Genomic DNA, 132999 nt, shown 5'->3' with positions numbered 1-132999 from the left:
ACACCAGGGCCCCGTCCCTGTGCTGTCCAGGAGTCCAGCACACCCCTCTGTGCCCCCACCCCAGGGCCCTGTCAAGCTTAGGTCCCGCTGGCTGCCAGACAGCAAAGGGAAGAGGCAAGAGCTTAGGGACCATGCTGGGACCCAGACCAGCCTGGTTCTGAAGCTCGGGCAGCCGTGTGCTGGACAAGGCTGGGCCTGAGGGTTTGGCTTTTGAGCACCTAGTAGGTGGCCCATTCATCGCCCCCACCCCAGGTGGCTATCCCCCCTTCCCCTCCCACAAGGAAGTCATGAGGGACAGGCAGGAATCAGAAGCAGAGAGTACAGAGAGCACTGCAGGTGAACTCTTGGGGCCCAAATTCAGGGCAGGGCACGATGGGCAGCAGCAGCCCTGGGGCGTGCAGAGATCCCTGGGCTCCCCAGTGTGTGCCCTGGCCTGTGTGGAAGGGCCCTTCCTCATCCCCCAACCAGCCAGGTGAGACCCCAGTCGGGGCTCTGGGCTGGTCCCCTCCCCGCCCACGCACAGGCCCCGCCCCTCAAATAGATAAGGTCTGCCCACAGGGAACTGTCCTTCTTCCAGGGGGAAATGAGTACTTAACACGTGTTTGTAGAGAATCTCATCAGGGACTCTGGGGGACCCTGAGCGCCTAAGACTGACCTGGGGGGCAGTGAGAAGACCCCAGGCTGATGGAGACCGAGGCAGGTGAAACCAAGTTCTGTTGCAGAGTCTGATGAGTCCAGGTTCAGCAGGCAACACAGCATGGCGGGCCCCTGGTAGCTCGCGGAGTCGGCAGGCAACACACATGGTGGGCAGTGGAGGTAGATGTGATAGATGCAGGATCTAAACCACCAAGAAGAGACAATCCATTCCACCAAACCAAAGAACCCAAATCAGAACCATGGAATTGATACCCCCTCCTAGCGACCACACAGGGCAATCGTTCCACCAAGCCGGCTTCCATAGGACTCATGTGCACCCCTCACCCTGACCTAGGAAGCTCCCGTTCAGCTGCAGCAGGGCTCTGACTGGAGAAGGAGGCCACATTCCTGCCCTGTCCTCTGACAACTGCATCGATGCTCCCAGCAGATTGCATCTCGGAGCTGATGACGTGATGCTAGATCACATCAGGGAGGAGGCCTCATCTGCCAAACTGGTGAAATCCGGCCTCAGCCACATTGACACAAAACCTATGTCCGTGTGCAGCATCTTAACAAGAAGATGACAAATAAACCACCAAACAGGAACAGACAATTCACCAACGACGTCATCCAGGTGGTCAACAATCATACAAAGAGATATTCAGGCCATGAGCTGCAAGAGAAATACAAAGTAGAATGACAATGAGACAGCATCTCAAACTGACACTTTGAGAAAAATCAAGGAAACAGAAAATATTAACTGCTGTAGGGGGGGTGGAAAGAAAGGAACATTGTGTGCATTGCTGGAGGGCCTGTAGAAGTGTCCAGCCACTATGGAAATCAGCATGTCCTTTGCTTACACTGTTGCAAATACAAATACTGTAGGAACCAGCCCTCTGTCCAAAGGGTGTATATACACACCCTAAAGAAATCAAGAATCCAACAGGACAGACATATGGCACCTATGCATATTGTAGCCACTTCCACAGTAGCAAAACATGGAACACACCTCCCCCCGCCCCCCCCCCCGCCCCCGTCAATCATGGAGGAACAGATAAACAAACTCTGGTCCATCCATGCAATGGGGCGCTCTGCAGCAGTGAAAGGCAATCACAGCTCTCTAAAACACCGCAAGACATGCACACAGCTGGAGACCATGGTGCTGAGCAAACTCAGCCCACCTTACAAAGATAAACCTCTAATATCACCATGGTTATGAGGAAAAACAAGGAAGACACATGGTCTCTGTTTGGGCGGGTCCGGACCAAGGCAATCCCCTTGTAGCAGCTTCTCAAGGAGACAGATGACCTGGCTGAACTTCAAAGCACCTGCCTCCAGCCTTTCACAAAGCTCCCCTCCCGGGCAGAACACAGCCTCCTCCCCCTGGCGTCCCAGGAAGCAAGTCTGCTGAGGACAAGGTGACTTACTGACAGGTCATCTCCTGACGCCAAGCTTGCAACCGCAGCATAAAGAAGCTCCCTTCCCCTTACTGGGCCATATACCTTTAAGCTCACAACCTATATATGTCCTGCCGCCCCAGTACCAGGCCGACTTCTGGACCTAAGTCATTGGGTCACAGAACCAGCCCGGGGGCTCAAGAGGCCCCGTTCCTGTCTCTGCTCTCCCCTCCCTCCGGGAAGTTCTTCACTCTCAATACAAACCTTTCCTTTCGCTTCTCGTTTCTGTGTGAACCCTGTCTCATTCCTGCCCTCCGTCAACCTCTCAGTCTCTACACCAGCAGACAAGACCGGTGACCACTAGGATGCCAGGGGCCGGGACGGGGCAGAGAGATGAGAGGGACAGGTTTTGAGGAGGCGGGGTAAAAAGAACCGCTCTATGCAGGTTTACCAGGACACTGTTGTTGAGGTCAGTGCTTGAGATGGGCCATGTAAATATGTATTGTGTGTTTCTTTAAAAATAACCAAACACTCCGGATAGAGCAAGATATGACAAAATAATGAGGTATAACTTACCAAGGGCACATGAGGGAGGGGGGAAAGGAGAGGGAGGGAAAAAAAAAAAGAGGACCTGATGCAAGGGGCTTAAGTGGAGAGCAAATGCCTTGAGAATGATTGGGGCAGGGAATGTATGGATGTGCTTTATACAATTGATGTATGTATATGTATGAACTGTGATAAGAATTGTATGAGCCCCTAATAAATTGTTAAAATTAAAGAAAAATAACCAAACAACCCCTCTAGATTCCTTATTCCTCTGAGTGGCTTTTAAAAAGGGAGGAAAATTGGAAGTCTTTAGTGACTAGCAAGTTCATCCCACAAAAAACAAACAAACAAAACAAACTATCACAGGAGTTTTGAACTCTGGGGTCAGTGTCTAAAGCCATGGGCGTGGCTGTCCACTGGAGGGGGGCTGGAAGACCTTGTGTGAGGTTAAATTCAGACACATTTCTCTCTCAGACTCTCAAAGTCTCTCAGTGTACATCTTTGATAGCCAGCTAATGCCAATGACCCACTCCCCCTCCCCCTGCTCCTTTGGAGTCTGTGGAAGGTCCTGATTCCACTCAATAGGAAGTACCAGGCAGATGTTGGGCAGGTGCAGGGAGCTGCGGCTGATCCAGGGAGCCCAGCATTCGGCTGGAGCATCCCTGAGATCTCTGCTGGCCAGTGCCCAGGTTTTGCTTCAATAGGGCTGATCATTGGCCGGGTACCCAGCCCTGAGTAACGCAGGTCTCCTCTGCAGACTGCTGGACCAGGAACAGCAAGCTGTACCTCTGCCTCGTCCTGCTCTTGGCTGCCTGTCTGGGCTTCTACAGGTAAGAAGAAAGAGCCTGGGGTGGGGTGGGAGGGTGACAGAATCGGTCTCTGGAGGACTTATTCTGCACTCAAGTAAGAGGTGCTGTAGGTTTCTGGGGCACAATCCGGTGCCCAATGTTGTTATGCCCATGTCACAGAGGAGCAAATTGAGAATCTGTGGGGCCATGTGTGGACACAGGGCCCGGCACTCGACAGGGGCAGGGCTGCCCTCAGCTCTGACTGGGTTGTTCCCATTGTTTGCAAGGTTGTGAGAAGCAGTGGGGGCCCTGGGACCCAGGGTGGCCACACGGGGTACTCAGCTACCAGGGGAACGGTCTAGCACAGTGGTTCTCAACCTTCCTAATGCCATGGAACCCTTTAATGCAGTTTCTCATGTAGTGGTGTATGGGAAGCAGAAAGATTTTTCCCAAGTTGTCTCCCCAAAATAGATGCCAAACCTAGCTGCTTGCTACACATGGCAAATGACTACACTTGGAGGTCAAAAGCAGTAGATCAGAGGTTATTCTCCCTAAGGGTTATCAGCCATCTCCAGCAATCAGACTGTATAGTCTATCTAACCCTAAGTGGGACCCACACACTTCTGATAAGGATAGTAGTATGTTGTTTCCTTGTAGGAGAGCCCAGGTAGGTCAAGTCCACTCAAGGGTGACCAAGGTTAGGCCGCCATCATGAATCTATGGTCCAAACTTCTTGTCACATGTGTACCCCTAGTCCCTCCCCTTCCTACTATTTGTACACCCCTAACTCATCCTCATCCTGTTAGGCTTATGCCCATTTTGTATCCCTCTCCAATTGCTTGTATTGCCCTTTGTACAGACCCTTCCTGTGACTTACATCTTTACCTATAATTAGGCATGCACACCTCCAAAGATATATAAGCCTTGGTTAGCTATAAATTGCTCTCTTCTGCGCTTTCATGCCCACTTCCACGTGTACCACAAAGAGGAGCTGAGGTGAGTATTCTACCATGAGATGTGTCTGATTTATTTGTTTTCCTCTCTCCTATCATTCTCTATGAGTTTACTATAACCGTTATATAGTTCAACCTTAAACTGTGCTTACAGAACCTATGATTACTTGTAGGGGGCTAGCTGCCCACATACATGGCGCCCAACGTGGGGCAGTAGGAAAAGAACTCTTTTGAGTTGTACCCTGTGTGACAATTGTAAGGCCCAACCGGACGGTCGTGTGAATCGGGGAAATTGTGTGAAGTTAGGATCCAGTGTGGGGATTAGCAGATAAACATGAGTAAGAACAGGAGTATAATATTTTAAAGAGGACAAGGGGGCAAGACAGAAGTCAACCTGAGATGTATGTTATTACTCTCGCATATTTACTGAAAAAACGGAAGGTAGCAGTAACGAATGAGAAGATGTAAGGTTTTCTGCAAGTGGTGAAAAAGTACAATCTATGCTTCCCAGAGGAAGGAGCTTTAGACCTAGGAACTTGGAGGAAGTCAGTACAAACTTAAAGTTATCACACAGACAGGAGCAGAGTGTCCCCCTGGAGACTTGGGCTCTGTGGGCTCACGTGAAGATGGTTTCAGAAGCCCTGCAGACAGAGCAGGTGAAGAAAGGAGAACATGAATGTAAGGAAAGGCCCGCAGTACACGATCCCACATTGCAGAAGCAGGCAGACGTGATCCAGAATGCTGATGAGATAGTTGAGAAACTTTTAGAAACAGCTGAAAGAATTAAGTCTGATGTCAAGGATAGCCTAATGGCTCATGCCTCGGCCCCACCTGAGGAAGGCAATTTAGAAAGGCCAGCAAGCTTTCAGACAACGTGCAGGTGCGCAAGCAAGCCGAGTACAGAGGCGGATATGGCGGTCAGCCGTTCTTAGTCGAACATCAGTGCTCTCAGTCGAACAACAGCTGCGGAGTTCTTCCAGCCTCTGAACTACATTTCCTTCGGAGCTGTCCGTTGCGCTTGTCAGCACCGCCTGCCTCCCTGCTATGAGCCAGTCACTTACAGTTCATTTGAGTTCATGATGGCTTCTGTCAGCTCAAAATGGCTTCCCTCTCGTCAAGGCTGTTTAAGCTTTTCCTAGAGCTTCTACAGTGTGGGGTGCCAGCCCCCACAACCCAACGGCTCCAAGGGGCGATTGTGTCATTGAGGGGTAAGATTAAAGAGATATCAGTCTAGATAAAGCATCCAAGCACTCACCTCCGGGACAGCCATGATCTCAGCAGCCAGGTTCGTTCAGAGAGAGAGAGTACATTTCCAATCACGGCATATTTACACTTTTGGGTAGGTGCAAGCCCCCCTGATTGCATCATAATGGGTGGGGTGAACAATAGGCATACACCAATCAGAGAGGGACAAGCTAGGGGTGCACAGGCCATAAGGTGAGGGACTAGGGGGACGCATGTGACAGGATGGGCAGGCTCTAGATTCAAGATGGCAGCCTACCCTTGTCCTCCTGCTTGAGTTGGCTGACCTTGACTCTGGGCTCTCCTTCAGACATGCAATACCCTGTGTATATCAGCAGGGAGCCTGCTCTACGTAGGGTGGGACAGACAATAGGGTCCCTTTGCTCTGGATGCCTGATGCCCTCGTAGCAGCTGACCTTCAAGTGCACAGCCTCCCACCATGTGCTGCAAGCAGCGTCCTCGGCCCAGGAACAAGAAGGGGGACAACCTGGGAAAACCCTCCTGCATCCCAGGCACCGAGGGCAAGAACAGGCCTAACCCCACTCAACTAGGACGTTCCAGCGCAGGGGCCCAGCAGGCGCCCAGCGAGGCCAATGAGACCCAGCGTCCCACGGAGCAAAGAGGACACAGGGGTTCTGGCTGGAGCCAGTGCCTTTGTGGTCCAGCCCTGGTCTTGCTGCACACCAGCTTGTGCGATCACGAGGTGTGGAAGGGATCAGGTATCAAGTATGATCAGAACCCAAAATCATGTCATTGTGAATGAGGGGGAGTGCGAAGTGGGGACACAAAGCCCATCTGTAGGCAATTGGATATCCCCTTACGGAAGGGTGGAGGGGAGGAGACGAGCCCGTCAGGGTGCAGTGTAGCAACAATGAAACCTACATCTTTCCTAAATGCTTCCCCCACCCCCACTCCACTATCAGGATCCCAATTCTACCTTATAAATCTGGCTAGACCAGAGGATGTACATTGGTGCAGATGGGAACTGGAAACCCAGGAAATCCAGGACAGATGATCCCTTCAGGACCATTGGTGAGACGGGCGATTCCAGAAGGGTGGAGAGAGGGTGGGTTGGAAAGGGGGAACTGTTAGATCTCTCTGGCGCTAGATCTATACCTAGATCCTTGGCCCCACATGAGAAAGAATGCATGCCAAAGCCTGGTTTATGATCCAAGTGAGTTTTATGAGAGTTAGGAGAAGTTTCAGGTTTACAAGGTACCCACAGGACTCCTCCTGACCGTGCACCCGGCTGGATATTGCTGGGCGTCACACAAAGAAGTGTCACTCGACTCTGGGCTCCTGCCTTTTCAAGGATTTCACGGGGAGACAAGGTGGACCACTCCTGATCGACCCCATTGGCTGAATTGAATTCACCTGGCCTAGGTTGGCCAATCCAGGTGGCCTAAGTCGGCCAATCCAGTTTCAGTGCCCACCCATGCCTACGGGGGGGGGGGGGGGGGACGGTACCTGAACCTCAGCATGTGCAGTGCCACTTCTTTGTTTCCGTACCTTGGCTCTCTGGGCATGCGTTAATGGACATTCCCCAGCCCTAAGCTAGCCTACCTAACAAAACCAATTACAAAGATCTATATATAATCTCCTCCCTGGGGGATGGACAACAGAAAAGTGGGTGAAGAGAGATTTGGAGGACAGTCTAAGATATGACAAAATAATTTATACATTATCAAGAGTTCATGAGGGAGCAGATGGAGAGGGAGGGGGAAAAATGAGGAGCTGATACCAGGGGCTTAAATGGAGAGCAAGTGTTTTGAGAATGATGAGGGCAATGAATGTACAAATGTGCTTCACACAATTGATGTATGTCTGGATAGTGATAAAAGTTGTATGAGCCCCCAATAAAATGATTAAGAAGAAAGAAAAGCCCGTGCTTCCAATGAGCGTGTGCAGCTGGGTGCCGGGGCCGTGCCAGCGTCCACAGAGAGAGTCGGAGCTTGCGCGGCATTTGCTTGGATGCGTTGCATCCCGGAGCCCTGGAAAGCCCCGACCCGAGTCTTCTGTGTTGGCAAGAGGAGGCTTCTGCACAGATATGCTCCCTCGCGAATGGCCACTGGTGGTTTCCAGCTTCCAAAGCCTTGGGTCTCCAGGTGGCTCTGTGAGGTAGCTGGATAGGGAGTTGTCCCTCTTCTTGCCAAACCTCCCTCCCTCTTTAGAGGAATTTGGACGCTGATAAAGGATAGCAGGCATGGACCAATCAGGCCCTGAGGGGGGGGAGGGGTGCGGGAACGTGGGTGGGGCCCAATCTAGGCCAGGTGGGCTTCATTCAGCCAATGAGGTCCACCAGTACCTACCATCAACCACACCTCCCAGTTTGGGCGGGGCCTGAAAAGCCAGAAACTCGGAGACCCCCCCACCGCCCTCCTTTTCCAGCTGCTCCTGGCTGGGCTGTGGTTTTGTGAAACCTGGAACTTCTCTCCTTTATGGAAACCCATTTGGGTCACAAGCCAGGCTTCAGCTTGAAGTCTTGGTGAAGACAGGACTGAGGTATTTCTCTCCTTTGAAACAACAGTCCCGCCTCTCCTGTCCTGGTTCACCCACTTGGAAGCGTGGGGGTGGGGCTGTGAAAGGGTCTAGAAGCCCAGTCTCCAGCAGGCTAACAAAGCAGCCCGGGGGCATAGGGGTTAGTTGGTGGGCTGCTTGCGAACAGCAAGGTCAGCAGTTCAAAGCCACCAGTGGCTTTTCGGGAGAAAGATGAGGCTTTCTGCTCCCGCAAAACGTTTACAGCCTCAGAACCCCACAGGGCAGTTCCACTTTGTCCCAGAGGGTTTTGAGGGAATCCCCCACAGGCTGGGGGCACACTTGGTGGCAGTGCGTTTGCATTGGTTGAAGAGGGACAGCAGGCAGGAGGGTCCAGTCGTGGGTAGGCGCCTGTAGTGTGGACAGTGCCGGGCTGGGCTGTGAGAGCAGAGGTGGCAGCCTGCCCTTGGGAGGGGATGGGGGGGGGGCGGGACACTAGCAGCCTTGGGGCCAGGGCGTGTGCCTCCCTCTGACTGGCATCACTGATATTGGTCTGCATTCACTCATTCACTTGTCCACTCCACTGTGCTCCCTGTCTCTGCAGGAGGGGTGGCCTCCAAGAAGCCCCGGACATCACCGTCCAGCACATGAGCACAGGGATAGGCTGGGTGGAGGGGGGGGCGGGGGCTATACTCCATGGGCAGCTGGAGCTTGGACTGAGGTGGTGGGGTGTCTGTGGATTACAGAAAGGCTTTTCCCCAGTTTGTACCCCCAGGTATATGCCAAACGTAGGAAGCTGCTTGCTAGTGACCAGCTGAGCTGGTCAGCTGCTTGGAGGTTTCTTCCCTGAGGGCATCAGCCAACTAGACTCATCAGACCCGATTGCCCTTCCCACTGCAGGTGGGGCCCACTCCCTGCTGATAACATGGGGATGGTTTCCTTTAAGGGGAACCCAGAGACAAGGTCAAGGATGTTCAAGGTTAGGGTGCCATCTTAAATCTAGGACCCCCCCATCTTGTCACATGTGTGCCCCTAGTCCCTCCCCTTCCACTACACCTCCACCCTAGCTCATCCCCTTCCTGTCACACGTATGCTCACTGGGCGGCCCCTTCCTGTTACCTGTGTGGTTCCCTGTAAGCAGGGGGGCTTGCTCGCACCCTGAGAATATATAAGCTGTGATCAGAAATCTAGTCCCACTCTGCGCAGCTCGTGCCATGCAGGAGGTGAGCAGGCTGCCCAGAGAGGTGTCTGACTCCTGTGGGACATCCTTCCCCATCTCTCATGGCGCTATGATCTTTGCATGGGATCACCGTAAAGCGCACCTGCGGACCCTTGGTTGTTAGAGCCTGGCTTGCGCTAACAGGGAGATGAGAACGCACCTCCACGTGGTGTCTTGCTGGGCCTGGCCATGTCCCTGAAGTGGGCACCTAGACCAGGGTGGAATCACGGTTTCCTCCCCAATGGACATCGCCAGGCAGCCCCAGGTTCCCAGGAGCCTCCGGTGGCTCCACACCGTACTCCCTCTGCTCGTGGGGTGGAGACGGAAGGAAGACAGGGGTCCCTACCAGGTGAAAGGTGGAGTCTGCACATGCACCCTGCCTGGAGGCTGGGGCCTGGATTCGGGGTGGGGGCCCCCCTTGTCAGGCTCTCCTGGGAGAGTTCTGGTGAGCGTGGTCCCCATATCACCAGCCTGAAGGCCAGGAGAACTTACAAGTTTTGACTGCAGTTGTGGTGGACTTTGTCCGAACATTTGGCTCCCGGTTGGAGTGGTGTCCATTGCATTGGGGATCAGAGTCATGGCCCAGGGAGGCTGGTGGGGTGCCACCTGGCGTAATCTGTCGGCCGGTGCACCACCCTCTCTGGCTAAGCCACACGTGAGAAAGTCCTGCTGGGCCTGCTGAGCCCCAGTCTTCTTGTCCTGGAGCCAGAGGCCGCAGGCCCAGAGACGCTCTGTGCTGTGAGGGGTGGGCTGCGAGGCCACCGCCAGGCTGACCCTGTGCTTTCTCCCTGCAGCAAAGAGCTCAGCCTAATCCCCAGGTGGACACACAGAGGAGAGTCTCAAAGGTAATGGGGACACCTTTTAGAATCCAGGCAGGCCTTCTAGAAAGATCTCCCGTAACAGACATCAACATGCAGACAGGTATTCGTGTGCTACTGTGAGGCAGGTGAAGAGTTACAGAACAAACCCATCTTCTATCCAGCAATTCACCTGCATTGTGCTCCCTGTCACCGGACACGTCTCCAGTGTCAGGGCCTTGTGCTCCCTGACTGATCTGGGTCCGTCCCTCCTCCTGGATTCTGTCCTGGGAAAAACACTGCCCTCTGCCCGTCCCTCTCCTTGGCTGGTGGCCCCTCAGACCTGGCTCTTGTCTGGCTAGACATTGAGCTAACGGAGAGAGCAGCTCTGGCTGAAGGTGTCTCGGGCGAGGCTGGGCGAGCTCTGTGGGCTCTCTCTGGCCGGTAAGCCTGCTCCTTTCGACAGTGCTGAGATTTGTGCCACAGAGGCTTCATGATCGGACCTGGCGGTGTGTGTCTTGTCCATTTCACGCAGAGTCGGAGGCAAGCATAACCCCAAAGACTCCTGGCCCACGACACAGCATGCCACTCAGTCCCTCCCCCGTCCCTGAGAGCACACGGCCCAGTTACAGGGTTACCGGACTAGCCTTGTTGATTCCCAGGTAGCCGTCCCAGGGCAGCCAGTGGCGGTGTGCCGGTTTGTGTCTCTACTCTCAAGAGATCTCTTCAGGAGCTGACAGGCAAACAAACATACAGTCGCACACAATCATACACGTGCACATACATATACATATGACACGTGCACACACCCAAACATGTGTGCACACATGACATATGCATGACACAGCATGTGTGTGTTTGTGCACATACATAACACGTGAAAATCACAAAAGTCCGCACACGGACATTCACAGGCATGTGCAACTGCACCTGCACCGATACATATTACAAGCACACATGTACAGTGTGCAGACATGCTTGTTCATGCCTTCACACCACACGTATATATGTATGATGCACACATGTGCATGCACTGCACATAGATGTATGTGTGCATGAACACCGCGAGGGGACTCACAACTAGGGGTCAAGAACACACAGCCATCAAGAATCAAACCCTGACTTGGCTCCACTGCCCAGGGCTCAGTGGTGCTCGGCTGACTTTCCATAGCTTGACATGTTAGTGACATGGCTTCTCTCTCCCCAGCAATGGTAACGTCCACCTGCAGGACACACCAGGGAGCCGGCCACAGAGGTAAAGACTGCAGTCCTCTGTCCACTCAGCAACCTGACTTTGATCCTGCCAGTGTGCCCCACCACAAGCTTTCCTGAGCCACACTCAGGGGCTGGAGCTTCCAGCCTGGGCTTGAGGGTGGGCATAGGTGCCCCCTGGCCCTCATTGTGAGGCTCCCTCCTCCTCCCCACACCCCCAGTCTAATTGGCACCCTGGAGAGTCACAGCTCAGGTAGGGGAGTAGTGGGCAGGGGCCACCCCCCAGCATTCACAGGCCAAGTCCACACGTAGCTTTTCATGATGAATGACTGCGTTCTTCTACTTTGCTGTAGATGTTGTTTTTAGAGCTGTGTCAGGTTCACAGGGAGCCCTGGGGGCGTAGTGTTTCTGTTAGGCTGCTAACCTCAGGGTAAGCAGTTCACAACCCCAGCCGCCCCCAGGGAGAAGGATGTGGCTTTCTGCACCCACAGAAAATCGCTGTGTCAGAAACGCACAGGGCAGGTTCTACTCAGACCCATGGGGTCTCTACGAGTTGAATGACTTGATGGCAGTGACCTGAGTTGGAGCAGGGACTCAGGTGCCCCCCATCCCCAGGGACCCACCCATTGCCACGGGGTCACAGGGGCCCACGAACTGCCCCCTGGGGCTTCCCAGTCTGTAAGCTTCAGGGAAGCATACAGCCTCCGGACCAGCAGAGCAATGCGGGGTTCAAACTCCGAACGTGCACCCAGCTCCTCAGGAGCCCCAGCCCCAGGTCCACACAGATGTGCCCCATGCTGCGCCCCTGTGCAAGTTCTCTGGGAGTCACTCGGACCCTTTCTCTCTGCAGGGAGGGCGACCTGGGTGTCCTTCCCCATCAGACGTGGCTGGAGACCACAGGGCCCAGGTAGGTGAGGGCTGGATCTCCCAGGACCCTAGGGCCAGTGCTGGGCGGTCACATGTGTAGCCGTGTCTGCTTCCCAGCTGGCTTCATTTCCCCAAGCACTGGGCTGCTCACTGCAAGGTCAGCGGTTCAAACCCACCAGTGGGTGAAAGATGAGGCTGTCAAATTTAGTCTCTGAACTGAATGGAGCCCTCTACGGGGAATTCCCAACAAGAGTACTTTCAGGGGGCGCGAGAGCCCATTCCCACCCTGGTTTGGAGAGAGTGGCTGGTGGGGTTTTTGGGGCCTTGGTTTGCTTCTGGCCGCCAAGTGGAACCCCATGTCCCGTGTGACTGCGCACCCCTCTGCACGTCTTGCTTACAAAATGGCACCCTGCTCTGCGGTGTCCCCATCCACATGCTAAGAAACGACTCCTTTCCCCAAACAAGGCCGTCACGGCTGGGCAGGCCGAGGACTTCAGTGGAGCTTTGGGGACAGGATCCAGCTGGCTGCAGGTTCCCTCAGTCTGCTCACCTGGACCCCAGAGGGTGGCTGGTGGCTTCCCTCGCGCATGTGGACCCTGGGCTGTGGCCCCAGCACAGGCTCTGATGCTGCTTCCTCCTTCAGGGAAGGTGACTGCCCCCTGGATGTCTGCAGAGTCCGCGAGGTGCCCAGGTACTGGGGAACACTGCTTTTGGGGCCCCTGTGCAGGTTTCCCAGCAAGTCAAGACCGCCCCAGCCCTGGGCTGCAGGCACGAAGATGCAAGGGGGAGGGCGGGGGATCAGAGAACTCCTGGGGCACCTGCTGCCAGAGGGCAGATGTCTCTTCTGTGCTTCTGCCCCAGGTCACATGCAGGAGGGTGGCAGGACCAAGAAATGCTGGCTGGAGGGGGGCTGGCAGTGAGGAGGAACTGGGGACCTTGTCCAGTCTGTGGAGACCACCCTGGGGTTCCCACACCCCGAATGAAATCAGGGCCCAGGAGGGAGGGGGCTGGGTGGGTCGTTGCCCTTGGCAGTTAGCAGGGAGCTGGGAGGACCTGAGCTCTGGCTCAGCCCAACAAATTCTCCCCAGGGTGCTCTGCAGTGTAGGGGGTGTGACCCCTAAGATGGGAGCAGCTCCGGGCAGTGAAACCCAGGGTGGGTCACAGTCCAGCTCATGACCCACTTCTTGACAGGATGGTCTACCCCAAGGCCCACCCCCTGAAGCCTGTGTGAGTAGTGTGGTCTGCCCCTTGGTGGTGGGTCCTAGTGTCTGCCTCGCTGTCCACCTCCTGCGGGCTGGCCTGCCCCTGGGCCTTTCTCTCTGGGCGGCAGGCAGAGGCAGAAGGGTTAGACCTTGAGCTTGGCCAACCTCAAGCACATCTCACACGAGGCCAGCCTGACTGCCTGTACCATTATGCCGGCCCTAGACGGTGCTCCGCAGCAGGGTGCTAGGACACAGGGAGCGGGGCGGGTTGCTGCGTGGGGCCCTTCCCCTGTGCCAGTGTTCGAGCCCTGGGCCCAGTGGTTACGCACTGGGCTGATTCCACAAGCTGCGGTTCCAAAGCCCAGCGGCACCTGAAAGGAAGACCAGGTGTCGGGCCTCACGGGGCAGCCCTGCCCTGTCCTGGAGGGGCTGTGGGTCGGCGGCGTCCACTCTGGGCAGTGAGCTTGTCCGTTCAGTCTTGAGCTCTCCTCCACACAGATGGCTGTGCCCACAGGGGCCTGGCCACACCTCCTGCTGCCATGGTCTCATGGGGAAAGGGGGGGGGCATAGTCCCACAGGGGTCACAGTATCATGGGAACACAGTCTCACATGGCCACAGGGGCCCCTGGTGCCATGGTGCCTTGGTGCTCAGAGGAGGAGTCAGCTGAGCTCTGAGGAATCCCCTCCCCCCCCACCCCCAACTCCAGCCTCCATGTGGCAGGGTGCTGAGTGCCCAACAGGTGGGGAAACTGAGGCTGCCCGAGGTGGAGAGAGCAGTGCAGTGTGCGGCAGCAGCAGGCAAGGGGCAAGTTGGGGCCCAGTGTCCCTCGGGTGTGGTGGCCACCAACCCTGTGGGCCCTCAGGCTCTGAGCTCACCAAACAAAGAGCACTAACCAAGGCCGGAGTCCTGTGTCCATGCCCTGCTGACCCCTGACCTCAGTCCTTTGGCCCAGGCCTTCTCTGTGGCTGCTTCCTACTGTCCTCTGGTCGCCCGCAGGCGGACGGACGTGCTGGTCACCACCCCCTGGCTCGCCCCCATTGTCTGGGAGGGGACCTTTGACCCCGACATCCTGGACGCGCAGTTCAGAAACACCACCATCGGACTGACGGTGTTCGCCATCAAGAAGTAAGTCCGTGGACGGGCTCCTAGGTGACATGCCTTCCCCCCATCTGTGCGGCTCCCAACGAGGGCGGGGGGGGGGGGTTGTGGTCTCCAGGTCCCCGGCAACGCCCTCCCACCCACCCCTCCCAGTTTCAGCTCCTCCAGAGCTACTCAGCCGCTGGATTACCCTCCACCAAGAAGTGCACCCAACGTCTGTGTCTCGGTCCCCTGCCAGGGGCACCCTCTAAGCACAGCCCCCAAGAGGTGCTCCATGCCTGTTCCACCAGGGCGGCTGGCCCCCGGCACCCGCAGGGATGAGTTTGCCCCCAGCCACCAGCCAGCGCTGTCCTCCCCGTGCTGGTGGTGCCCACCCCCACCCTGGAAGGCCAGGCTGTCTGTGACTTGGCCTGGATTCAATCAAACCTGCACCCGCCAGTTAGCAGTTGAGGGCATTCACCCCTATGGCCAACCAGGGACTGCCTGTAGGTCGCCCTGCGAGGCGAGGCAGAATGGCCCCTGTGGGTCTGAGACGGGAACTCACTGAGAGCAGGCCAGGAGGGTCTGGGGAAGGGACAGGCCGGGAGGGTCTGGGGGCCTTTGTGGGGAGGAAGGTGTCGGCTCACTCATTCTCCCACTAATGCCATCAGGTGGATCCCGACTCACAGTGAGGCCCTAGCTCAGGGCAGATGGCCCCTGTGCGTTTCTGAGGCTGGAAAGCAGGTGTGCTCAAAGGCCCCTGTGTGTGTACTCTCAAATGAGCAGCAGCAAATGCCTGGCCCTTTCCCAAGTCGATGGCTCGCCCTGGTTTTTCCCACGGCCACTGGAGTTCGCCCGCTGTGCCCCTGAGACGGGCACCACTACCCCTGTGGGTTCTGCGTCTTTCAATCTGTGCCGGGAGACAGCCTCCTCCTCCTCCCCCCCAGCGACCTGGAATTGTTTCCAACAACTGACCTTGAGGTTACATTTGCATAGCCACTGTGCCCCCAGCGCTCCTTGACTCCCCTCCTAGGCCTTTCCATGAGAAACCACCACCAAGGCCCCGTGTCGCTTCCCATTCCGCCAGCAGCACTGGGAATTGTTGCTGGGGAGCCCCGTGCTCCCAGGGATGGATGACAGGAGGTGCATAGAAATGTGCACACTGGGTGTTGGGCCAGGAGTGTGAATAGACACACGCCCAGAAGGGGTGTGGGGGAAGGGAGCGCCCCAAAGGAAGGCCACAGTGATGTCACTCAAGCCTATTCACTGGGCACTTGGGGTGTGCCAAACGTGGAGGAGAGGGCCGCCACCTGAAGGCCCTGCTCTGGGCATGTGTACTCGGGTGCATGTGGACTCAGGAGCAAGGACGCACAGACAGACACTGCCTGCGGGGCTTTCGGGCAGAGGAGGGCTGAGTCACTGGGCAGCATGCTCCCTGTGTTCAGAGGGATTGCAGCCTGTGTCTGTTTGTTGCCCTTGGGGAAACACAGGTCACAGTGAGCTGAGTTGGCTAAGCACCTGCAGGGGGAGCACTAGAGTGCATGCACCCCATGTGGACCACTCTCTTCCAGGGGCCACTGTGAGCAGAGCCCTGGCTGCTGTAGGGCTGGGCACTGCAGGTAACAGCATGCAGGCAAAGGCAACAGAAGGCACAAAGACCCTGAAGCAGGCGTAGTGTGTGCCCAGACTGTCGGGGAGTTGGCCTCCCAGACCAGAGGGGTGGAGAGAACAGGTCAGAGGTCAGAGCAAACCTCGTAGGAGCTGGAAGACCACTGCAGGCTCCGGGATGGCTCCCCTGCACCCGCTCCCCACCATGTGGGCCAGGCAGCTGTGGGATAGCCCGGGTGTAATCTGGTGGACGTTTGCAAACTGTATGAATCAAGCAAATGCCTGCCAGCGTGTGTCCAGTGCTGAGTCCATCGGAACACGCCTGCCAACAAGGCCCAGGTCAGCCAGGCAGCGTCCTCGACGAGTCCAGTCGCTGCCACGTGATGAGCCCTGTCGTCTCAGTCACCTTCACTGGGCGCCGCTGACTGCCCCTGCTTTCTCCTCTGGTCCCAGGTATGTGGTCTTCCTGAAGCTGTTCCTGGAAACGGCCGAGCAATTCTTCATGGTGGGACACAAGGTCATCTACTACATCTTCACGGACCGGCCAGCCGACGTCCCCGACATCCCCCTCGGCCAGGGCCGCCGGCTCGTGGTCCTCCAGGTACGGAGCTACCGCCGCTGGCAGGACGTGTCCTCGCGCCGCATGAAGATGATCCGCAGCTTCGCGGATCGGCGCTTCCTGCAAGAGGTGGACTACCTGGTGTGTGCGGACGTGGACATGAAGTTTAGCGACCGGGTGGGCGCCGAGGTCCTGTCCCCGCTGTTTGGCACACTGCACCCGGGCTTCTACACGGCTGACCGCCAGGCCTTCACCTATGAGCGCCGCCCTGAGTCCCAGGCCTACATCCCCCCCGATGAGGGGGACTTCTACTACGCTGGGGGCTTTTTCGGGGGCTCGGTGTCGGAAGTGCACAGGCTCACCAAGGCCTGTCACCAGGCAATGATGGTGGACCTCGCCCACGGCATTGAGGCCGTGTGGCAGGACGAGAGCTACCTGAACAGGTACCTGCTCTACCGCAAGCCCACCAAGGTGTTGTCCCCCGAGTATACGTGGGATGAGCGCATGCTGAGCAGGCCCCCCATCCTCAGGAAGCTGCGATACGTGGCCGTGCCCAAGAACCACCAGGCCATCCGGAACCCATGAGACCGCCCTTCCCATCCGGATCACCAGGAGGTGCGAGAAAGGCCAGCCAAGTGGACTGGGACCCAGAGTGGTGCTCATCTCCGGACTTGTTCTCTGGGTCCACGGCCGCCACCCACCCAGCACCTTGGGGAGCCTGTGTCGTTCCCCAAGCCCAGCCCCCAGGCTGGCCGTTGCCACCGTGACTACTTGGCTGCCTTTGCTTGGTCCCACAGCCCCTCTGTCCCCCACCATTGCCCCCTCCACCTTTACCCACTCCTCAGTCACCAGGCAGTCTCTGTGCCACCGCAGGGTGCTGTCTCAGCCCACTTCACCGTGAAATCCCTTCGTGCAGAATTCTTAATCTGGAGCTCCCTCTCGGCCTGAGTCTTGGGTTGGGGGGTGTTGTCGAAACAAGCATGTGGGTCACAAATGAAAGGAAATCCGTTCCCATTGCATGGCTCCTCCTTTGGGAGAGCTGCGGCCAGTGGCAAGGTCTGCAGGGGCAGGACTCCACAGGGGGTTTCAGGCAGTGACAAACCTCCCTCCTCTCGCCTCACAAGCCCCTCTCTTTGAAGATGTTATCCGAGTTCTTCTCCCTTTCATTTGCGGGATCTGAGTTGTACAAAGGCCAACATTCCACCTGCAGCGTGTCAGTGCCGGCAGACGAGAGAAACAGATCCGGGGACACTCGTGGGTGGAAGAGAGCTTCCTATCAAAGAGTAATTGAATATTGAGAAAACAGCCCAGTCCCGATCAAGACCACACGTCGGATATTAGACCATATGTCTGACACCAGGCTATAAAGTCCTCTTCAGACTCACAAACCACCTGCAATGACGCCAAGTGCAGGAAGATCGCAGGCCAGCGGGTGGAAAGTCTTGTGGATCCAGTGGTGTTGTAAGATCTCAGCGCTGGCGTGGGTCTCCACATGGCTTCTCCAGCTTAGGGCACTTGCAGAGCTCCCTGTGTCTTGTCTTAGCTGCAGTGTCTTCCAGAGAGTGAGGAGAGAGAGAGAGAGACAGACAGACAGACAGACAGACAGAGGAGAGAGAGAGAGAGACAGTCTCTTGCCTCCAAGGACGAAATACTGTAGTTCCCAGAATCCTCAGGAAAAGGCCATGCCCACAGAGACTTCAGTGACTGTGTCTTGATTGATAGGCCAGCCTCCACCCCTACACTCTTAATCCTCACATTGACATCCATGATATAAGGACCACACTATCAGTGCTGTGTTCTGTTTCTTTAGCATCTGCTCGAAGTTGCCTGAAGTTCTTCTGCGGGCACTGCACTGGCCACCAGTTCTGTGGTGGTGACCCCCCACCTCGTGTTCCCATGTGGAAGGCAAGCCTCTGCTCCCATCTTCTGCAGAGCAACCTCCTCTGCAGCAGCGCTGGTCATAGGGTGGGTGACCCCATGCTCACCTGGTCAAAACCACCAGCCCGCGCTGAGGGGGAGAAGGAACTTTCAACCATCCCCAAGAGCGACAGTCTTGTAAACTCATGGGGCAGTTCCACACTGTCCTGCAGCCCCGGTGCACCGGGGCCTCTGCCTTCCCTGGTCGCCCCCTCTCCGGATGCTCCATGTTTGCCAGGTCTCCAGGGGTCTGACCACGCTGGCTCACACCCTAGAGATGTGCATTACTGGGGTGGGGCTGGGAAACAAAGATTTCTCCCAAGTTTTCTCCCCCAAATCTATGCCAAACCTAGCTGCTTGCTACAAGTGGTGAATGACCCTACACTTGGAGGTCAATAGAAGTAGGTCAGGGGTCATTCTAAGGGCTGTCAGCCATCCAGAGCCATCAGACTGTATAGTCTGTCCCACCCTAAGAAGGACCCACTCCCTTCTGATAAGGATAGTAGTTGACTGTTTCCTTGTAGGAGACCCCAGGGAGCTCAAGCCCAGTCAAGGGTGACCAAGCTTAGGCCGCCATCATGAACCTAGGGTCCCCCCCTTCCTATTAGGTGTACACCCCTAGCTCATCCCCTTCCTGTTACTCTTATGCCCATTGTATATCCCCCTCCCGTGACTTGCATTGCCTATTGTACAGCCCCTTCCTGTCAGGGGTGTGGCCACCTGTAACCACGCCCCTAAGTAGATATAAGCCGTGGTCAGCAATAAAAGTCTCATGGCCGCTCTCCTGCCCTCTCTGCCCCTGCTGTGCGTGGACCTGGCTGCTGAGATCACAGCCATCCCAGAGGTGAGCATGCTCCCAAGAAATGTGTCTGACTCTGTTAGATCTCTCGGGAGATAAGAGTTGTACCTCGGTCCTTGGCTCTGCGTGAGAAAGAATTCACGCCAAAGCCTGGTTCATGATCCAGGTGAGATTTATGAGAGAAGTTTCAGGTTTACGTGGCACCCACAGGACTCCTCCCGACCATGCAGCCTGGCTGAGACTGCTCAGCATCACACAGACCAAGTTCTCTCTCCCCTAACTTTAGGCTCCTGCCTTTTCAAGGATTCCACGGGGAGGGGTGGTGGACTACCCCTGATCCACCCCATTGGCTGAATTGAATTCACCTGGCCCAGGTGGGCCAATCCTGGTTTAGCTCCCACCCTGCTCAGAGCCTTGGTCTGGGCTACTCGATGCAGCCCAGGTGTGCCCACCTGCATGGAGGGGCTGAGGGGGCTCTGCGGGATCCCTGTGGCCTCCCTGTGTCCTTCCATCCTCACTCCCTGCCGCCGACGCCAGGAGAAGGGGGACATCCCAGATGCCGTGTACCCAAGACAAGAGGCATCTCCACCCAGTTTCTGAGATGACCAGAGGGCCCTGGGCCTAGGCAGCACACTAGAGAACCCCAACTTCCTCCCATGGTTTGGCCTCTTAAAGGCCTTCGTCTAACCCAAAGGAAGGGTCCTCCCTCCCCGGCCCCTTCCTGTCCTGGGCCACTTTGGCTGGAAGACCAGACTCCAGTGCTGCGTCCCAGGTCCCCTGCGGACCAGCACAGGCATCCTGGTGCTGTCGCTCCTCTCTCCATCTTTCACTCATACCCCGGGGGCCCAGGCGGCAGCCCTGCCCAGCCTCTACCTCCTCCCTGCCTCCCAGCCCTCGGCGATGCTCCAGCTGGATCTGCTCCCTCCACATCTTCAGCTCTCTCAGCCCTGGAGAGGATCTCCTGGCTGCTCTGCTCTGCTCGGGGCCCTGTTTCCAGCCATGGGGGTTGGAGGCAGCTTGCCCTACCTGGGTCTCTCCACAGGACCACACCTGCCCCAGGAAGCAGAGAGACCACACTGGGGCCAGGAGTCAGACGTATCTGGGCCCTGACCCTTGACTCACAGCAGACCCCTGTCATCACTCAGCCTGTGTGCTGTCTTGTGGACTGTGGGGCGGGGGTGAGGGACCCACAGGGACACGTCCCTCACTGCAGGGAGGTCCCATGTGATGTAAACAACTAAATAACTCAGGCTCCTAATGTCGAAGTCAGCCCGCATCAAATTCTCAGGAAGCTGAGTCCCACGTTCTGCTGCGGCAAGGACTGGCCTTTCTCCTCCTCATGGAGTTGTCTCCGAAAGCCACAGGGCAGCTCTTCTGTCCCACAGGTTCGCGTGAGTCAGACCCAGAGGGCAGTGCGCCGAGCGGAGAGAACCTTTGGGATGAGGAACGTCACTGGGTGTCAAAACGTATCCATGTTTCCCCAACCTTCCCGAGGGGATGTCCATCCTCTTCAAAGTGGCCATTCCCTGGGACACGGGAGCCATCACTCTCCCGGGATCACTGGGCACTGGCTCTGAAGTGACGCCTAGGGCAGCGGAGCACATCTCCCTGTGGCCACATCAGATTCGGAGCCAAGAGGCCAGGCCCACCTTGCGGTGGGTCCAGGGGGTCCCAGGGCTACAAGCTGTGACTTCACCAGTCCAAACCAAAAGGACCAACTCACTGTCCAGTGGGCTGGGGCTCCTTGCGACCCCACAGGACCGGGTGGATCTCACTGCCCCCTGGTTTTCCGAGGCTAGGGCTCTTCACGAGCGCAAGAAAGACCTCTTTCTCCCAGCATGGCCGAGTCCAAGCTGCTGGCCTTGCGGCTCACAGCAGGACAGGGAGCTCCCCGAACCACGAGGCTCCTTCCCCACCTCAGAAGGGAACAGGCACTGAGCCAGAGCCCCACAGCGGACCGTGATGCTGGGGGGATGCGTGGGGGGTGTTGGTCGGTATCAAGGTGAGTATCGGTTGGTATCACTGCGACGACGCCTACCTAGGAAAACAGTAGTCACACAGGAATCCCACGGTACTTTTGGGGCGGGGATGAACCACGACATTCCCATTTAACTCCCCTATTTACTGAGAACTAGTCCAAGCTCCTCCACCTCCGGAAGGAGCAGTGGTGCCGAGGGCAGAGGGACAAGTGGCACTGAATGCATGAGCCCAAACCACCGGCTCCAGGAATGGACGGGCTCCCCCTCGAACGCTCCTGGGCAGCACTCACTTGCCTGTCTGTGCCAGGCGCCTGGAGCACAGCTTCAAGTGACCGGAAGAGATCCTCATTTGTTCAGAAAGGTGACCCAGCAGAACGTTCCAGGTCTAGAGCTGATGTTGCCCACAGGCACAACTGGGAGCTGCAGAGGTGCAAGTTAGACCCAGAAGAGGTGGTAGAACCGGGACCGCACTGCTGATGCCGGATGACCTTGACTCAAAGCAGATGGTACCCAGACGCCTTTTGGTCCATGGACGGTGTAAAGGCATTCGACTGTGTGGACTGTGACAAACTGTGGGTCACCACTGCCTCGTGCTCACTCAGAACTGGCACACGGATCACGAGGCAGGTGTGTGAACACAACTGCGTGATTCAACAACAGGATGGGCGGGCGGCAGGGTTGTATCCTCTCACCGCACATGCTCAATCCATATGCTCAATCTACATGCTCAATCCATATGCTGGGCAAATCGTAAGGGAGGGTGGATTCTCTGAAGAGTGTGGGAGGGCTTGCTTTACCTGTCTTTAGCACATACTATTACAGCCACAGCTGTCAAAACCGCATGGTAATGGTACAATGACAGATACTCAGACCAATGGAAAAGAACTGAAACCCCAGAAATAAAATCATCAGCATACAGACAACTGATCTTTGATAAGGGCCCCAAAAATATCAAATGGGAAGCAGATTCCCTCTTTAACAAGTGGTGCTGGAAAAGGTGGATATTTATTTACCTGCAGAAAAATGAAGACAAGAATAAACTCAAGGTGGGTCACAGACCTTGAAGTTAAACCCCAAACTATTAGGGCCATCAATGAGGGAATTGAGACCAACTTGAGAACTTTGGCGCAGGGAATCCATAGGCTATCAGAAATAGGGAAGGACACACACACAGAGGAGGCAGAAATTGACAAATGGGATATACTGAAGATAAGACACCTGTGTACATTGAAAGAAGTCACTAAGAGAGTAATAACAGAGTCCACGGACTGGGAAAGCATCTTTAGCAATGAAGCATCAGACAAAGGCCTCATTACTAAAATCTACAATACTCTGCTAGCTTCTAAAAAAAAACAAACTAATTGCCCACTTGAGAGATGGGCAAAGGAGCTGAACAGAAGTTCCACAGGGGCAGAAATCCGAATGGCCAACAAACATGAGAAAATGTTCCTGATCTTTAGCCATAAGAGAAATGCAAATTAAAACAATGACACCCTCAAAGGCAGCCCAATTCAAAAAATCGGAAAGCAACAAGTGTTGGAGGGGCTGTGGGGAGGCAGGAACTCTCATCCACTGCTGGTGGGCCTGTAAGTATGTACGACCACTATTGAAATGGATCTGGTGATATCTAACAGATGGAAACCGAGTTACCATATGACCCAGCAATCCCCCTACTGGGCATATATTCAGAAGAGGTAAGAAACAAACCAAGGCCAGACATCTGTGCCTTGTGGCACATATTCATTGCGGCACAGTTCACAATTGCAAGGAGTTGGAATCAACCAAAATTTCCATCAACTGACAATTGGATTAAAAAGCTGTGGTATATACATACAATGGAGTACTATGCATCACTAAAAAGCAGTGATGAGTGTATGAAGCACATAGCAGCATGGGAAGAACTGGAGGAAATCATGCTAAGCAAAGTAAGTCAGGCACAAAAGGACAAGAACATGAGCCCGCTGAGGTAAGCATTAAAAAAAATGCAAAAGGGGCATAGGGAAAAAGCTACTGTATACAAACATTCTTGGGGCGAGGACCATGCAGTATGGCAGGGGCCAGATCAAATCCAGGGATGCACATGGTAGACAACTGGGAGGAGGTGGGGAAAGGAAAAAAAATGATGAAAATAAGGAAAAAAAGGGGAGAGGGGGAATGGGGCACTAACCCACCCAGGGGAGGGTATTGTTTATATCTCCACAGGGAAAGAGGGGCCAGACTTCAATCCAGTGCCCCAAGGTGTGAATGCAACATTCCGGCGTGGAGTAGGGAACCAGTGGGGAGGTCTGGGGGGCTGGCCCCAGTACCAAATACTAAGTGGATACCTGCCCCCTCCCCCCAGAATTTATTTCAAAGGACAGCATTGAATCTGCAGCTCCAGGAGAGGGACAGATCTGATCGGAGCACACAGGAGCAGATCAAGGGGGAGGAGAGAATGGAGCACATCCTGGCCCACCAGGCAGAGGACTATGACCCCCAATTAGAGCAGCCAGTGCACAGAGGACCACATGGCCAGCCCTATGATATGACGTCCCTCACTGACCCATGGCCCTGCAGGGGACAGCACCAGAGACACAGTGTGGGATTGCACCGAACCTGATCCCACCACACCGAGGCTAAGCACTGGGGGAGTGCAGCGGAACAGTAAGGGAATGGAGCAGCAGGGTGCTCAGGGAATGCTGAAGGGGGACCTTGGGGCCAGGGCGTGATGCCCCAACAGACTGGACTGGAAAACACTCCTAAAGGCCAACAAATGATCCTTGAACTAACTACAAGCTGTTCTTTCTTGTTGTGCTTTGTTCTTATTTTGTTGTATGTTGTTGCTTGTTTTTTTTGCATGTTATTACCTCCGCAGGTCTAAGATGGGCTAGATGAACAAGCTGGAGGAAAAACAACAGACCACAGTTCGGGGGAAATGGGATAAGGGGAGGTGGGGGCGGGGGGGTAAGGAAGTAGTGTTAACAAACATAGGGACAAGGGAACAAATGATCCAATTTGGTGGTGGGGTGTGGCAGGCCTGGTAGGGAATGATCAAGGGCAATGTAATGAAGAGGTATTGCTGAAACCCAGGTGGGGATGGAGCATGACAGTGGGACAGGAGGAAAAGTCAAGGAAAAGAGAGAAAAGAGCTGGGAGGCAACGGGCATTTATAGAGGTCTACATAAAGACATGTACATATGCAAATATATGATGGGGAAATAGATCTATGTGCCTATATTTATAGGTTTAGTATTAAAGTGGCAGAAGGACATTGGGCCTCCACTCAAGTACTCCCTCAATGTAAGAATACTGTCTTCTATTAAATTGGCATTCTATGATGCTCACCCTCCTGACACACAACTGCTGAAGACAAAGCAGGTGAATAAGCAAATGTGAAGAAAGCTGATGGTGCCGGGCTATCCAAAAAGATAGTGTCTGGGGTCTTAAAGGCTTGAAGGTAAACAAGCAGCCACCTAGCTGAGAAGCAACAAAGCCCACATGGAAGAAGCACACCAGCCTGTGCAATCACGAGGTGTCAAAGGAATCAGGTATAAGGCATCATCCGAACAAAAAAATCTTACCATAGTGAATGAGGGGGGTAGTGCAGAGTGGAGACCCAAAGCCCATTTGTCGGCCACTGGAGATCCCCTTGCAGAGGGGTCTAGGGGAGATGAGTCAGTCAGGGTGTGATGTAGCACCAATGAATAGAGCTTTCCTCTAGTTCTTAAATGCTTCCTCACCCACCCACCCCCACTATGATCCAAATTCGACCTTGCAAGTCTGGATAGAGCAGAGGTTGTACACTGGTGCATATAGGAGCTGGAGGCACAGGGAATCCAGGGCGGATGATACCTTCAGGACCAAGGATGTGAGGGGCGATACTGGAGGGTAGAGGGTGAGTGGGTTGCAAAGAGGGAACTGATTACAAGGATCTACATGTGACCTCCTCCCTGGGGGGGAAAGGGTAACGTCGGACAGGGAAAGATATGACAAAATAATTTATAAATTATCAAGGGCTCATGAGGGAGGGGGGATCAGGGAGGGAGGGGGAAAAGGAGGACTTGATGCAAAGGGTTTAAGTGGAGAGCAAATTGCTTTGAAAATGATGAGGGCAAAGAATGTACAGATGTGCTTTATTCAATTGATGTATGTATGGATTGCGATAAGAGTTGTATAAGTCCCTAATAAAATGTTTCAAAAAAAAGTGTGTGGCATCAGGATTGGAGGATTAACAACCTGCAATATGCACATGACATAACTTCGAAAGAGAGGACTTGAAAGCACTTGCTGATCAAGGTCAAAGATCGCAACCTCCAGTCTGGACGACAACTCAAGGTAAAGGCCAACGTCCTCACATCTGGACCAAGAGGTAGCATCGCGATGGATGGAGACAAGGCTGAAGTTGTGAGGTGTTTGTCCTGCTGGGACCCACAGGCAATGCTCCCGTAGCATTGGGTCTCTCTTCAGAGTGCTGGAAAGCCAGGGTCCCCTTTGAGGACTATGGTGTGCCTGACCCAGGCCGCGGTGCTGTCCACCGCCTCCTGTGCACGTGAAGGCTGGACAATGGAGACTACTGGGAGTACCACGGTCTGCTCCAAGGACAACGCCGTCTGTCTCGGAAGAAGTTAAGGCCAGAGTGCTCCTTGGAGGCCAGACTAGCAAGACTTCATCTTACACACTCAGGACAGGTTGTCAGGAGAGACCGGTCCCTGGAGAAGGACGTCATGCTTAGTAAAGGAGAGGGGCGGGCAGTGGTGGAGGGGAAGGCCCCCAGGAGACGGGTGGACACGGTGGCTGAAACAGCAGTGAGGATGGGCAGTGTTTCACTTTGTCGTGCAGACGATCATTATGGGTCAGAACCACCACATCAAGTGCCTTAAAAAGCTGTGAAGATTTGAGTGGGCCCAAAACAATAGAAGGCCCTGCCACTTGGGCCACATGGCTCCGCTGAGGCTTGAAGGCTCAGTGGCAGAGGGGGGATTATCTGCAGGCCCCTTGTGACGGTCAAGTGCAGACCACCTTCAGGGTTTGGGAGCAAAGCCCTGCTACGCTCTGCGGGCACGACTCTCCTTTTCTGGCTTACTTTGTGGAGAACGCCCACCTAACTCCGGGTCACGAAGTCACTGCCCAGCGGCAGCTGCTTGCCACGCGCTAGGTGACATCTGCCCACCAAGAAGCAGCACCGCGTGCTGTGGTGGTGGTGCTGGATCACGCCTGCATCACAAACTGCCACCCAACGACCACGCTCCCCCCTTCCCCCCCAGCCCTAGGGCAGCTGCTGCTGGTCATCTGGTGGAGAAACACTGTGCCTGGGACACAGGGGCCACTTGGAAGTGGATGGCGACAGCAGTGCAGGCCCCGCAAGGATGTCCCTGAGGGATAGTAGGGAAGGGGACCCCCCTAACGGGCTGCTCCCTAGGCTGAGAAGCCAAGTTGGCCCCCCGATCACATGCTGATTCATGAGCTGTGGCCAATGACTGCAACTGAATGGTCAGGGACTCAGAAGGGATAGCACAGGCTTGGGGGAAAGGTATGCATACACACCTCACCCTGAGTCTGAGTCTGGGAGGCTGTCGGCCCAGTTGCATATTAGAAGATACCATTTAATTCTGCAAAGCGTTTCCAGTCCAGACCATCAAGGAAGGGGAGTTCTGAGCACATGGAGGACACTCCTCTCCACAGGTGCCTAATTCCTGTCCTGGGGTCCCCCCTCTCCTGGCCCTGCCACCTCTGGGGGCCTTTCTGGCCTTCAAGGGCATCCTGGAGCTGGCCTGGCTCCCACCCACACCGCGAGCTCCAGGCTGGTGTTGCCTAGCACAGGACTTCCCTCGGGGGTTTCTCCGCACTCATTGCCCCTCGGGAGCAAGCACCACTGAGCCCATTCACAGTCAACCCTGTGGCCTATGGAGGGTGGGCACTGGCCGAGGGTTTCCTGGAGCATCAGAGGATGGAGGACCTGGGTGGACAGGGGGCTGGGCCTGGGGACACCTGCCCCCTCAGGCCAGGCCGGCCCGTTCCAGGTCCTGGGGCAGGACCCGGCCCTTCTTGCGGGCCTTTTCCATGCGCCGCTCGGCCTTGGCCGCCTTCTGCTTGCGCAGGTGCTGCCGCCGCTTGTCCTGCCTCTGCTGCATCTTCTCGATGACGTTTGCCGTGCGCTTCTCCCACTTGCGCGCCCGCTGCGCCCGCCGCTTCTCCTTGCGCTTGAGGGCCTCCTGCAGCCGCGGCTCACTGTCTCGGATCTTCACGCCCTCCGCCTTGTACAGCAGGTTGGTCCACTGCATCTTGGCCTCCAGCTCCCGCGCCCGCCCGGCGTCCTGCTCCCGCAGCTCCTCCACCTTCGCCTGCCGAGCCTGCAGACGCTCCAGCAGCTGCCGGTAGTTCCTGCCCGTCAGGGGCGTGAGGTGGCCCTTCACCTGCTGTCGCTTCTCCTTCCGACGCTTCGCCTTGCCAGAGGCCAGATCTTCCTCGCCCACCTCCACCTCAGGGAGAAGCCGCATGGTCAGACCTCAGGCTCCCAAGGTGGCAGCTGCTACTACTGATACCTGACACCCCAGGTGGCCCCAAGGGAGAAGCAGGTGTCTCGTCTCACCTTGTTGAATATCAGCTCTGTGGGCTCTGGGGGCTCCGGGTTGGGGGCTGGCTCTGGGGCTGTATCGTCCTTCCCAGCCCGGGCCGCCTTCTCCTGGGCTCGCAGCTCCTTGCGCTTCCTCTTCTTCCGTTCACGCTCCTGCTTCCTCCGGCGCCTCTTCTCCAGAGCAGCGGGGGACAGCTCCTTGGGGCCCTGGGGGGCCAGAGGGGTCCTCACTGGAGGCTCGCCTAAGCCCAGGTCCCCAATCCCCCAGAGCAGCCAGCTAGGTAAGGAAGTCCATGTGGGTCCACAATACCAGAGCCCGGTGCCCGAAATGCAAGCGACCCCAGACAGACAGGACACTGAACCGAACACATCACTGTCATGACGTGGGACCCAGAGAGGGGCGCTCCATCACCGTGGGGGTGAGAGGGGTGGCCGGGACTCCATCAGGGTGAACACCTGAGCCTGTCACCTTCTGGAGTCAGCGACCATGACCCAGGGATGGAACAGCCCACTTGGAGGATGAGGAGAGAACCTGGGGACTGTCCCCAGAGAGAGTGGTGGCCAAGTAAGTGAGGACATTCAGCAAGCACAGCCCTCTGGGTTCCCCAGGTAGACTGTCCCTACCCCTATTCACCCCCACTACCTGGCCTCGGGCCTCCTGTATCTTCTCCTGCAGCCGCTGCCGCAGAACATCCAGGGCAAAGAGGGACTCGGGCTCTGTGGCCGGGTGTCCTGTGGCAGGAACAGAAAGAGGTCTCAGAACTGACCACCACACTTTCCCAAGTCCAACCACACCACCCCTGTAGCCCTCACTGAGCTGCAAGGGCCGTTCCGGTCAGTTCTGTGACGCTGCCCCATTAGTCAGGGATGGGGAGTGTTACCCTCTCGACACCCCTGTTCACCCACAGAACAAGTCACCCTCACAGCAGACCCCCAGACTGGAGGGCACACAGGCACAGCCCCCACCCTGGGGCACCAAGCCTCTCACCTGCGGGGGTCCTGGTGGGTACGGTGGCGCCCTCCTGGTCAGCCCACTCTGGCTTCTTGGCCCCAGAAAGGGCTGGAGACGTCTTTCCCAAGGGCTGGGCCTTGTGCTCCGAAGCCTTCGCTGTCTGCTCACGGGGCTGCTTCTGCTTTTTCTTCCTCTTCTTTTTCGGGGACCCAGCTGCTTCGGAGTCCCGAGTTTTCCCAGCTGAAAGGCAAAAATGTCAGCCCAGCCTGTGACCCTCTTGGGAGGCGGGAAGGTCTCAGGAGAGCTTTGACCCCAGAACTAGGTGGTGCCAGGCTCCCCGCACCTGGCAGAGCTCAGAAGGGCGGATGGCCACCCCCAGCAGAACCTCCCACAAGCACCCGGCCTCATTATCCTGTGAGGGCTCCATCACGGGCCGGCTGGGGTCGGCTCGGACCGCATGGCTGTGACACTGGAAACTTCCGAATGCTCACTAACCCGGGAGCCTTCTGCTACTGCTGCTACCCCCCAACCATCAGACAGGGAGACGCTAGCTGCGAGTGCAGAGACAGGCGTCTAGAGTCTGCACAGCAAGACCCAACTGCTTCAAGTGAGCCTAGAAAAGCCGACTGAAACCACAGCTGGGAAACCAGAAGGCCCGCTAGACACTTCTGGCCTTTTACAATGGAATCTATCCCTCACACAGAGCTGCGCAGGGTTACTCTGAAAACACATCGGAAGGCTTGCCAGCGGCTCTACCTGGTGCCCCCCGGCTGGAACCTGCAGCTCCTTGCCTTCCACCCACGAAGCGACAGCCAAAGAAGGTGCACCCCCACTGCCTCCCCATCCACGTGGGGGGCGAGTCACGCGAGTGCATGCAGCCATTCCACAGCCCTGCCCCGACGGGCGTGCGGTGAAGGGCGCGGCACGAACCGATGCCCAGCGCGGAAAGGCAGCAGCTCTCAGCGCCCCTTCCGCGGTCTCCTAGAATCTGCAGCCCGTCCTGCGCTAGCTACCCGGCGGAGTCGGGTGCGGATGGCCTCCGCGCGAGCCCCGGCCCCGCAGTCTGGCTCACCCCGCGGGCGGAAGCGCGGCTCGGGGGCGGGCTGGGCGCAGATCTTCCGCGCCAGGCCCTGCAGGTAGGCGTCCTGGGCGAGCAGAGACTTCATGGCTGGCGGCTCCCGTGGGACCTCGTCCTCCCGGACAGCCGGACGCGAAAGGAGACGGGCGACGCGCCCCCACAGGCTCCGGAAACCACCTCCGCGGCCGGAACTCGCACGTGCGTAGGCACCGCCAGCCGCGCGCTGCGCTGCGGCGCTCGATTAACTAGGCCTGCCCCGCCGGAAGTGGCTGGGGAAGGGGCGGGGCAAGAGGCAGGGCAGTGTCCTGGGGGCCCGGCAGGTGTCCCGCTCCCGTACGGCCCACAGGACCGCGTGGGCCCTCTGCTCCTAAGCCGAAGCGGTTAGAAATAGGCCAGGTGTCGGTGTACCTGCGGGTGAGGGGCAAGAAGCCAGGTGTGCAGGAAGGTGACTTGTCCTGGGAAAGCACTGGTTCGCTAGGAACCCAGCGAGGCTCCCGGAGGGGAGGCCAGGCCAGGCCAGGCCAGGCAGGCGTCGGCCGCTTCAAGGGGCGACTCGAGAGAGCAATGGTCAGGGAATCCAGGGCGGCTGACGCCTTCAGGACTGGTGGTGAGTGGCCATCCCGGGAGGGTGGGGGGAGAGGGGGAACCGATGACAAGGATCTACAAATAGCCCCCTCCCTGGGGGACGGACAACCGAAAAGTGGGTGAAGGGAGACATCGGACAGTGCAAGACATGACAAAATAATTTATAAATTATCAAGGGTTCATGAGGGAGGGAGAGGGGAGATGAGCTGATACCAAGTGCTCAAGTAGAAAGCAAATGTTTTGAGAATGATGATGGCAACAGATGTACAAATGTGCTTGACACAATGGATGCATGTATGGATTGTGATTAAGAGTTGTTCGAGCCCCAATAAAATGATTAAAAGGAATGGCACTTACATAAGGTAGTATTAAGAGTTCGCCATGAGGTGCGGAGAGGCTAGTTGCCTCCGTCATCTACAGAAGCCACAGGCAAGTCCTTCCAGGCGCGGTCGTTTACACGTGAACTAGGCAAGGGACAGGGGAGGTCCCGGACGACGGGTTCCCCCTGCAGTGGTCCTCAGCTAACACCTGCTCCCAAACAGAGGAGTTTGGCAGCAGACTTGCCTAACGTGAAACATTTCTTGGGTGCTGCTCCCTTGGGCCTCACACGTAATGCCAAATAAAGTGCAATCCTTGACCATTTAAAGCCAGCTGATGTATCATGATGCAGGATTCGATTTTACTTCCACCCTATGACTCTAAACCTTTCCCTCATGTTCACTCAGTCAGGGCCACTGAGTCAATGCTGGCTCTTAGCGGACCTCTAGGATGGGCCAGAGTTGGCCCTGTGGCTGGTGTTTTCAAACCCGGATCCTGCAGTTAGCAGTCCAGTGCACCACCACCAAGGCTCCTGACATCGAAGGTACCGAATCCCAGTAGTTACTTGTTCCCTTTACTTAAAAATGCAAGGAAATAGTCCCACAAGGAGGCTAAATGACTGAGTGGGTGCCCAGCTGGAGCATTTAATGGGAAAATCCTGTTTTTTTCTGGGGTGGGGACAGCCTAGACAGGAAAGTCCCAGCCTAGACAGGAAGCCACATCCTGAGGAACCCTGGGAATGGTTGCTAGAGGGCTGGTACCTTCTACTGGGCTGGGGTGCCACTTCGCGGTGAGTCGGCTATGAGGCTGGGTCCTGGCTGTGACCTCATCTCTACATGGGGGTAAGGTAACAAGGGGTGTATCCTTCCCCAGGGCTCCAGCTCTGGGGGAAGCTGGCACAGGGGTTTGGGCTCTGGGACCTCAGGCTCCACTCTTCTAGGGCCCCTGGGAGCCCAACGCGTCTGGGGTGCAGGTGAGTCCAGAGCCACCAGTGAAGGTGCCAGTACTCCTGTTCACTCGCTCCTTTCGGAGCCTGTTCGGCCCAGGGCTGGGGTCCCCACACAGATTATCTGCTTGTGAAGCCCCAAGGCAGGAAACCGGCCCATGTCCCAGGCAGCAGGGCCGATTGATGGACTTTGGACCGCTCAGCCATCCCGCTGAGGTGGGAGTCCCATGGGGTGGAAAAGAAGATGGAGCCCACGCTAGAGGGCAGCGGCGTGTTTATTCTGTCTCCAGACCAGGGGTCACCAGGACAGGGTGGACCACACTGCTTCTTGCTCTGCAGCAGGGCCTTATGGCTCAAGTGGGTGAACGGTGGCGGGCCCACAGGCCTGGCCTGGGCACGGGGGCTGGCATGGTTGTCAGGGCCCATGCTAGGCACACCCCTACACCCAATTAGGCACATCTTGGAAGTGTCCCTCCAACCCTGGGGGCCAGGGCTGTACCCAGAGGACTCAGCAAAGGTGGGCAGTCCCAGCACTCGGGTGGGGGTGGACCCCAGGCCCAGACAGGTGAGGCTGCCAGGGAAGCTGCAGGGCGGGGGTCCAAGTCCCTGGGACCCAGAGGGGAATTGCGTTCCGAGAACCTCGGGGCCAGGCAGGGAGCCAGGGAGGCTCAGGTGTGCTCCGGGGGGCCAGAGCTGCTGGCGTGGGGGTGTCCAGGGGCCGCAGCTTGCAGAGGGCCAGTGCTAAGCTGCGGGGAGACCACCAGGGGAGCCGAAAGGGCATCAGCGGGGTCTGAGTCGCGGTCCAGCCTCCAATAAGCTTCACACAGAGGGAGATCGTTAGCTTCGCACAGAGTCCAGCTTTTGCAACGCCAGAGAGACCCCAAGGGGGGGGGGGAGGGTAAAGGGGGGCAGAGAGGGAGAAGCGAAAGAGCAGAGTTACGGAATCAGAGAGAGACCCACATCCAGCCAGCTTGGTCCTCTGCTGTGGGGAGATGCTCCCCACTGTCCCAGGGCCTATCCTCCTTGCTGGCCCCTCCCTCCATGCCCTGGCTGCAGCAGGAGCACCAGCATCCAGGCTGCCCAGTCTGTCAAGGCCCCTGTATTTTGTGAGTGCTCTCTGAGGGCAAGGACCCCATCTTGTTTGGGAGTGGACGCTGCTTGGGGCTTGGCCGGAGTTAGGGTACAGGACCCCTGGGGTCCCTCCACTATCATTGCTGTGAGACCCCTCTGCCTGCCGTCTCATCTCCCACACCTGAGACCTGGCTCCTGAGAGTGCCCGCATGGACACCACGCGCCCCACCTGGCTCACCACCAGCCCCTCCCTGAGGAAATTGGAAGGAGAGGCAGAGCTGGACAGAGCAAGCACATGGAGGGCGCTGAGGGCAGGCAGGCAGCTCATGCGGGGAGGGGCTGTGCAGCCTGGGCCCAGACCATGGAGGTCAGTGCAGACGGGAGTCTCTGCTGTTGCCCCAGGAACCACCTGGGCCTCCCCTCTGGCCCCTGGGGCATGAAGAGCGGGACACCTCAGGGTGAGCCTTGCTCAGGATGGGGCCTTGCCCACCCTGTGTGACCTGGGGCAGCTCCATCCCTGCACTGCACCCCCTGGAGGGCAGGAGTAGGATCACGGGGACTGACAACGATGAGGATGTGAGCAGACAGATAAGCCCCCCAGGAGGTCTGAGACATTCATGGAGAGGTGCTCACTGGGAAAGGAGGGGGTGAGGGCAAGAGCCCAGAGCTGGGACACCACCCTGTCCCTGGGTGTCTGCATCTGCTTAGTGTGGTCCCCAGGGTGCCAACCCCCCATCCTAAATCTACTGACAAGGAGGGGCGTCCAGGTAGAGGCCTGAGATGAGGGGCCCGCCACGTTAATGGATGGGGGTGGCCAGTGTAAATGAGGCTACAGATCAAATGGCTCAGGAGACCAGGTGAGGGTTCGGAGCCAGCACGGGCAGAGTTGGAACACGAGCCCCGCTCCTCCTCCCCCTGGCTTCAGGGCCCTTCGCTGAGCACCCCCTATTGCAGAGGTCCTGTGACATCCAATGGAGTCACGGCCCTGGGCCGGCCACAGCCTCGGGGGCAGGGAGCAGCTGGCAGCCAGGCGCTGATGGTCCAATGTCCGAGGCAGAGCTCAGAGGAGCCTGGAGGGCGGCCCTGCCTGCCCGTGCGGTGGCCCGGTACGCTGTGGCTGAGGCTGGCCTATCTGTACCTGGACGAGTAGTACTCCTCCTCCAGCTCGTAGAGGTCGATGGACACTTCGTCGCGCAGGGCTACCAGCTTCCGGTCACAGGCTTCCTGCAGCGCACGCAGCTGCTGGTTGCGCTGGTCGATGGCCTCGTTCACCGACGGGAAGTCATTGAGGGTCAGGAACTGCTTGAGGTCAGAGACCAGCTTCATCAGGGACTCACCAGCCCGCACCTGTGCTGGCAGACCCAAAAGTGGATGACAACGGAGACACCGACTGGAGTCATGTGGCCACAAGCCAAGGATGCCTGGGGACCCAGGCCCTTGGAGGCCAGGAAGGACCCTCCCTAGAGCGGCAGCCCTGCCCCCACCCTCACCCCCACTTGGATTTCAGTCCCTAGAGTCCCGAGGACACTGGGCTGGGACCGCAACCAAGTGTGGAAGCCTCCAGGTCGATCCACTTGCGGTGAGCCTCCAGGACAGGGTGGACCTCCCCCTGTGGGTGCCGAGACGGACTGTGGGGGGTGTGTGTGTGTAAAAAGCCTCTTCTCTCCCTAGGAGCAGCTGGTGGTTTTGAATGCCAATCTTGCCAATGGCAGCCCACCGAGTAACTGCCATGCCAGCCAGGCTCCAGAAGTCCATGAAGGCTCTGGAATGTGGGCTTGCCCCCTGGGATGGGGGTGGCTAACCTGCTCCCGGTCTGAGGCTGCAGAGCCCTGGGAGCTCCCTGTTGCAGTTGGCCAAACCTCGAGGCAGATAAACCCACCTTCCCTTCCCTCCCACCTGGTCGGCACTGGGTGAACTGTGTCCCTCCCAAAAGGTGTCCAGCTGGCTGGGCCGTGATTCTCAGTCATGTACTTTGTGGCCTGATGGCAATGACACTGTTGGGACGTGAGCGGGACAGGGGGTCACCAACAGGGCAAGGCTGGGTCTTGAGGCATCTGTTTCTAGCACGAATGGTGTGGAGCCTTCCTTTTCTGAAGTGACTCAGACATGACGGACTCACTTCACTCACCATGGTGTCCATGCGGGACAGAACAGGGTTAAAGAAGCAAGCAGGAGTCCTGGTGGCGAAGGAGTTACATGCTGAGTTGCTAACCGGGAAAAAGACAAGGCTTTCTACTCCCATCCGCTCCCGTCAAGAGTTAGCCTCAGAAACCTACAGGGGTAGCTCCACCCTGCTTTAGAGTCTCCATCAGTCAGCATGCACTAGATGGCCATGATTTTTTTTTTTTTAAACAAGGGAGCAGAGATGAGAGGGCCCTTGCTACCACCAAATCAGAAGGACCCAGTGCAGGCACATCCTTTAGAGCAGCGGTGCTCCACCTTCCTCATGCCGTGACCCTTTCATTACAGTTCATGTGGTGAACCATCAAGTTATTTTCACTGCTACTTCACAACTGCCATTTTGCTATTGTTATGAATCAGGCAACCCCCGTAAAAGGGGTCACAACCCACAGGTTGAGAACCGCTGCTTTAGACTCAGGGTCCCTGTGCTGAGAACCTCCTAGACTCGGGAGAAGACTTATGTCAACACGTGGGGAGATCTCCCAGGAAAGCTGGGCACACAGGAGACAAGGACCTTCTTCCTGCACCGTGGGCTGGCAGGGAGAAGACTCTGCCTGGGGCTGGACCCCTGAATTCATTCAGACTTCTGCCTCCTCAGTTGAGGATAAGTTTCTGTCCCCACATGCTGTCTATCAGAGCAGTGACAGAAGGGAGTCAGGCCAAGGGTGAGCCGCCCGCTGACCTGCTGGGCTCACACAGCCCAGTCCTGCCGGTCATTCTCGTCACGTGTCCCCCATGGAGACTGGAGAACCCCGCCCTCCCCAAGGACTCACGATGTTGGCAGCGCGCACGTGCATCTCATAGTTGTCCTGCTCGCCCTGTGTGGCCCGGGACACCTGAGTCTCGTCCTCAATCTGGGGGCAAACGAAAGCCAAGTTAGCCTGGCCCCAACGCTTGCTGACACCAAGACACACGCAGGCTGTCCCTGGTGGGCCTGGCGTGGCAGCTGCCGTGGGGGCCGTTCACCTTATCAACCTGGTTTCCGTTGACCTGCCCCGCCCCAGCACATGTGACTGGGACCACGTGCCCTGCGCAGTGGGTGCCTTCTGAGTTTCGATCTCATTACCCCATTTCCACCCGACTGATCGAGGCTTGTGTATACAAAAATGTGCTCCCCAATCCCCACAAGGCACCAGAGCCCAGTTTCCCTCAGGATACGAGCGAGTGGTGGCCTTGAACCCTGGCCATCTGGCTGCCACTACCTCAGGGAGACGGGTCAGTTAGGAGCCTGTCTGCCCCCACCTTGTCTGTCCCTGTGCGCTGTCACCTCACTGCCCCGCACAGCAGACACCCCACCTTGCTGCCTCACCGGCGCAGGCCCATCACTCAAGCAGCCAGGGGTGGCGCTGTGGGGAAGGCTCAGCTGCAGGACATACCCACCCAGTGATCCACGGAGGATGACCAGGCCGTGGCAGCCTAGAAAACCCTCGGGGAGGGTACCCGTTGTGCCCCACCCACCTTGGCTGTCTTGATGATCTCGGCGAAGTTGTCCATGATGGACTTGATGTCGTCCTTAAGCCGCTTATTGTAGGACTGCAGCAGCGTCTCCTTGCTCTGTGGCAGGGCTCGCTGCTGGGCCATGGCGGGGGCCTGCGGGGACAGGGGAAGCGCAGCTCAGGAGCTCTGAAGGGCAGTTGCCTCTGCCGAGTCAGCTCTGGTCATTCAGACACAGACTTGGACCTGATGGAGGCCTGGTTCGGGCGGGGGCCCAGACTTCTCAGGCCCTGTTGGGCACCAGCTGCAGCCCAGCCACCTCCTTGCCCCTCTGAGCACACCAGCCATCCCTGTCTGACGCCCCTCCCCTCCAATACAATGCAAGGCCATTCCACCTCCTCCAGCTGCCCTCCCCCTCCCCATCCCTGGCCACAAGGTTGGTCTGAACCCAGGAGCCTCACCAGGGGAACAAAAACCCACTGCCATCGAGTCGATGTGCATAAACCCCCCAGGGCCGGGAGACCTGCCGCTGTGGGTTTCGGAGTCTGTAAATCTTTATGAGAGCAGAAAGCCTCGTTCTGCCAAGGAGCAGTGGATGGATTTGAACTGCTGACCTTGCAGCTAGCAACCCGATGTATTAACCCACTAGATTCCCACTGCCCTTGAATCTGAACTCCTAATGATCTATTGGGCAGGATAGACCTGCTCCGTGGGCCTTCTGAGACCCAACCTTTACTGGAGTGGACAGCTTTCTTGCACTGCCAACGTTGGAGTTGACAGTCCAGTGCTTATCCACGGATCCACCAGGGCTCCTGGCCACCACCTCCACCCTCACTGTGGCTCACAGCAATGCTAGAGCTGCCTGCCCTATGGGTTCCGGGAGTAGAAAGCCTCCTCCTGAGGGGCGGCGGGTGGTCTCTAACTGCTGGCCTTCCGGTGGGCCGCCCTGCCATAAAGCACTCCAGCACCTGGATCGCGGCTCAAACCCCACAGCTTGGCTCAAGGACTCAAAGGGACGCCGGGAGGCGGGGTAGAACTGGCCAGGAGGGTTTCCGGAATGTCGCTCTTTACTGAAGCGCACAGCCTGGGGGCTTGCGGGTGAGACCTGCTGGCTTTGCAGTTAGGAACCCGCCACGCTGCGCAACCAAGGGACAAGGAAAGGACAGTATGCGTCCGGTTCGGCTCTGTCTCGGGGGGTCTTCTGGGCCCACAGCTCGCAACGCTAAGCCTTTGTACCTGCTTTGCTCCCGGTCCCCGCGGCCAGCAGCTGAGGGCAGGTGACCGGCCCAGCAGCTCGGAGCAGGGACACGGGCGGGAACGAGCGAGCGAGAGGACATGCTTAGGGGTGAGGATGGGGGGTGGGGATGGAGATAGGGGGGCGGGGGAGGACAGGTCCCACATAGTAACAAGCGGACCGCCAGTGCTCGCTGCTACGGGGCGAACAGGCACCCCTCCGGGAAGGCTGCCGTCCCCACCGCCCGTCGCCGGCCAGCACTTACCGGCGACTCTCCGCCACCGGAGGTGCTTCTTCGCTGGCGGGTCGACTCCGGCCGGCGGCTCCAGCACCTTCGGGGAACTGCGCAGGCGCAACACACTTTTCGTTCTCCTGCCTGTCGCTTTAACTCCAAAATCCCGCGCAGGCTCCAAATATCGCGATCTCTCCGGCCGCCTACATATTACCCACAATTCCTCTCCCTTTTTCTCTTTCGTCCAGCCAGCCAAGATGGTGAGTGAGCGTCTTGCCCGTGGTGCCGGCCTGTCGCCATCCGCTGTCATCCTTCCCAGGAGACGGGCCAGTGGGGTCCCCTCGTCTGTTTGCCGGCGGTGGAGACCCCAGGGGCCGGCGCCCAGGCGGGGATGGGCGGCCAGGGCGACGAGGCGGGGGCGGGGCGGGGGACTGCGGGCGCCGCAGTGCGGACTCCGGGCCGGGGTCGCGCCCGTGCCCGCGCGGCCTGCCACACGTGACACCGGCCCGACGGCGCCGTAACCAGCGGTCCTTGCCCCGCGCAGCCGAAAGGGAAGAAGGCCAAGGGCAAGAAGGTGGCCCCGGCGCCGGCCGTCGTGAAGAAGCAGGAGGCCAAGAAGGTGGTGAACCCCCTGTTCGAGAAGCGGCCCAAGAACTTCGGCATCGGTGAGCCGTGCGGGGCGCCCCGGGGGGGAGCGGGTCGCGGGGTGCGGGGCGCAGATGATGGAGAAGGATATTTGCTATCTGAGAGCCGCTGCTGACATTTCACCACCAAGATCGCTGATGCGCCCCCGCCCGCGGCGCCCCGGGCCGCACGGCACGGGGCTCCGCCCTCACCACGGCCGCCCGCTCCCCAGGCCAGGACATCCAGCCCAAGAGGGACCTCACCCGCTTCGTCCGGTGGCCGCACTACATCCGGCTGCAGCGCCAGCGCGCCATCCTGTACAAGCGGCTGAAGGTGCCGCCCGCCATCAACCAGTTCACCCAGGCCTTGGACCGGCAGACAGGTGAGCGGCGCTCGCAGCCGGCCGCGTGTGGCCCGGCCGCGAGGGCGCCCTGTGAACCGCTCTCCCCCCGCCCCAGCCACCCAGCTGCTGAAGCTGGCCCACAAGTACCGGCCGGAGACGAAGCAGGAGAAGAAGCAGCGGCTGCTGGCCCGGGCCGAGAAGAAGGCTGCCGGCAAAGGGGACGTGCCCACCAAGAGGCCGCCTGTCCTGCGAGCGGGTGAGCGTCCCCCACACGCCCCAGGCCTGGGTGGTGAGCACGCTGTGGCCGTGATGAGCCCGTTTGCTCCCGAAGTTGGCCGTGAGGGGCAGGCAGATCGAGCTTTTTAACCCTGAGTCACCGCGTGGGGCCGCGCAGGGCTGGGGGCTGGCCAGTGCTCACGGTCTGCTGCCCTGTTGCAGGGGTCAACACCGTCACCACGCTGGTGGAGAACAAGAAGGCTCAGCTGGTGGTGATCGCGCACGATGTGGACCCCATTGAGGTGCGGCAGCCACTTTGGGGGGGGGGTGAGACGCTTTTGCAGAACTTGTGGGGGCTGTTGCCATGATGACAAGTTATTCCCTGAATTAACCCTTGAAGTGCAAATACATGAGCTTTTTAACCCTGAGCAGCAGCCCACAGACCAGCCTTGGAAATAAATGACGGCTTTGGTCCAGATTCTCATCCTCACTCAAGCGAGCGCTGTCTTTCAGCTGGTGGTCTTCCTGCCGGCCCTGTGCCGTAAAATGGGGGTCCCCTACTGCATCATCAAGAGCAAGGCCAGGCTGGGGCGTCTGGTGCACAGGAAGACCTGCACCACCGTTGCCTTCACACAGGTGAACTCGTAAGTGCAGGGGGGCCGGAGGGCTTGTGACGGGGCCCCTTTCTCAGGTTCTCCCTCTTTTGCCGATGATGGTTAAGAATTTCTTCACCTGAATACACCATGTGGTCATGCTTTTTTCTGAGGCAAACGTGCTTGTTAATGCAGGAGAGGATCTAGCCTTCACTGCTGGGTGAGCTACAAACTCACCTGACATGTTTGCTCTGCTCTTTCAGGGAAGACAAAGGAGCCTTGGCTAAGCTGGTGGAGGCCATCAGGACCAACTATAATGACAGGTTTGATGAGGTAAGACCCATCACCTGGTTCCCACCTCAGCTTGCCTGCTGCCCGCTCATAGGGGCTCAATCAGCCCAGGCAATGGAAACAGCCAAACTAACTCAACAATCACTTTCCCTGTTTCAGATCCGACGCCACTGGGGTGGCAATGTGCTGGGCCCCAAATCAGTGGCCCGAATCGCCAAGCTAGAAAAGGCCAAGGCCAAAGAACTCGCCACCAAGCTGGGCTAGCTTGTGCACGGCTGGTTTTTGTACATAATAAAACTAGTCCTTCAGTCTTGGTCTTTTTGACTTCTTGGGTTGGGTTGTACAGAGCTGTGGGAAGCACAGGTGTGGTTAATGTTCTGATCTTGAACAGAGCAAGGGAAGAAATGAAGGCACATGTGTGTGAGTGGAAGGCTTTATTCATATCACCTGGCATTGCCCGCTCTTGGGGGAGGGGGGTGTTAGAGGGGTGTCATCTCAGGAACAGCAGCTTCCGTCGCCCAAATTTCTTAAACCACATGTATGCCGTGGCTGCACACAGGCCATACCTTGGGAGAAAGGGCAGGGTGAGCTTCCTCGTGGGTGGCAGGGGTGTGGAGGGGGGAGCGCTGGGCTTGGGCCTCACCAGGTGACGATGTACTGCAGGTGCTCATTCCGCAGTGTGACCCTCGTCTGGCCCCCAATGGGTCCTCCAGGGACAGTGCTCTCTGCAGGAAGGGTATCATGGCTCAGCCCCCACCCTCCCATCACCCTGAGCAGATGGCTTGTCAGCCACCCCAACACCAAGACAGGCAGGGCTGGGGGTTTGAGGTGCAGTACATACTGAAGTCCGCATCTATGAAGATGGGGTCAGCGCCTGTGACCCTGGCCATGGCCTCTAGGTCCCGGTAATGCCAATGATTCGTCTGAGGACTGTTCTCAGGGACAAAGGGCTTCCTCTTCTCACTCAGCCTCACCATGCCTACCAGCTCCATCTCTCCTTCAATCTGCAAAGTGAATGAACCCTGAGAAACGAGGGGGGGGGTGTTTCTCCAGGAGACCCCCTCACAGGAAAGGGGCCCTTACCTGGCCCTTCTGCCTGGTTTCTGGGTTTACCTTCCTCCTGGGGACAAAGCCTCTGTTGACCAGGATGGTAGTTCTAGAACAGTGGAGAGGTTGGTGAGCAGACACCTCACAGGAGCACCTGCGCCCTGTCCCGAACTTGGCCATCAACCACTTGCCCCTGCCCTGCAGCTTTCAGTGAGGGAGCTGCCCAACTCAACGTGGCCCTGGATGACAAAGTCGACCTGCCCACATGTCCCTTGGGAAGAGTGGCTACTGGGGAGGTCAAAACCATGGTACCCGTACTGTGACTTAAGATGCCCCTGTGTCTCCAGGGCTTTTCTGCTCTGCATCAGCTTGCTGGAAGCTTCTGCGTGCCCTAGGCTTCCTTCCCACAAGCTCTGTTCCTGCCACCCCTCGCCTCGGGAACTCTTCCATGCAGATTTGGGGGCTCCTTTCCCTGGACCCCTAAATATGTTCACAAGCTGTTCAGTTATAAGATGGTGATCAACGTTGCTTTAACGTTACATCGGAATTGGTGATCTAAGCTCACAGGAGGAAGCTTTCTGGGTGAGATTCCTGGGGTGAAGACCCACAGTGGGCCATCTAGGAAACCCAGTGAGCCTGGGCTCTGCCCACCCTTGACCCTTGTACTCACCCCAGGTCAGGGCAGTGGAAGGGGGTGATGACATAAGCACCGTTCTCAGCTGAGCTGCCGATCCGACCAGCCTCCCGAGCCTCCCGGGCTGGGTCTACCATGGTCCGGGGCAGCATGTACAGCTCCTTGGAGTGGTCAAATCGCCCCCTGACCTTCACAGGCCTGTACTCCAGGCTGTTCAGCTCCACAGGGCTAGGTGCAGGTGGAGCAGAGGCAACACGTGAGGCCTGGCAGAAAGACCGGGCCCCAGGGTACAGTGGCAGGTTTGCCCTCCATCGAGGAGCCGGCCCAACCTACCAAGGATGCAGATCTGGTCTGCCCAAGCATCTAAAATCAGTGAAACATGGGCAATCATGTGGCTGCTTTATGCAAAGTGAATAGGATAGGGGGAAACTCCCTTTGTGAGCCAACCTGACATGATGCTCTCCCTCCAGAGCCCAAAACCAAACCCACTGCCATCGAGGCGATTCCAACACACACAGACCCTACAGAGGGATTTTCTAAGGCTGTGAGCCTTTAGGATTCATAGGAGCAGACAGTCTGTACCACGCAGTGGCTAGTGGGTCTGAGCCCTGGCTTTGAGGTGAGCAACCATGCTTGTAAACGGACAGTGGGGGTGAGAGGGCAGGTCCCAATGACATGAGCAGCATCCATCTGGAGCCAGTCAGTGACTGACGGGACGAACGCCCACCCAAAGGGGCCAGCGCTGACCTGCCCCTGTCAGACAGCCATGCACTCACTCTGCCGGCAGGGGTACGGGCTCCGCCCGAACTCGGGACTCTAACTCAGCAATCAGCTGCAGCTTCCACTGCCGGCGCTGGACCTACAGACAAAGGCGGTGAACACGTGGAGGAGGACTGCAGGCTTGGGGACAGCAGGCTGGCCAGGCGCGGGCCTTTACCTGCCAGGTGCCCAGTCCAAAGGCCGTCACAGGGATGAGGAGCAGCAGCCACTGGAGGAAAGAGCCCTCCTCCACACTCCTGTCAGGGGCTTCTGCCGGTGATCCACTGCACCGGCTCAGCCTCCAGGCCACCCCTAGAGGAAGCAGAGGCCCCGAGGGGCTGGTTTCACCACAGTGGGCTAGCCAAGAAACCCAGAACCAACAAACCCAGGGGCAGTCGTTCTTCAAGACATTCTGCTGGCACCGCCTAAGAGATATGGCCAGAATGGCATTGCCCTCTCAGCACCCTGACATCTGGTCCCAAGGCCCGGCACGTGGCACATGCTCTTGGTGGGTTTGACGACTGAAACAGGCAGCACTGGACGCCACTAGCCAGGGGGCTAAGAGCGCCACCTAAAGGGGGACAAAGGTGCACAGAGCCCTCGCAGAGGCACCCTTCCTCGCGCCCCCGCCCCCACCCCTGACACTCGGAGATGAAACAAGTACTCGGAAGATAACCAGCAAGGAAGGGGAGCCACCCAGTATCCTGTGTGCTCAGGGGTTGCTGCAGAGGCGGCTCAAACAAGGTGGGAACCTGGGGTCTGCCACACCTCAACTGGCCGCGATGCCGGGCGAGTTCCCCTGACCTCTCGGGGCCTGAATGCAAGATCCCAGAGCAGTCGGCACAGGGCTGGCGAGGGGCCAGGTGGCACTGAGGTTAAGCACTAGGCTGGGCCTGTGGTTGGAAACCAAGCGGCCACACCAAGAGAAACACCCCGTGAGCCGTGGGGCAGGTGACTGCAAACTCTGGGCAGCACTCCTCAGCCACCTGCAGTCACTGAGCTGACACCAACCCAGCCCTCCCACCCGAACAGCAGCAAGCGGGCACACCACCAAGTCTGGACCACAGGCATTGCAAGAGCCCACTGCCCACGAGGCAATTCCGACTCACACGGGAGCAGACAGCCCAAGGCTTTCTTTAGCGGAGCGGCTAGTGGGCTTGAACCACTGACCACGTGGATGGCAGCCCAACGCTTACCCAAAGCGCCACTGCACAGACCACGCTATTAGAGAGCGAGCCTCCTCCTCCACAAGGACCCTCCCCTCAGTGCACAAGGCGTCCTTCAACAAGCAGGGCAGCCAGAGAGGTGGTTTTTCCCAGAACCCTAAATCACGCCTGACTCACCTAGGCGCAGGGGGGTCCCAAGAAGGCTTCCTCCTATAGCACTTCCTGGGGCCTGCAGAGACAAGAGGGGTCCTTGGCTGAGCGCTCCCAATCACCCGTGCACCTTCCTCCGGGACCCCCGCCCCCTTGCAGCCTCCACCCGGCTCCCCGGGCTCCCGAGCCCCGTGCACTCCTCCGGCCCCCGCACCCGGTGCATCCTCCCGGCCTCCTGCACCCCTCGTCTCCGGACCGCTGAACCCCTTCTTTGGCCCCACGCTCCGCTCACCCGCCCCGCGCCCGCCCCGCGGAGCAGCAGCCTCAGCCCAGCGAGCCCCAAACACCGTGTCGCCATCGCCCCCGGAGGCGCACCAGCACTTCCGGGGCGCGCGCATCTGCTTCCGGGTCTCCGCAGACCCCGCCCGGCCCACGTGTGCGCGACGCCGGCTGCCCAGCATGGACGAGCTCCCCGCCGACGTGCGCGACTTCCTGCGCCAGCACCCGGCTCTGCGCATCCAGCCCGGCGGCGCCAAGGTCCGCGGGGCCTTCGGACGAAGGGGGCCGGGTCAAGGGCACGGGGGCACCCCGGGGGACGGGCCTCTGACCCGCGGCGCTCCTCCCGCAGGTGACGTGCACCCTGACGGGCCACGAGCTGCCGTGCCGCCTGCCCGAGCTCCAGGTCTACACCCGCGGCAAGAAATACCAGCGACTGGTGCGCGCAGCGCCCGCATTCGACTACGCGGAGTTCGAGCCGCACATTGTGCCCAGCACCAAGAACCTGTACGTGGACGCCGCCCAGGGCCCCCATTGCTCCACTGTGGGCCGGGCCCGAGGGCTCCTGTGGCCCCTGACCAGGGAGGACAGGCCCCGCCCCTACAAGGGCCAGCGGGCTGCTTCCGAAGCCCGGGCCTCCCGCATCGCTTCGGGCCCGGCTCTCCCTGCTAGGAAACAGCCTTTGGCGCGCAATCAGGTGCCCTGGGTACCGGGTGGGGATGGGGGCCGAGTCCGGCCCTGGGAAAGGGAGGCTTGACTGTGCTCCCTAAGGCCCGGAGCCAGGTCAGCTTCGGTGCACCTTAATTTGGAAGGGACTCTGATTTCGCTGGCTGTTAAGGGTGGGGGCACGCGCCCCATGTCCGAGGCCCTGCGCCAATCTTGACGCTGTGTTCAGCATGCACCAGAAACCCCGCTGTGCAGATCATTCCCCCCACCACCCTCAATGATTCGCAGGAGGCCGAGCACAGAGCTCCAGCCGCAAACCAGGGTCTTTCCCCCAGGCACCAGCTGTTCTGCAAACTGACCCTGCGCCACATCAACAAGTGCCCGGATCACGTGCTGAGACACACGCGGGGCCGCCGCTACCAGAGAGCGCTACACAAGTGTCGGTGCAGGGCCAGGCTGGAGTGGGGAGTGGGAGGCCAGCTGTGTGGGAAGGGTCGTAGTTATGTGCTGGATGAGGGGGCAGCGCAGGGTGCTTGTGGGTTGAATTTACCAAGGAGAGGGGGCTGAAGATGGAGGGATTTCACTCTGGCACCGGTCATGTGGGCTTCGGGGGGGGGGGGGGGAGAGGTGTGTAAGGTGGGGTCCTTATGGAAGTCCTGTCCTAGCTCCTCTGCTCAAGTCCAATCTGGGCCTGAGAAAGGACTCCAAGCTGGGAGGGACAGCCCCGGGCCACACCTCCCCCTCACCTGGTGGGAACTGGTAGGGTGGCAGGTCCTGCTGCAGGAGGGCCAGGCCTGGGTCAGCCCGTTTGTAGAGGGCCATGTGTGCTGACAGGGCCCCTGAACACACCCACCCACCCCCCAGATACAGAATGCCAGCAGCAGGGGCTGGAGTATGTCCCGGCCTGCCTGCTGAACAGAAGACCACGGCGAGGAGAGGGTGAGGGCACCAGCACCAGGCCGTCTGGCAGAAGGGGAGACTTTTGGGAGCCTGAGCCGAGCGAGGAGGAAGGAGCCCAGAGTGAGGACAGCATGAGCGACCTATACCCCTGTAAGCAGGCGTGCCCCGCCGGCTGGCTGCCCGCACCCTCAACGCCCCTCACAGGCAGGTGTGACTATCCACTGGCCTCACTGTTCCTTCCAGCTGAGCTGTTCACAAGGAAAGACCTGGGAAAGACTCAGAACGGCCACAGCGCTGGGCACTGTCCAGTGGACAGCGAGGATGACACACCACAGTCCACAAGCGAGCCAAGCACTGGGAACGGAGGGGCTGGGGCCTCGGGCCGGAAGCGCAAGAAGGTGAGCCACTGGCTCTTAAAACAGCCTTGGAGGTCAGCTGGGGGCTGCATAGGCGGCCCCAGAAGCCTCTGCCAGGGGCCCTCCTCTCGGCGGGGGCTGGGCTGAAACCCACTGTCTGCAACAGTGGCCTGTGACCAAGTATTTTGTTGCCACTGTGGGACCAGCTCAACTCAAAGCTGGGGAGGGGTTTCCAGAGCTGGTTTTTGAAAGAGCCACCAGCAGGCCTCCAGTGCCTTTCCAAAGCAGGCGCTGTGCTGCCCCTGGTGAAAGGTGCTGGAAGGACCAAGGACCCCTGACAGGCTAGAGCTGGGCCTGCAACCAGGATTTCAGGTTTCTCAAAATAGTGCCTAGTGGGCAGGAGAGTCTGTGTTTAGAGCAGCCCTGGGCTGCACTGCACCTGAGTATAAGGGGTTGCTCTCTAGTTCTGAGTCGAGGATGGGTTCATGACACCCACCCTGGGATCAGGGGCCCTAGTAACCACTTCTGTTTGGGCCACAGAGGCAGCTGGGCTCAATGAGGAAGAAGGTGAAAGGCCACCATTGCAGACCTCGGAGCTTCGGGTCCAAGAAGCAGCTGGGCTAGTGTAGGGGCTGATGTGGCCCCCAGGAGGCTCTGGTCCACCCCTGTGGGGCTGCCCAGTGTGCCCTGCACTGGAGAGGCCCCAGCCAGGCTCCAGCAGCGGAGGGGACAGCCCAGCTGGGGCACCGGCGACCACACTGCAGACGACAAATGCCAGTATTTATTTCTGACGTGTCTTCCAAAAATCAAGATGTTCTCAAACACAACAAAGATAAAATACAGCATAAAATGAGACTGATATCTATTTCCCAGGTAAAGCCCTCCCCCAAAAAAAGTTTTTTCCAGAAATTGCTTTGCCAGATCTATTAATAGACCAGTCGTCCCCAGCCAAGGGCCCAGGGAGAGGGGAAAGCTGAGTCGAAGGTAATGGGTCACTGTGACTTCCATCCAGGCAGTGGGCCCAGTGCCACTAATGGGGCCATGGCACTGATCAGACAGGGATCCCTCCACGTGATTGGCCGGTGGGCTGTGGTTTTCCCCTACACTGTGGGAACACTTGGGAACTTACTGGAATAAGCAGCTGGAACACAGGCATGGTTACCCTGCCTGTAAGACCTGACAACCTATCTCCTGCCCCAGACCCAGTGCTAGGAGGGCACCCCAAACTGGCCCACCCGGCTTTGGATTAGCGCTCCCCCCACCAGCCCCCCAGGACTGCCCCCCACAAGAAGAGGACCACAGTGTAAGGCAATGTTAGAAAACTTTAAAGACAGGATTCAAAGCAAATCTCGGTAAGGCATCACATCGCAGAAAGGAATTCTTGAGCTGTCTGGCAGGCTGCTGGGGAGAGAGCTGCCCAGGGGCAGGTGGCCAGGCTGCCTGCACTTGGTGGAAGGGTCAAGTGTGAGGTAACAAGCCTGTGGTTCCTGGGCAGCCAGCAGATGGCTGGCCTGGCCCCTCCCCTGCCTATGGGACATCACTCAGGAACCTCCATACCCCACCAGCTGCAGCTCTGACACGGGACACCCCCCCCCCCCCCTCTAATACTGTGTCACGTCTTTTCTGGTTCTGGAAATGTCTGGCTTTTCCTACAGGCAGAGGTGCTGTCTGGTCAGGCCAGCCCAAGTCCCCCCATCACGTCGTTTGGCTACGGATGTAAACTTTGAAGGTAATAATGAGGGAGACCGCTTGGACTGATACACAATGTATCTGCTCACAGTACAGCAGCTCGGAGCCTCCCGCCCTCCCTGCCACCCACCCACCCCAACAAAGAGACCCCAACACAAAAACCACTGAGGGGCCACCACCAGCCAAGATGCCCAGCCTGGGCTGGCACTGGGGCAAGCACTTGGCCAGTATGGAGTACGTGGATGCAGTGGTGGCTCCGTGCGCGGCAGGGTCGGCCGTTGGTTTTCAGGTGTCTGCAGATAAAAAGTTCTCCAAACACCTGTGCCTTTACCGAGGAGGGGGTGGGGAGGGGGACAGCGCTGGTCCCCAGGGCCATTACCACTCCTTCTTCTTCTCGTCCATGGAGACGCCCCCAGGGCCCAGGGCCACCACCAGGAGCAGGCCCCCGATGACGGACATGGTCTGGAAGAAGTCGTACTTGAGGAAGTCGTGCATGGGCTTGTACACAGGGATGGTCCAGAAGGCGTTGAAGTACACGTTGATGGCGAAGAGCCACACGACCAGTGTGAGTGCCGCCAGCTTGGTCTTGAAGCCGATGGCTACCAGGACCATCAGCGCCGTGCCCACGATGTTCTGCAGAATCTGCATCAATCACAGGAGAGTCGGGACGGGCACCGTGGGCCAGGGCACAGACCCCACAGTCAGGGAGAAGGGGGCAGCCATCACCACGGCGACACTGGCCCTGACAGGTGCATGATGAGGCCCTGGAAAAGCTTAAAAGTTTCAGGTGACAGGCTGCAACTGAGCAGGGCAGGCCAGTCCTCCCAGGGCCTCCTTTGACCAGTCCTTCCCACCCTGGGCCCTTCGGCAGCTGCCTCCCACACCAGCCTGTCCCGGGCATTGCAAGCCCCCAGGGTCAGAGCAGAGCCCTCCTTGGGGCTCTAGTGCACCTCACTCACTCCCCAGAGGCCAGCTTGACTGAGGGCAGGTGGCACAGGGTCCAGTCTTGAGGATCATGGTGGGCACCCAGAAGGCAGCCCTGACTGCAGTTTGTTTGCTTAAATGGGATCTGAGGCTGGTGTCCTCTGAACCAAACAGCTGATGAGATTAAGGATCTCACTGGCTAACAGAAGTGGCACTCACAGAAAAGAAGCTGGCGTCGAAGTGAAGCAGGGTCATGAACATGAGGACCAGCAGGACCCTGCCCCCCAGCTGCATGTACTGTTTCGGGGAGCTCTCCCGCATGGTCGGGACACCTGCAAACATGCTCTTCCCTTCCGACCGCGACTCTGCCAGGAGCAGCAGCAGTCCTCCGCCCAGGGCCAGGTTCCTAGGAGGGAAAGCTCTGGGTGAGGATGGGACAGAAGCCCAACCATGTGGAACAGGCTCCAGCTGAGGCCCCCCCACTGACCAGCTCAGAGCTTTCTCTGCAGGCCACTGTGACTGAGAAACCCAGCTGAGCTCCCGGCAGCTTCTGTCCTGGATGGCCCTGCAGTCACCCCACAAGCACCTACCTCATCAGGAACTTCAAGTCCCACAAGATGCTGTAGGCGATTGTCTGCAGGAACACAGAGAGCAAGACTGAGGTCTCTACCGAAGGGACGCTCCAGCCAAGCCCCCACCACCCCTGGCCCCCACGCCCTCTTTTCTCCCAGCGTTTCCCTCTAAGGACTCCAGGCCCACACACGTGAGCAGCCCCACGCCTATAGGGCAAGAGAGATCGCTAAAGTGGCAGGCAAGCACGCTGCTATTCACCCAGGCTGGGCCGCGGCCTTCGGTCCGTCACCTGGCTGGCAGTAATGACCTGATCGTCCTCCATTTTTCCCGTAAGCCAACACTGGCCTGAAACCAGCCCTGTGGAGTCCAGGCCAGCTCTAGGTGGGGGCACCACAGCTAGAAGCAGCTGAGAGGCAGCACAAGACTGGGCTGCATGTGCGGCCCTGCCCCTAGCCCAGGAAGAAGAGCTCCCAGGGCCCCCATCCAGGTGGGCAGTACCTGTAGGGCTATGATCCCGAAGAGCCCGAAGCAGGCGTACTGCACGAGGTTCCTGCTCAGCACCAGGACACAGCCGGCTGTGGGGAGAGCCTAGGTCAGGATGGGGGCTGCGGGCTGTCCCTGGCATGCCGCCGCCCTGCTTGCCAGCCTGACCCCAGGTCACTCACTCAGCTGCCCGAGAAGGTTGAGGAAGACGAAGGAAGAGGCTAGCAGGTAGCCGCAGCCCCAGGTGCTGTCGATGTAGTCCCGCTGCTCCCCCCACTGGAACCACATGCGCACTCCATCCTCCAGGAAGGTGCTGATGAGGCAGAGCCGCGCCACGTGCGGCAGGTACTGCTTGGTGACGCGCAGGAACTGTGGGCCAGACATCCGTCAGGTGCCCTCCTGCGGGCCATGGCCCCCCTTGGTCGCGGAGCTCCCCACAACCCCTACCCCCTGCCACGAAGAACACAAAATGCCAGCCCTTAGGGTGCCCTCCTGGGGCCTGACTGCCCACTGGCCCTCAGAACCACCCTGCAGTGCTGCCCTCACGCCACATGTGGCGGGCTCCCCAGGAGCCGGAGCAGGCCTGGGACAGGAAGTCAGCGTGCCCAGCGAGGGGACATGGGAAGCACTGGGGCTTCTGCACAGCTCACACTGTCCCCCCCAAAGTGAAAATGGCAGCGATGAAGCAACACATCACAGCGCTGAGGACACGGGTCTGGCCCGGCAGATGCCAGTGCTGCATGGGTGCCCCACCTGCTGCCTGAGAGCCTGAACAGGGACCCGCCCGAGAGAACATGGAGGGCAGAGTCTGAAGGGCAGGCAAGTGTCGGAGCCGCCCCCTCCACTGCTCAAACCACGGCAGGGTGAACACGGACCCTTCCTTGTGGACACTGGGGGCAGCTGCTCGGAGGTCTGCTGTGAGGGTGTCATTCCACCAGTGGAGCAGCACAGAAACCCCTCAATCAGCACCTGGGGGGCTTCCCAAGGGTCCCCAGGAGCTTACTTTGTGGCTACGGGTGTCCCAGCTTAGAGAAGACAAAGCCACACAACGACCAACAAAGAAGATGTATCCTGAACACAGCAGCTGTGCACCAGTTGGCCAGGCTGCACCAACCTGGGTGGGCTAAGGGTACTGCTTAGCAAATGCCAAAAAACAAGCCCACAGCCATTGAGTTGACCCCAACTCAGCCGACCTTGTAGGACAGGTGAGAACAGCCCATGGGGCTTCTGAGATTGTGCCTACAGAAAACAGCCAGCCTGTCAGCAGGAGGATGCTTAACCTGCTGCATCACTGCAGTACCTCTCCACAACTGGACTAAAGCTCCCCCGATCCCCTGTGAGAGCTGCCATACCACCCTGGACTGCCTGGGGCCTCAATGTGCTCACCAGTCCAGCCCTCATGGGGAGCACAAGTCCCTTGTGCGCCTCATGTCACTGTCCCCTGAAGGACCATGCCAGACTGGCGACGGGAGCCCCGCTCCACAGGGCAGCACTGTGGAGCCACGTGGACACCCTAATTTGGCGCACAGCCCGACGTTCATGCTGATGATGGCTGCTTCTCTTAATTGCAATGTCTGGATCAGAAGAATGAAGCCCCAGAGTGGCAGGCGTGGGGGGGGGGGCCTCAAATGCGCTGCCCTGCAAGCGTGCTCGGTGAGCCACATACGAACCACACTGTTCCACGTCAGCCAGGCCTGATGCTAATCTGCTTCCTCTCAGTCACCGCCATCCCATTGCTTTCACAAGAGGCCCAGAGCAAGCCTGCCCGAGGGCCCAGGAGAGAAGCCGCCCAGCAGACAGGGGCCTGGCCAACCAGATGCAAACCCACCATGGCACTGAGCAAAGACACAGCCCAGGGGAAGCCTGTGAACAGGGGGCCCATGGGCCACGGCCCCCCAAAGATGTTGGGAACTTGGTGACGTGCAGTGGTTGGAGTGTTGGGCCAACCCAAGGGAGGGTGGCTTGAGGCCCTTGCCTGCTGCAAGGGACCTGGCTACCCTTCCTGAAGCTTGAAGCCATGACAAAACCCCCGCCATAAGAGCAGCCAACAAGGTCATGCACACGCCGCGGCAGCTTGATTTCCAGGAGAGGCCACAGGCGAGAAGAGCTGACTACAGCCCCAGTGCCCATGGGCTTACAACCCCCCCCCCCCAGCTGAGTGCCCTGCCTGCTGCCAGATCAGCAGCCAGGTGGTGAGTCAGCACCCCACCCCCACCCCACCCAGGCTTTACTTGGGCCAGGGCCCCTGGGAGGGGGACCAGGAGGCCACAGCAAGAGCATAGGGCTCAAGAGCACAACACCCACTCACATGGGGTGGCCAAGCATGCACAGCAAGCAGATGCCCCCATCAGGCCAGCCCATCTGTGCTGGGCAGAGGCCAAGGTGAGACTGAAGGACAGACAGGTAGCAATGCCAAAGGCCATGAAGACCAGGGCAATCGTGCCCTTCTCCGTTACCCTGGCAACAAGCCACCAGCAGACCCAGCCCTCCGCAGCAGCCACACGGACACCTGCTCAGGCGTCTGGGTTCTTGGGAGTCCCTGGCCCCTCTCCACGCCACCTGCCTTCACCCAGAGCCCTCTCAGCAGTTTCCCCAGAGGCTGGCCTCCAGGGAGTGAGGAGACACTGTCCCCGAGAGCCAAGGGCAAGAAGCCGAGGGATGCATGCTGGGAGGAGCCGCCAGCTGCACTGGCCAGTCTGCCGGTCTACGGTCTATGTCTCCATAGACCTAACACAGGATATGAGGGATCAGCCCCACTAAACAAAAGGGCAGGGACCCCAAGACACCCCCCCATTCCTCATCTAAAACAGAGGCTCCGCCACCCCACTCTCCTCGTCTGAAGCGGGCCTGGGCGACCCCGAAGCCAAGAGGGTGGCCTTGCCACTGTCATTACCAGGGGCCACTCAAGCCAGGCAGCCCAGATGCGGGGGGACGCTAGCGCTGTCACAGGACTGGTGCTTTTGTGCTCGGAAGGCCTGGCTGGAAAGACGGACTGCTCCCGGGCCCTGGCAGCCGGTGTCAATGCCATTTCCTCGTCTTCCTGCACCTCCACTCTGTGCTCCCCAACAGCCTGGGTCTGCGCCCTGCCCCTCGCTGCTCAGCCTGGAAATGCTGTGGGCAACGATCACACACAAGAGCCCAGACTTTGTCCATGAGAAGCTGACACGTTGGCCCTGTACCCTGATACCTGCCCACTTCCTCCTGCGCCCAGCCTACCTGAGCCAGAGAGGCTTCTGCCTGTAGGGGCGGGGGCTGTGCCCAGGTGAAGGGAGGGGCACCGGCCAATGGCAGGGGACCAAGTCTATCCTCTCTTCCCCTCTGAAAGGCGGGGGAGGGGGTTGCCCCTTGCCCCAGCCTTTCTAGCCCCCAAGTCTTGCCACCTTTCTGGAAGTTTGGATAAAATGCTGGGCCTGGGGTGAGGTGAAGAAAGGAGCCACGAAGTAAGCCAGCTCCTGGAGTGGGTAGCAGTGGCTGGAAGCAGGTGAGGAAACATGCAAAACCAGGCTGTCCCCAGGCTCCCTCAGCCTCGACAGCAGGAGGCGGCAGCTCCAGTGAGCTGTCCGGAGGAAAAGCAAGGGGGTCAGGAGCGGCAAGGAGTGGGCGGGCTTGCTCTGCAGCACCGGAGCCTAGCTGCTTCGGGGTCTTTGGGGGGGAAATCCCCCACCCGGAAACCCACCAGTCAGGACGCAGTAGTCCTCGGGGCGTCACTGCCAATCCCAGGCCGTATTTTCATTCAAATAATAAAATAACCAGACTGGCAGAGAAACGCACAGCAGGCTGGGGTCTGATAACCAACACCACCCACAAGCATCACAAACCAGCCCTAGCTGCCCATCCCCAGGTCGTGGCTGCCAGCAAGCATACAACAGTTGCCAATGTGGGATCGATCCAGGGGACTGCCGGAGCAGAACCCCACATTTGATTCTGGGTAAGGGACCTGGAGCTATTTTGTTATAAAAAAGAAGCCGTACTGGGTGGGGGGCAGGACATCAGTTCAGGACCCTCTTGGCAGCTCCACCCTGCCCTCTGTGAGTCTTATGAGCCATGAGTCTCATCGCCTCAATTCCTGGCAAAACCAGAGGCATGCGAGGCAGGGAGGCCAGCCAGCGTGACCCACAGGGATAACACTGTGGACATAACGGGGACACACATCACTCATGCTCCCTCTGCCATCCCCCACCTCCCCAGGGGCCTCACTGTCCACCCAGCTTGTGCGTGGCTGGTTTTGAACAAGTGCTCAGCCAGGGCCACCTGTACATGTCTGCAAAAACAAAAACCCAACTCTGGAAAGACAGGCCTCCCCCTCCCAGGACCATGTCGGCTCCAGGGCAGAGTCCACTCGGGGAGGGCCACAAGGACCCCATGAGCTGCTGGGAAAGAGAAAGGGGAGACGAGCTCTTCTCCCAAGCTGGGGTCCCTGCCAGGGCCCCCCCCCCACTCCAATCTGGCCAACCCCACTCCGAGATAGAGTTCTCTGCGACTCCTGTAGAACTGCCTGTGGAAGGACTGATGGCCCAATGGTTCAGCATGGAGAGGACTCGTCCCAAGACCCAAAGCCTAGCCCCTGACAGCCATGCCACAGTGTGACCCCACACGGCCCCTCCCCACACACAGACACTTTCTAGGGACCTTAAAGTTGGGGTCGGGGCTTAAGGAGTGGGGTTCTAGCAAGCTAGGAGCCCAATCCAGGGTGGGGGTACATATCCCGAGCCCTTGCTGGGGAGCCGGCAGGTACCCGGTGGGTCCAATGGAGTTCGGGATGTGCCGGCTTGGGGGAGGGGAGCCGTCTTGGGGGCGGGACCAACCCAGGGCGTCCCAAATGGGAAGGGGTGCAGGGAGCTGGGCAGGGTCCCTCCTTTTCTCCTCCCCGCGCCCCATGGCGAGCCAGGTTAACACAAGGTCCTGGGCGGGCAGAGGGCCTGGGGCAGGGCTCCGATGAACTAGGGGCGTGCTGGGCAGGGGGTGCCTCCCGGGTGGGCGGAGGGCCTGGGGCGGGGTCGTTGTGGCAGGCCCGGGCCCAGGTGGGCAGGAGCCTGGAACAGGGTTCCCGGGTGGGTGGCCGGCCTGGGCGGGGCCCCGGGTGGGCAAGGAGCCTGCTGCAGGGCCCGGGTGGGCGGCGGGCCCAGGGCGGGGGTCGTGGTGGCGAGCCGGCCCAGGGTGGAGGCAGGGGGCCTGGAGCGAGGTCCCGGGTGGGTGGGCCGGCCAGGGCGGGGGTCGTGGTGGCCGGCCGGGCCCCAGGTAGGCGGCAGACCCGCGGCGGGGGTCGTGGTGGCGAGGCCCGGGTGGGCGGGAGTCTGGGAGGGGGCGGGGGGGCCGCGCAGGCCGCACCTGGTCGGCGAAGTCCTCGGCCGTGCCCATCAGGTCGTTCTGGCCCATGGCGGCGGCGGGGCTCGGGGGCTGGCTCGCTCGGCGCTCGGAGCTCGGCCTGCTCGGCGCCCGCGCCCGTGCGGCCTCCACAGGAAGTGCCCGGCCGGCCTCGCGCCTCGTCCTCAGCGGCGGCTCCAGGAGCTGCCACGTAGGCCAAGCCTTAAAGGGGCCGCGCGCCGCCGCCCTACGCCCCGCCCCCTCGCCCTTAAAGGGGCCGCGCGCCACCGCCCTACGCCCCGCCCCCTCGCCCTTAAAGGGGCCGCGCGCCACCGCCCTACGCCCCGCCCCCTCGCCCTTAAAGGGGCCGCGCGTCGCCGCCCTACGCCCCGCCTCCTCGCCCTTAAAGGGTCCGCGCTCCGTCCTAGCCGCCGCCACCTCAAGCCCCTGACCTGGCTGGTTGGCGGCCACCTGATCGGGCGACTGAGATCTGGCCCGGGACACCGGGGCCAGAGAGCGCCAGAGGAATATATTGAGGGTGCCTGGAAAGAGACATACCCACTTAGCGCCGTCCCCCGCCCTTCCCCCGAAGACTGTCTCGGGCCAAAGGCCCGCCAGGATGGGGATGGGGTGCCCCAGGGGCGGCCCTGTGCGCATGCCCAGTCGAGGGGCCCGGCTCGCAGGCTGAGACCCGAAGCGCCCGGTGGAGGGAGGTGGTCTGTGGCCGCCGGGAGTCTCCCCTCGGGATATTATGGAAAAGTATCAGGTGCCGAGCTGTCCCTGTTGGGGGGAGTGGGGGCAGCACGCGGGGAGCCTGGGCCCAGAGGCCTCGGCCACACCCCCAGCGCTCCGGGTAACGGTCACTGGTGCCCGTCCTGGAGAGGTAGCTAGCCGCGCTGGCTGGCGGCGAGTACCTCCCCAGGGGAGACAAGGGACCCACAGCTGGCCAGTGGCACCTGCACATCTGCAGCTTGCACGCTCACCTCAGGGACCTCCTGGTGACCTTGCCTCAGTTTCCCCTTATCTAATGGGGCAAAGTCAGCAGTTCAAAACCTCAAGACCCTCGGGACTTTCTCCTTCTCCCATGGGTCGCTGTGAGTCAGGACTGAATTGGAAGGTGGTTAAATAAAGAATGCACCACCCCTCTGAATGTTTTAGAATGGAGGATGGTACTGCCCTGTACTCTGTGCTCAGTGACCTTCGAGTGCTGGGGACAGAAGGAGGCCCTAGGACATACAGAGTTCATTAGCAGGACCCCCAAATACACTTCAACCCCGTAACATAGTCCACAACCTGGAATATCCCCTACGGTCCCAACACGTACCTCTGCAGCATGGCCACAGCACAGCATCTAAGTGGGAGTGTGGTAAATGTCGGCCGCCTAGAACCCCATGGCCACCCCGTGCCCCAGGACCTGGTGGGGATCCTCCAGGAGTGCAGGGAGGGCCGCTGAGGAACCAGCAGCCAGTCCCCCAAGTTTCCGGAGACAAGATCATGATGAAAACAAAGTTGTTGTTTTTTTTTTTCAGAAAGAGTGTGAGACTTGATCTGAGAAATGGGCACATTTCACTGTGATTGCGGAAGCTCTTGAATTGCTCTGCCCTCCCGGATGGTGGCCTCAAGGGCCCTGGAGATGGAACTGAACTCCAGTTCCATATCCCTGCCCCCTCCTCGGACAAAGGTCCACGTGTCTGAGTGCCCAGTAGCACCCACAGCCTGCCCTCTCTGTAGAGTCCTGGCATGGGTGGTGGCTCTACAGAGTCAAGGTCCAGGTGGTCTTACCTGCTGACAAGGGCCAGGCTTCCTGTGCCTCCGTTACCTCCGTGTAGCCTGGAGGTAATCACCATGCTGACCCCGCTGCAGAGTGTGGTGTGATTTATGTTGAGCATCTGGATGGCCGTCATTAGGATAATGCCCACTTTGGGTCCCACGATCCTTGACTGGCTGTCCAGCTCAGAGGTGCACACTGGGTGTTGGGGCTGTAGGGTACCCCGCCCCGCCCCGGCAGCTTGGGAAGGGGCTTGGGGTGGAGGAATGTGCTCGAGTTACCCCAGTGGTGGTGGCAGTTGAGCTTCCGATGGCACTTGGCCTTCCCTTGCGTGCAAAGTGGGGGTGAGGTCCTGGGGGCTCTGCCACAGGGATTGGAAGAGGCGTCGTTGGTGAGAACACCCAGAGAAGAGAGAAAAGCTGGGGGTCCTTTTTGAAACCTCCCCCTTTCTGGTAGATTTTGTCCCAGCTGGAGCCCGGGGCCTTGGGACAGAACCTGGTGGTGGAGCAAATAACGACTGGAGCGAAGCTGGTGATAAAGAAGGTGAGGACTGAGCCAGGCCCCCACGGTCCAAGTGTGAGTTCCCCAACCCATCCCATGCAAGAGAGGGAGCTCCTGGTGCTACAGCAGGCGGGCTGGCTGGCAGGGCAGAGGGAGGTGGGCTGAGGCTCTGGCACCCATGTCTGTTTGGAAGCGCCCTGGGCCGAGAAGAACCCTCATCGCGAAGGGAAACAACAGTAACTACATTCCCTGGCTACTCAGCACAAGTGCGGACAGCAGCATCCCACTGGAACTGGACAGTGAGGCCCGGGGTGCTCTTGGCCAGCCAAGGTTGCACTGCCTTCGAGAGCTTTTGACCCTCGCGGCAGAGTCCATGCCACTCAGTGCGGAGCCACCAACTAGACCAACAGGGAGCCAGGCGCCGAGAAGTCAGGGATTGTCCCCAAATCACACAGGACATTCTCCAACATGGCTCTCTGGAGCTGGCTGGGCGGTGTTGGGGTTGTAGATCTCAGGGGGACCCGAGACCACTTTGTATGTCCAAGACAGGGTGGTCCAGACAGAAAGAGGTTCCGGGGGAAAGGAGCTGGTGTCAAAAGGTTTGTGGAAGAGATGAGCAGAGACCAGTCCCTGGGGTGCGCACGCTCCGGGTGCCTCTGAAGTGGTGGCAGGAGGTGGACCTGGCAGTGCAGATAGGAGAGCCCCGATGGCAGCCAGGACAGCTACTCTGCCAGGCACCTGTCTGTGAAACTCAGGAACTTCCTCCCTGGGAGGGGCGGGGGGGGGGGGAAGGGGGCCAGCGCCAGGCTCAGGGTCATTACCCACCTCCTGCTCCTTGGGGATCATGATGACCTCAGGCCAGGAAAAGTGGTCTCTGGACAGTTCTGCTTAATGTGGTGAAAGGAGCTGGTCTGTTTCAGTGGTGATGATGGTGGTCATTATGATGGCAGTGGTGGCCATGGTGGTGGTGGTGGTGGTGGTGGTGATGAGGATGATGATGAAGATGAAGGTGGTGGTAATGGTGACTTAGTTGACTGACCGGGTGCTCTCGTGCCGCTGCAGGTGGAGTGCATTGATGAACATCAGGCAAATGAGGCCCTGGAGGAGGTAACTCTTGGGGTCCCCAATATGGAGGAGTCACAGTCTAGAGTAGCGGTTCCCAACCTGTGGATCGAGAGCCCTTTGGGGGTCGAACGACCCTTTCACAGGGGTCGCCTAATACATCCTGCACATCAGATATTTACATGACGATTCATAACAGCAGCAAACTTACAGTGATGAAGGAGCCACGAAAATACTTTGATGGTTGGGGTCACCGCAACGTGAGGAACTGTATGAAAGGGTCGTGGCGTGAGGAAGGCTGAGAACCGCTGCTCTAGAGACTGCGACATCGGGGCTGGACAGAGGAACACTTAGATGGTGGGCCCCGTGCGGTGAAGCCGGCAGCCTGCAGGTCGCAAAGAAATCCAAGTCCCAAACACTCACCTCTAACGCCAGGTGCAGATTATGAACACATGCCCCCAGAGAAGTCCAGAGGGGAGGCTGGTGGTTGCAGACCACTGACTTTGCAGCTAGTAGACCGACGCGTAACCACTGTGCTGCCAGGGCACCCCGCAGCCAGTATATCTGCCCCATGGGGCCTGGCATGGTCTCAGCACTGGCTAAGCCCTAGTCCCTAGAGAGGTTGAGCTTCAGCTGCTGCCTGTCACACAGCACAGCCAGCCCCTGATGGAGGCAGCACCGCCCAGGGAGCAGCCCCGGGACCTGTGACAGAAGCTTGCTCTTGCTGGCTCCGCTGGGAAGGATCTTTCCGCAGCTGCTCATTCTCTCGTCCCTGTAGCTGATGCCCCTGCTGAAGCTCAAGCATCCCCATCTCTCCATCTACCTGGAGATGTTCATCATCTGGGACCGCCAGGTAGGTGGGGCGGGCTGAACCGTGGGCTGCTGGCCTTGTGTGACTTCAGTGTGGCCAGGGCAGGGACACCAAGCAAGGCTGCCCCTGATCAGCACTGTTTGGGGCCAGGTCACAGCTGAGGGCGCTGTGTGTGTGTGTGTCGTGTAGCCTGTCGGTCTGCAGGCCGCAGCCAAGGGTGCTCAGTCTTAGGGCCGTTCATCTCCACAGTCCTGGCATCCCCAGCTTACAGGGTGACCGAGGCTGAGAGCACATTTCTCCAGAGTGCCCTGCCAGGGAGTGGAGAGGCTGCTTCATCTGACCCCGAGGCCTCTGAAGGGGGAGCCCTCACCCCTCACTCCATGCCCCACTTCTCACCACTGCCACCTCGCCTTTCCTGGGCCTCTTCCCCCTGCCAGGCTCTGCAAAAAGGCCTAGTAGCCTGTCGAGGAGCCCGGTAACACGGGCACGTGCGGGGCTGCCCACTGCAGGGTCCGCAGTTGGAAACCACCTGTCGCCCTGTCGCAGAAAGAGGAGGTTTTCTGCTCCTCTAGAGAGTGACAGTCTCAGAAAGGCACAGGGGCAGCTCTGTCCTGCCTATGAGTGGGCACGGCCTCCAACGCAAGGAGACTGAGGTCTGGCACTTTTCACGTCAGTGCCCAGCCCTGGGAGTCACTGGGGCTCTCAGGGCCCAGAGCATCACTCAGCTGCCAGCCTTACAGCCTGTCCCTGCACTGCCTCCCCCACTGGCACAAGAGCCACCTTTGGGTTTGGCTGGATCCAGAAGCTTTCCAGTTGTTCCAGGCAGGGAGGTAGTGGGAGAAGGGGAGGGAGGGGAGGGGAAGGTTCTCTTCCAAAGGGGTGAGCAGGAGGGGATTGTCCCTCACAGACAGACAGACAGACACACACACACACACACACACACTCACACACACACACACACACACACACACACCTTTGTTGTGACTCCTAGCGATGTGGTAGGACAGAGAATTGCAAAGGCTGTGACTCTGAAGGCAGCCTGCCTCATCTTTCTCCCCCAGAGAAGCTGGTGGGCTGGAACCCCAGTGCTTCACCCCAGTGCCACCTCCCCCTTCCCCTCCCACCGGACCCTGAGCCTCTCAGAGCTCTGAGCGGGGAGCCCAATTCCCTCTGCTGGGCTGGGTGCTAGGAAGGTCCTCTTAGGCTATGGGGTCCTGGTGAGCCCAGAGGGATGGGGTGAATGGCAGGTGCCCACACCTAGAGGAAGAGGGAAGGGCCCAGGCAGCCCAGCCTCCAGAGCAGGGGTTCTCAACCTTCCTCATGCCACGACCCTTTCATACAGTTCCTCACGTTGTGGTGACCCCCCAACCATAACATTATGTTTGTTGCTACTTCATCACTGTCATTTTGCCACTGTGATGAATCGGGCGACCCCTGTGAAAGGATTGTTCGACCCCCAAAGGGGTCAGCACCCACAGGTTGAGAACCACTACTCTAGAGCATACAAGGAAGTGTGCTTGGTTCACATGGGGCTTGGAGCTTGGACTGGAGCTGAGATCTGAGCAGTGAGGCTCCAGAGCGTGGAGGCCCCTGTCCCCTCCCTCCCCCAGGTTTCCTCTCTGTTCCTCTGCCTGGTGATGGAGAACCACAGGGACACCTTCCAGACAGTCATTAAGAAGCAAAGGGAGACGAAGACAGCCTTCGACCCCCTGGTAAGACAGCCCTCTGGAGACAGCCAGCTCGGCCACTGCTGGGCCCACAGCGGCGGGCCGCGGGCATGGGGAGGCCAGGGGCTGGCGGACCCTGGCTGGACCCTTTCTCCCCATGCAGAGACACATTGGCTGTTACTGCACCCCACGCAGTGCGGCTGCTGGACGCATTCTTACACGTGCGCTCAGGAGGTTCTAGCTGATCCTCTCCCCAGTCCCCGGGGCAGGGCTTCTGAACCCCGTCCAGGCTGCTCCTGCGCCCCAGCCAGGGGGAAAGGGGGTGGCACCGCCCATGGCACTGACACCTTCTAGATTCCTCCACGCTGTTTCTCTGGGGGGGGGGGGGCGGGGGGCGGAACCCTGGTGGTGGACTGGTTATGCACGTGGTCAGCAGTTCAAGACCACCAGCCACTCCTTGGGAGACAGACCGGGCTTTCTGCGTCCATCCACAGTAGCGGTCTTGGAAGCCCACAGGGCGCTGAGTGAGCCGGCCTGGACATGATGGCCGTCAGTGCGGTGTGGCTCTGTCTCCCTCAGAGCGGTGTCTGTCCTCCCCAGCCGGGACAGGACTGGGCAGCAGTTTCTGCCTCCAGACTGGCCTGGATGGGTGTGGGCGACTGGCTCTCGGTGCCTCTCAGCGGAGGGTCCAAGGGTGCCCTTGGTCACTAAGTGGGTGCTGGTGTAGCACTGGGAGTCCTTCTTCCTTCCACTTGTCGGCCGGAGGCCCTTAGCCCCTCCAGTCCTGAGCGCTCCCCCGGTGCCAGCACTTCCAGCTCGTGCCCCACAATGGCCAGTGGCACTTCCTTTTTTTAAAGGGTTTTATTGGCGCTTCCTCCACCTATCATACAATTCTGTCCTTCAATCTTATCAAGATGAGCTGCCAGTCTCCAAGGCAGTCGTATTTCTTTCTTTAAAAAAATCATTTTATTGGGGGCTCGTACAACTCTTATCACAATCCATACCTACAACCATCGTGTCAAGCACTTTTGTACATTTGTTGCCATCACCATTCTCAAAACATTCTCTTTCTACTTGAGCCCTTGGTATCAGCTCCTCATTTTCCCCTCCCTCCCTCATGAACCCTTGATAGTTTTTAAATCATTATTATTTTGTCATGCCTTACACTGTCCAACATCACCCTTCACCCACTTTTCTGTTGTCCATCCCCCAGGGAAGGGGTTATATGTAGATCCTTGTGATCAGTTCCGCCTTTCTACCCCACCTTCTTCTTCCCCTCCTGGTATTACTACTCTTATTATTGGTCCTGAGGGGTTTATCTGTCCTGGATTCCCTGTTTCCAGTTCTTATCTGTACCAGTGTACATGCTCTGGTCTAGCCAGATTTGCAAGGTAGAATTGGGATCATAATAGTGGGGGATGGGGGCATGCTGGAAAGAAGCATTACAGAACTAGAGCAAAGTTGTGTGTTTCCTCATTGCTACCCTGCACCCTGACTGGCTCATCTCCTCCCCCCAACCCTTCTGTAAGGGGCTGTCCAGTTGCCTACAGATGGGCTTTGGGGCTCCACTCCGCACTCCCTCTCATTCACAATGATAGGAATTTTTGTTCTTTGATGCCTGATACCTGATACTATCGACACCTTGTGATCACACAGGCTGGTGTGCTTCTTCCATGTGGGCTTTGTTGCTTCTGAGCTACATAGCCGCTTGTTTACCTTCAAGCCTTTAAGACCCCAGGTGCTCTATCTTTTGATAGCCAGGCATCATCAGCTTTCTTCACTACATTTGCTTATGCACCCGCTTTGTCTTCAGCGATCACGTAGGGAAGGTGAACGTCACGGAATGCCAGTTTAATAGAACAAAGTGTTCTTGCATTGAGTAAGCACTTGAGGAAGGCAGTCGTATTTCATTGCCATTTCCGTTCGCATTTCCTCAGCAAGATGATGTTCTTAGATGCCTTCAAGTCAGGCCTGACCCATAGTGACCAGCCCTGGCCCACCTCCCACTCGCTCCTGTGCCCCAGCCACGGATGCAGCCACGGTGTCTGTCCATCTCGCCCAGGGCCTTCCTCTTTGCTGCCCCTCTGCTTCACTGAGCACGCTGTCCTTCTCCAGGGGTGGCCTCTCCTGAAAGAACAGGAGATGCAGTCTCTCCGCCCTTGCCTGTACGGAGTGTTCTGGTTATACTTCCTTCAAGACAGACTGTTTGTTCGCGATAGAGTCAGTGTTCTTCTGCAGCACAATCCTAACGCGTCAATCTTTCGCTGGTCTTCCTTATTCAGTGCCCAGCCTTCACGTGCACATGAGGCAGTGGACAACACCATGGCTCAGGTCAGGCGCACCTGAGTCCTCAAAGTGACCTCCTTGCGCTTCAGTACTCTGAAGAGGTCTTGTGCACCAGATGGGCCCAATGCAAAGTGTCTGATCTCTTGAAGCCTGCTGCCTAGAGCCTTGATGGCCGATCCCAGCCAGATGAATCCCTTGACAGCCTCCATCCAGTCCCAGGGCGGGATTTCAGGCTGCCCACATTGGTGGCCCCTCTGTGGCCACTCAGATGTCTTCTTCTGTGCTTGATGGTCTTTTGCCCATTCTAAAAACTGGGCTGTCTGGTCTGCTTCTCCAATCTGGGAGGAGGACACGAGTGGGCACTGTGACATGCAGATTCCCTTCTTTGGTGACAGGCAGAAGCTCTTAGGGAGGATGAAGTCCCACTTTTCTCCGGGAAGTTTGGACATTTTGCTTTCAGGTTTACGCCCAAACTGAGCGTGGCCTGCTTTTACCCTGGAACACTTCTGCTGGGGGGCCCGCAGGCACGGCCCCTCGGGAGGGCGTTAGCAGGCCTACAGTCCGCCCCCACCGGGATCTCCGGCTCTAGAATGGGTTTCCCACCCACTCTCAGTGGTGGGACCTTTGAAAATAAAATGTTACCCAGAAGCCCAGGTCATTTAAAAAGACTGCTGTGACTACGGTGTGGTTGTGGGCGAGTTCCTGCCTTCCTAACCCCCACCCCGCAAGACGGCCTGAAGCATCAGTGTGGCCTCCTGGGTTCAAACTCACTGCCATCGAGTCGATGCTGACTCACAGTGACCCTACAGGACAGGGTAGGATGGCCCCTGTGGGGTTCTGAAATTCACTGTTTATGGTAATAGAAGGCCCCCTCTTTCTCCCAAGAAGCGGCTGGTGGTTTGGAACTTCGCACCTTGCAGATCAGAGCCCAATGCATAACCATTACACCACCAGGGCTCCTGAAAATCAAAAAAAGCAATCACTGCCACTGAGTTCAGTTCACAGCCAGCCTACTGGACAGAGTAGGACTGCCCCTGTGGGCTTCCACACTAAAGTGTTGATGAGACAGTAACTGGTCACAGGTGCAAGCAGAAAGTCCTGTATGTCTCCCGAGGAGCGGCGGGTGGTTTTGAACTGCTGACCTTACGGTGAGCAGCCCACAGACTAACCCCTGTGCCAACAGGAACACTGCCATGGAAACTAGGACACAAACACCTTCCAGAACCTTCTCTCAGGGCTTTCATCCAAATGACAATTGGGGAGAGCCCCAAACAGGCGCTGCTAAAAGCATCATTTTTTTTTTTTTTTGTCAACTAGGCTGGGATGGTCAGCCGCAGACTGTGCAGGAGCTGGGCAGTGTGCCAGTGTGGTGGTGGTGGGTCCCCAGTGTGAGACAGGAGTGGGCACCAGGGTGCCGCAGGCTGAGGAAAAGCCAGGCCCTCTGCAGGCGTCTGAGGGTACCCGTCACCCTGGACTGCCCTCAGTGGCACCGCCTAGTGGGGGCAGCGGGGACCCAGGCAGGACCTCTTTCCTGGAGCGGATCGCATCGCCAGCTCTTTCTCCTGTGGAACCACGGCCTGAACCATGGCGCCACCAGGGCTCCTGACCCCCTTCTAACCCACTCCCTCCCCAGTGGCTGCAGAACGTGCTAGGCCAGGTGCTGGACGCACTGGACTACCTGCACCAGATGAACATCCTTCACAGGTGACTGCGGCCCCACCTCCAGGGCAAAGGGCACAGAGGGTGGAGGACCAGGTGGTGGCTCCAGGGAGAGGGGTGCCGCACCAGCTGGGACAGCATAAGGTCCCTTCAGTAGTACGTCCTCCACGGAACTCAGCCCCCACAGCCGCAGGGCGCAGGCTTTGTACAGGGCAGAAAGTAGAGGGCAGCAAGGCCAGGGGAGGAGGCCATTGCGAACGGCCTCAGGACAGTCCGCGTGGGGGTAGCTGCCAGCTAGGAGCAGCTGGAGGGTGGGGAGAGGAGGAGCCAGGAGCGGGGCCAGGTGAAGAGGAGGAGCTAGAGGGGACCGAGGGGCGTGGCTAAGGGGCAGGGGAGGAAGCGGTGGGGCTAAAGGAGGAGGAGCTGGACGGGGAGGGGCTGGGGAAAGGATTGACGGGTAGAGGGGAGGAGCTAAGGGAGGAGGCGCTAGAGGGAAGGAGCTGGGGGCGGGGCTAGATGGGGAGAGGGTGGAGTTAGAGGCGGAGCTACGGGAACGGGCGGGGCTGGCGTGGAGGAGATTCTAGGGGAGGAGCTAGAGGAAGAGAGGATTGCAGAGGGAGGTGTTGGTCGCCACTGGCCCTTGGAAAGCGCGCCGTGGGCAGCCCAGAGGAGAATGGAGAAGCCCGTCGACGGTGTTTTCCCACTTAAGCGTTGTGGGTTCTTCAAAGGAAGCAGCTCAGCGCATTTTCTGCCGCTAGGGAATGCCTCCGTTAGTAGCAAGCGGAGGGGAGAGGGCTGGGGTTGCGGCCTGGCTCACGGCCCACGTGAGCCCACCCTTGCCCCTAACTACTGTCGTCCCGAGACCCGCCTGGGCTGGCCCTCCTGAGACAGCCCCTGAGGTGGTGGGTCCCCACCTCTCGGTTGTAGGAACCTCAAGCCCTCCAACATTGCTCTGGTCAGCAACAGCCACTGCAAGGTGCAGGACCTGAGCTCCAATGCGCTGATGACCGACAAGCCCAAGTGGAACATCCGGGCGGAGGAAGGTGGCAGACGTGCCCGGACCGCTGGGGGAAGGGCTGCGGGGAGGGGGGCCGGGACAAGGCAGCTCCAACCCTCTCCCTGCTCAGAATGTCCCTGGACTGGGGTAGACTCCAGAGACCTTTGTGTGGCTATGCAATGGGGGGTGGGCAGCAGGTCCGAAGATACCCAGCATTGTAAACACTCTGAAAACAGTAATGGTGGTCAGGTCCCAGGTCTCAACCCTTGTGGAAGGTAAAGACAGACCTCCTAGGTCAGGGAGTGCATCTGAGCGGACCCAGCCTGAGTGAGGTCAAGAGCCAGTGGGGATAGGTTATTTCACTGGGTCCTAAAGTCCCCAGGAGATGCTAGTCATCCGGGTCAAGGGGAGACAAGTCCTCTTCCCATGAAAAGATGACAGGGCCACGAGGGCTGGCCCGAAGCCTGTAACACTTATCAGGATAGAGAGAGCAGAGTGGAGATTCCAGGCCTGTACTAGCAGGAACTGCTGGCCCTCGGTCCTTAGTATCCAGAATATGGATGGATAAGTAAATGAGTGGCTAACTGATGGACAAGACGGATGATGAGTGAATAACAGATGGAGAGGTGAATGGATGAATAAAGGGATGGATGGATGAATCGGTGAATGGATGTATGGATAGGTGAGTGGATGGTAGATAGTTGGATCGATGGATGGGTGAATGAATGGACAGATGGATGGACGGTGGGTGGGTGGATGGGTAGATAGGTGAATGAATAGATGGATGGACAGTTGGTGGATGGATGGGTAGATGATAGATTTACTGGCGATACATTTGGGTCCTTGAAGTCTGTCACTTTGCTGTCTGGCCATGTGTGGCCAGAGCGTGGAGGTTGGGAGAGGAAGGGACTGCCTGAGGCCTATCAAGGACTGAGAGCTGAAGGAAGGGCCCAGCTCATTGGCTCTTTGGGGCTCAGGGTTCTCAGACTACCAGGACAGGGCACCTGGGAACGGCACCCCAAAGTCCTGAGACCAAATAAAGAGGGCCCAAGTTTCAGCCTTCATGGGGCATGCCTCCTCCTGTAGCTGAGATGGACAAACAGACATGCACCTGCCCAGAGCCACACTGGGCAAGAGCAAGGTCCCTCTCCCTCCAGCGATGGCATGTCCCCACCTCCACCAGAGGGTCTCCTAAGGGCCGCCTGCTAAGCTGCTCACAAGGGGCACCAACAAGTTCCAGTTATCGGGTGGTGGTTGGCCCTGCTCCCCAGGTGTAAGCCTCAGGGGAGCCCCTCCATGCTCTGGCCCACAGACCCCTTCCAGAAGTCCTGGATGGCTCCAGAGGCTCTCAATTTCTGCTTCAGCCAGAAGTCTGACATCTGGTCCCTGGGCTGCATCCTTCTCGACATGGCCAGCTGCTCTTTCGTGGAGGTCAGCTGCCCCCACCCCACCTCACACCCAGGCCAGGCGGGGCAAGCTCCTCCTGCTGCCTGCTCACCACTGCCGCCTCCCCCTGGGGGGAACCCTGCACTGCTCCTGTGGGCGCTAGCACAGAGTGACTGCCCCAGTGGTTATGTCAAAACCCTGCTCTGCCTCGGGGAGGCCTCCCTCTCCCCCTCTCTGAAGATGGATGGGAGGATGGATGGATAAATGGATAGATTGGTGGATGGCTAATGGATGGGTAGAGGGCTGGGTAGGTGGGTGGATGGATAGATGGATGGTTAATGGATAAGAAGGTGGATGGACGGCGTAGCGATCAGAACGCCCTAGGTGTGCCCACCATACACTGCCCCAGCCTCCATTTCACTGTCCGTTAAAGAGGATGGGGCAGGATAAGCATGCAGAGCGTGTCCCCTCCCCCTGGAGATGGTTGCGGCCACCCTGTATGGGGAACCCTTCTGTCCCCTCAGCACCATGAAGCCCTTCTCCTGCGGAAGTCCCTCCACAAGCCTCCCAGTGGCCTGCAGGATGTGCTGAGGACCATGGAGGACAAAGGCCTTCCTGACGCCAAGGCACTGGCCGTCCTCCTGCCCATGATGCTCCAGGTCAACCCTGAGGAGAGGATCTCCTTGAAGTGAGCTCGGTACCCCAGTTCTGCCCCACCCCGAGCTGCTCAAAGTGAGGCTGGATTTACACTCCATTAAAGGGCCAGGAGGAGCCCTGGTCGCAGTGGCTCCTGTGGAGATCAGCAGTTGAAAACCACAGCCGCTCCAGAGATAAGGCGGGGCTTCCTACACTCCTGAAGAGCTAGTCTCGGAAACCCCAAGGACAGGCAGTTCTGAGCTCTGAGTCAGAATTGAGTCCATGGCAGGGAAGTGGTTTGTTCTTTTTAAGGGCCAGTAGCAGTCTCTGCCATTCATGTTGAGCAGGTCAGCAGTTCACACCCAGCAGCTGCTCCTCGGGAGACAGAGGAGGCTGTCTGCCCCAGACCCACAGGGCAGCTCTGCCCTGTCCTGTCGGGTCACTGGGCAGCAGTGGGTCCTGAGCTGACTATACGCCAGCCTCGTCACAGCCACTGCAGGCTTGGTTTGAGGGCTGGGGTGGGCTCCCTGGGGCATCCCCTCGAGGAAGGGGCTATTCCAGGGCAAGTGCAGGGCGGGGGGCAGCAGGCGGCCGCCATCCTCTCCAGCCTGTGTCCTCTAGGGATGTCATCCAGTACACCTTCGTGTCCAACGGCTTCCAGTCGTCCAGTGTGACACTGATGCTGCACAGGCACACGGTGCCCTCGTTCATCACTGACATGCTGCTGGCAGGCGGGGTCCCAAGTGTCGTAGGTGCTGGAGGGACGGGGGTTGGGGGGCTTCCACTGGGCTACTCCCCACCCCCCCGCTCCCCAGCCCTGCTTTGCTCCAGAAGCTGCCCTGCCCAGGCACCCTGAGTAGCTCCCAAGGAGGCGACCAGATTCCGGGCGCTGGCTAGCTCTAGGGAAATGCTCTCTGGCTCTGTGTCGGACCTGGGGACAGACCCGGGGTGCTTGGTGGTCTTCATGCCCAGGAGCCTGTGTGTTTCCTGCACCTCTGCCGGCCTCTTGCCTGGCTGGTGGCGCCGTCCTTCAGAACTGTTGAGTGGGTTCTGGCCAGAGACCCGATGTAGAGCCCAGCCCCCGCCAACGCCCTTCCCTCTTCCTGTGTGCGCCCACACCAAGGTGGTGGGGTGGGGTGGGGGTGGAGTCAGGCCTTCTCAGAGCTAGGGTCTCTGGGAACCTTGGGCAGGGGCAGTTCTCCCTGGCCCATAGGGGCGCCGAGAGGCACCTGCGGCTGCAGGGCAGTGAATATGTTTGGGTTGGCCAAGCTGTGCCGCGTCTTTGTCCCCTGGGGGCCAAAGGGCTGATCTTTTACTGAACAGCGTATCCTGCAGCCCATCAGGGTCAGAGTCTCATGACGAGCGCTTTGGGGGGCAGTGGGGGATGGCGAGCACAACCCAGCCAGTCACCAGATGGGAGAGTACGCGCGGCCTGAGTTGAGCAGGAGCTGGGCCCGGGAGGCTTGGCGGGCCTTGGGTGACCCCTGTGCTTCCCACAGAGGTCATACAGAGCTTCCCCAACCGGCCGGAAGTGCAGCTCAAGGCCATGAAGACGCTCCTGATCATGGATGAGGACGACCTAGGTAGTGACCCCACGCCCTGCCCCGAAGTCGCCCCCTCCCCTGTCCTCACGACCCGCTTCAAAGGGGCGCTGTCAGGTTATACGGTCTCAGTGCCAACTCCCAGCCACCTGTGTCACCTGACAGCGCCCCATCAAACTCCAAAACCCACTGCCATCAAGTGGATCGTGACTCACAGTGGCCCTATGGCGATCCTTCGGGACAGAGTAGAACTGCCTCTGTGGGTTTCCGAGGCTGGATATCTTCAAGGCAGTGGTTCTCAACCTTCCTAATCCCACCACCTTTTAATACAGCGCATGTGGTGGGGACCCCCAAACATAAAATTAATTTAGTTGCTACTTCATGACTGTCATTTTGCTACTGTAATGAATCAGGCGACCCTTGTGAAAGGTTCATTTGACCCCAAGAGGGGTCCCGACCCATGTTAAGAACTGCTGCTTTAAGGCATTTTCCTTCCCACAGAGCAATAGGTGGGGTTGAACTGCCGACCTTACAGCTAACAGATCATTGTGGTGCTTCGTATCTGATCATCCATGATTCCCTTATCCACCCACCATCCGTCCACCTGTCCACCCACCATCCGTCCACCTGTCCATCCACCATCCGTCCACCTGTCCATCCACCATCCGTCCACCTGTCCATCCACCATCCGTCCACCTGTCCATCCACCATCCGTCCACCTGTCCATCCACCATCCGTCCACCTGTCCATCCACCATCCGTCCACCTGTCCACCCACCATCCGTCCACCTCTCCATCCACCATCCGTCCACCTGTCCACCCACCATCCGTCCACCTGTCCACCCACCATCCGTCCACCTCTCCATCCACCATCCGTCCACCTGTCCATCCATCCATCCATCCACCCATCCATCCATCCATCCATCCATCCATCCATCCATCCACCATCCATCCACCTGTCCATCCACCATCCATCCACCTGTCCATCCACCATCCATCCACCTGTCCATCCATCCATCCATCCACCTCTCCATCCATCCATCCATCCATCCACCTCTCCATCCATCCATCCATCCATCCACCTGTCCATCCATCCACCTCTCCATCCATCCATCCATCCATCCATCCATCCATCCATCCACCTGTCCATCCATCCATCCATCCATCCACCTGTCCATCCATCCACCTGTCTATCCATCCACCTGTCCATCCATCCATCCATCCATCCATCCACCTGTTCATCCATCCATCCATCCATCCACCTCCAAGCCAAGCTCACTGCCATCAAGGCGATGCTGACTCATGGGGACCCCGAAGAACAAAGTGGAAATCCCCGTGGGTTTCTGAGAGGGTAACTCTTTATGGAAGTAGACAGCCTCATATTTCTCCTGCAGAGCTGCTGGTGGTTTCAAACTGCTGACCTTGTGGTTAGCAGCCCCACATGTAACCACTACGCCACCAGGGCTCCTCCATCTCCCTAACGCAGCCACAACACATATTCAGTTCTATGGGCAAGGTTCTTGGGAGATCCGAGATTCCAGAGCCCCTCCCACCCCACCCCTCTGACAGCCCCCTCAAGGGTCAGCAGAGGCCTTCTCTGTTCCTCCCTCCCACTGGCCGGTTGGAGTCCACAGGAGTGCAGGTGGTGTGGTGTCTTCCCGGGAGACTGCCCGACACGACACCCGGTGGGGTTGTGCAGCTCAGCTTCCTGGGCGCCAGCACACTGAGCTCTCTCCTTCGCACCTCAGCCTGCGATGCAGACACCACTGTGCTCCCTCTTGACACAGAGAGGAGGCTGGGGCGGGCAGCGGTCAGCCCAGCCGGGGTAGAGCTGGGTGGAGCTGTGCCGCCTGGCTGGCCCGCCCACTGCTGCTCACACCCTCAGCTTTCCCAGCTGTGCACGGGGATGTGATCCCAGGCCCTGCCAGTGGACGGTAGGGGGTAGCCCACCTGACAGCCCTCACGGGCCTCCTGCTGGGTCCCAGAAGCCTCTGGGCTGCTCTGCCCACCGGCACTGGGTCCCTACCAGGTTTGCCGTGGCCGCTGGAGCTGGTGGAGCTGGTGTTCAAAGTCATGAAACAGCACGAGCGGATCCTAGACCTACAGCTGGATGGCTGTTCCCTGCTGCTGCGCGTCCTCGGGCAAGGTGGGCAGGGCTCAAGCCCCAGGCACGGCCCCCACCCCGCCTCCACGCTGAGGACAACGGAGGGGCAAGACGCTAGCCAGGGGTCCACGGAGCCAAGTCAGATGGGGGTGCTCCGAGTCCTCTGGACAAGGCCCCAGGAGGAAGAGGGTGTGGCAGAGGGGCCATATCTTGGTGGCCTGAGCCTCACTCTGCCAGGTGCCGTTACTGCGGGAGACCTTGCCATGCCAGGCACACGTGCCCCTTTCCTACATAGTGAGGGCACCCCCTGGCAGGAGGGAGGGTAGTTTGCAGAGCTGGGGCTGCCCACTCTGCGCCCTGCTCCCCCAGCCCGCTGATCCCTGGCCCCCTGTGTCTGTTCAGCACTGGTGCAGGACCCAGAGGCCAAGGCACCCTGCAGCAACGCCATGATCACCTCCCTGCTGGGCATCCTGAGGTGCCACCCAGACTCGGAAGAGCTCATCGTCATGGGCTACAGCCTGCTGACCATCATGTCTAGCCAGGGTGGGGCTCAGGGGCCCAGGGTCCCTGCTGCCCGGCTCTGTCGTCAGCCAGCGGCCCCCCTTCCCCTGGGAGTCACTCAAGAGCGCCTGGGACCTGGATAGAGAGGACGTGGGCCTGGTGCCAGCGGCTCCTCACATGCCCCAGTCTTTCCCACACTGTGTGTGTGTCTGGGTCTGGGAAGGGGGAGGAGGGGCACCCCCAGCTGACCTGACAAACTGCAGACGAGGGAGGGCTCAGGGGAGACTGCCTGGAGGAGGTGTCCTCATCCTGGCCACTGCCCACAGAGTCGAAGCCAGGGCAGCTGAAGAAGGCTGGGCTGTTTGAGCACATCCTGGAACACCTGGATAAGTTCCTGGCACACAGGGACATCTGTGTCACTGGCCTGGGCCTGCTCTGGGCCCTCCTGGTGGACAGTGAGTGCCCCTTGTGCCCTTACACTCAGTCCCCAGTCACCTCCGTGAGGCTGGGCCCCTCTCTGCCCAGAGCCCGGGCACTTGGGACAAGCGCCTCCCCAGAGCTTTCTCAGAAGCCAAAGGAACAGGAAGGAGACAGGGAGGGACACAGCCAGACAGCGATAGCCATGGGGATGGGCAGTTTCACAAAGGCCCCCCGATGTGCCTCCAGCCCTGGGGGCCTGGTCCACCCTGGGAGCCACTGGCAGATCTGGTCTCGGCTTCAGCTCAAAAAGGGGCTGGTGCGTTGCTTGCTGCCACCGCCTCCTCCCCACACTCCTCCCATGCCCGGACCCCGGGGATAGTGCCAACCAGAGGGAGAGGGTTTGAACCTGGGGAGGCAGGGAACCTAGCCCAGACCCCAGTGTGGAAGTCCTGGGTCCCAGGTGGTGCAGCCCTGACCTTGGATGTCCACTGGCTCCCAGGTGGGAGGTGGGGGTGTAGGAGTGGGAGTGGTCAGGAGGCACTGCCCACTGCATCCCCCATGGGCTCCAGCTGTCCTCACGGACAAAGACCCCTTGGAGAAGGCCACAGCACGGGTGGTCCAGGTGCTGGACACTTACCCCTCTGACAGCGAGATGGCAGAAGCTGGCTGTGGTGTCTTCTGGCTGTTGTCCTTGTTGGGTGAGCGGCCTAGTCGGGGGCTGGGGGTTGCGGCGGGGCCGAGGGTGGTCAGAGACAGACAGTGGTACCCCGCCCCCGCCCCACCAGGCTGCATCAAGGAGGAGCAGCTGGAGCAGGTGACGACCCTGCTGCTGCAGAGTGTGCGGCTGTGCCAGGACCGTGTCCGGCTGGTGACCAATGCCTACCGCGGGCTGGCCAGCCTTGCCAAGGTCTCAGGTGAGGGCCAGCCACAGGGGCTGTGCTCAGACCACATGGCCTGCCCACAGCCTGAAGTCCCGGCCAGGCCAGCCCCCACAGCTGCTCCCTGGTTCCAACAACACACTATGTCGAGACCCCTGCATGGAGGGGAATTTGAGGTCAGGTGTGCTGGGGAGGGTCATGGCCCATTGGCCTGGGTTCCTTAACTGACCCACCAGGAGTTCGGGGTAGAGCTGGGCAGAGCTCCCACTGCCCACCCCCCACCCCAGCTAAGCACCAGTAGGGGTGGTTCTGGGGGCAGGACAGGCTTGGGGAGGCTGAGGGCCTATTGTCTAGAGACCACAACTGGTTCTGGGGGCGGTGGGCCTTTCCTCACAAGGGACCCTGGCTCCAAGTTGCCTGTGGGGTCTGCCACTGGCTGAGGCAGTCGGCATGTCCAGTCTCAGTGCCCGCCCTGGCCGAGGGCATAGGGAAGGACTCGGGGTACAGGAGATGGCCTTCCTCAGGAGCCTAGGCCTGAGTACCCCTCCCGCAGGCACCTGGGCAGTACTAGGGACCTCCTTGTAATCTGAAGTACCCTTTGGGGGCAGGGAGGGGAGCCTCAGGGAGGTCGGGCCAGCACCAGCACCTCCCACCCCCCCATAGGGCTGGTGGCCTTTAGGGTGGTGATGCCCGACGAGGCTGGCGGCGGCCTAGAGCTCCTGCAGAGCGCTTACCAGCTGCACCAGGACGACCCCGAGGTGGTGGAGGACCTGTGCATGCTGCTGGCCCAGCTCACCATCTACAGTGAGCCCGCCACGCCCCCTCGCCAACTTCTGGAGCCCAGTCCTGTCCAGCGCCCACCGGGCCCCACTCCAAGGCCTGCTGAGGGTGGGTCCCCGGCTCAGGTGCCTCTCTGTCCACAGAGGAGATCCTGCCGGAGCTGGAGTCATCAGGCTTAGTGCTCCTGCTCCGGGAGATCAAGGGCCGCTTCACCTCCAGCTTGGTGAGCACCCACCCTGGTCCACTGCCATCAGGTCTGCCCCGACCTGCCCTGCATGGGGGGGTGGGGGGGCTGTGACCTGTTGGAAGCTGCCTTCCAAGGGGCCAGAGTTTGAACTTTGGGTCTTCTGCTTGGCAGCCAGCATGACTCCCATGGGCACCAGGGCTCCTTCAGGAGTGCCCAGTAACCATCGTCCTGCTTCCAGACATGGTCTTTGGGGGAGGGGGGCAACAGACCTGTGTCCCTGAGAGGTAGTTAGGTAGATGTTTCTAGCCCACTGGGCAGTGGACCCCTTAACCATGGGCTGCCAAAACCCCCTGGGAGTGCAGTGCCCACTGACACAGATGGGGGTGCCAGACCTGGGGGTTCCTGGCAGCCGCTGCCCTCCCTCCTCCAGGAGCTGGTTTCTTATGCAGAAGAGGCGCTCTGCAGGCTGGAGGGGCCTGCTGTGTACCCACCCCCCAAACCCTCTGAGTGCAGCTGAGCTGTGGAGCTTGGCATGCACTCCTGCCCACACTAATAAAGGCTAAGTCCCCACCCCCAGCATGCGTGTCATCCCTGTTGATGGGGGGGGGGGTGTCAAGGAGGGTGCCCGCCCCACCTCCAACTAGGCCAGGCCGAGCAGTCAGTGACCAACTAGCTGGAGGGAAGACCAGTGACCAAAAGCTGCCAGAGGTGCAGGAGGAACGAACAGCCGTTTATTTTAAATTAGAGGGTGGTGTGTAAGTGTGTGTGGGCCACTGTCCCTGCTCCCTGTGGCCGGCCACCAGCTTCTCGTACCCACTAGGTTCCCTGCCCCTGGTTCACAAAGACCTTGGGGCCTGGGCCAGGCTGGTTGGTCTGGCAGAGGTGGCTGGTAGGTGGTCTTTCCAGAGCCTTGAGCAGGGAGAGCAGCCAGATGTAAAGCACCCGGCCACACTCCCGGTTCCACAGGGGCCTGGGCTGGCCGCTGGCCCACAGCCCACTGGGTTGTGGCGCTGGGGGAGACGACGGCTAGCTGCAGGACAGCTGGGCACCATGACGACGGGGGGAGGCACCCTTGCTCATGGTTCTACAGTCCTTCCCGCCCCGGCCCCGCTGGGATTGGTATGGAGGTGTGGGCCCCGGCAGGCCCCTAGTCCTGCCTCCTGCCCGGGCAGACAGCTCAGCCCCTCCGGGCCCCTCGGAGCACGGTGTCAGCAGGCCTTGTGGCCGGCGTGGGTGTTGGGCCTGGCGCTGGGCGTCCTCTGCTTGCCTTTGGCGACACTCTCCCACTCCTTCCTCGCCAGGATGTAGAGCCGCATGGCCGCCTGGGCGTCCTGAATCTAGGGACACAGGCCGGCCGTGAGGGTGCCAGCAGGTGACAAGGCAGTGCCATAGTCACACAAGTGCCAGGCCCCGTGTCAGGGCGCCCCCCATGTGCCCTGTGCACGACCCCACCACAGGCAGGCAACCCCGCTGCCTGGTCAGGCAGAGGGCAAGGTGGTGCAGCCGCTGAGCTGAATTGGGGTCGGCCTGACGGCCAAGAGCCCTGAGAGGAGGGCACTCACCGAGCAGTGTTCTGACCGCTGCACTCTGAGGCCCAGGATCTTCTCGGAGAGCAGCTTCAGGGAAGGCTGCCCACTCTGTGGGGGGAGGAGCACAGGGAGGGTCAGCATCCACTCAGTGCTGCCCACTGTTGGCGGTGGTCCCTGCAGTGACCACGGCAGAGTCCCTGGCACCGATGCTCAGCTTGCCTTTGAACGCAAGAGCCCACGGCACTTGAGGCACGCCATGAAGCACGACAGGCAGTGTGACAAGGAAGGCTGTGTCAGCCCGGCTAGGTCGGATGCTGGCCCGAGTCACCCCCTCATCCACAGGGGGCTCAAAGCACCTCACAGAGGCCCCAGCCCTGACGCAGCTCATTGTTGGGGAGCACAGCCCCCCTGACCTCAGCCTGCTCTCATCCTGCTGGGCCTGGGTCCTGAATCCACTCGTGACCTCCAGCTCTCCGGACTCGGGCCAGTGGCCTGCCCCGTTGCCTGCTGGCCCTGGGAGCTGTCAGTGACCTGCCGACCTTGGACTCAGCCTCTGCAGCTCCTGCCCATCGTGAGGCCAGTAGCCTAACACCTGGCCCTGGGACTCGGACTTGCCCACTCCTACAATGCTGCGAGCTGTCGTCTGGCTCTCTCCACTGGGTGTTTGCTTCTCTGGAGAACTAGGCGTGTTAGGTGGGCTGTCAAGAGAAGCTGAACCAGACACTCCTCTGTAGGTAAAGAACTTCAGGTCAAGATGCGCCCATCAGAAGGCAGCCCAGCCCTGCAGGCCGAGGAGGCAGAAAGGCGTAGTGGGAGGCAGGGAGCTCGCAGGCCAGGCAGGCGAGGGCAGAGCCGCGTAGATCCAAGGGTAGTGAGAGGGTCGGGCTGCCCACTTGGGGCCGTCCCTGGACACAGGCACAGGGTCCAGCAAGCAGGAAGGCCAAGGGCCAAAGAAGGGAAGGAAGGGGTCCCCAGAGTCTCTCTTATAAAAAGGTTGCTCTTCCCAGGGAGCATGATCAGGCTGTGAGCTGACTGGCAGGCTGGGTTCCGCCCCTGCACAAGCGCAAGCTGACACCGTCAGGCAGCCACCAGCCTTTGGCAGGCAGTGACAGAGAAGCCCGAGGCAGAAACCGGGTTCCAGGCAGGGAGGCACCTGGCCCTCGGAGAACTCCAGCGTCTCTGGGTTTTGAGGTCGGAGTGGAACCCCGCTCAGAACGGCAGTCCCGGGAGGGCCAGTTGCCGTGAATCAGCCACCCCGGCCCGTGCAGCTACCTTGACCTGAAGCTTGAAGGGCTTGTATTTCTGCGTGTCACGGATCTTCTTTCTGGGGTGGTCCAGGAACAGGACCTGGAAGGGAGACCACCAGCAGGGAGCCCCACCTTTAGCAAATGACAGGGAGACACTGCCACACCCAGCCTGCTGATGTGACTCTGCTGAAGCCACCCTCCCAGCATGAAGGGGGAAGCTGGGACACACCCTGTGTGGCCACTCTGCTGCCTTGGGCAGCACCCACACGGGGGAAGCCAGCCCGCCCCCGCCACAGCAGGACCTTGAGGTCGTTGTGCAGCGCGTGTCCCACCAGGAGCCGGCCCTCGAGCAGCCCCGCCACTTCCCTCTGGACCACGGTGAGCTCCTCTCCTGTGGACCAAAGCGGGGTCTCAGGGAGCACCACCCACAGAGCTCCCAGTGGCAATGGGCCCCACCGGGCCCCACCCACCCATTCCCAGGGGCTGCTGTGTGACACCCCACAGTCTGTCTGCCAGTGCTTGTTCAGCCCCGCCCTGGGAGACGGGTCACAGGTCACACTGGCCGCTGAGCCAGGAGGGTGGAATGGGACAGCAGGGGACGGTTCCCATGGTGCCCAAGTCACCTGAGGTGAGACGGCCACCGGGGCTCCCCCTCCCCAGGGACGCTGCCCAACGCACCCTGCTGAAGGTCCTGGGGCCGGATGCCGCTAACAGCCGTCCTGTAGTCGGTCACGGGCTCTTTGGGCCGGATGTACTTGTCGTACACACACTTCCCGTGCTGGTTCACCAGGGACACTCGGGCGGCCACGCTCTCCTCGCCCGTGGGGCCCACGCCCACCATCTCACAGTCCAGGGCCAGTGCTCTGGTCAGGCTGCAGGGACCAGTTGCTGTGGTCAGCGAGCCCTGGCTACCACGGGGCCCTATCAAGACGGGAAGGCGTGCACCACCACGACAGGAGGCATGGGGCAGTTTGCCCAGTCCAGTGAGGGGCTCAGAGGAGACATGTCCTCCCTGCAGTCCACAGCCCCCCGCACCCTGCGCACCCGCTGAAACCCTGGTCCTTCTCCAGGCTGACACCGCTCCCGTGCTGACCCAGCCGCTTCCTCACTATGTCGGCTGCCTCAGGACCCACAGCGGCCTCGATGTCCTCAGGGTCCACGTCATCGAACCAGATGTCCTCCCTGAAAGGCAACAAGGGCGTGTGCTCTGGCTTCTGATGGTGGCCTGACCCTGCCAGCAAAGGTGACACTGGGATCTCCCCGAGGGCGCAGGGCAGGCCTGGGCAGGTCTACTCTGTCTGCGTGGCTCAGCCCACGGGTCCTTTCTGCTCCTTGAGGTGGAGACCCACAGTGACCTTGAGCACAGTGATGGAGGTCAGAGAGGGCCGGCTGGCCACCCTGGGCTCACACAGCCCGGCTGGCAGGAAGCAGGAGCAGCTGTCCAGCTACTGTGCAGGGCAGATCACCGCAGCCTGACTTGGGCCACCGATCTGGGGGAAAGCCACAGCAGCGCCAGCACGGCCCCTGCACGGCAGAGCCCCAGGCGGGCGGGCACTTACTCGGTGGGTGGGGCCGGAGCCCCTGCCCCTGCCTTCTGCCTCTTCTGCTTGCTGCCCTCCTGCAGTGGGGACACGGCCCCATTTGTCCTTGTCCTTTTCAGTGTCCCCTCCTTATCATGTCCTGCTCCGGTGGCCTGGGCGAAAGGTGCCGGCACTTTCTTGACCCTCACAGGTCCTGTGGGCTCAGAGCCCCCGCTGGCCTTCCGACCTGTGCTCCTGGCTGGCCTGGGCTTCTCGGGCGCCCCATCCTCGGCTGGGGCCGTCCTTCTGTTTGGTGGGGTAATTCTGGGCTGCCCTTTGGGGTTCACCTGAAAGGGACCCAGCGGCTTTTCGGCAGTCTTTGGTCTTTGTTCCAGCAGCTAAGGGGACCCAGAAACAAAAAAGCCCACGCTGCTTTAAGTCCAAGCACCAAACACCAAACCCATTCCGACTCCCAGTGCCCCTACCGAGGGCGCCCCAGGTTGTAAATCTCTACCAAAAAAACTCACTGCCATGGAGTCGATTCTGACTCACGACGACCCCGTCAGGACAGAGTAGAACAGCCCCACCTTGGGTTTCCGAGACCACAACTCTTTACCAGAGCAGAAAGCCTCGCCTGTCTCCTGCACAGCAGCCCGAGGACCCACTAGGCTGCAGACCCTGTACATAGATGCTCACAGCCCCAGCTCCCTTCTGAGAGCGGCTGTGGGTTTGAACCACTTGGCCTTGCGATCAGCTGCCCGATGTCCAGTCCACAGTACCACGGTGTGGCATCTGCACAACTGCAAACTCCTGCTCCTGGCTAACACACCAGTGCCCAGCCCTGGTGGCACAGCAGGTGGGTTGGGCTGACAACCAGAGCAGTACCTGGAACCAGGCCCCCACCTCACGCCTGAGGAGGAGGAGGCATTCCGCTCCCACAGGACGAGACGGCCAGCCCTGGGAACCTCAGCGGCAGTACGCCGCGGAGTTTGCTCACCCAGCAGGCAGAGAAAGGTGGCACTAAGCACTGCTGACTCACGGTGGCACTAAGACCACCATGACACCCCCCCCCCCCACGGCCACCAACTAGATTTCAACTGGCAGGGAGCCCACAGGACAGGTTTCTGAGACTGTCAGCGCTTTTGAGAGCAGGCAGCCTGGTCGTTGTCTTGCAGGGCAGCTGGTGGTCTTATTCATGGGGGTTACAGGCTGAGGCCCAGATGTGAGTCACAGGGCAGTGTCCACGTGTTTCAACAGCGGGACAAACAATCACTTAAATTAAGGAGCCCTGCGGGGTGGCGGATCGCGCTGGGCTGCTAACCACAACGTCGACGGCAGGGGGAAGCCACGAGCCAGCAGACGGGGCTTTCTGCTCCCCCAAGAGCTAGTCTCGGGAACTCACAGAGCAGCTCTATCCTGCCCAGAGTTAGAACCGACTGGGCGGCTGTGTTTTCCTTGGGGGTTAAAAACCCTGTACTGACACCAAGGGCTCAAGCAGAAAGCAAATGTTTTGAGAATGAAGATGGCAACAAAGGTACAAATGTTCTTGACACAATGTATGGATGGACAGATCGTGATCAGAGTTGTACGAGCCCCGATAAGCTGATTTAAAAACACACCCTGAACTGCGGCGAGCATCCTCTCCGCAGCGTACCCGCTGGTCCTGCCCCCCAAAGCCCGCCGCCTCCCCCGCGAGCCGCTCCTCCCAGACGCCCGTCTGCCAAGGGACCCCGAAACCGGCCGGCAGGTCCCTTCCGGGCCCCTTTACCCGCTGCAGCGCCTTCCAGTTCTGGGAGAAGTCTTGGGGCGCCTTCGGGGGCAGCACCACGAGTCGGGGGTCGCTCTCCGGCTTCGTGCTGGCTTCTTGCGCCTTGCCTTTCCAGAAATATCTCTTCTTGTTTTTCTTCCTGCTCAGCTTCTTCGCCAGCCCTGGTTCGGCGCGCGCGGGGCTGCTCGCGGCCTTCGCCATCCCGGGCCGGCGCCTCGGGACAGACCGGCCCCGGAGCCGTTTCCCCGCGCTGAGACCCGCACTCACCCGGCGGCCTGAAGGCGACGCACCTCCCGGGACCGGAAGCGACCCCCACGTGGCCGCGGGGCCCGGAACACGCCCGCTCAATCTCCGGAAGTGCTCTTCTCACCCACCGGCTGGAAACCGAGTGCGCACCTCTGGTTCCGCCCGGCCGGTTGTCGCTCCGGACGGAGAGCAGCGCTGGGCCCGGCGATCTGAGGCCAGATTGGCGTCGGCCTGGAGTCCCACGAGGTCCGGCTTGGGGACGCGAAACGTGGGCGCCGGAAGGGGAGCGGGGGGCCGCTATCGATGCAACCCCGCCGAGGGCCGACCGAGCGTGGGGGGCTTCCGGTGGTCCGAAGGTGAACCCCCGGCACCGTCCCCCTCTTCAACGATTGTAAATCAAATTCCAAGTTTTGTGGCACAAAGAGTGCACCCCCCCCCCAACACTCGCTCCTTTTAACTTCTGGTTGTAATTTGGGTGAACGTTTTCAGAGTAAATGACACATTTGGTGACAGCGGGTGCAGGCGGCACCGTGCAGCCCTCTCCCCACACCCTCCAGGCTTTGCTTCTGCCGCGCCCGTCCGGCCTTCTGAGCTTTGTCCGAGGCAGATGCTGCCCTCTTGGTCTGTGTGGGTAATCGTTGTAACAAGGGTGTACTTCCCTTGCTTAGGTACAAAAGAGACCCCAAGTCTCAACTATAATGTCATAAGAGGACAGACGAGGCAATGACACAGTCTAGAGGAGGGAGCCCATCAGCAGGAAGACACAATGGTGTCTGTCCCAAGTGTAAGGAAGAGCAGAGTCTGCTGAGAACCAAAGCTCCCCCTGTTTGCCCCCAGCTGACTATGAAGTTCTTCCCCAGGGTTGACCTTGTAAAGAGTTAAGCACAAAAGGGAAAGGATGCGCCTTTGTCAGAAACCAGCCCACCAAGGACAGGGACCACAAAGGATGACAATGACCAAAAATGACAGCCTGGAGCTCTCAGGACACTGGTTGATTGTGCAAAAAGAACTCAGCCTGTTTTCCACCCCACAGGGACCACACCCATCCTTCATTTCTTTAGAGTATGTGTGGTAGGCCCTGAGCTCAGACTGACACACTACACTCTTCTGCCTCAGGCCAGCTGCACCCAGGCGAGAGCCACTCACCTGGCCTCTTGACTGGATTGAGCCCCTTCTCTGAACACCCAAAGAGTTATGGAAATCCAGTCCCTGGAAGGGGACATGGGAAAGCAACGGAAACTTCCAAAAGCATGCTGGTGGCAGATTGATGCTTCACACTTGCAGGTGGGACTACAGAAGCAGGAGATGGGGGCGTGATTGTGACATGTGCATTATGCTAGGCAGAAGACCTTACCAGGTGGATTCAGGGCTCTCCAACCAAAGCAGGCAGAGGATAACCCATGACCATGAGACCCAGTTTCCATTTGGGGCACACCCAGACAGAGTCCTGGAAGGCTAGGCTGCCCTTCCCTGGACCGACTATTGGAGTGGCAGCAATCCACTCTCTGATGCGCCCTGCTTGAGGACCAGGCTATTCACTGCTGGCTCAACGGTCAGACCTACAAGACCAGTGGTATGCCTATAAGACCAGTCACGATGATTATTCAATTGTTAGCCCCTAATGCCAAAGAGGAGGCCTAGAAGTGATCAAAGAGGCGATCAAGACGCATTGATATTGTTGATTATTGGAGCGTGAAAGTTGGAAGTGAAGAAGGATCAATGGTTGGAAAATATGGCCTCATTGATAAAAATGACCCTGGAGATTGCATGTTAGGTTTTTGTAAGACCGGAAACTTATTAACTGGAAATATCCCTTTCAACACCATAAATGATGACTATACACTTGACCCTCCCCAGATAAAATACACAGAAATCGAACTGTGTACCTCTGGAAAGAGACAATGGAGAAGTTCAATACTATCAGAACAAGGCCAGGGGGCAATGGGCAGAACAGACCATCAGTGGCTCATATACAAATTCAAGTTGAAGCTGGAAAAAAAAAAGAAATTTAAACAAGTGAACAAGAGCCAGAGTACGACCTTGAGTGTGTTGTTGCAGTTGTTAGGTGCCCCCAAGTTGGTTCTGACTCGGAGCATCGCTACATAGAACAGACCAGAACACCTCCCGGCCTGCAGCACCCTAATGCTTGTTATGGTCGAGCGATTGTGGAAGCCATGGTCTTCCTCGTTTCCACTGCTCCTTTACTTGACCAAGCATGATGCTCCTTTCCAGAGATTGACCTCTCCTGATAACCTGTCCAAAGTATGTGAGACAAAGTCTCCCCATCCTTGCTCCTACGGGGCATTCCAGCCGTACTTCTTATGAGACAGGTTTCTTTGCTCCTCCGGCAGCCCGTGGTACTGCCAGGGCGCTTCAGCGGCATCATCATTCAGGTGCACCAGTTTGCTTGTTGTCCAGCTTTCGCATGTGTGGGCAGCACCTGGAAATGCCATCGTTTGCTCCTGAGCACTTTAAAGAGATGTCTTTGTAGCAGATTTGCCCAACGCAACACATCCTTTGGTTTCTTGGCTGCTGTTTCCACAAGTGTTCCCTCTGAATCCCTTAGAAATGGAGGCCTTTTCTGCTTATCACGATGCTGTTTGTTGGTTCATTTGTGAGGACTTTTGTTTTCTTTAACCCTGACTACTTCCTACTTGAATGTAAAGGCTGAATCAAGAGCAGATTTATGCATTAAACCCTAGCGACCCAGGCCAGATAAGTTATGGAAGAAATCAAAGGCATCACACATGAAGAAACCTAAGGGAAGCGACAGGAAGGAAAGAAAAGACCATCGTGGACTCTGAAACCTACGCGCAGTTGAACCGCGGAGACGCTGGCATGGGACAGCTGAGCAGAAGATCTTGAAGGGCAGCTCAAGACACAGCAGACGATTGCCACGGAATGTGCCAGGACCTGGAGGTAGAACACGAGAAAGAACGGACTCGCTGGACGTTTCTCGAGCTGAAAGAACGAAAGTCAGCATTCCAGGCTGGAGGGCACAGTTGAAGGGTCCCGTGGCTGTCCGGTGGCCTCGATGCACCGACTGTGAGGCTGGCCCAGGACCCAGCAGTGGCTCTTTCTGTTGTGCACAGGGTCACCGGGCATCAGCTGACCTGATGGTGCCTCACGACGACAAGGCGGGCAACATGCCGAGCGGCACAGGAGCATCCCAAGAAGACGGAAGGAATATACAGAGTGCCCAAAAAGGCACAGTCTGCCTTCAGTCCACCTTCAGCTGCTTTCCAAGTGACGCATCATGAAGAGCCTATAGTATCGAAGGAAGAAGGCCCGGCTTCCCTGAAGACATTGCTGACAAGCAAGGCTCTCAGAATTGATGGAAGGTCAGCGGGCAGGCTTAAGCCAGTGGATGGTGCAGCGTGGGAGGTGCTTGCCTGCCTGCACCCCCCGGAGTGTCTGTCCCAGAGAAAGGTGGTCGACACAGTGAGAATCACCGGGCATCTCATGAACCTCACGTGCAAAGGACCTTTGGCTGACGGGATACCAAAACGGTTGCAGCCACCCATCAGCAGAGCGGCCCCGCCAGACCTGCGAGCTGTCTTCAGAAGAGGGTGTATGGGGGGGGGGGTCATTTCTCATATCAGACGGCTGTTGACCGAAAGCGGAGAATACCAGAAAGATGTTTACCGGTGTTTTATTGGCTATGAAAGGCAGGCCACTGTGGGGTTGTGACACATTATGGCTAACATGACAAAGAAGGAGAATCCCCGAAGATTTAATTGTGCGCATGGAGAACCTATATAGACCCAGAGGCATGAGTTTGGACAGAGCATGGGGCTGCTGCTGCCGGGTTTAAAATCAGCCTTTCCCCATACCTGTCCATCCGCACACTGAACCGATAACCCAGGCGCTGTGGCCTGCCAAGAAGAATGAGACATCGGCTGGAAGGAAGGCTCACTAACCACCACGACGGGACAGGCAGATGACGCGGCCATGCTTGCTGAGGACAATGAGGACTTGAAGCACTTTTATTATCACTGCTTTATTACTCATTTCACTCGCCGACCGGAGCTGCAGTGTGATTGCAGCTCCGGGTGAAGAAAAGCAAAGCACACACACTGGGCCCGTCAGCAAGACCATGATCAGCGAGCGAGGAAGCGCTTGAAGCTGTAAGGAGCCCTGGTGGCCCGGTGGTTAAGAACTTGTCTGCAAGCCAAAAGGTCAGCGGTTCAAACCCACCGGCCCCAGTGCGGGAGAAAGAGGAGGCATTCTGTTCAGAGTTTCTGGTGACATGATTCACCTCAAGCAGTGACTGTACCTAACCACTGGTTCACAGAGTGACGGAGAGCTGGCCAGCTTTAAAGTTCTGTAAACCTGCATGTTGCTTTGCTGTGAGCCGGGAGTCAACTCCGGCTGTGCAGCAGGACAGAGCTGCTCCATGTCCTGCTCCATCCTGACCACCGTCCCTCTGCTTGAGCCCGTGTGGCAGCCCCGGTGTCGTAGCGCTGCCCACCCTGAGGGCTTTCTCGTCCACCCTTCTTGACCAGCACTCTCCTGCTGCCCATCGGCTTTCTGCCGGATGTCTCTTTTGGAAGTAGACAGTGAGGTCTTTCTTCCTTGTCTGGAAACTTCACTGAAACCTCACCACCAAGGGTATTTCACACGCTGGCAGGTGAAGCACCGGTGACCTAACTTACAGCAATGCACGAGCCGCTTCCATATGGCAGATGGACAGCCAGCCAGTCTGCCGGCACAAGCTTACCTCTTGCACACGTCTCCTCACCCTGGGCTCCCTGAGTTGCAGTGGCGTCTCACCCACACCTCTGGACGTTGGGGCGCTGAGTGTGTGTGGGGTAGCCGGCTGGGACCTGGCGGTGCTGGGACCTAGTGTGTGGGGCAGCGGCTGAGACCTGACAGGGTACCTGGGCGCGGCTTCTCCTGAGTCTCAGTCTGCAGAAGGCGGGCGGGCGTCCACACCGCCCCCCTTGTCCAAGAGTGCTTGGGACCACCGACATAAAATCACCTACCCCTACCCCCTCTGTCTATCCCACCTCATTTCTTCCCACAGCACTTACCCCTCCTCCCACTGGGCACACGCTGCCCCAGGACCCCCCCCCACCCCCCACCCCCGCACAAAGTACCAGAGAGGGATGGTCATGAGGTTCTGGGGTAAGAAGTCCAAATCAGGGTGTCGGCTGTGTGGGTTCCTCCCAAGCCTCTCTCTCAGCGTCCAGTGACAAGCCCGCAACACGATGCCACTCGGTGTCGGTTTGTTCTCTCGTGGCCACATTGCAGCTGGTGCCTGCCTGCGTTTCTTCAGCCTCTAGGACTGTGGTGACCCTGCATCACGTCCACGTGCCCACCAGCACACCTCATGGGAGCCCAGCTCACAGCACCCATCTCCGACTTCACCTGCATCCACAGGCACAGGGCTGGGGCTTCTTTCCTTCCCCCCAAACCCATGGCCACGGGCCCATTCCAGCCCTGCAGGACAGCTCCACAGCCTATCAGCATGACGGGAGTTGATTGCCACATCTTTCTCGCAGGGGGCAGCTGGTTGGTTTGAACCACCAACCTTGTGGTTATCAGCCAAGCACTTTAACCACTGTGTCAGCAGGGTTCCTCCTTCAGCCCCTAGTACTACATAGCGTACATATTCAGCCAGCCAAGCGGCTGGCCTTCCCACTGACAGCAAGCTCTGGGGGCAGAGGCTAAGTCAAACAGATGGCCCCTCACAACATGGGTGGGCCTGACCCAATCAGTGACCATGAGCTCTGGGGGCAGAGGCTGCCATCTGCTTGGTCTGTGCTGGGCTCCTAGAATCGGTCCAGCCTGGCTCAACCTGGTACTTGCAGAGTGAGGGAAGGAATGAGGGGTTCTAGCAGATGGCACAGGGAGGAGTAAGTGAATGACTTTAATCAGGTGGAGTAGAAGAATGAATGAATGACTAATAGAGGTGGGGTAAGGGAATGAATGAATGGTTTTCAGAGTAGGTGGAGGAATTAATGAGTGACTACTGGGTAAGTGGAGGAAAAAGTTAGACTAGCAGAGTTGGTGTGGAGGAATGAGTGAATGACTAGCAGAGTTGGTGTGGAGGAATGAATGATTCCAGCGGAGGACAGAGACTGGTGGTGAGGCGGGGAGGAGAACTGTAGTGGACCTCTGGGAGGCGGGGATCCCCATCATGCTGTGAGGAATGGCAGCCGCGTCCACCCTGGTAGCTCAGGAAGGGAAAAGGCCCCTGCTGGGCATGAGCTCCGTGTGGAGGCCTGCACGGGTGTGAGCGGGTGTGAAGCAGTAGTGTGAAGAGTGTGAGCTCCTGAGCTCACTAGACTGCTGCCCAGTGGCTGGGTCACACACTGGACTAGCTGCTGTGACGAAGCTGGCAAGTGTGGAGAAATCAGCTGACCTGAAGTCCAGCAGAGGACTCTCCGCAATGTGGGTGGGCCGGGCCCAACCAGGGGAGGGTCTGAAGAGCCAAGCCAAAGGTTTTTCAAGGAAGCGGTGTCCTGCTCCAGGATAGTCACCCACACACGTTATACACACGCTGCCCTATGTATTTGCCTTTGCATTGCGAAGGTGTGGGGCTGAAGGGGCACTCAACCATCCACATACGCGCTGCCTGCACTCACTTGCCCACGGTGTTGACATCTACAATCTCTACGCAGCACACGCATCCAGACACGCTGTACACATGCTTTGTATGTGCATGGTTATCGCCTGCCATGGGCGCAGTGGAGACTCGCAGGGACCCTACAGGGCAGGGTAGAACATCCCCAAAGGGCTTTCCAGGACGCTGTCTTCATGGTCACTGGTCACCAAGTTTCCATCACAGCTGCTGGGGGCTTCAAACTGCCGATCTCTGGCCAGTAGCTGAGTACTTAACTGTTGCACCAGCCAGGAGCTGGGCTTGGGCTTTATACTTACATTCATGTGCACAGCCTCCCTGTCTAATAGAGCACATGGATGAGAACCTTCCAGAAAGGGCAGTGGCATGCCAGGTGTGTCCACTGCCAAGGGCTGCCACCCCTCAGCCTGGTGTGGGACCCACTCCATGGCTTGAGGCAAGGACCAGGTGGAGCGCGGAGCAGGGGGAGATGCGGCAGGAGCCCTAGTGCGGGGTGGGTGGGCTGTGAGCGGGAGGTGAGGGTGGGGACAGCAGGGGGCAGAAGTCTGTGAGGGCAATGACTGGAGGAGCTAGGATGCCCTGAGGACAGCGTCCCCTCTACCACCACCCACCATGTGGTCCCTGGGTAAGAAAGACCTGTGGATCGGCTTTGGTGTGATCCTGCAGGGACACACGTGGGGCTGCCACCACTCAGTGGCCTGAAGGCCACGGGGTTGGTCTTTATTCCCCCCTTTGAGTCCTGATGGTGTAGTGGTTATGTGTTGAGCTGCTAACCTCAAGGTCAGCAGTTCGAAACCATCAGCCGCTCCTCTTCAGGTGTTTGCTCCCATATGTTTGCTGTGAGACCGGAGGGCAGTGAGTTTGGTGTTTGGGTTTTGATTAGACAGGTCAGCTGGGACCTCAAGGAGCCGGCCCAGTCCTATCCCGGACTACGGGTCCCCCCTACCTCACTGGCCATGTGCCCATTGATGAAGCTGTCTCTGGACACCTCCAACCAGGTTGGAGTGCCCCATGTGGAGGAGCATTCAGGAGCCAGCCCCAGTGGGCGCCAGAGGGGCTGGATGTGCTGGGCCAGCAGCCACCAGGAGGCTCCCGAGAGCCCTGCTGTCCGTCTGAGGGTCCCGCCCAGCCCAGTGGGCTGTGTCTCCGTCCAGCCCTCACACTGCCCAGCGCACGCTGCCCTGGTGGAGGGCCTTTCCTGAGATGTGGGGGCTGCCTCGCTGGGGGGCACGGCCCTCTCTCCTCCAGGCCAGCCTGGGGGGCCTGGTGGCAGCTGCCCTCCTCCTCCTGCGCTGCGGGGGCTCCTTACAGGGGCAGCAGGTAGGTGCTTTACAGGAGTGCGGGGGCTGGGTGCCCAAGTGGGTCCCCCGGGGGTGGGCGAGTTCCTTCAGTTGACCAGGGAGGCTTTAGGGTCTGTCAGTCCTGTTGGAGGGCCAGGCCAGTACGTCTTCCCGCCTTCTACCTGTAGGGGCCTGCTCGCTCCCCCATCTGCCCCCTGCCCCCTGCCCCTCCAGCCCCCCCACCTCCGTCCCTTGGTTTTGCAGGGGTTTCTTCAGGCTCTGGAGCCAGAGGAAGTGGCCTCCCCCTTGGGCCCGCGATCATCCGTTAAAGGTACTTTCAGGATGTCATCCTACAAGGGGAGTTTCCCAGCCCTGGGGGCAGAGGCCAGGGGGTGAACTGGAGACTTGTTGGCGTTCTGAGCCCACTGGTCAGGCATTTTCAGGGTCAGGCTCCTGGCCGGGCTCCAAGGGCCTGGTGGGAGCTCTGGTAATTAAGTCGGTTACTTCCTGCCAAGTTGATAAGGGTCGAGCAGCTGATCCCGCGCTGGGTTCTTCTCCAGGCTTCCCGGGGATGGTTCAGTGCTGGGGCCCATGGGTTCTGGCCGAGGATGTAAATATTTATTCCTTCTGTCAGGGGTGAGATTGGAGCGGGGTCATCCCCAGTCCCCTCCTCTGGATTGCCTGAGACAACCCTGGCCCCTCGGCAGCCTGGAGATGTGTCCGTGCCCAGAACAGGGGACATGTGGGTGAGGGGCAGATCAGGGCAGACACGCAGCCTGGGTAGAGAGCAGACGCCCCACTTGAGAAATGGCTCCCTAGTCTGGGTCCCTGAGAATCTCAGTTACTTGGAGCTGTGGGCCTGGGGATTGTCTGAGAACACTCCTCCCCACACCCTCCCCGCCGGCCCTGACCCAGCTATGCAGCTCCTCCAGGGATGGGGGACCCTGATGCACCCAGCCCTGTTCCTACAAAGTGAGGGTATCCTGCCTCCATGCCAGGCGCCCAGGACGACAGAGAGGCCAGCAGAGGGGCCCAGACTGTGCTCCCAGCCCTCACTCTGCCCCCGGCAGGTGGACAGACCCGGGCTATGGAGAGTGTGCTGCATCTGGAGCTGCTGGTGGCTGTGGGCCCCGACGTCCACCAGGCCCACCAGGAGGACACAGAACGCTACGTGCTCACCAACCTCAACATTGTGAGTGCCCCCCACCCCGGGTCAACATCTGGCCAGTGGACTGTCTGCAAGGACCTTGAGGGAACACCAGTGAGACCCATGGCCCCCAAAGAGGGTGGAACCTGGAGCAGGGCTCAGCTGGGGCTCAGAGCCTCCGGAGCAGGGAGGCGAGGTCTCCTCCCGCCTCCCCTCACTCCTGGGACCCCTCCCCACAGCTGTGCAGTTCACCCACAGCCGCTCAGCCTCTGGTGCAAAGGGCCCTGAGCTCCCTGCAGCCCCGGGCAGTCTTGAGAGACCAGCTGCCACTCTCGGTCAGCGTACACACCAGGAAAGCTGGAGTGGGAGGCACTGGGAAAGGTTGGAGGGGAGCAAGCGCCCCGGGGGCGTGAGATTTTCACCCACTGGGGAGGGAGGGAAAGGTGTGGAGGAAGGAGCATGGCTGAGAGAAAACCAGTCTTGGGATGGAACGTTCTAGACTGACGGCCATTGCATTACTTCTTGCCAGGCTTGTCTGCCTTCCCGAGCCCTGCAGATGTCTGAGTCTGCCACTGGCTCCTATCTGGGCGTCCACTCCCACTCCCACTGCATGCGGCCACCCCCACCCCACATTGTCCCCATAGGCCACCTCTCCCTTCTATCCTTGTGTAGGGCTCAGAACTCCTGCGGGACCCGTCCCTGGGGGCTCAGCTCCGAGTGCACCTGCTGAAGATGACCATCCTGACAGAGTCCCAGGTAGGCCTGCATCGAGTCTGAGGCCCAGAGCCACCAGAAGCCCCCTGGCTCCACTCCACCTCCCTTCGGGGGGCTGCTGCAGAGGCAGCGTGGTTAAGAGCAGGGGGCTCAGTCAGGGCTCTTGAGAGAGAGAGACAGAGCCGGTGAGAAGGTCAGAGAGACTGGCTTCCAGGGATTGGTTTGTAGCATTGTGGAGGCTGCAGGTCCCAAACCTGCAGGCCAGGCAGCAGGCTGGAGACATGCCCTGGCTCTCCTCCCAAGACCCACAGTCAGGCAGTGGGGACAAGGCAGGATGGAGAGAGGAAGAGGTTCCGCTAAGCATCTAGTGAGTTAGGGTCCAGAGACAGACTCTGTCATGGATTGATCGACCACATTACATCATGGCACGTGCTTACATCACACTGTACTGGCTTACATGATGGACGGTGCTTATATCACATTGCTCCAGATTACGTCATGGAAAGTGCTCACATCACACTGTACCAGGTTACATCATGAAGGGCCTTACATCCATTGCTCCGGATTGTAGTATGGAACAGCCGCTAGCCACGTTTGGTCAGCAACTAGGCATCGTGGACCCCAGGTGGACCCTGCAGGGCTGGTCAGACTGATGTGGGTTGCAGCCTTAGTGCAGGCTCACACACTCAGGGCCTCTGTCTCCTCATCTGTGGCATGGGATAGTGCCGAGGTCCTCCTGGGTCACCCTGCACTCCGCTGGGGTCCTGTGAGTGAGGCTCTGCTCCTGATGCCCCAGGATGCTCCAAACATCACAGCCAACATCACCTCGTCCCTGCTTAGCGTCTGTGATTGGAGCAAAACCATCCACCCCACAGATGACTCGGACCCGGCGCATGCCGACCTGGTCCTCTACATCACCAGGTACGAGCTGCCCGGGCTGTTGGCGAGCCAGTGGGGAGGGAGGCCCCAGCCCTGCCCTGAGTGTCTTCTCTCCCAAGGTTTGACCTGGAGTTGCCTGATGGGGACCGGCAGGTTCGGGGTGTCACTCAACTTGGGGGTGTATGTTCCTCCTCCTGGAGCTGCCTGATCACCGAGGACACTGGCTTCGACCTGGGGGTGACCATTGCCCATGAAATTGGGCACAGGTACGTGGCTCCACCGGCTGTCCCTGAGCTCTGGTTAAGGTACTGATCCCGGCTCCCAGGAGGGCATGACAGGCCATGACAGGACACAACGGGCCAGCGGGCCCTGCCTTGATTCCAGTGGGGTGGAGGGGAGGAGGGGGCAGAGGAAGCGGCCAGTTCTCCACTGCAGAGCACTGACAAGAGACACGACAAGCAGAGAACATTAGGGAGCCGGGGCGCAGGCGGGTAGCACAGGGCTGCCAGCTGGGGCGAAGCCAGCAGCTCACTCACACCTAGCAGCTCTGCGGGTGAGAGAGGAGGCCATCAGCTCCGGTAAAGGCCGCAGTCTCAGAAACGCACGGGGCAGTTCTACTCTGTCCTGCAGGCTCGGAACCGAGCCAATGGCGGTGAGTTAGGTTTGGAGTTTCGAAGAAACGCATTACTTCTTAAACAAAACAAAACAACCGGCAGCCACAGCACCAAGAGAGTAAGTTTTGTAGCAAATTCAGAGAAAGAAATTCAGTCGGCAGTAAACACGCTCAACACTGGACACTCTGCCCACATTTCATACTGCAACGTGGGCTTGCCCTGGTGGCACTGTGGTTAAGTGCTGGCCTGCTGGAAAGGTGGGCTGTTTGAACACACCTTCAAGAGGCGGGAGAAAGGTGCAGCCTCTTGTGGAGGGGACAGTCTTGAGGATGGTCTGGGCAGCCCTACTTTGTCCTCTGAAGTCACCACAGGAGGCAGAGCCCCCTCTGGACACTGGGTCTGGTGAGGACTGGGTGCCCAGACCATCCCTTCCTGAGCCTCTCCCCCAGGGACCCCGTGGCACTGCCGACCTCCCCAGCTCCGTGGGTTCCTTACAAAGCGCGTTCACGAAGGCTCTTGGTGTTGATAGACCTAAGGGGGAGAGGCCTTCCTGCCCACCCTCTCTCGAGGCAGGGAAACTGAGGCAGGGTCGCTGTGAGCTCCAGCCCCCTGGGCTGGGGTACGACATGGCTGGGGTTCGGCGCCGCAACGCTCAGCAGCCCCTGCCTGCAGTCTCGGCTTGGACCACGACGGCGCGCAGGGTGGCGACTGCGAGGCGAGCGGCCACGTGATGGGGGCGGAAGGAGGGACCCTGGCCCGAGCAGGTCACCCCTGGTCCGCCTGCAGCCGCCAGCAGCTGAGACACCTACTCAGGTAGCGCAGGGTTCCACCCTCATCCCATCTCACCGGGCTCCACAGCGTGCCGCCCCAGAGCCTCCACCCAGCTTAGGCGAGCGCCCCAACCCCAGCATCCTTACCTCCCCCACCCCGCCCTCCATCCCACCCTCCGCCCCTGGCAGAGCCAGTGCCCGCTGCCGGCCTCGCAGCGCCTGCCAAGAGGCCCCCATCCAAGGGCCAAGTCCCCTTCCCTGCCCACGCTCCATCCGCCCCACGCGCACCCCGCTCTGCGGGTGTACGCCGGCGGGCTCCCCTCACGTCCGTCTGCGCGCACCTCCGCGCCCTTCCTCGGCCTCACCCACCAACGCAGGGACTGAGTGGGCCCGTGTCGCAGCGCAGGGCGGGCGCGCTGCCTGTGGGACCCGCCGCGGCCACTGCCCGAGCCCGCTGGACGCCCGCTGCACGCCCCGCCCGGCCTCTACTACAGCGCGGACGAGCAATGCCGCGTGGCCTTCGGCCGCAGCGCTGTGGCCTGCACCTTCGCCCGGGAGCACCTGGTGAGTGAGTCGCCCCGCGCGGCCCCTGCTGCCCGCGGCCGGTAGCTCCTGCTCTGACGGGCAGCGAGTCCGGAGAATCTGCCCAGGGCGTGTGCGCCGGCCCGCCCGCAGGACAGTCTGCCTCCGAGGCTGCGCTGGAACACTCTGGACCCTTCAGCGACAACAAGCACATTTAAAACGCTCCTTTTGTATGTGTATAATCTACAGGCAATTGTCATGTGCATCTAGGACAGCGGTTCTCAACCTGTGGGTCGAGACCCCTTTGGGGGGTTGAACGGCCCTTTCACGGGGGTCGTCCGATTCACAACAGTAGCAAATTTACAGTAATGAAGTAGCAATGAAAATACTTTTTTGGTTAGGGTGTCACACCATGAGGAACTATTAAAGGGTCGTGGCATGAGGAAGGTTGAGAACCACTAATCTAGAAGAAGTACAAATAAACTTATATTTTGTAGTAGAACATGTTCTTTGACCTTTTTGTTTTCTTCTGACTTGACAGAGACTGAAACATTTTCAGGGACCAGGAAACGATGTGCCCTGACACTGTCCCCCTGCTTGGGGGTGGCCCTGTGGCCTCCCTATCCCACAGAGCAGTGCATGGACCCGGTGTCCTTGGCCTGGGAGGGACAAAGTGTCCCGGGCAGATGGTCCTTCAGCTGGTTCCTGTCCCCCCTCAGGATGTGTGCCAAGCTCTTTCCTGCCACACCGACCCCCTGGACCACAGCAGCTGCAGCCGCCTGCTTGTCCCCCTCCTGGATGGGACAGAGTGTGGGCTGGACAAGGTCAGAGGCTGGGATGGAAAATGGTGTGTGTGCCCATGTGTGTGCAAATAGGCTGCTGCACTCAAGCACGTGACCGTGTGTGCTGTGCATGTGCGGGCATGTGCAGAGTACATATGTGTGCGTGTGCAGGTGTGTGCAAGTGTAGTATGCAGGTGTGTGTGCAGGTGCATGTATGTATGTGCCAGTGTGGTGTGCATGTGCGTTCATGTGCAGAGTACATGCGTGTGCATGTGCAGGTGTGTGCAAGTGTAGTATGCAGGTGTGTGCATGTGCAGGTGTGTGTGTGTGTGTATGTGCCGGTGTAGTGTGCATGTTTGTGCAGGTGCAGGTGTAGTGTGCATGTGTGTATGTATGTCTTTGCACACAGCACCCCCAGTCTGGTCGTCCTCAGGCTGCAGAGCAGGGGGAGCATGGCTATAGGGGCGGACTGGTAGCAGTTACCTGTCCTACCTGGTCCCCTCTGGTGTGAGAGACAGGAAGGACAGTCTGGAGCCATGTGGCCAGCTCTCCACTGAACCTAACAGACTGGAAGGCCAGCTCAGGTGTGTGTGCCCCTGGAGGGTGGGGGGTGGATCCCCATCTCTGAATCTAGTACCCTGCAGAGAGGGGGTGCCCCTAGCACCCAGGACAGGCAGGCCAATAAGTCCCTTGTCTGGCCTCCCTGAGCCCTGGAAGGAGGACTTGTGTGTGCCCTGCATGTGTGGACACGTGTGGACATGCCCATGCATGTGTGTTGGGGGCACATGTATGTTGCCTGTGTGCACATGTGTCTGTGTGAGCCTGTATATGTGTGCGTGTGCATAGTGTGTGTGCACGCATGTGAGCACCTGCTGCCCCCTCCCAGCAGCCTCATCCTGTGGATCCCATGACTGGGATGGCAGCACTCTGCTTGTCAGAAGCCTCTGGAGGGGAGGGGTGCAGCTGGTGGGGGGATGTTGGGGGCTGTGTGTGCCCAGCTGCCCCTTCTTTCCAGTGGTGCTCCCGGGGGCACTGTTATTCGCTGGCTGAGCTGCCCCCCATGCCTGCCGTGCACGGACACTGGTCCAGCTGGGGCCCCCCCAGTCCTTGCTCCCGCTCCTGCGGAGGAGGTGTGGTCACCAGGAAGCGGCTGTGCAACAACCCCAGGTACCTGCAGGTGTGGGGGTTGGGGGTGGCAGCCCCACGCCTCACTCTGGCCTCAGGAGGCCCTCTCACCCTTCCTGGGCATTTCCAGACCCGCCTTTGGAGGGCGTGCGTGCCCAGGGGCCGATCTGCAGGCCGAGCTGTGCAACACTCAGGTAGGTCTGCGAGGGGCGGGCTGGGGGCGGAGCCGCTCCTAGAGGGGCTGCAGACCCAGGGGGCCGACTGGTGGCTCCCCCTGATGCTCCTGAGTGAAGGGAGCACCATTAAGACCACCCCTATGTATACCACCTCCCCCCATAGTGCTGCCTGCCCCCTGAAGACCCAGGGGAGGGGGTGCAGCTCAGCAAGCACTGTTCATAGAGACACCCCTCACTGCCCACTCCAGCCCGCCCATTACTGCAGCCCAGGAAGGTCCCTTTTCCATGGTCAGGTGTGTCCCTGCCCCTCTGCTCTTGGGCTGTCAGTACAGACAGGAGACGGGGACCACTGTCCCATAGGCTAGGGTGCCGGCTCAGGTGGCCTTTCTTCCTGCCAGCTCCAGGGTGGGGGTGAGGGTGGGTTTGTCTCTTTTCAGCTCTGTTCCTGGGCTCCAAGGAGAGCTCCGTATGGCTTAGCCCCTCTCCTATCCCCACCTCACCGAACAGAGCGGAAAGGGATGAACCTGCATTAACATAAACGGAAACATTCCCCAAAGGGATGATAACTCAGATCTAAACTCACCCCGACCCTACAGGACAGAGTAGACCTGCCTCTGTGCGTTTCCGAGGCTGGAGCTCTTTCTGGGAGCAGGAAGCCTCATCTTTCTCCCTTGGAGGGGCTGGGGGTTTCAAACTGCTGAACTTGTGGTAAGCAGCCTGATGTGTAACCCACTGCACTACCAGGATTCCTCAGCTGGTAAAGACCCTACGATAAATCATCTTGCCGTCTAAGGATCCATCAGGAAACCTAGGGGGTCAGGCCGACAGAAAACAGGGGTTAACGCTCCGGCCCCCAATTTGCCCCAGTGATTGCGCTTCCACAGGCAGACTCAGAAAAGTCTGTGGCCCGACGACAGAGACAGTTGTCCCTCACTGACGGTGCTGCAATGTCTCATTGGGCCCGGAGCTGCAGGGTCCTCCTGGGAGTCTCCTGGTGCTATGCTCCTGGACCCTCCTCCAAGGTCCCTCTCCTGTCCTCACCCTTTCCTCCCTTCCCCAGGCCTGTGGGACCAGCCAGCTGGCGTTCATGTCCGAACAGTGCACCCAGACTGACCACCAACCGCTGCTCCTCTCCGCGGGTGGTGCCTCCTTCTACCGCTGGGGCTCAGCTGAGAAGTACAGCCAAGGTGACTGGGGTGGGAGACCCTCGGGGTAGACATTGTTGATGCTTCGGTATGGAGCTGCTCAGAGGCAGACCTAGAATCAAATTCCAGCCCACCCCTAACTGCCAGGTCAGGCCAAGGGCTTCCGCCCCAGGGTCCCCCATGTCTCCACCTGCAGACTGGGATAGGCGCAGCCAGTCTCCTTGGAAGGATGTGTGGAGGCGACACAGGCTTGGCCTGAGCTGACAGTTACCCCGCAACCCTGGAGCCAGTTGGTGCGACTCACTGCAGGCCTGCAGGACAGAGTACAGTTTCCCTGGGCCGTCTGAGAGGCCCCGGCCTGGGCAGCCCTCGGGGGCGGCTCTCCTCTGTACTCAGGGGGTCCCCAGGGGCTGAAATGGACTCATGACATGACATGACAGCAGCTCCCCCAAACCGAAATCCAAACTCCCTGCCACCCGGTCGGTTCTGACCCACAGCGACCCTCTAGGACCAGGGCAGAGCCACCCCAGTGGGTTTTCAAGACTAACTCTTTAGGGAAGTAGGAAGTCTCGTGTTCCTCCCATGGAGAGGCTGATGGTCTTGAACTGCTGGCTTTGTGGTTAGCAGCCCAACACGTAACTACTCTGCCACCAGGGCAAAGGCCAGTACATTATAATGACGGTTATTATTCACTAAACCCAACCCACTGCCGGCAAGGGGATCTGGTGGCTCCTAGAAACTCTACAGCCAGTTTCCCAGGTTGTCAGTCAGACGAGAGCAGATAGCCTATTCTTCTCCCGCAGTGCGGCTGGTGGGTTAGAACCACCAAACTTGTGGTTAGGAGTCTTTTGCTCACCCGACAGTGCCACCAGGGCGAAGCTGGACAGAGGGTGCTGGCAGGGCCGGCCAGGGTCCTAGAGGGACTCCCAGCCTGGCCACTGTCCCCCGCCTCCACTAGGGCCCCTTCTCTTTGCTCCCCAGGGGACACTCTGTGCAGACACATGTGCCGGGCTGTGGGGCAGAGCTTCATAGTGAGCCGTGGACACAGCTTTGTGGACGGGACCCGCTGTGTGCCCAGCAGTGCTCGGGAGGATGGGACCCTTAGCTTATGCCTGTCCGGCAGCTGCAGGGTAAGTGTGTTGTGCTGTGTCATTGGGGCCTGGGTCCAGCCTGGACTCAACTGAGGGTGGACAGCTTCATGGTGGCCTCAGGGGTGTCATTCCAGTCTCTTGGTAGACGGCAGAGTGGGGGGGCCCAGGGGGCAGGAGCGGCTGCCCTCACTCAATCCTGCCCTTGGCACAGATGATGGGTTGTGACGGCAGGCTGGACTCCGGGCAGGTGTGGGACGTGTGCCAGGTGTGTGGAGGGGACAACAGCTCATGCACTCCACAGAACGGGTCTTTCTCAGCTGGAAGAGCCAGAGGTAGGGGGCTCCCTTGGGGTACAGGGGTACTCATCGACCCACCCAGCCGGAGACTCAGGGGAGCTGACCGAAGCCTGGGGCACCCGGCCTGACAAGCTTCACAATGCCTCTCCATCCTGCCCCTTCCCACCGTGCACTCGGACTTGGCCTTGACTCAGTCCTGGGGCTCGGTCACGATCCTCTGTGAAGCTAGTGTACCAGATGGTGTGGGTCTCAGGCTGGCCAGCGTCCTCACCGCTCCAGCAATCGTGGCAGTAGTGGGTCAACAGCCAGGCTCCTCCTTTCAATGCCTCACAGAAGCCTTGGAGCATCACTGACTGTGGGGACAAGAGGCTCACCGCCCCCAGGCCCCCAGGCGACTATGCTCACTGCCTGCTGTGGAGGATGTGGACCCTGGGGGCAGGGTGGCCCTGTGGTCAGGCTTGATGGCCCGGTGACCTGACCTGGCTGCACCTCCTAGCAGGCAGCCTTCTGCACACTGGCTGTCAGTGTGTCTGCTTCCTTTGGACGGCTGTGACCTGGGGTCCCCCACCCACCCGGGTCCCCCACCCGCCCCTCTTCCATCCCTTCCAGAGTACATGACCTTCCTCACGGTCACCCCCAACTTGACCAGCGTCTACATCGCCAACCACAGGCCGCTCTTCACCCACCTAGGTGAGTTGACAGAGGACCCACTGTCAGCCTTTCGTCCCCGAAGGTCTACTGCCCCAACCTTTCCATCCGAGATGTGGGAGCTGACCCCAGGCTCCCTGTGTCCCCAAGCTAGCTGCCTGTCGGCTCCTGATGGCCTGTCCCCTGGTGAGGGGAAACAGACCCCCAGGGTCCTCAGGCTCCAGAGAGTGCTTTCCGTGTGCACATGGTGGAGGGTGTCCCCAAGGGAGAGACCACCAGACCAAGAGGCCGAGGCCGGGAGGGTCCTGCTCCAGGGAGGGTGGGGCTTGGCGGCCTCCCTCCACGCAGGACCTCGTCTGCCAAGGGGGTCCTGCAGGAGCCCAGCCTTGGGCGATGGGGGGTTTAAAACACTCGGTTGTCAGCCGGAGGGCCTCAGGATTCCTGCCCCCGCCCCGCCCCCAGCCGTGAGGATCGGAGGGCGGTACATCATAGCTGGGAACAGCAGCATCTCTCCCAGCACCACCCACCCCTCGGTCCTGGAGGACAGCCGCCTCTCCTACCGCGTGGTCCTCACGGATGAGCAGCTTCCACATCAGGAGGAGCTCCGCATCCAGGGGCCTGTCCAGGAGGACATCGAGGTCCAGGTGACCGTCCTCCCTGTGGCTCTGCATGGCGAGGCCACTCAGTGTGGAGGAGCGCCCGGGCTGGGGACTCGGCCCCCACACTTGGACAGTCACTGAAATTTGGCAGTTCAAATCCAGCTAGAGGGGCTGGGAAGAAAGACCAGTCCCCCAGTGAAGGGGGACTGGCTCCCAACGTGCTCAGGTCCAGCCCCTCCTGCCCTGCCCTGTGACCCCATGGGACTGTGTCCCTCCCCACCCCTGATGCTGCTTGAAGCACCTCTCTTTCCTCACCCAAAGAATTGGGTCTTTGACCTCGGGTCTGGGGGGGCGGGGAATCCCCTGGGGATTTCTAGACTGGAGATCTGCCATCCCTGGGGCATCTGGGCCACCTCTGAGTGTTTATGGTAAGGAGGTGACTCAGGCCAGGACAGAAAGACACCCCCTCCGCGCTCTGATGTCGGTGGGTCTCTGAGGAGAAGGAGGGTTGGAGGTTGAGTTCACTCCCGTGTGTGAACCCAGCTCGCCTCTGTCATGAGACCCCAAGAGACGCTGTGGGCACGGGAGCTCCAGAGAGTCCTGGCAGTGGTGGACTCTGATGCTTGGCAGATGGTGTGTGTCCACCCCGGGGTCCTCCCTGACCTCCTTGTCAGCTCTTGTCATCAGGCTGGGTCCATATGCCTGCCCGGGTCCCAAGAATTGTCCAAGCAAATTCTAGAACTTGAAAGGGTACTGAGAAACGACCTCCACCCCAAATGTGAAGTCAGAAGGCAACGCCTGTGAACAAGCTTGAGCCCCTCTGTCCACCTCCGTGCAGGTTTACAGGCGCTACGGGGATGAGTACGGCAGCCTCGCCCGCCCTGACATCACCTTCAGCTATTTCCAGCCGAAGCAGCTGCCGGCAACGGCGTGGGCTGCCGTGCTGGGGTCCTGCTCGGTGAGCTGTGGGGCAGGTGAGGCCGGGGAAGAGCTGGCCTGCAGTGCAGGGGCCCCCGCTGGACACAGCCGAACCCCACTCTCACCTCCCAGGGAGGCGCTGGCTGACCTTCCGCTGTCAGGACCAGGTCCACCACGAGTGGGTGGCGGCTGCTCGGTGCCATGGGAGCCCCAAGCCGCCAGCAAGACTGGAGCACTGCGCCCCCGCACCTTGCCCCTCCAGGTGTGTGCTGGGCATGACTTCAGGGGTCTCAGGGGTGGGGTCAGTATGGGGCCTGGCTCTAGGCTGCCAGGTTCTGCTCGGATCTCTTTGCATCCGGGAACCTGCGAGGCGGATTCTGCCCACGTCCCCCCAGTTGAGGACAAGCGGCTGGAGGCTGGCCTGGGGGCGGCAGTTTGAGCCCCCACCTGCATGGTGGTGGCTGTGAGCTGAGCCTCTCAGGGTGAGGTGGAGGTGGTGGTGGGCTGCCTGCGGGGGAAGTGGTGGGCGCGGAGGAGGGATGAACGGCCTGGCCACCATCCGCCACCAGGTGCCTGAGAGCAGCGTCAGGCTACCTCACTGGGACGCTGCAGGGTGAGCGGCCTCCAGGTGTGCACCTGTGCACCACACCAGGGTCTGGCACCTGAGCCAGGCACATAGGACACCTGGAGAGCCTGGTGCCAGGCTCAGGGCAGGGCAATCTCTATTGGCTGGACACAACCACCTGCCCGCCTCACCTCCAGAGTCCTTCTCATCCCCAGAATCCCCCTCACCCCCCTCACCCCAGAGACCCTCTCACTCCCAGAATCCCCCTCACCTCCAGATTTCCCCTGACCCCCAAGTCCCCCTTACCCCCAGAGTCCCCCTCATTCCCAGAGTTCCCCTCACCCTCAGTGTCTCCATCACCTCCCGTGTCTCCTTTACCCCCAGTGTCCTCTTCCAAGACTCCCCTCCAAGCTCTCTAATCCTCCAAGCAGCACCACCTCTGGGGTATCTCACAAGGTGACCCCCATCTCCCCTGAGCTGGGGACCCCTCCTGGTGCACCTGCACTGTGTGTGCGGCACTGGTGGCCTGGGTGGAGGTCTGCCTTCACCCCTGGATGGTAGGAGGGGGCAGACGCCCCACAGAGGGGACCTGTGGAAACACGATGTCTGACAGGGCACTCAGCCAGCCTCCAGGGAAAGATCCCCATGGACCCCTCGGGGCTCTCAGATGTTGGGGAGCAGGTCCTTCGCCCCCACACCTGGGCCGATGGCAGTAGCAGGTCCCGCTGACCCTGTGCTGTCTGCAGGACAGAGGCGCCACGCCCAGCTGTGAGCAATCAGACCTGTGTCCTGGGGACAGAAGGCCAGCAGAGTGAGGCGGCAGCTGCACCTTGCTCCACAGGAGGGGCAGCACCCACAGTGGCACCCTGCACAGAGGGCACGTGTCACAGGGAATGGGGCCACGTGAGTGCTCTGGGGTGAAGTGGCCAGGCACCCTGGGTCTCCGTCTGTCCAGGGCAGGGAGCAGCTACCCAGGATGTTGATCTGAGGCCTTGAAATGGGATGTCCAGTGCCCTCCTGCCGCTGGGTCCGGCTGCAGAGGCCTGTAGTTGGCCACCGCGCTCCAGGCTGGTGGGGTTGGTTCCTGGGCCGGACGCTCCCCTCTGCCTTGCACAGCTGCTTGTATGCTCATCTGCATGAGCAGTCCACAAAGTGGGGGGCAGGCATGCTGAGACCCTCTGCTGGGAGGGCAGGGTCTTTCCAGAATGTCAACGTTCCCCCCTACCCCCACCCAAGTACTGGGACGGGTCACTGAGATCTGTGGAAAGATGGACTGCTGAGGGTGGGGGCTGGGTGTGTGGCACCTGGAGATCCACAGCTAGTTGTTGCCCCTGCAGCTGGCTACCACCTCTCCTCCAGAGGCCACTCTGCCCTCTCTGGGCAGTGCCAGGCCCCAGGCTTTCGCTGCACATGTGTGGATGCCCCTGGGTGGGCCCTGCTCCGTCTCCTGTGGCCAAGGTGAGGCGCCTCCAGGGTCAGATGCCCTAAAGGATCCTGTCCAGAAAGCAGTGGCGGCAGCTCCCAGTAAACCCATCAATCCTGGGGGTGGTGGGGGTGGTGTGTATAAATAGTTAAGCTAGAAGGCTGAGGTTTGAGTACACTGGGGAACCTCAAAAGAGAGGCCTGGCCTGCTGGCATGCCCGGGGCACTAGGAGTCCATGCAGCTTCCAGTAAAAGTAAGCCAGGAACAAAGTAGAAGCCTACGCCACCTCCCAAACCCACAGCCCTCGCCCCATTTGGACTCACCGTGACCCTGCAGGGCAGGGTTTGCAGCTCAGCGGGTGTAAAATTTTACACAAGGAGGCTGGGGCCAAGAGCCCGGGAGCCTTTTGAAACGTGCTGACTGACTGATCGGAAGGCAGGAAAGGTACAGCCAGGTGATACTGAGCCTGTGGGCTCCACACTTACCTCTGAGCTCCTCGCCGGGCTCAGTTCCCTCCTGCTGCTGGAACAGAAGTCTCAGGGGGTGGGGGAGCTTTAATGCACACACATTTATTTTTTCACCAAGTCTGACTCCAGGACCAGCTCCTCTGGGGGAAGGCTCGTTCTCCGTCGGCTCTGGGGAAGGTCCGTGCTCTCCCGGCCTCTGAGTGCGGTGTTCCTGTGTCCCTCCCTCTGTTCACTTGCCACCTGCCTCTGCCCCGTTTGGGGCTGGCTCCTTGTTAGGACTCAGAAGAGAGGGGGCTTCAGACACACCCTCAGAGAAGACCCTCCTCCCAGTAGGGACCCCAGCCACAGACACACTCTCCCCAAACCTCCCTGCCGTCGAGGCGACCCCGACTCACAGCGACCCTGCAGGACAGGGCAGAGCTGCCCTGTGGATTTCCAAGGCTGTCGCTCTTCGGGGGAGTAGGAAGCCTCCTCTCTCCCCTGTGGAGCGGCTGTGGCTTCGAACTGCTGACCAAGTTGCCCCTGTGGTTAGCAGCCCAGCACCTCACTGAGATGCCACCGGGCCAGGTGCACAGGGGCTAGGATGCCGGCACATCTGCAGGCGCGTCATCGATCTACCACAGCCGATCCTTCGGTCACAACCCAGCCCCTCACTCAGTGAAACCTCCGCGTGCACAGGGCTGGGGTCCGATGTCCCTTGGGGACCCTCTGAGGGAGAGAGAAGCCAGTCCTGAGAGACACAAAGAGCCCTTCATCTAGAGCAGAGGTTCTCAACCTTCCTCACGCCGTGACCCTTTCAGACAGTTTTTCATGTGGTGGGGACCCCCAACCATAACATTATTTTCGTTGCTACTTCATCACATCATTTTGCTACTGGTATGAATCGGGCGACCCCTGTGAAAAGGTTGTTTGACCCCCAAATGGATCGAGACCCACAGGTTGAGAACCGCTGACCCGGTCGCCACAGCGCTGGTTATGTGCGGGCTGGTTGATTCTGACCCACAGTGACGCCGTGCACCACAGAACGAAGCCCTGCCCGGGTCTGCCGGCCTCACAGCCCCGCCTGAGCCCATTGCTGTCGCCGCTGGGTCCACCCATCTCAGAGAGAGTCTTCCTCTGGGGGACCCTCTGCTTCACCAAGCAGGAGGTCCTTTGCAAATGCAGCATCGGCTCCGTTATGGGAGAACCTGAGGCCAGAGAGGTTAAGTCACGTGGCTAGTGTCGCTTGTGGGTAAAAGGCAGGACCAGGCCTCGCACCCCCAGCATGGCTCTACCTGTGGACCCTCTGGGGTGAGCCAGGCAGCCCACAGAGGCCCCCTCTGGGTGCGGGACTTCTGCTTCCTCCCTAGGCCTGCGAGAGCTACATTCTGTGTGCAGGGAAGCTACCCGAGGCACGGTGGTCCCAGAAGAGTGGTGTGCCCCGGAGGACAGGCCCGGGAGCCAGCGGGAGGTGTGCCAGGCTGCCCCGTGCCCAGCGCGGTGAGTCGGGGCAGGATGATGCTGGGAGGGAGGGGTCTGGCCCGAGAGCACCAGCCTGTTTCTGTGGGTGGAAAGGGCACACCTCTTTGCTATGCTGGGTGACCTGTAGGGGAGCCAGGGGCCACTGGCGGCTCTCTGAGTGAAGCTAGGCCAAACTGAGGCCAAGTGCCCCGCCCCCTGGAACCCTCCTGGCCCTGGCTTTCCCCACTACTTCCCATCTCCTGGCCTCGGTTTTCCCTCCTGGAACCTGGGAAACAGGTTTGATGCAGTCTTCTGCTCACCGAGGGGTCAGCCCAGGACCTGGCTGTGGGAGGTCTTGGCAGACAAGTGAGGGCTGGGTGAGGCCAGGCACCCTGAGTCCCGTCTGCCCACAGGTGGCGAGTGCTGTCACCGGGACCGTGCTCCGCCAGCTGTGGCCTCGGCTCTGCCCAGCGCTCAGTGGCCTGCGTGCAGCTGGACCAGGGCCACGAGACTGAGCTGGGCCCGGAGGCCTGTGTGGGCCTAGAACGGCCGCCATCCATTGTGCCCTGTCTGCTGGCCGACTGTGCCTACCGGTGGCAGGTCAGCACCTGGATGCAGGTGAGCCAACCCCTAGGGGCGTTCTTCCTATGGGGCTGGGGGTGCCTTGGGCTTTGATTCAGGGGACCCTGGGCCTATCCCTGTGGGGTTGTATGCCCCCACCGCCGACCCAGAGCCTCCCTTGGGGGACCCAGGCAACTCGGTGCTTCCAGGCCTGGGCTGGGGGCAGGGCTTGATGTGGCTCTTCCCCGTCTGCAGACTCAGGGTGCGATGGGCCTGTGGGGGCAGAAAGGAGTGCGGGTTCTCAGGGTACCACCAAGAAGCAGGTGCTACAGTGTAGGGGTGATGAGTGAGTGCTGTTGGGAAGAGCATAAAACGGGGGTGTGGGGGGATCCTCCTGAGTTGGCATCATTGGAGCTGTCAAGCAGGGACAGGTGAGGGGGCAGGGATACGTGAAGGAGTTCAGGACAGGCCGCAGGGACAGGTGAGGGGAATCAGGGACGGTGGGGCAGGGGTGGGGTGGGGTGGTGGTGGTGGTCAGGTCAGGCTGCAGGGCTAGGTGAGGGGGAGTGCAGAGACAGGGGTTAGTTTAGGCCACAGGGATGGGTGGGGGGAGTCTAGTTGCCCTTCTAGGGTGGCCAAGGCAGAGAGGCCTGGCATGTGCAGGTTGGAGACTGGTTTGAGCCCTGCCCCCTCTCCAGGTGACCTCTCTGAACCTGGCTCCTCTCTCAGTTGCCCTCAGCCCAAGCTGTGCAAACTCCACCCCGCTCATGGGCAGTGGTGGGTGCACAGCAGTGGGGTCACCCATTCTGCCCGCCCCTGCCCAGTGCTCTGTCTCCTGTGGGAATGGGATCCAGCGTCGGTGGGATGCCTGTCTCGGCCCCGAGATGCCCGTGTCTGCCCACTTGTGCCAGCACCTGCCCAAGCCAGTGATGGTGCGGAGCTGCTGGGCAGGACCCTGTGGAGGGCAGGGGACGTCCAGCCCAGCACCCTCCAAAGTGACCACGGCCGACCGGACCACAGCTGCTCCCGCAGGAGCTGCTCCAGAGCTGCCCGTGGCACAGGCCCACCTCCCCTCCCCTGCGCCCTGGCCTCAGGGGCCCCTGGCCCATGCTCGGGAAAACCCTGCTGAGTCTAGTTAAGTTCCTATTCCCGCCTTCCCACTGGCACTCCCTGCAGGATGGGCTGGCAGAAGCATCTCCCCCCAGGGAAGCGGGGACCAGCTCCTGGAAGGGGGTGGCAGCGTGGGGCTCCCTTGTGGCCACAGCATGTGCTTTTATCTAAAGAAAGTCCCCAAGCCAGGGCTGAAGTGACAGGGCCTGACCCAGGTCTGTAGCTCTGCCCTGTGCAGAGCTGTGTGCTGACCCTTACTGCTGGCCCTGGGGGCCCTTTCAGGGGATGCATAACCCTACCATGGACCCAGTCCTCCTAAGAGTGCCCCCTCCCACCAGGTGTCTGTGGACAGCAGCTCCTGGAGCCAGGAGGAACCATTGACCTGCGAGGCCCAGGGCCGGGGGACTGTGTGGTGTCCATAGGGCGGCCCCTGGGAGAGGTGGTCACCCTGCATGTGCTGGCAAGCTCCCTGAACTGCAGTGCTGGTACATCCAGGTCCCACGGTGGTGCCCCCAGCCCTCCCCATGGCCATCTCGTGATTGGGGTGTAATGACTCCCATTCTACCGATGGGGAAACAGAGGCAGGGAGGGAATGCCCCTCATGCCCTGGGCCTGAAGGCCCGTGGGGACGTGAACCCAGCCCTGTGGCTCTCATGGGTGGTGACTTCACAGGGGACCTGGTGCTGCTGTGGAGCAGGCTCACATGGAGGAAGCTGTGCAGGAACTTGGCTGGGACCCTTGTCAGCTCCCGAGGCAACACACTGCTGGTGAGGCAGCGCCGCCATCAGCCGGGGGTCGGCGTGGTGCTGCGCTACCACGGCCGGCTGGCCCCACACCTGCCCCACCGAGGTACGGCCATCCGCCAGGCAGTGGGCTGGGCTGGGGGCTCCTGGAGGGAGGGGTGAGACCCGGGTGTGTGCCGTGTCCCTCCCTCTCTGAGGCCAATCAGTTGGGAGGATGGACAGTGTCGGTCATCTCCTTGCCGGCTGCCTGCTCCCTGGGCCCGGCAGCAGGACTCTAGGCTGCGTGGCACTGAACTCCTTCTCCAAGGTGACTGGCTTCAGCACACCGCTGCCCTTCACCCCTCCTTCTGCTCCTCGTGACTCCTTGCAGAGCTGTGTGTGTGTGCACCTTTGCACGTGCATGTACACGTGTGTGTACCTGCCCCACTTGTACCTCCTTTGATGGTACTCCGCTTGGCCCTGGCCCTGCCTCGCCTGGTAGTGTCTCCAGCCAAGAGGGACCAAGGCTCCCCAGGTGCCACAAAGGGACAGCCTTTTCGGGGCCAGATGCCACCCCCTGAATGCAGGAGGCCCCCACGACTGCGGCTGGACAGTACCCCGTTGGTACACATGACAGCATCGAGGGCTCGGAAGGGTCAATCTCTCTGTCCCAAGGAGGGGGAGGGGCAAAGAGTGCATGGTGAAAGGGGCTGAGCAGGGATCATTGGGGGCTTCCTTGACTGTGGGCTGCCTTGGCCTCAGGCCCCCTCATCGGTGAGCCCTGTGTCCCTGAGGTGGCCACGCCCACTGCATGCCCCGTTTCCCCACAGGATGTGACATGCAGCTGTTCGGGCCCCGGGGTGAATTTGTCAGCCCCTTGCCGGGTCCCGATGGGAGAAGTGCTGGGGGCTGCCGGATCTTCATCAATGTGGCCCCACAGGCCCGGATGGCCATCCACGCTCTGATCACCAACATGGGCACAGCGACCCAGTGGGGCAACCCCGGTTACATCTCGGTGAGGCCACCAGGGCAGGGACAGGCAAAAGGGGTGGATTTGCTGGGAGGCTGACACAGTTGACCCTGGGGATGGGGATAGGCTGGGCTAGTGGACCCTTGAGTTCATTTCAGACCAGTGACCATGTCACAGCCAGTAGTGATGACCAGGAGATGGGTGTCTCCCCCCAGTGTTTGTCGAATACCCCAAAAGAGTTTATCCTAGCTCCCAGTGGGTAAGTGACCCACGTGTGGGGAGCAGAGCTGTACACCCTCATAGGGCTTTCAGTAGCTGGATTTCACCCGGGTGGGTGGACTCAAGTGGACAGGAGAGAAATAGACCAGAGGGCCAGTGAAGCCAGGTGGATGTGTTATTTCTAGCCCGGCTTAACTTGGTGCTTCTGGGAGAACCACCCTTCCCAGGGAGGCCGCAGCCTGGGCCTGGGAATGGCTGGCCTGACCTCAGATCCCAGCTCTCTGCGTCTCAGTAACCCCCACGGAGGAGCCTTGTATGAGACCCCTAACCAGACACCAAGCCAGACCCCTGTGACTCAGTGGGTTCTGACTCAGGCCCTGCTGATTTCACGTGTGGCCTGCTCCCCAGATCCGGGACACCCACAGCCTGAGGACCTTCACCTTCCGCGGCGGGCACCGGTCGCTCTACTGGGTGTCAGTGGGCAGCCAAGCAGAGGTGGAATTCAGCGAGGGCTTCCTGGAGTCGCGCGGCAGCATGAGGGGCCAGTACTGGACCCTCCCGAGAGCAATGGACACGGGCGCCCCAGCCGGCCCTAGCTTCCTCTCCAAGGAAGGGTCTCAGCGGTGACGTGGAAAGGGCGACTGGAGCCAGCAAGGGGCGGGACGCTTATTGAAGGACCGGCTGCCTGGCCAGCCTGGGGCCCTACTGAGAAGTGGCAGGCAGTCCCCACCCCTCTGGTACCCAAACAGGATCGTGTGGCACCCGCAGTCCGCATGCTTGTCGTCGTCCTCTGTCCAGATCCTTGGCCTCGGCTGGACAACCGAGCTCACTGTCCATGTGGGCAAGCTACCCGGGGGAAGGAGTGACCAGGGAGGGCACGGGGAGTCAGCATTGTGCCTGAGGCTGCCGTTCGCTCCGCTCTGAGCTGTGCCTCCTGCCTGGAGCGGGTGTGTCCCGCCGCCGCCAGGCCCTGCCCCCTAGGCTAATATTAGGGTTCACTCCGTGCGCCACGCTGTCCATCGGCGTCGCCCTGGGCTAATCAGAGCCGCTCCTACCTGGGAGGGCGCCGCCCCTGTGCCATTCCCGGCTTCCCGAGCTGGCAGTCGGCCGGCCAGGGGTGGGTATGTCCCGCTGCCGCCAGGCCCCGCCCTCTACGCGCATGTGAAGGTCCGCTGGCCGCCGCGAGGTCCTGCGACCCCGCCTCTTATGCTAATGAGACAGTTCTCCCATAAGGCCTCGCGCCGGAGCGACGCCAGGCCGGCTCGGTCCTTTGTGCGGCCGCGGGCTTCGCGGGACGGCGGCGCCATGAGCGGTGCGGGCGGGACGGCGGCGGCTCCCGCCAGCCCCGCGCCACCCGCGCAGGATGAGGGCATGACGTGGTGGTACCGCTGGCTGTGTCGCCTGTCGGGGGTGCTGGGGGCCATCTGTGAGTACCCCATCCAGAGGAGGGGCCGCAAGCCGCCGCACGCATGCGCGACCCAGGCCCCGCCCCGCCCCGCCCCGCATCCCTCGGGGTCGCGGGTCCGGCGCTGCGGGACGTGGGTACCCCTGAGGCGCAGGAGGCGGCGCCCAGCTTAACTGCGCTGCCCGGGGTCTGGCTGGTGGCCTTGGTGGCTCTGGGTCCGCCCCTCGCGGAGCCAGCATGCCTTGCAGTGGCTCGGTCACGCCCCCGTGAGGACCAGCGCTCCACGGAGCCAGCTCACCGGCCCCCTTGGGAGGGTGGGGGCAGCAGGGCGCCCTACCTGGACTGTTTACAAGTGTGGGCAATGGACCCACGCCCCGGCCTGGGGCCAGAAGAGGTGACTAGGAAGCGACCAGAGGTCAGGCAGTGTCCAGGGTCAGGTGGGCCACTGGGTCGAGGCTGAGGGAGGCGGCCTTGTCCCCTCCCCCCACTCTCCAACCTCCTCTCCAGCCCTCACCCTCCCTATGGCCCTGATCGCCCCCGCGAAACATCAGCAGGTGTGCACTACCTGTCAAAGTGAGACTGAGAGGCTGCCCACAGCCTTGGTAGTACAGCACCAGTGTTGGCCTGCTGTCCCAAAGGTAGACGGCTTGAACCCACCTGCCACTCCGAGGGACAGCAATGAGGCTGGTGTTTCCCAAAACCCGACAGCCCCAGAAACCCTATGGGCAGTAGTACCCTGCCCTGCAGGGCTGCTTTGAGTTGGAATTGACTCAACAGCTGGCGTTGGGAGCCCCGTGCTTGCTAACTGAGCTCAGCCGTGTGGCTCTCTGCAGGTGAGAGTGACGGCTGCCTGGAGGCCTGGAGCTGGCTGATGGGCAGCAGGCTGGCCCTCACTGGTCTGGCCTGTCTGTCTGACCTTCCCATTGTGGGCTGGCAGTGAGAGGGGCACAGCAGGCTGGGGTCTGTCTGGCAGGATTCCCCAGGCCCCCTGATGTGGGTGCACAGAGGGTGGGACCTGAGCAGGTGACTGCTGACCAGTCTGCGAGAATGCAGACTGCCAAGGGTCGCCTTCCAGGGCCCTCAGGCTGCCGGGTGGGGTGGGGTGGGAGGGTGCAGAGGTCCAGGTGTGCCACCCTGGAAGGTGCCATCATGGTGGTTCTTAGCCAGAGGGGGAATGGACAGCTCTTCCCCGTCACACTGGGCCCAAGTCCCTGTCACTGCCATCGGAGTGAGTGTGCTTCTGACCACATGGAGAGGCTGGCAGTTTGTGATCAGGCTAGGATGCGTTTTCTAGGAGGTTAAAGTGAGGCTGGAGTGACAGCAGTCAGTGGTGAAGGGACAGTCCTTCCATCTTGGTGTTTGTGACCCTGTTGACCCCACACTCTGTGGTGGTCACTGAGCTGTGTGTGGGCTGTCGCTTAAGCTTCAGAGGACAGTAGTGGCATCTCCCTGAAATGACCTAGCAGGTGGTAAGGGAGCACCACAGGGCCTTGATGGGATGGGAGCACAGACAGGGTGCTCAGAGATGAGGCACATCCGCCCTTTGGTGGGGCGTGACCCTCTGAGACGGGGTGGGGGCTGGCAGGCAGGTTCTGCAGAGCAGCTGGAGGGTGCAGGGCACAAGGACCCCTTCTCACATGGAAAGGGCTCCCCTGGAGGTATCTGAACCCTTTGCTGTTGGGGTACCCTGACTGAGCCGGCCTGTGCGGACAGCGGTGAGGGCCTGGTGGCCAGACGCCATCGCACAAATGTGGTGCAACCACCATGTACAGGAGCATGGCGTCCAGGGCACTCAGTGCCGGCTGGTAGACAGTCTGGTGCCTCTGTATCCCTGACCGGCGCCAGGTCAGCTGGCCTCCTGGGAGACAGAGCCAGGGACACGTGGATACACTAGGTTGCTCCCCGTGATGGCGGGGGCTTCTTCACCCGATCCCTTCGCTGGTGCCTGCATCAGGATAAGGTTACTCTGGAGAACTGCTGGGCGCCCCAGGTGGCGTGGCTGCCCAGGGTTCAGATGCACAGGGTCGCTGCTGCACATTTAATACCCTGATGGCAGCTGACCCTGCCCCTGGGGCCTCAGCACCTGGTTCTGTAGCTCCCTCCACACAGCGCAGCCCTGGTCTCATGAGCTTCTGGTTCTCGTCTGCTTCTGTCCTGGGGCCGCAGGGGGTGTCCAGGCCTGGGTATAGCCCCTTTAGGGGTCTCCTAGACCCCACTCCCACAAGAGACCCCTCCTCACCCATCTGGCCCCTCCCTACCTTGGTTGGGGGTGGGTGGCCACCTGTGGCAACCTTCTTTGTAGGGGGGTGGGGAAGAAGGCTGAGGCCAGGTCCCTAGCTGGAGTCCGAGCCGGACAGTGGCTTTGGCCTTCCCTGATGCACACTGCTGTCCTTAGAGGGGCCCTGTCCCGGCCAAAATCCCAGCCAAGTGTCTCTACTGTGGCTCATCTCTGGGAGAGGCACCGACCTCCTGCCCAGAGGTCTGGACGGAGCCATCACTTCATGTTCTGTTCCGGTCCAGCAGGGCCTGGGGCAGGCAGCTGTCCCCAGAAGTGGGGGTGGGGGGATGTTGTGAGGGGCAGGCCAAGAAGACATGGGGATTCTCCTCCTGGGCCTCCCCGAGGGCCAGTCCTACCTGCTCACACCCTCGCATCTTGCTTGCCTTCCAGCCTGCGCTATCTCCGGCCTCTTCAACTGCGTCACTATCCACCCTCTCGACATCGCGGCCGGGGTGTGGATGATGTGAGTAGCCGGGGTCTGGGGTGGGCCCTCACTCCCCACAGAGTCAGGGCTGGGAAGACCTGGGGGGCCCCTCTCCAGGGGGTCCGATGCCTCTTCCCGGTAGGCCTTACCCAAGGTGCCCAAAGCCACCATGTGGACAAGACACATCAGACAGCGAGGGCCTACTGGAGGGAGGAGACTTCTGGGGCCAAGGTTGGCAGTGGACAAGCATCAGGGACAGGGCTCTCAGTGAGTGGCCAGCAGGTGACTTACTGGGGTGGGCCCCTAGCCACAGGCAGCCAGGGCAGCCCCCCTTGCCCCCCACTGGAAGGCAGGGTAGATCTGGAGGTCAGAAATTCGGTGTGGCACTTGGGTTCCGTCTGGAGGTGCTAAGGAGAGATGGCCTTTGCCCCTGAGGTCAGGGGGTGACCCCAACATGCCTCATGTGAAGCCCTACCTCCTCCTCTTGCCCCCTCTTTGTATGAGCCCCGCCTCTCCCCACAGGACCCCAGGCTTCGGTGCCGTGCTGAGTTCTAGGAGGATTTCATCTTGATACCTACCCGTCAGGCCCCAGGGACATGTGGGGGTGGGGGGGCCACTAGTTAGCTCGCTGCATGGGCTTGGGCAGTCTGTGCTCCATAGCCCTCGTAATCCCCGCCCCCCCAGCATGAACGCCTTCATCCTGCTGCTGTGTGAGGCTCCCTTCTGCTGCCAGTTCGTGGAGTTTGCAAACCTGGTGTCAGAGAAGGTGGACCGGCTGCGCTCCTGGCAGAAAGCGGCCTTCTACTGCGGGTGAGGGGCTGCCGGTGGGAGGGTGGGACGGCCCGTGGCCTGTGTAGGCGAGCCTGGGTAGTGCAGGGACAAGGTGGCCTTCAGGCAGTGACACCGGGCATGGTTAGCAGACTGGGCGAGCGCGCTGAGGTGGTTCTCCTTGTGCCGAGCAGGAACGTAGGCCCTGAAGTACACGTTTCCCTCATGTTCACGTTCCCAAGGGCCTTCCCCCTGCGTCACCAGGACAGCGGCAGGGACAGGAGCTTCCAGAGCGGGGCTTGCACCCAGCAGCAAGACTGCTTGTGACAGAGGTCTTCAGAGAGGTGGAGAGCCCCCAGGGCCCCTGCTCTGCGGGCAGGAAGAGCCAGGCTGCCCCACCATGCTACGGCGTCACCCGGTGGGGCAGCTGGGAAGCACAGGGCAGCAGTGAGACATCTCCAGCACCCCCGGGGAATCTCAGCCTGGCGCGCCGTCAGGAACCGTCACCATCAGTATTTAAGCTTGAGTGACGGAGCTCTGGTGTACTGTGGGGCTGCTATCTGCGAGGCTGGTGATTCAAACTCACCGGCTGCCCCAAGGGAGAAAGCAAAGGCTGTTTGCATCCATGTAGCCTGACAGCGTTGGACACCCTCTCCAGCTCTCCGTGGAGCTGTGGTCGTGCAGTGACACATGGGGCTGATGACTGCAGGGTGGCAGATGGAAATCAGTAGCCCCGCTGCAGGGGAAAGATAGGGCTTTCTGCTCCCATAGAGTTACGGTCTTGGAAACCCACAGGGGCAATTCTACGCTGCCCTCAAGGGTTGCTGTGGGTCAGAATTGACTGCCTGGCAGTGAGTGGGGCACCCACTGCCACCAGACTGTCATTAGGACCAGACAGATGTGGCTTGGGCTATTCCTGGAACCTTGTGACAATGAGACCCAGGGTTGTGTGCATTTTACTTTGGGGTGGCTTCTTTGTTGAGACACGGCTGGAGCCCTGGTGGTGTCGTGGCCCCACTTTGGCCTGTGATGGGCAAGGTCAGCCGTTCAGAACCCCCACTCACTCCTCAGGAGAAAGACGAGGCTCTCTACTCCCATTAGAGTCACTGTCTAAGAACCCACCAGGACAGTGCTCCCCTGTCCTGCAGGGTCTCTGGGAGTCAGCATCCCTCAGTGACACTGAGTGAGTGACAGCACAGTGGTTATCCCTGGGCCGCTACCGGCAAAGCCAGCAGTTCAAAACCACCAGCCGCTCTGCAGGAGAAAGACTAGACTTTCTATTTCTGTAAGGGTTACAGCCTTGGAAATCCACAGGGGCAGTTCTTTCCCACCCTGTGTGAGTCGGCGTCGACTCGATGGTGGTGAACTTGGGTTTTGGAGTTACTGCCTGGATAGAACCAGACCCAGCCCAGCCCGTTGCTGCTGGTTCAGACTCTCACCTGCGGGGCAGAGCAGGACTGCCCACAGGGACGCCAGGGCTGGGAATGTCTACTGAGCACATGGCCTCAGTCTCCCATGCATGGAGCCGCTGCTGGATCAAACTAATGTTCAGCTAGCAGTCAAGTGCTTAACCACAGCGCCACCAGAGCTGCTAACGAGCGGTGAGTCCTTCAGTGCATCTGAGGGAAGGGTTAGAACCACAGACCTCTCCACGTGGTCTGGCCCCAGGGTCCAGGAAGTCACACGACCACCGTCACAGCCTCCCTCTGGGTGGGGTCTCCTGGCCAGAGGAGGACTCTGCACAGGCTGGCAGACACGGACAGGGGCAGGGGCTCCGGGCCGCCAGGGGTCAGCCAGGGCTGGCTGGCCGGGGCTGGGAGTGGAGCCTGGGCCTGCATCTCTCCCCAGGATGGCCATCGTCCCCGTTGTCATCAGCCTGACGCTGACCACTCTGCTGGGGAATGCCATCGCCTTTGCCACCGGTGTGCTGTACGGACTCTCTGCTCTGGGCAAGAAGTGCGTCTGCCTCTGCTCTCGGGCTGGGGGCTGGGGCTGTCTGGGAGGGTTTCCTGCCTCTGCCGCGGCTCTTGGGGGGGCGGGGGGCTGAGAGGGGCACTGTCCTGCTGCCATGGAGGCAGATGCTAAGGGTGCCGTGAGGGAAGCAGGGGCTTCCGGGGTAGCCAGCGCTGCCCCATCACAGCCTGCGGTGAACTGGCTTCCAGAGCTGCCCCCAGGCCTCTGCAGAGCCCGACACCTCTCCTACCCTTTGACTGGGGGCCAGCATCAGGGCAGGTGTTGGGGGCCCGCCCTGCTGACACCCTTCTTGGTCCCCCAGGGGCGACGCCATCTCCTACGCCAGGATCCAGCAGCAGAGGCAACAGGCAGATGAGGAGCAGCTCACGGGGACCCTGGAGGGGGAGCTGTGACACACGCACTCACGTGGTGCCTGCCAGGGTCGGCGTCCCACACCGGACTCCTCCTCTAGTGTCCCTGACTGGGCAGCTGGCAGACACAGGGGCAGCAAGGGGCTGTGCCCCACAGTGGAAACCACCCCCCAGCTGGCCTGGAGGGAGCACGCAGTGCCCTCCAGTGAGGCAGCCCAGCTGGGGACCTGCTGCTGGCCAACAGGAGCACCCTGGTGGCCGGCCCACACCTCCCAGGGCCAGCTGCCAGCTCTCCAGGCAGAAAAGGCTGGTAACCCTGGGTGACCTCTGCCCATCTGTCGAGGGAGCAGACAGGGTGGCAAGGCTTCCCCTGGGAGTCCCTTTCCCCACTGCCCCTGCTGTCCATTGGGGTGACATACGGTTCTCCCATGATCCGCCCTGCCCCTCTATGAGCAGCCTGGACGTCCCTGGGGGCCCGGTCTGTCTGCTCCCTGCACCCTCTGCCTCAGGCCCAGGGCTCTGCAGGGCAAGAGCAGATTCTCCTGTCTGAGGGATGGCCACGCCCCACCAGGCCTCAGTCAAGGCCATTGACCGACTCAGGTTTCCCCACGAGGTGCTCCTGCTACAGAACCAGGTGGAGCAGCGCTTCCCCCGCTCCCCCCACCCGAATCAGCCCTCTGTCAGAGCTGAGAAGCCGGGAGGGAAGCGTGCTGAGGCCCCGGCCCCCAGCGCACTGGTGAGGGTGCCCAGGCTGGGCCTCTAGGCACGAGTCTGGTTAGTGTCTTTGTCACCTTGTCCCTCCTGACCAGGCTGAGTCTGGTGGGCACTCGGGCCTCCAGTGCCACCTTCCTCAGGCCAGTGCTGGCTCCAAGGGCTAAGGGATTTTAGGCCTGCGCACGTGTGTGTGTGTGTGTGTGTGTGTGTCCGTCTGTCCGTCCAGGTATGCAGTGACTAAGACCTGTCTCCCTTCCAGGGGTGGGAGTGGGACACTCAGCCTGCTTACCTTGCTGGGCTGCTTCCTCTGGCAGCCCTCTGCCAGAGATGGGTGGGAGCCCAATGCTCAGGCCCACACACTGGCCTCAGAGGCAGGTTGGGGGTGGCCCCCCATGGCAGGCCCTGAGCCTGCGGCCTGCCCAGCCCTTGCCTTGTGTGTCCAGCTGTGCTCTGAGCAATAAAGGAGCCATGTGTCTGCTCACTGCCCGCCTGCTGGTCCCCTGGGGCCACTTTGCATCGCTCTTCATGGGGGAGGCAGGCTCCCAGGAGAGTGGCCTGCCCTGGCCAGCCATGGGTGACCAGACCCCTCTCTCCAGGCTGGGGACACGTCGCTGGGGGCCATAGGCCCTGGGGACCGAGGCTGGAGTGCCAGGACCAGTCCAGCTGCCTGGGCTGCAGTGGGGCCACCGCCTGGAAGACACCCCTCTTCCTGGGGGCTGCCCTCACACCCAGTGGCTTTATTTCACAGACAGGGGTGGAGGGGGACAGAATACAATCTGCCCAGGAGTTCTGGTCCCAGAAGCCAGGTGGGGATAGGTGTGGGGGTCGAGGGTCTGGAGCCTTCCCTGTGGTGTCAGCCAGGCCATTATTGCCATTATTGACACAGACCCGCCATCCTCGCAGAGGGTGCTTGGTGGTGGTTGATCTGATCGCCGCCTTCCAGCCCGCCCCCCACTCTGTCTCTTGGGCCACATCTACCAGGAGTGAGGCCCAAGGTCACCCAGAGGGCTCTGTCCCTGGTATCTGTGTGCCCTGTCAGAGGTGGGTGGGACAGCCCGGCTTCTTAGGTCTCAGGTGGGATGGGAGTTCTGAGTGGTGGTGCCCAGGAGGGGCCTGGACTAGCGCAGGAAGGAGCCCCTGCCGGTGCGGAAGAAGGCTTCGATCTGCTCCAGGGAGCGGCCCCGGGTCTCTGGCACGCAGCAGCCTGTGAAGACCAGGTTGACCAGGCAGATGGCCGTGAAGAAGAAGAAGGGTGTCTGCAGGCCGAAGGCATTCTGGGGGGAGCAGGGACAGGTGGGGGTCACTAGGAGGACCTAGGATCCTCTCGCCCCACCCCCAGGAGTTACCCTACCCCCAAGCTGCCCTGGAGATGCGGGGTCCATCTTGCCCCAGGAGCCCCTCCTCTCAGTACCTTGCCCACGGCAGGCCCCCAGGGCCTGCCACACTTTGGTATACCCTCATGGCCACTCCACCTGCTCCCTGACCAGTTCCAGCGGACACTGGGCCCAGGCCCCAGAATTCTTGTGGGAGCGTGGCAGTGGGACCCAGAGATGCTGCTTATCTTCATGCCAGCAGGAGGTCAGTGTGTATGCGTGTGTGGGGTGCTTGTGTTGAGAGAGATTTTATGAGCGCTTGGGTGAGTTTGGGAATGACTGGGAGTGCATTTGAGATGGTATGTGAGCTCATGGGGGCAGGTGAGATTGATGCATGTGTGAGAATGGGCCATGCGCATGTTGGTGTGAGATGTGTCAGTTTGTGACCGTGTTGTGTGAGTGTAGGTTTGGGCAGGAGTGGGAGTGTATGTGTGAGCGCGGTGTGTGTGTAAAGGTGGATACCCACCCAGTGTTGGGTGGAGACAGTGAAGATGGGAGTATGCATTGTGAAGATTCACATGGGAGGTTGTGAGTGTGCAGTCTGAGTGTACAAGTATGTAGGAATTGGTATTTGCATGTTTGTAGAAGTGTGTTTGTGAGCCTGCATGAGTGTGTTGTTTATCGGAATGGGTATTTGTGTGCACGTGTATTTGTAGAATGTGTGTGTGTGTTGTGCGTGTACACATGCGCTCCCACGCCTGCTTGCAGCCTGAGAGCTGCAGTCCCAGGGGCCATGGTGTGAGGGCCCACTACAGACCCAGGGAGAGAGCTGGACCAGTAAGAGGTGGGGTCCTCAGGACCCCTAGCCAGCCCGACTTCTGGGGACAGTTCTTAGTGTGCGTGCTTCCAGGAGTGGTGGGGCCTGGAGGCAGCAAGCACTCACCACGGCAGGCAGGAAGGACTGGGTGAGGGCGAAGGCAGTCAGCCAGCTGGCCAGCACGCAGAGCCCCGAGGCCACGCCACGTGCCCGCAGCGGCAGGATCTCCGACATGAGCAGCCAGGTGATGGGACCCCAGCCCATGGCGTAGCCTGCAGAGAAGGCCAGCAGGCTGGGGACACCCAGGAGGTCCACAGCCTCCACCCGCTGCCCAGGGTGTACACGGCCCCGACTTCCCAGTTCTCGGGAGCTGTGGCCACCTACCCATGATGAAGGACATGGCGGCTAGCAGGGGCACCAGGGTGAGGTAGTTGGCAGGTGAGGCCAGGGGCTGCCCGGCACCCCCCAGGGGCAGGCTCTCCAGGCTCAGGGTGTCATTGGGGGTCGGCGGCTTCGGCCCCAACTGGACATACAGCCCCAGCGTCAGGTTGGCAGCAAACATGATGGATGCTGGGGATGTAGGTGGGGCGTGAGCAGGCCTCTCCCAGGAAGCTCCTCCCCAAGTGCACCCCCTGCACCCTCCTGCCAGGGTGGGATCGCCCAGCGGCCGAGGGAGCCTCACCCGAGACAAAGAGCAGCACCTTGCGGCCAGCCAGGTCCATGGCCAGGACGGCGATCAGCACTGAGAAGAGGCGCACGGCCCCCACGATGGCTGCGTCATCCTTGGGGGGCTGCAGGGAGGGGCCACCGCCTGAGAGTCACCCCGCCCCCTTCCCTGCAGGGCCAAGTCCGGGCCCTCGTGTCTTATTAATCTTCTGTTTCCATCTGCAAGCCCTGGGCTATCTCTGCCACGCAGATGCGGAAGTGGAGGAGGTCGAGGGGGCCAAGGCTGCCCTCTCAAGTGGCGGGTCCCCCTCCCCCCAGCTTCCCTTCCCAGTTCACTGGTTTCCTTGGGAATCCTGTGCCTTTCCCAGGAACCCACTGCCATCTAGGCTCCAAGGGCCGAGAACTGCCACTGAGGGTGCCCTGCACTCATCTCAAGAAGCAGCCGGCCTCGCCTTGCTCCTAAGGAGTGGTTGGTGGGTTCAAACCACTGACCTTGTGGTTAGTGGTCGAGTGCTTATACCACCGCACTACCAGGGCCCCTATTTTACTTTAAGACAATTTTAAAAACTGCTTGGCCTCCTGGTCCTGAGAGTGATAGTAGAGGTGCGCCAGGGAGAGGGGGGCCCCCAGGGTGGAGCCTAACTCGGTTTGCATGTCCTTTACTTGTCAGCACCATGTGGGGACATGCTATCTAACACATGACTCCGGGAACATGTGAGCAGCACAGAACAGCTCAGACCCCTGGCTGGGCCCTCTTTGTCTGTCTGCTGGGCTCTGGCATCTGGCCAAAGCAGGAGTCCAGTGGGAGTGGATGCAGATGCCATGTTGGGAGACTCCACTCTGGACCACACCACGCCCTCCCCCGAACCGTGCGCTGGCTGGGCGGGGCCTCACCAGCACGACCGCTGTGCTGGCGAAGATGGACTGTAAATAGACCAGGATGGGCGTGATGCCGGTCAGCTGCTGCAGAAATCGCATCAGCAAGGCGATGGCGATGGGGCGGGCCACGTGCGGGTCCCGGATCTCAGCCCAGGACATGCGGCTGTTCTGGAGAAATGAGGCTGCCGCTGAGGGGGCGTGGCGGCAGCCCAGAGCTGCTGCCCTGGCCTGGCCCCCAAGGCTGGTGAGGAGAACCCCTTTCTGCCCGTTCTGGGGAAAGTTCCTGGCCCAGTGGTGCCCTCTGACTCTGGGAACATGTCCACCCACCTCTATTCTCAGGCTCAGGGAGAGGAGAGGGGGGTTGGCCTATGCCCCCAGGTGTCCACTGCACATCTGGGTGCACCTGGGCCCACCTGCCCACCACCCGTCATGACCACCCCGTCCTGGGTGCCATTGTGCCTGAGTTCCAGAAACAGCCCCTGGGCTCGGAGCCGGCTGGGGGCCCTCCTACCTGGCTCTGCACGTGATTCTGAATCTGCTCAAACTCCCAGCGGATGTCGGCATGGGCCCCTCGCAGCCAGGCTAGTGCGCGCCGGGCCTCAGCGTCCCTGCCCCGCGAGAGCAGGTAACGTGGCGAGTTGGGCATGAAGCTGAGCAGCAGGACCATAATGAACACGGGCACCTCGCCAGCTACAGCAAGCCAGCGCCATGGCAGCCGGAGGCCTGGGGTGGGGGGTGGGGAGGCCGGGTCAAGGCAGGCAGCCAGGCCAGACACAGAGCCCCCTCCCTCCTTGTCCACACTCAAGGCCTGGTCCAAGCACCACCCCCTGCAGAAAGACCCCTGAGGGCCCAGGGTTGGGTGCTAAGAGGGAAGCTGCCAAGAACTGTGCAGCCGCTAGAACGGGGCTCACACAGTGACAGGCCTTCGTTGGAGGGCCTGGGGACCATGGCACCTTGGAGTGACAGGATGAGCAGGCAAGGCCCAGACCCCCACTGTATCCCAACTGCCTGTCCGCCCCCACCCCCAACCCCACCCCGGGCAGCTGAACCCTTATCTCGAGTCGCCAAACCTTCCCACTGCCCAGACAGGCAGGCTGTGTATGTCCATTGAAGGCAGATGCTGCCTGGTGCCCACGGCACAAGAAGCCTCAGCTGGAGCTGCCCAGCTCTGGTCTGCAGGCCACTCACCAAGGGCGTAGAGGGACAGGGATCCAAATACAGCCATGAGCTGGGGGGTGGCCCCCAGGGTCCCTCGAACTCCAGGGGGAGAGATCTCAGATACGTACACCTGCATCACAGAGCCCCTGGTGAGAGGAACGCAGGGTCCCCGCTCAGGACCCACTGCCTGACCTGCCCCTGGCCTCAGTTTCCCTAGTTGTCAAGTGGGCAGATGGCAGGAATAAGTCAGCCCAGGGCCATCCGCCATCCCTGCTCCCTGCCGTCCACAGGTTCTTGGTCCCCTTCTCTGCCTACTGTGCTCCCCCAGCCCAGGAGAGATGGTTGGGTAAGAGAAGATGCTGTGACTTCCTCTCCCTGCCTTGCTAATACGGATTTTCCCCAGTTAAGAAATGCTCTGTGTGGCAAGAGCCCACAGGAGGGGAAGTCTAGGGATGAGAGCATGGGGCAGCTTTCCCCTAAGTGACCGCCCTGGTGGTGGAAGGCAGGGAGGTCAGGCGGACTGGGTGGAGGGGGGTAGGGGCCAGGCGGGCTGGGTAGAAGGCAGTGAGGGTCTGGCCTCACCGGGATGCAGGCGGCCGTGAGCCCCCCGGCGAAACCCGTCAGTATTCTCCCCAGCAGCAGCATCCAGAAGCCATGGGCGCCTGCCAGGAGTGCATAGCCGGCCACTGAGGGGACCGCGGAGAACATGATGCTGACCTTCCTGCCCAGGAGGTCACTGAGCAGCATGGCACTGAGACCCCCGGCCGCTGCACCCAAGGTGAACACAGACTGTGGAGACAGGGACACGAGAGTCAGCTTCTTCCTGGGGCTGAGCCCTGGACTCAAGCCACTAGTGGTAGTGAGTCCCCAGTCTCCAGAAGTAATCAAGCAGCATATGGACAGCCATTTATTAGGGAGGCCCTGGAAAGAGTCCTGCTCTAGGGAGGAGGCGGAGGCCACGCGTCCACGGTGGTTTTGTCCTCCTGGTGTGTGTAACATTTAATATGTTCATTCGCAACTCTGGGATGATATGGCCCCAAGATTCGAGATTGGGGGGTTTGAGTATCAGCTGCCCTGAAGTTGACTCATGCATGACCCGCTCCCCCTGTGTCAGAGGGGGACCGTGCTCCATGGAGTTCTCTGCGGCGGGATTCGAAAGCTGACCACCGGGCCCTTTTTCCCACAGCACCTCTGGGGAAGACTCAAACCTCGCACCTATCCTTTAGACCCCAAATGCTTATTTTTGCCAGTTATCTACCAAGATCATTCTAGACCCTCAGCTTGGCAAGCGGCCTTCACTAGTTCAAGGAGAACCTGGTGGGTTGATGGGTTAAAAGCTGGGCTGCTAGGGTGGGAAGTTTGAGCCCACCACCCTCTGCTCCCACAGAAACTGAGTCTCGAAACCCCACTCTGCCTCCGGGGTTGCTGTGAGTCAGAATCCCCTGAGGGCGGTGGGCTTTGGCTTGGCATTTATTCCCAGTCTGTCCTGGCCCTGTGTGTGACAGGGTCCTCAGGCTCAGACACCCGCTGTCCTCGGAGTTGCCAGGCAGCAGCTGTGGGTGTGGTCTGGGGAACCCATCACTTTCACTTCCCCCTTCAGTTTCAGGGCCCTTGCCTGCCCACCCACCCCAACCCTAGCAGCAGCGCCTGGAGCAGGTGGAGGAGGGGCGGCCTAGGACCTGGATGTCTGGGCACCTTGCTCAGTGCCCCCATCCCCTACCCACTCGCCAACCCCCCTTACAGTGCAGCCCTTACCCCGAACCAGGAAGCCTGGGATTTAGTCAGATGCAGGTCTGGGCCCGAGGCTTGCTCCAGGGCCGGGATGACCGGGGACGTGTACACCATGGCATATCCGAAGCTGAAATTTCCCAGCACAGCGGCCAGGGTGGCCAGGTACACCCTCAAGTTCTGCAGCGTTCTGGAGGTGGGTGCAGAGGACCAGGTGTGAGTCCTGCCTCCACTCCTGCTGCCCGCCCAGGGCCCAGTTAGCTCGGCTCAGCAGGCAGAGCACGGGGGCCTAGACTGAGGGCTCAGGCACTCGCGAGACAGTCCCGGGCAGTCCTGGCCCTGGGGCTCCTGTTCCCGGCAAGGTGGCTTGGGATGTGGATGTAGGTCTGGCAGCATGGCCAGCTGTGTGACTCTAGGTCAGCCCCTCACCTTCTCTGGGCCCAGTCCTCCCTGTCTGTGCCCCGTGGCAGACCGTGGTGCCTCCGGCAGGAGGTGACCAGATAGCCGCTTGGTGACCATCCCCTGAAGACCAGGTACGCCCACCATCACCACCCGCAGCCCAAGCCCAGTCACTCTCACCGGATCCGTGTCCTGCTCTCTGGCTCAGGAAAGGTGTCATAAGCCGGGCCCTCGGCTCCCAGCAGGGGTTCCTGCATGGTCACCTCGCCGGTCAGGGCGCCCAGCACCCGGCCCTCGCGGGATGGACAAGCGGCGGCCGCAGTGCCCCGCCCGGCATCCGGCCCTCCTGGCTCAGCGCAGGACCAGCCGGCCGGCCCCGCCCCACGGCTACGATTGGCTGCAGGGCGGCCCGCACAGGCGGCGCCCACCAATGGGCAGGCAGCTCGCTCGCAGATGCTCCGATGCGGAGCGCACCCTCCGCCCGGGCGGGGCCTGGCCCCTCACCCTGTGCCTGCTGCTGGGCCTTCCTAGACTGCATCACTGCAGGGAGCAGAGGGCTGGCGGGTTTGAACCGCCGACCTGGCGGTTCACGTGCCAACGCTTAACGCACGGCGCCACCAGGGTTCCTCTTATCCAGGTAATGAGTGGAACTAAACAAGAAAGGCAGACGCTTACTGTTCCCTGGTCATCTGCTTTCCCAAGCGGCGACAGCTGGGAGCACTGGCCGTGTCATGGTGACGCGTTGGACTGCGGTTCTTAAGTTAAACGTTCGAAACCACCAACACTGCCAAAGGAGAAAGTCGAGGCTTTCTACTCCTGTAAAGATTTACAGTCTCGAACCCACGGGGGCGACTCTAACCTGCCACTTGGGGCGGCGGTGAACCAAAAAGGACCTGAGTAATTGAGATGGGGGTGAGGGGCGCCCCCATCTCATAGCTTGATCTTGCTGGCACCCTGTGGCTACCCTCTCACGCCTTTCCCCCTCCTGCCTGCCAGCCTGTGTGTGGGGGGGGGGGGGTGAGGGCGGGGGGAATCTGGCCAGTCTATAGAGGATTTATTATTTTTTGCTGTCAAGAAATAGGCTTTGTACGGTGAGACCCCGCCGTCTACTTGGTAGATGCCCTAGGACACAAGGAGCCAGCCAGGAGCAGAGTCAAGCACAGCGTGGTCTCTGCAGCACTAGTCAGGGGGATACGAAGGTGGAACTGCCCACATGCCCACCAGGGAGGAGTGGACGGGCACACGGGAAAGCCATGCACCCCTCTAATCACGGTCCTGCTCACACAGCCCGGCATGGACAGTCTGGAAGCTGTTGGGCCGAGTGAAGTGAGCGGGTGCTGCAGAGACAATCCTGTAGGAGACCATTGTTTGAGAAGAACCGTAGGAGTGAAAGCAGAAAGCAGCAGACTTCAGTGGTGACACAGAAGCTGGGGAAAGGGGGTAGGGAGAGGTGAGAGTTAGGGGTGGGGGGACAAGCAACTAGAATGTTCTGGAAAAGATCCGTAGAAGGGAACACACAGACAGACGGACACATGGAAGCACAGATGCACAGGTGAGCAGATAGGTAATATAGACAGAAAGTAGCAAAAACCAAGCCAAACTCCCTGCCGTCGAGTCGATGCTGACTCACAGTCACCCTCTAGAACAGGGCAGAACTGCCCCTGTGGGTTTCCGAGACTGTAACTCTTATATTTATTTAAAAAATCATTTTATTAGGGACTCATACACCACCCATCTCAATCCATACATACATCAATTGTGTAAAGCACATTTGTTGCCCTCATCATTCTCAGAACATTTGCTCTCCACCCAAGCCCCTGGCATCAGTTCCTCATTTTTGTCCCCTCCCTCCCCACTCCCACCTCCCTCATGAACCCCTGATAATTTATAAATTATTATTTTGTCATATCTTGCTCTGTCCCACATCTCCCTTCCCCCACTTTTTTGTTGTATGTCCCCCAGGGAGGAGGTCAAATGCAGGTCCTTGAAATAGGACCCCTTTCCAACCCACCCTCCCTAAGCCCTCCCAGTATCGCCACTCACTCCACTGGTCCTGAGGGGATCATCCGCCCTGCTTCCCTGTGTTTCCAGTTCCCATATGTACCAGTGTACATCCTCTGGTCTAGTCAGGCTTGCAAGGTAAGATTCAGATCATGACAGTGGGAGTGGGGTGAGGAAACATTTAGGAACTAGAGGACATTGCTATGTTGCACCCTGACTGTCTTGTCTCCTCCCCAAGACCCTTCTGTAAGGGGATGAGCAGTGGCCTACAAATGGGCCTTGGGTCTCCACTCGGCACCACCCCCTCATTCACTATGATAAGATTTTTGTTCTGATGATGCCTGATACCTGATCCCTTGATACCGTGTGATCGCACAGGCTGGTGTGCTTCTTCCATGTGGGCTTTGTTGCTTCTGAGCTAGATGGCCGCTTGTTTACCTGCCAAGCCGGACACCATCAGCTTTCTTCACCATATCTGCTTATGCACCCATCTGTCTTCAGCAATCATATCAGGGAGGTGAGCACAAAATGATACGATTTTTTTGTTTTTTGATGCCTGATAACATCCCTTCAACACCTCTTGGTCACACAGGCTGGTGTGCTTCTTCCATGTGGGCTTTATTGCTTCTGAGCCAGATGGCCGCTTGTTTACCTTCAAACCTTTAAGACCCCAGATGCTATCTCTTTTGATAGCCGGGCACCATCAGCTTTCTTCACCACATTTAGTTGTTCTCCCACTTTGTCTTCAGCGGTTGTGTTGGGAAGGTGAGCATCATAGAATGCCAATTTAATAGAAGAAAGTATTCTTGCACTGAGGGAGTACTTGAGTGGAGGTCCAATGTCCCTCTGCTGCCTTAATACTAACCTTATAAATATATGCACATAAATATATTTCCCCATCTTCATGTATAAATATATTTGCATATGTACATGTATTTATCTAGACCTCTATAAATGCCCTCTGCCTCCCACCTCTTTCCTCTATTTCCTTTGACTTCCCTCCTGTCCCACTAACATGCTCAGTCCCCACCAGGGTTTCAGCAATTCCTCTTAGTGACATTACCTTTGATCATGCCCAACCAGGCCTCCCACACCCTTCTCACCACCGATTTGGATCACTTGTTCCCTTGTCCCTGGGTTTATTAACACCACTACCTTTCCCCCAACCCCCCCCCCATCTCCTATGTCCCCACGGAACTATTGGTCCTGTTGTTTTCTCCTCCAGATTGTTCATCCAGCCTATCTTATTTAGACAGACCTGTGGAGATAATAAACATGCACAAAAACAAGACAGAGCACAACCAAGCAACAATATACAACAAAACAACAACAAACCAATGACAAAAACAAAACACAAGAAAGAAAAGCTTGTAGTTAGTTCAAGGATTGTTTGTTGGCCTTTAGGAGTGTTGTCCAGTTCAGTCTATTGGGGCACCACGCCCTGGCCCCAAAGTCCACCTTCAGCTTTCCCTGGAGACCTTGACGTTCCATTCCCTTGCTGTTGTTCTGTTGTACCTCCTTAGTATTTTGCCTCGGTGTGGCGGATCCGATTAGGTGCAATTCCCTCACTGTGTCTCCGGTGTTGTCGCCTGTAGGGCTATGGGTCTGTGAGGGATGTAGTGTCTCATAGTGGGGCCGGCCATGTGGTCCTCTCTGTCAACTGGCTGTTCTAATTGGGAACATCGACCTCCTGGCCTGGTGGGCCAGGATGGGCTCCACTCTCTCCTCCTCCCCCTTCATCTGCTCCTGTGTGCTCCAACCAGATATGTCCCTCTTCCAGAGTTGTAGGTTCAGTGCCGTCCTTTGATATACATTCTTCTGAGGGGAGGGGCAGATGTCCCCTTTGTAGTTGGGGTTGGGGCCTGCCCCCCAGACCTTTCCACTAGTTCCCTACTCCACGCCGGCATGTTACATTCACATCTTGGAGCATCGGGATGAAGTCTGGTCCCTCTTTCCCTGTGGAGACACAAACAATGTGGGGAGAGGCCAGATGCTCAGACATGCTCCCAGAGCACGATCAGTTGCCAGACTATATGGCAGGTCCCACTCCCTGCTGTTAAAGACAATGGATGCCTGCAGCCATCTATTTGGTTCCAGTCGGTGGGGTTTACATCCTACTGATAATGGTCCCTATGGAGATCTAGGGAATAGGTCAAAGTTAAGCCGCCATCCTAAACCTAGGATATGCCCATCTTGTTCTTGTCACATGTATACCCCAATCCCTCCTCTTCCTATTGTGTGTATGTCCTTAGACCACCCCCCTCTCATTACTGTATTACCTATAGGACAGCCGCTTCCAGTGACGTATGTCCTCACCTGTAATTAGGGGGCTTGCATGTCCCCAGAGAATATAAAAGGGGCCTGGGCTAGTATTAACTCTTTCTCTCCCTCCACGTGGACCATCAAGCGTGGCAGAGGTGAGCATGCTACCATGAATTGTGTCTGACTCCATTTATTTCAATATTTCTCTTCTATCTCTCATGCTCTCTACAACTTTACTATGATCATTACTTATTATCGCTGTACAATTGCGCCTACCGGACCCGTAATGATGTGTTAGGGGCTGGCTTCCCCTGACAAAACAATACCCTCCCCTTGGGTGGGTTAGTGCCCTGTGCCCCCACTACCCTTTTCTTTTTTTTAAATTATTTTTTTTCCTTTTCCCACCTCTTTTTTAGTTGTCTACCATGTGTATCCCTGTACTTGGTCTGGTCCCTGACGTACTACCTGGTCCTCACCTCAGGAATATTTGTATACAGCAGCTTTTTCCTTTTGCCCCTTTGGCATTTTTTTTAAAGCTTACCTCAGCAGTTTTTCAAGTCTTTCTATGTTTAAGTCAGTGCTATCTTGAGGTCTGTTGTCTCTTTTTTGCCCTCTGGGTGAGGTTGTTCTATGTGGTGGTCTCTTATTTATGCTTGGTGAGTGTTGTTCTTCTGCCCATACTGCGTTGGGAAGGATCTTTTGTAAGGCTGGGTTTTTTCTCACGTATTCTTTGAGTTTTTCCTTGTCTGGGAAGACTCTTACTTCTCCGTCTATCTTGATCCATAGTTTGGCTGGGTAGAGTATTCTTGGGTTTGCGTTGTTCTCCTTCAAATTTTGGAATATGTTACTCCGCTCTCTACTCTTCTTCATAGTTTCTGCTGATAGGTCTGAGCATATTCTTATGTGGGAACCTTTATATGTGACTGCTTGTTTTTCCCTAGCTGCTCTCATGATTTTCTCCTTTTCCTTAAAGTTGGATAGCTTAACTATTATGTGCCTTGGTGACGTCTTGGGATTCAGTCTTGCTGGGGTTCTTCCAGCCTCCTGAATGGTTGCCTGGTTTTCTTTCACTAAGCTGGGGAAGCTTTCCTCCAAGGATCCTCTCACTATTGTTGCAGATGACTTCTTTGTTGTGTCTTCCTCCTCCGGTAAGCCAATAATTCTGATGTTGTTCTGCTTCATAGCATCTGACATAGCTCTTACGTTTTCTTCAGCTTCTCTGATGATCTTATTAGTTTTTTGTTCGCGTTTGTTAAAGTCGACTTGGCTGTCCTCCAAGTCACTGATGCGGTTCTCTGATTCCTTCAGTCGCTTCTCGAGTCTGTGAGTCTGCTACTGGTTTTTGTCATCTCCTCCCTAAGCTCCTGTATTTCTCTTTGATTTATGGCTTTTACCTCTTGTATCATTTCATCCTTTTTCTGTATTGTTTCCCTCATATCCTCTATGACTCCAAGTAGCATTCTGAAAATTTCTTTCTGTGGCAGCTCAATGTCTGCTTCGTCTATGCATGTCATTATATTCAGGACATCTTCTGCCATTGCCTTTTGTTTCTCCCATTTTTTCATTGAGGTCATTGGGGCTGATGGCTGTTTGCCTTGTGTTGTTTTAGAGGAGCCAGGTGCCATTTTCCAGGGAGTCGAAGAGCACTGGCACTCTCTGGGAGACTTGTAGGAGTGATTCTTCGAACTGCCTACAGCTTATTTCACCATGGAATTAACCTACTACTTTATCATCCTGTAGCTTCCCTTTCAGGGGAGTGACCCAGAAGGGTTGCCTGCTTTGGTGTTGTGGAGGTTGGGCAGAGGTTCCTGCTGCAGCTTGGAGCATTGAGGAGTGTTGGCTGAGCTGCCTTATGCCCCCAGGCACACAGGCAGGAATTGCCCAGTAAGAAATTGAGCAGATTATCCCCTGGTGGGAGTCAGCAAGGATTTTCCCAGTCTATCTAGCTACACAGAGTGGTGCTCACCTAGCTGGGTGTGGGGCAGGTGTAAATGCCCTAGGCTAAGGGGACTGGTCTGGAGGTTAGTAGAAAGTGAGAGACCAAGAAAGAGGCAAAGAGGAAACAAAAAAGTTAAAAAGCAAGCCTGTTGAACCTGAGGATTTTCTTTTTTTATCTCCCTTGCCAGCTAGAGTATACTCAAATGTAATTGTCTCTCACAGTCTCTGGGCTGCAGCTCCTTGCTGTTTAAAGCTGACTCTTGCTACAGTGAGTCTTTGTTATGCTAAAAGCCGCAAGGCTCTGTATCTGAGTTCTGGCATTCCTTAGCTAGGTTGCTTCTTATAATGATTTATGTTAAGGGACTCCACCCGTGCTCCTTGGAGTTGAGCAACCAGACTTGGGTTTGAGTTTTAAACCAATAATATATATTTCACCCAGCCTTTTTTTTTTTTTTTTTTGCTTGTGACATGCTCCAATTTGGGGACTGTCAGACTGGCCCCCAGAGGGGTAGATTCAGCGTATTAGGGGCTTGCTTCCTTCTCGGCCAATTGGAACTAAATTTGCTCCCTGGACTCCCAACTTTCCATTTATTTTCTCCCACACCTCAATCTTCCTAAGGTAATACTATATTTTTTCTTTTACTCTAAATTATGGCTACCCGCCAACAGTCCCCTGGCCATGAGCTCAAGGCAGCCAACCACGCGGAGAGCTCCGGAGTGGGGTTCCCCTCGTGTCTGGGATTCTGTCCCCTCTCCGCCATTTGCCTGCAGCAATCGCTGCTCCTGGAAAGGGCACTGCCGGTGCCTGCGGGCTCGCCAAAGCTAGAGCGCTTTAAAGCATTCTTGGTTTGCTTTGTGAGTGGAAATCCCATGGAAAAAAGGGGTTCAGGAGAAACCCTGGTACCCAAGTTCTAATTTCAGGACTTCACCTCCCCGTTTCTTTCGCCTTACCTCCCAATTTCCTGGTCTGGCAGCAGGAGCTCCGGAGGAATGAGTCCTATCTGGTCGCCATTTTCTTCCCCTCCAACTGAAACTCTTTATGGGAGGAGAAAGCCTCATCTTTCTTCTGTGGAGCAGCTGATGGTTTCAAACTGCTGACCTTGTGGCTAGCAGCCCAACGAATAACCCACTAGGCCACCAGTAACAGATTTTTAGAGAGAAAGGGAGGGGGATGGGTCAAGCCATTGGCAGCTTTGATAAAGGGCTTCAGGTGTTGAACACAAACAGGATGACCTGATTTGTAAACCACACCTACGCCACATGAAAAAGGTGGGAAAGGGAAAGAAATAGGCTTGGGGCTTCTGGGCCTCCTGTCCATGGACACTGATGGTTGTATGACCTCATGACCAGAACTGGGAAGCCCAGACCTGGGCAGGGACAGGAGCTCAGGGCCCAGAGTGGGGTCCCTGGGCAGCGACAGGAGTGCAGGGCCGGGGGTGGAGTCCCTGCTGGGGTGCTGCCTTCTCTCTCTACTCTGGACACACCCCCTGAGAGGCTGGAGGCAGAGCTCTCCTGGCCCCCTCACTTTTGGTCACCCCAGGTCCAGCTCCTCCCAGAGGGTGCAGGTGGACGGTTCTGAAAGGAAAGGCCTGGTGTGAGCAAGCACTTGGAAGGGGTGAGGATGTTGTCTGTCTGTGGCTGGAAGGTACAGGCTGGGGTTGGGGTAGGAGAGAGCCAGCTGGGTGAGCGGGAGGGTCTGGGGGCTCTTATCTGGGGAAGGGGCTTGGCAGAGAATCACCCTGAGCCCCGGGCAGTTGGCTTAGCTCTGCGGGTTCCCAACAGGGAACTCCTGGCTAACTTGTTGGGACTCTGCCCTGTAACCCAGCGCCTGGATGCTGCTCAATTGGGGGTATCAGGGACCTACTCATGGAAGATCTCTCCCACAGGTACCTCACCCTTCTCATCTATAAGATGGGCACGGCCCTCGTCGGCCTCCAAGGCCACCACCGTGCAGCCGGGAGACCCACCCAAGCCACCGTTGACTTGGATTCCTGGGGAGCCAGTCTGAGGGCCTCCTCTGTCACCTTTATGAGAACTGGCCCAGCCACATTCTAGGGCCTCTGGCATTTGGGCAAAGGTCCCTTAAGCTGACTGTGGGCTGAACCTGACTTTCCAGACTGACTTCCTAGGGGTGGGGACAGGGAGCTGGCAGACCTCAACATTTGGGGGGGGTCTCCCAGTGGAGGGTCTGTCTGTCCTCACTTCCTCCTTCCACAGATGGGTCGGCCGGGACCCTCAGGGGACAAGGTCTCTGGTGTCCAGCTGTCTGGTACCCCTGACCTGCCCCGAGATATCCCTGGCCTTGTGGCCGCTGGTCCTGAGGACTCAGATTTGGTGGCTTGTGTGGGCCTGGCTGCAGCCCTCAGCCTGCTGTTCCTCTTGCTCTCAGGCTGGATGCTATGGAATGTGTCCCTCTAGGTGCTGTTCATTGTGGCTGCCAGGACATAGGTGCCCATAGGCATGGGTGCCCGAGCAGGAGGGTGAGTTGAGAACAGACCTCACTTGGGTGGCTGGCTGGGCCCATGGTTGTGTGAGCCCCTCCTGCCCTGGGACCCCGGCAGGCGGGGCAGCCTTATACAAGGGTGTGAAGCCGGTCTCCTTCCTGAAGCCTCCAGAGCCTTGGCTGCACCCCATCTTTGCACAGCCACGTGGGTACTGCAGATAAAGCCCGGTGAGTTCCAGGTATTTGTGAAATCAAGCTTCTCCACTCTGCTGAGCCTGTTCCTCCAATCATCAAAGGAAGCAGCAGTATTTACTTCTGGGGGTCATTGGAGGGCCGACCGAAAGCGATGCATTGTGTGGTCACCTCTCTGTCAGAGCTCGCTCTGAGCGGTCGCTGCTGACTCCGCACCAGCGACCATGAAAGCAGCCCCACACGCAGGACAGCGGAAGATGCTCCGGTCTTGGCTGCCACCGGGTGGCGACAGGCGGAAGTGCGCCGTCTGCTTTGGGGCGCCGCCTTGGGGTGTGGCTCAGGTCGGGCTAGAGGCTGGAGCGAAGTGCAGTGTTTGATTTTGTTTTTTAATGTGGAATTTTTGGGAATGGTGGTGGTTAAACCAGACCCTGACACCCTGCGAGAATTGTTCTTTAGCATTTGCTGTTTATCTTTGCAACCCCCCCCGCCCCCATTTCTCGAAGGTCTTTTTTTTAACCTCCAGGCGCCCTCATCGCCTGGCCGCCCACCCGCGCTGACAGACCCTCTACTCCTGTCCCTCCCAGGACACCCCATCCAGTACCCTCTCTGCACCCAACATTAGGGGTGCAGGAGAACCCGGGCTTCCCCTCTGTCACTCTTCCCGCCACCGCGCAGGGCCTCCTTGGATCCCTTCCTCCAGTCCCCTCCGTGTATCTGGTTAGTGAGACCCCAGACCCCGTTTCCGATGTGGAGCTGGGATCTGCACAGCCACGCGCGTCGTCTCCGAGGCTGCGACCACGGAACCCACGGGCCCCGCCCCCGGACACCCGGCACCGCCCCCGAGGCCTGCCCGCCCCCGCCCCCGGACACCAGGCCCCGCCCCTGGACACCAGGCCCCGCCCCGAGGCCTGCCCGGCCCCGCCCCCGGACACCCGGCCCCGCCCCCGGACACCAGGCGGCGCGTGCGGCTAAGCCCGAGCCCTGCGGCTCCCGCATTCCAGCTGTCCCACCCCGGCCCGCGGGCGTCTGCGCAGCGCGGCCCGGCGGAATTGCATCGGCAAGGAAAATATTTTTCTGTATAATTCAGTGACCCGTCTATAAACACTGCGGTTCCACCTCCGGGTGTCTCCTGCCCACTCTTGTAGGGGGCCCGGCCGCCAGATGCCTGAGGCTGCGCAAATATGTGCTGTCGATACCGAGCTGGCCCAGGGTGACAGGCTGCGCCACGGAGCCTCGCGGAGGGTGCGGGTCTGCGTGTGAACGTGCTCGTGTGTGCTGGGTGTCTCTGAGCGTGCCCCCGTGTGGCTGTGCGCCTATGGGAGTACCCCTGTGTGCGTGTCCCTCATTGAATGTGCCCCTGCGGATGTCTGTGTCGCGTTGTGTGAAAAGTGTTGGCATGTATGTACCTGTATGTAAGTGTGCACACAGGTGGGAGGATGTCTATGTGGATTGCAAATGTGTGCTCGTGTGTGTACCTACCTGCACGAGTGTGTTCATGCACCTATGTGAGTGTGAGGCTGTGCTTGCATGTGTGTGTGAGATCTGTGTATGTGCCCATGTATGTCTACGTGTGCCTGTGCAGTGTCTGTGCACGTGAGTATTAGAGTGTGTGTATGTCTGTGGGGGGGTGCGTGCCTGTGTGAGTGTGCGTGTACACGAGGGTTGGTGTGTGTATGCCTGTGTGGATGTGGGTCTGTGAGTGTGCGCACATGTGTGCCTATGGCCTGTGTGGTTTCCGCACTCCCTCCAGCCACCTGGCTGCGGGGCACGGGGACCGGATGGCAGGGTCAAGTGGGAATGGCCCAGACTGGGGGGAGCAAGCAGCTCTCCTGTGAAGATGCCGGGGGACAGTAGTCTTGGGGCCAGCATGGTCTCTAGTCTCTGGCTCCCCCGGTGGGTGGCCATGGGGACATTTGTCCCCTCCTCTGTCCGGTCAGCTGGGTGGGGTGGGGGTGCAGCTCTCTCTCCATTCCTCTCTTCCCTTCCCAAAGGCTCAGCTTGGGAGGCCCAGTGCCCGGCAAAAGGCACATGCTCTCCTGGTCCCCGGAGGCCAGGTGGCTGGGCTTGTGCCTGAGGGATGGGGAGGACGAGGCTTCCCAACCAGAGAGACGAGCCTTCGCTGCTTGGTTCCGACCTCTTCTTCCTGCCGAGAAGCCAGTCGTGTTGCCTGGGGCTG

At 59.3% G+C, this 132999-nt stretch overlaps 12 protein-coding genes and 4 non-coding genes across 18 annotated transcripts; 10 read left to right on the top strand and 6 right to left on the bottom strand.

Annotated features, from left to right (window-relative positions):
* Positions 1-12719: 12719 nt before the first annotated feature.
* On the top strand, positions 12720-17164 carry LOC142457738 (histo-blood group ABO system transferase 1-like). Its single transcript, XM_075558851.1, has 4 exons — positions 12720-12823; positions 13324-13359; positions 14332-14460; positions 16474-17164. The coding sequence occupies exons 1-4, from the start codon at positions 12720-12722 to the stop codon at positions 17162-17164; spliced, it is 960 nt and encodes a 319-aa protein (XP_075414966.1).
* Positions 17165-22284: 5120 nt separating this feature from the next.
* On the bottom strand, positions 22285-30470 carry SURF6 (surfeit 6). The gene is made up of 5 exons (XM_075559852.1): positions 29852-30470; positions 28816-29019; positions 28471-28559; positions 27843-28034; positions 22285-27732 (listed from the first exon to the last, which is right to left on the bottom strand). Exons 1-5 carry the CDS (start codon positions 29943-29945, stop codon positions 27250-27252), a joined length of 1062 nt encoding a protein of 353 aa, XP_075415967.1. The 5' UTR covers positions 29946-30470; the 3' UTR covers positions 22285-27249.
* A 117-nt stretch (positions 30471-30587) lies between these two features.
* MED22 (mediator complex subunit 22) lies at positions 30588-38069 on the bottom strand. Its single transcript, XM_075559854.1, has 5 exons — positions 37892-38069; positions 36417-36548; positions 35732-35812; positions 33916-34124; positions 30588-32564 (listed from the first exon to the last, which is right to left on the bottom strand). The coding sequence occupies exons 2-5, from the start codon at positions 36537-36539 to the stop codon at positions 32375-32377; spliced, it is 603 nt and encodes a 200-aa protein (XP_075415969.1). The 5' UTR covers positions 36540-36548; positions 37892-38069; the 3' UTR covers positions 30588-32374.
* Positions 37816-40238, top strand: RPL7A (ribosomal protein L7a). The gene is made up of 8 exons (XM_075559853.1): positions 37816-38118; positions 38403-38523; positions 38715-38864; positions 38941-39081; positions 39264-39343; positions 39555-39685; positions 39898-39967; positions 40085-40238. The coding sequence occupies exons 1-8, from the start codon at positions 38116-38118 to the stop codon at positions 40187-40189; spliced, it is 801 nt and encodes a 266-aa protein (XP_075415968.1). The 5' UTR covers positions 37816-38115; the 3' UTR covers positions 40190-40238.
* LOC142460480 (small nucleolar RNA SNORD24) lies at positions 38573-38645 on the top strand. Its single transcript, XR_012786675.1, has one exon. It is a non-coding gene; the product is annotated as a small nucleolar RNA SNORD24 (small nucleolar RNA).
* On the top strand, positions 39127-39202 carry LOC142460461 (small nucleolar RNA SNORD36). The gene has a single exon (XR_012786661.1). It is a non-coding gene; the product is annotated as a small nucleolar RNA SNORD36 (small nucleolar RNA).
* Positions 39401-39474, top strand: LOC142460459 (small nucleolar RNA SNORD36). Its single transcript, XR_012786659.1, has one exon. It is a non-coding gene; the product is annotated as a small nucleolar RNA SNORD36 (small nucleolar RNA).
* LOC142460460 (small nucleolar RNA SNORD36) lies at positions 39745-39812 on the top strand. Its single transcript, XR_012786660.1, has one exon. It is a non-coding gene; the product is annotated as a small nucleolar RNA SNORD36 (small nucleolar RNA).
* Positions 40239-40344: 106 nt separating the features above from the next.
* On the bottom strand, positions 40345-44068 carry SURF1 (SURF1 cytochrome c oxidase assembly factor). 2 transcript variants are annotated; one of them, XM_075559850.1, is made up of 9 exons: positions 43974-44068; positions 43709-43760; positions 42544-42677; positions 42383-42465; positions 41643-41834; positions 41009-41081; positions 40767-40929; positions 40569-40650; positions 40345-40491 (listed from the first exon to the last, which is right to left on the bottom strand). In XM_075559850.1, exons 1-9 carry the CDS (start codon positions 44037-44039, stop codon positions 40416-40418), a joined length of 921 nt encoding a protein of 306 aa, XP_075415965.1. In that variant the 5' UTR covers positions 44040-44068; the 3' UTR covers positions 40345-40415. The 2 variants fall into 2 exon arrangements, with proteins under 2 accessions (XP_075415965.1, XP_075415966.1); XM_075559851.1 differs by lacking the exon at positions 43974-44068 and adding an exon at positions 43896-43961.
* Positions 44069-44092: 24 nt separating this feature from the next.
* Positions 44093-46800, top strand: SURF2 (surfeit 2). The gene is made up of 6 exons (XM_075559849.1): positions 44093-44218; positions 44310-44464; positions 44959-45062; positions 45488-45673; positions 45767-45921; positions 46420-46800. The coding sequence occupies exons 1-6, from the start codon at positions 44141-44143 to the stop codon at positions 46501-46503; spliced, it is 762 nt and encodes a 253-aa protein (XP_075415964.1). The 5' UTR covers positions 44093-44140; the 3' UTR covers positions 46504-46800.
* SURF4 (surfeit 4) lies at positions 46646-55066 on the bottom strand. The gene is made up of 6 exons (XM_075559848.1): positions 54877-55066; positions 49731-49917; positions 49564-49640; positions 49083-49126; positions 48712-48898; positions 46646-48210 (listed from the first exon to the last, which is right to left on the bottom strand). The coding sequence occupies exons 1-6, from the start codon at positions 54922-54924 to the stop codon at positions 47944-47946; spliced, it is 810 nt and encodes a 269-aa protein (XP_075415963.1). The 5' UTR covers positions 54925-55066; the 3' UTR covers positions 46646-47943.
* STKLD1 (serine/threonine kinase like domain containing 1) lies at positions 54923-74552 on the top strand. The gene is made up of 19 exons (XM_075558850.1): positions 54923-55063; positions 55562-55618; positions 57077-57163; positions 58184-58228; positions 58962-59036; positions 60605-60706; positions 64581-64651; positions 65534-65649; positions 66916-67034; positions 67514-67677; positions 68247-68377; positions 69125-69208; positions 71195-71311; positions 71672-71812; positions 72097-72225; positions 72760-73104; positions 73732-73872; positions 73992-74071; positions 74466-74552. The coding sequence occupies exons 1-19, from the start codon at positions 54923-54925 to the stop codon at positions 74550-74552; spliced, it is 2232 nt and encodes a 743-aa protein (XP_075414965.1).
* A 192-nt stretch (positions 74553-74744) lies between these two features.
* On the bottom strand, positions 74745-80410 carry REXO4 (REX4 homolog, 3'-5' exonuclease). The gene is made up of 8 exons (XM_075559846.1): positions 80100-80410; positions 78371-78729; positions 77856-77993; positions 77490-77683; positions 77114-77202; positions 76837-76911; positions 75598-75672; positions 74745-75372 (listed from the first exon to the last, which is right to left on the bottom strand). Exons 1-8 carry the CDS (start codon positions 80298-80300, stop codon positions 75244-75246), a joined length of 1260 nt encoding a protein of 419 aa, XP_075415961.1. The 5' UTR covers positions 80301-80410; the 3' UTR covers positions 74745-75243.
* A 7477-nt stretch (positions 80411-87887) lies between these two features.
* ADAMTS13 (ADAM metallopeptidase with thrombospondin type 1 motif 13) lies at positions 87888-107864 on the top strand. The gene is made up of 27 exons (XM_075558849.1): positions 87888-88064; positions 88180-88251; positions 88476-88542; positions 89282-89403; positions 90031-90114; positions 90869-90993; positions 91071-91217; positions 92238-92378; positions 92737-92899; positions 93577-93681; positions 94655-94806; positions 94895-94958; positions 96001-96127; positions 97067-97215; positions 97388-97508; positions 98082-98162; positions 98583-98764; positions 99558-99693; positions 99770-99899; positions 100207-100265; positions 103442-103571; positions 103946-104150; positions 104918-105227; positions 105542-105688; positions 105876-106052; positions 106756-106940; positions 107523-107864. The coding sequence occupies exons 1-27, from the start codon at positions 87888-87890 to the stop codon at positions 107739-107741; spliced, it is 3777 nt and encodes a 1258-aa protein (XP_075414964.1). The 3' UTR covers positions 107742-107864.
* A 495-nt stretch (positions 107865-108359) lies between these two features.
* CACFD1 (calcium channel flower domain containing 1) lies at positions 108360-114498 on the top strand. 2 transcript variants are annotated; one of them, XM_075559844.1, is made up of 5 exons: positions 108360-108540; positions 111188-111260; positions 111906-112031; positions 113838-113945; positions 114265-114498. In XM_075559844.1, exons 1-5 carry the CDS (start codon positions 108420-108422, stop codon positions 114353-114355), a joined length of 519 nt encoding a protein of 172 aa, XP_075415959.1. In that variant the 5' UTR covers positions 108360-108419; the 3' UTR covers positions 114356-114498. The 2 variants fall into 2 exon arrangements, with proteins under 2 accessions (XP_075415959.1, XP_075415960.1); XM_075559845.1 differs by lacking the exon at positions 111906-112031.
* A 1182-nt stretch (positions 114499-115680) lies between these two features.
* On the bottom strand, positions 115681-122330 carry SLC2A6 (solute carrier family 2 member 6). Its single transcript, XM_075559843.1, has 10 exons — positions 122168-122330; positions 121616-121778; positions 120443-120649; positions 119891-119990; positions 119214-119425; positions 118718-118870; positions 117840-117948; positions 117542-117727; positions 117284-117429; positions 115681-116301 (listed from the first exon to the last, which is right to left on the bottom strand). Exons 1-10 carry the CDS (start codon positions 122242-122244, stop codon positions 116146-116148), a joined length of 1509 nt encoding a protein of 502 aa, XP_075415958.1. The 5' UTR covers positions 122245-122330; the 3' UTR covers positions 115681-116145.
* Positions 122331-132999: the final 10669 nt, after the last annotated feature.

Source organism: Tenrec ecaudatus, chromosome 10 (genome assembly GCF_050624435.1).
Source record: "Tenrec ecaudatus isolate mTenEca1 chromosome 10, mTenEca1.hap1, whole genome shotgun sequence".
Classification (NCBI taxonomy): domain Eukaryota; kingdom Metazoa; phylum Chordata; class Mammalia; order Afrosoricida; family Tenrecidae; genus Tenrec; species Tenrec ecaudatus.
The sequence above is the reverse complement of the archived record's forward strand: the minus strand, read 5'-3'. Positions and strand labels throughout refer to the sequence as shown.

Bases quoted from the DNA above. Each gene is read 5' to 3' on its own strand.
- ADAMTS13 (XM_075558849.1), top strand. From the start codon at position 87,888: ATGTGCCCATTGATGAAGCTGTCTCTGGACACCTCCAACCAGGTTGGA. The intron at 103,572-103,945 runs GTGAGTCGGGGC...GTCTGCCCACAG, and splicing joins GCTGCCCCGTGCCCAGCGCG to GTGGCGAGTGCTGTCACCGG. The intron at 106,053-106,755 runs GTACGGCCATCC...GTTTCCCCACAG, and splicing joins CCCACACCTGCCCCACCGAG to GATGTGACATGCAGCTGTTC.
- STKLD1 (XM_075558850.1), top strand. From the start codon at position 54,923: ATGGCGGCGGCGGGGCTCGGGGGCTGGCTCGCTCGGCGCTCGGAGCTC. The intron at 58,229-58,961 runs GTAACTCTTGGG...TCGTCCCTGTAG, and splicing joins CAAATGAGGCCCTGGAGGAG to CTGATGCCCCTGCTGAAGCT. The intron at 68,378-69,124 runs GTGCTGGAGGGA...TGCTTCCCACAG, and splicing joins CGGGGTCCCAAGTGTCGTAG to AGGTCATACAGAGCTTCCCC.
- SURF6 (XM_075559852.1), bottom strand. From the start codon at position 29,945: ATGAAGTCTCTGCTCGCCCAGGACGCCTACCTGCAGGGCCTGGCGCGG. The intron at 29,020-29,851 runs GTGAGCCAGACT...TTTGCCTTTCAG, and splicing joins GCCGCGCTTCCGCCCGCGGG to CTGGGAAAACTCGGGACTCC. The intron at 28,560-28,815 runs GTGAGAGGCTTG...TTCCTGCCACAG, and splicing joins ACCCACCAGGACCCCCGCAG to GACACCCGGCCACAGAGCCC.
- MED22 (XM_075559854.1), bottom strand. From the start codon at position 36,539: ATGGCCCAGCAGCGAGCCCTGCCACAGAGCAAGGAGACGCTGCTGCAG. The intron at 35,813-36,416 runs GTGGGTGGGGCA...GTTTGCCCCCAG, and splicing joins AGATCATCAAGACAGCCAAG to ATTGAGGACGAGACTCAGGT. The intron at 34,125-35,731 runs GTGAGTCCTTGG...CTGCCAGCACAG, and splicing joins ACGTGCGCGCTGCCAACATC to GTGCGGGCTGGTGAGTCCCT.
- SURF4 (XM_075559848.1), bottom strand. From the start codon at position 54,924: ATGGGCCAGAACGACCTGATGGGCACGGCCGAGGACTTCGCCGACCAG. The intron at 49,127-49,563 runs GTACTGCCCACC...GTGTTCCTGCAG, and splicing joins TCGGGATCATAGCCCTACAG to ACAATCGCCTACAGCATCTT. The intron at 48,211-48,711 runs GTGAGTGCCACT...TGATTGATGCAG, and splicing joins TCGACGCCAGCTTCTTTTCT to ATTCTGCAGAACATCGTGGG.
- SURF2 (XM_075559849.1), top strand. From the start codon at position 44,141: ATGGACGAGCTCCCCGCCGACGTGCGCGACTTCCTGCGCCAGCACCCG. The intron at 45,063-45,487 runs GTCGGTGCAGGG...CCCACCCCCCAG, and splicing joins CCAGAGAGCGCTACACAAGT to ATACAGAATGCCAGCAGCAG. The intron at 45,922-46,419 runs GTGAGCCACTGG...TTTGGGCCACAG, and splicing joins CGGGCCGGAAGCGCAAGAAG to AGGCAGCTGGGCTCAATGAG.
- CACFD1 (XM_075559844.1), top strand. From the start codon at position 108,420: ATGAGCGGTGCGGGCGGGACGGCGGCGGCTCCCGCCAGCCCCGCGCCA. The intron at 111,261-111,905 runs GTGAGTAGCCGG...CCGCCCCCCCAG, and splicing joins GCGGCCGGGGTGTGGATGAT to CATGAACGCCTTCATCCTGC. The intron at 112,032-113,837 runs GTGAGGGGCTGC...ATCTCTCCCCAG, and splicing joins AAAGCGGCCTTCTACTGCGG to GATGGCCATCGTCCCCGTTG.
- LOC142457738 (XM_075558851.1), top strand. From the start codon at position 12,720: ATGTGGACCCTGGGCTGTGGCCCCAGCACAGGCTCTGATGCTGCTTCC. The intron at 12,824-13,323 runs GTACTGGGGAAC...ACTTCTTGACAG, and splicing joins AGAGTCCGCGAGGTGCCCAG to GATGGTCTACCCCAAGGCCC. The intron at 14,461-16,473 runs GTAAGTCCGTGG...CTCTGGTCCCAG, and splicing joins ACGGTGTTCGCCATCAAGAA to GTATGTGGTCTTCCTGAAGC.
- SURF1 (XM_075559850.1), bottom strand. From the start codon at position 44,039: ATGGCGACACGGTGTTTGGGGCTCGCTGGGCTGAGGCTGCTGCTCCGC. The intron at 42,678-43,708 runs GTGAGTCAGGCG...TGCTTCCTCTAG, and splicing joins TGGGACCCCCCTGCGCCTAG to GGGTGGCCTGGAGGCTGAGC. The intron at 42,466-42,543 runs GTAAAGGCCCGC...CTTTGTCTGTAG, and splicing joins TTGGACTGGGCACCTGGCAG to GTCCAGCGCCGGCAGTGGAA.
- SLC2A6 (XM_075559843.1), bottom strand. From the start codon at position 122,244: ATGCAGGAACCCCTGCTGGGAGCCGAGGGCCCGGCTTATGACACCTTT. The intron at 121,779-122,167 runs GTGAGAGTGACT...ACCCACCTCCAG, and splicing joins GAGAGCAGGACACGGATCCG to AACGCTGCAGAACTTGAGGG. The intron at 118,871-119,213 runs GTAGGAGGGCCC...TCATTTCTCCAG, and splicing joins AGAATCACGTGCAGAGCCAG to AACAGCCGCATGTCCTGGGC.
- REXO4 (XM_075559846.1), bottom strand. From the start codon at position 80,300: ATGGCGAAGGCCGCGAGCAGCCCCGCGCGCGCCGAACCAGGGCTGGCG. The intron at 77,994-78,370 runs GTAAGTGCCCGC...GTTGCCTTTCAG, and splicing joins GCTCCGGCCCCACCCACCGA to GGAGGACATCTGGTTCGATG. The intron at 75,673-76,836 runs GTAGCTGCACGG...CTCCCCCCACAG, and splicing joins CCTTCAAGCTTCAGGTCAAG to AGTGGGCAGCCTTCCCTGAA.
- RPL7A (XM_075559853.1), top strand. The intron at 39,344-39,554 runs GTGCGGCAGCCA...GCTGTCTTTCAG, and splicing joins ACGATGTGGACCCCATTGAG to CTGGTGGTCTTCCTGCCGGC. The intron at 39,686-39,897 runs GTAAGTGCAGGG...CTGCTCTTTCAG, and splicing joins GCCTTCACACAGGTGAACTC to GGAAGACAAAGGAGCCTTGG.